This window comes from Ciconia boyciana, chromosome 11 (genome assembly GCF_034638445.1).
Source record: "Ciconia boyciana chromosome 11, ASM3463844v1, whole genome shotgun sequence".
Taxonomy (NCBI): Eukaryota; Metazoa; Chordata; class Aves; order Ciconiiformes; family Ciconiidae; genus Ciconia; species Ciconia boyciana.
In genome coordinates, this window is record NC_132944.1 from 1,010,143 (window position 1) to 1,135,071 (window position 124,929).

The 124,929-nt window shown below is 41.9% G+C and overlaps 1 protein-coding gene across 3 annotated transcripts; it reads right to left on the reverse strand.

Moving 5' to 3' along the window:
* Window positions 1–558: 558 nt before the first annotated feature.
* BICD2 (BICD cargo adaptor 2) lies at window positions 559–97,586 on the reverse strand. Of its 3 annotated transcripts, XM_072875583.1 has the most exons (9): window positions 97,323–97,586; window positions 46,418–46,630; window positions 24,624–24,776; window positions 21,679–22,131; window positions 19,639–20,658; window positions 18,389–18,540; window positions 5,723–5,933; window positions 4,046–4,121; window positions 559–2,523 (listed from the first exon to the last, which is right to left on the reverse strand). In XM_072875583.1, the coding sequence occupies exons 1-8, from the start codon at window positions 97,560–97,562 to the stop codon at window positions 4,074–4,076; spliced, it is 2,490 nt and encodes an 829-aa protein (XP_072731684.1). In that variant the 5' UTR covers window positions 97,563–97,586; the 3' UTR covers window positions 559–2,523; window positions 4,046–4,073. The 3 variants fall into 3 exon arrangements, with proteins under 3 accessions (XP_072731684.1, XP_072731685.1, XP_072731683.1); XM_072875584.1 differs by lacking the exon at window positions 4,046–4,121; XM_072875582.1 differs by lacking the exons at window positions 559–2,523; window positions 4,046–4,121 and having other exon boundaries at window positions 4,143–5,933.
* Window positions 97,587–124,929: the final 27,343 nt, after the last annotated feature.

The window sequence follows — 124,929 nt, forward strand, 5'->3', positions numbered from 1 at the left end:
TAACGCATTTTGGAGCATATATGAGAAATGAAGATGTAAGTTCAGGAAGACTTGTCGCCACACCACCAAAAGCATTAGTCCTACCCTCCCTTCTCCTGTACTGGTACAAGTGTTTGCATGGCTATTTGGTGAAACAGATTAAACTGGTCTGATCAAGGCTAAAACTAATCCAGGAAAATCTCATGAAACAGCACAGAGGATGGTGCTCCCCAAATATGAGCACAATTAATTAATTTTCTAGTTCTGCAGCAAACTCAGTTTTAAGTTTTCTGTTTCTCTCAGATAAAAATTAATATTTATTTAGCCCCACACTGAAAATAGCTTAGGAATTAAAATGGCGCTTTCTTAAAACACAAAAACGACAAGCAGAAAACACAATTCCTTTTCTCTTTTATTGATACTGCCAATGTGACTACCTTTACGCAGGCAGATTGCTTTCCTACATTAAACACTTTTTTGTTAATTTGGAAGTAATGTTTTGCCCTCTATGCCTCCTAGGGTTATCCAATTAACACACAGTTACACTTTTAAGAAGTTTCCACATTTTTCTCTTTAACATTCTTTTTTTTTTTTTTTCCTCCAGATCTGTGTAAAGGTTACTTGGCAAGAATACATGCATATGACGTTAAATGGAGACCAATCCACCACTAAAAGGTAATGCACATAAAACATAATACAGTACTTAGACATCATTTCAAATAAATACCCACATACAAATGTAGTAATTTTAAATGCAACAATATTTCTTGTGAATCAATACTGTAACAGAAGATGGAAATACAAGTCCCCACATCTAGGAATAATAATGCTTTTTTCCAGCAAACAGAAATCTTTTCCCCACTGTCAATATTATTTCAATTTGTACTTTTTTTGAGGAGTGGGAAGGCTCCCCCCCAACAAGTACCAATTTAATCATTCATGTGAGCCTCAACAAACAGCAGAGATAGGTACAGCTTGTTGATGCACTTCTCCATTTCTGTTTCCTGAAATTACAATGATTAGATACAACATGCAAGAGAAGATATCAATGTTTTGTTGTTCACATTTGCAAACAATACTATGGTTAACTGCATCCACCACCATACAAAGCTAACATAACATCAATATTCCTGATACGTCCTCTGTACTGTTACCACAAATGTGTTAATACATCTTGCTTATTTGTTCAACATGAGTCCATTTGGTTCCCAAAGTGTATTCGGGTTTGTTTAGGTTTGTTGGTGTTTTTTTTGTTGGTTTTTTTTTTTTCTCTATACCCCTGAATTTGCAAGGATTTGCATGATGAAATATCATTGACTAACAGAATTTTTTACAATTCTTGAATATATAATCTTTATAGTAAGACTACCCATTAAAAATGTGCGAAAGGGGAGTTCACTTTGCACTTATTGCTCCACATCTTTACTAAATTCCAAAACAGCCATTCCATTTCTCCTAAGTTACAGGACTTAGACTAAGCTATTCTAAGAGTCTCCCTTAAAATGATTAAAGGCACTACTGGCAATAATTAATGACAGAAAGGCGCTGATATATAACACCCTATCATTGACAACTTTAGAATTTTTCTTTCTAAATGTACCGTAATTTGGCACAGTAAAATGAAAAAGTAACAAAACAATTCCAATTTGGAATTTAACTGGTATAGTTGTATAAAATTCTGTTAATCAATAATACTTCGACTTCCTAAAACCCAGGAATTCTGGAATTCATAGGTAATACTACTTATTTAATATTTTTCAAGTGCCTATTACTGTTTTAACCAGAGCAAAGTCAAGTTTTCTTCTTGTTACATTGAACTATTCCTAAGAATAATAATACAATATGAAAAAAACCCCAGAATTTGAATACCCTGGATTTCTTAATGAACATGGCAGTTAAAAAAAAAAATCAGTAATTTAAACATATAAAGCTTAACATTTTATAATAAAAAAAGCTGCTGAAGCACAGCACACAGTTTAGCAGAGCTCCTGTTTTTTTGTTGAAACTCTCTTCTAATCACAATCTAGAGCCCCCCCAAAATCTCTGCCACATGCTGACGTAGAATTCAAAAATCACAAGCCCAAATTGGAGAGAGACTATGAGCGCAAACCACTGCATTTATATAAACTCTTCTACATAAGGAATTAAAGAAGCTAAAGAAAAATATCAAAATATCAAAAGTGCACAGGTTTAACAATCAGATAAAAAATGAGCATCTGCAATGAAATAAGAAATTCCCCCATCCGAACATTTCTAGTAGATCATAAACTTATATGGTGATCATTACATTTGAAGTAGGTTTCTTCAGCACTTGTAAGTTTTCTTACTGCAGCAGCACTTATAGGTAAAGCCTGTTTTTTTTATAGCTTCAGACATAAAAGGAAAGTTTCAGGTAGTATATAGGAAAAAGGTGTTTTCAAAAGTTAGGATCAGGTCAGTGGTTTCCATTCTTTGTGCAATGGGCTACCACTTTTAACCACAATGAAAGAGGCTAAGAATGCTGTTGCACTGTTGGAAAGGCCTTCTCCAGGGACTACTCTACAGCTGAAAAATGGAAAAATAAAATAGCATTAGAAAAAAAAAATAATCATGTGTTTATTTCTCAATTAAAGAACTGAAAACTTAAAACAATGTGCTGCAAAAGCAGGTTAGTTGGTTGAGGGTGTCTGTTAGCTTACTGGGGTAGAAGCAGCCATTTTAGCTCGCAGATGCTTTCCAAGCCGATGAAACAATGCTTTATGGGTTTAGCCTGGAAGCAATAGCTTTGCAGAAAGAAGGTTTCTTACAAGTACTGAATAAAGCTTTGCTGTTCAAGCACAAGTTAACAGCAATGAATGTGCAAGAAACATTTTCAGTGAAGCTTTAGGTTCTCCAGAAACATGCAGGTCAGTATATCATGCAGGCCAATGCAGAGAATATCATTCAGAAGAAGAGCCTGCTTGCAGAGGTAGGTGACGGCTTAAGATATTTTCCATGCTTTATCCCAACCCATTTAAAGTGATATGAAAGACTTACAGCAAATGTACGTTTCAAGAAATTGTTAATCAAGAATTACAAGACTCAGTCTGAAATACTATCTAAAAATACAAACAGCAGGATCAAGTCACCTTACCACCATTCCTCATTTCTTTTTATAACAGGTGCTAAAAGAAAACCATAACCTTGACAAGCTCAAATAGCAGTCAGGTTTCTTGGCTTTTTTGTTTTTTTCAAGATCCACAGAAGTGAATGAAGATGGAAATGACTACTAAGACTATTGGGCTAATAGGAAAATTATTCTTACTTGGAACTGAAAGTATGAGCCGAGACTGATAGTAATAGCCACTGTCTGGTAACATTGAAATCTTTATAGAAATTTCCAGTTAATTTGAAAAAACCTAACTGCATTCAATTAGTTTCTCCAATTTACCTTTTTGCCATTAGTATTTTGCAAAAATGCTGCCATTAGAGACATGGAAGCAGTGAAAACTGTATTAAAGCTCCCTACCATAGTGGAAGCAAAATTGTAACGGTTTTTATTAGAGCAAAGAAAGTTAGCACTCAAATGCCTGCTTTTACGAAGTATTTTTAAATTACACTTAATGCAGGAATGAGAACAATAAAGGCCTTTTGGAAGATTGTGCAGCAAAGAAGAGAAAAGCAGGATTGAAAATTGTTAAAAGATGTCTCGCTTCTAAAATATCAAACCTGCTATTTAGCAATATTAAAGCTCAAATTCAGGAGAATTCAGTGTTTTCTAAAAAAAGTAATAATAGACGCACAGGGCCTAGTTTCTAAAGCCAGAATTCCTGTTTGTTTAAACTTCTCAAGCGGTGATGTTTGAGCAACATATTAGACTTAAATCACTTGGGGTTTTTTTCTTCCTCTCAATATTGGTAAATGCAATTCTGGCACTGGGCTGTGGCATCCTGATGTTTCCCAGCTTTGTAGCAAGGTTTCTACAATTCCATTTGTTTAAAGTCTCATTGTATGAATTGAGAAGTCTCCCCCCCACCCCTAATATCTGGGAAGCCAAAATCCCATGTGATTTCCCCTCACTGGGAAAACAAGCTGTGCTCCTTATTACCTTATGTTAGTACTGTGATATCTCCTGACTACTTATAGGCAGAGCGGCAATGCACAGGAAGCAAGCTGCTGATCATCTATAAGAAATGGTAGTGAGATGAGGCAGTACCACACCAGGAATATTAGAATGGCTTTATAAAACATCATTATCAAGCAGACAACTGTGCAGTCTCGCATTGCTTTTAGTAGTACTATAGGCATACAAAATTATTTGAAAGAGTACAAAATGAACAGGGCTTTACATTAAAATAAAGTTTGATGCTAGGCACTTTAAAACTCTGGTTTAAAGAAAAGAGTGTGCCTTGTTGTGCTCCACAAATTTTCCACAATTTTAGAAGCAACATTTTCAATCTTTTTCTCTTATGTAGGCACCAATTATGAAGTACACTTTTATATTATCAAACATATTGTAATGTAGTGGCTAAAAAGGCCCCTTCAAAGTTCAATAGCAGACAAAGGTTTATTTGTTTTTAAAGATTAATATGTATACTAAGCTACTTCATAAATAATTATTAGCAGAATGATCTGGTTCAATTTCCTGTGCCTATAATGTAGAGCCCTGTGAAACATGTGCTTGCACAAGGAATGCAATATATTTTGTGTATTTAAAAAAAAATGATCAGAGCTCTGAAATACTATCCTATTTAGATTAATACTGAAAGCTGAGAAAAACTGTTTTGTGACTGACAATACTAGACCATAGTCATATTAATTCTACACATATATGTTGTGTGGCTACAGTAATATATGAAACAGATTCTTTCCAAAGTGTTATGCTTGCAAGGAGCAACATGAGACCACAAAGATCCTTTCAGGACACGACACTTTTCCACAGCATAACTTCTTGAAGTGGAACAGTCTACCAGGTAGGATCCCAATTCTTACAATTTTAAGTTTTATATCAGATGGGGTAAATATTGCATATTTTTAATATAAATGTGCAAGTTTATTCTGGTTAACCCTCTGAAGAGAGGGAAGCAGAGTGTAAATAACGTACCCTACAAATTTTTCTAGCTTTTATAGCCTATAAAAGCTTTAGGACTTTGGTCAGTGGTGATATGACAGCAAGTTCTTAATATCTGCCATAATAGGCAAATTAATTTTGGTTCCAGTTTCAAAATGCTCTGCATTTTCAAGACACACCTCTCATTTTAACATTTGCTTTTCACCACTTCTTAAGCCACAATAACAAGGAAGGTTTTCTGTTTGTTTCTGCCTGTGAAAGCATTTACTGAAGTATGCTGCAACCCTGGAGAAAGGATCACATTTGTGCTATACAAACTACAATTAGTAGCACCAGATATAGTATATCAGGTGTACTCTTTTAACACTTACCATAAACAGCAAAACCCATACATGTTAATCGTGGAAAACCTAATTCCTTTCCACTATTAACTTGTTAATAGCATCCCCATACTTACGAATTAGTTAACAGTTAAGACCACCATAATACAATTTGTATTACCTGGTTCAACAACATACTAGTACAAGTCAACTCACTGCGACATTAGATAGTGGGGATTTACGCTGACAGTTACAGCATAAAATAAGATGCATAATATGATTTTTCTACACACCTGTCCTAATCACAATAGATTTTATATTTCTCACTACAAAAGACCTGGTTGTTAAGGACAGATCCTTCTGACCTGTCTCCGCAGGACCGAATATGACTTACAGTGGGGTTACTGCTCTTGGCTTTGGAAGCAGATTTTGTGCGCACCCTTTTGGACTGCTCATGGTCTAGCTCCAAATGTTCCAGGCGCTGGGTCAGTGCCAGTTTCTGCTGGATAGCCATCCGAAGCAAGGAGTTCAGAGTCTTCTTCTCATCCTCAGCTGCTGCAAGCTGCCGCTGCATTTCATCCAGCTGTGTGACATACTCGTCACATCTGCAATGAAATATATCAATCTTTAGCAATCCTGTTTCCATCTATAAAACACGAGTCCCTTGTGTCCAGCTGATATTAGCAGAGTGATAGCTTTGCAGTTGCTTGCATACACACTCTTCTAAATAGGGACTTCAACCAAACCTGTAGAAAATAACAATTACTTTTCACTGGGGTTCTTACAATCCCACACTCAGCACTTATGTTCACACCTTTCCAGATGTGGTATAATTAACAGCATCCTTAGTTAATGAAAGTATGGAGTCTGATATAAAAGTACTCATGTCTAAAGATTAGTAAGATGTCCTTCCATAGTGAGCAGACACAATGCAGTCAGATTACTTTTGTCTCTACTTACACAGAGACCACAATGGTTCTAAGCTTTAGGCTGGAAAGGGAGTCTGAGGGGAACAGTGCTCTAAAATGACCATTACTAAAATGGCTATTAATACCATTTGATGAGCACCTGAACTTTGTAGTTTGTTACTTTACGCATGGAGTCCAAATAACAAGTTTCCAGTGGTGGCTGAACAGCATTGTTAAAAATAAGCATCTTTCATCTTTCTACTTTAACCTACTCCGATTCCTGAAGTAAAAATTCCATAACTAGTGTTTTATTACTGTTTTCTCTGTAGCAAGTGGCCTTTATATAATTGTTTTCACCATAAAAATTACTTTTAAAACAATTAAACAAAGGAACTGAGTGTTACTGGGAACCCTGAGGTGGAAGCTGTATGAATGCCTGCAAGCTGTTTAATCTACAGTCATTTTCACTGAGCTTGGAAGCTACTTAACATGCACACTGCATCTTCAAGAATTAAAAAAATTAACGTCTTTACATGTAGATGCATATTTACTGCACATAGAAGACCAATTATGCGTATGGGTAGAAAAAGAAATATTCATAGGTACCGGGTGGAATTTACAATGGCCACATCTGTAAAATACAGCTTCTTCATAAAAGCAAAAGTATCAGCAGATAAGTTCCTTTTAACATCAAAACGGAAAAGCCCCTGACTTTAAGGGACATTTATCATCATTAAGTAATATAAAGCAGACTGGAAAAAAAACCACCACAGAACAAAACTGCATTCACATGCGGATTCATCAGCTGTGCTTACACTATCAAGTCCCGAATTCTGCTCTCCCTGACTTCAAATAGCAGGATTAGGCCTGTATTCCTAATTATATTTGCTTGGGAAGAGAAAAAGGGAAAGGAAAAAATAGAATTTTTTTTAAATACATATGGAGATTAAACAATAACCCGGAAATATTAAACCTGCATGAAGTACAACTGCAATGCAGCTTAGCATACCAGAAGGTTTTGAGTTTAGGGCCACTATGTGAGTGGGAATCTATCCACTCAAATCCCTGTGCATCCTGCTCTGGAGTTCATCACAGTCTCTCATACTGTGGAGCACAGTGGAAACCCAGTGTGTGAGGGGTTTCTCTTTTCAATGAGCAAAACCAAGAACCTTAAATTTGTAGAAGCCTAGCACCCGCCTTTTTCTCTTCATAGCTAGATGGACCTTACAAGGGAAAACCAATCCATACGCCTCAGTGAGGAGAAGCAGACCAAGGGCCATATCTCATCCAATTTACCATTAGCGCTAGAGAGGAACACAGCATGAAATGTCCCTAGGAAGTCTGAAAGGACACAAATAAATCTAGTGGGCATAACAGTCCTCCCCTCTTATGGAAGGTGGCACCAGCTCCAAAATGAGGGCATGGCTACAGAAATGAATAGCTCACAGCATCACTGCCAACCCCGTGCCCTGTTGCTCTAGATTGTCAGAGATGTATTTTCTTCACTTGGGGCTGGGAGCAAGGCTAAGACTAAAGATTACTGGGAGACCTGAGGGCTATCGGGTTTCCCTCCAGTTTTCAAACACGCTCATGACATTTGAGATGAAAAGTGGTTGTATCTGGTTGTATCACAAGTTACCTTTCTGCTTTCTTTTCTACCCACGCCTCACACCTGAGTCCTTCAAAGCTCCACTACTGCAAACTAGGGAAATGTCCAGAAAGTGTTACCAATTCCTTGAGGAATGTAATGTGATTGCTCCAGCAAAATATGATCTGGCACTGGATTGACCTGTCCCCATTACCCTTGTTTCATTCTCAGTATTACCCTGCCAAGAGATTTGGGCAACGTGAAATTATGGGGAGGTTTTTTTCCCCTTTCCCAGCTCCTTTCTTGTGAAACAAAATGTATCCACTTTTTTTGTGCAGACAGGAAGTTAATTTAGCCCCAAAATTTTCAGCTCAGTGAAGCTGTGTCAAGATTGCTGCAGTCTACCTACTCACTTGACTTCCACCAGAGAAGTGCTATCAAAGCCGGCCAAGGCAAGAGTGGCAGGTTTCTCCCCCCCTGCCACTCCCCACCCTCATTTAGAAACAAAAGAGATGATGAAAAGAAAACAAAACCATTGCAGTAAAGCAGAGTAGGGACTTCCCACACGGTCTCGCTGATGTCCCTTAATCCTCTTCTCTAAACGTTTCTGGTATTACTCAAATGCCTCTCGATCAAACACAGTCAGTTGTGCCAAACCTGATAGATGACTGGTAACACAGACAAATGCTTGTCAGAATCTAGAAGGCAGTAAAGTCGTTTGCACGTGAGCCAAGCTATAATTAAAGCCACAATTCTGACTCCAAAAGGTTATTGTAGCACGTCATTATCTCATCAAGCTTTCTCTTAGCACAAAGGTTGAAAACATCAACTGACTGTCCATAGAAATTACAAGGCATTCACTATTTCAAGTATCGAAATTAGCTTTCTTCCCCATAAAACTCTATGCAGGGAGTTTTTTCCTTCCTTTCCCACAAAAAGGAAGTGTTATCAGTAGCATACATGCAGCTGCAGTTTTTACTGTACATGAATAACTGTTCTCTCATCTATAGGAGAGGACTGGGTAGAGGCAGGAGTGTTAACTACTATGACTACACACAGTCATGCATCCTGAACCTGTTTTCCTGATCTTTAAGTCAAATGAAAGATATGGCCCCAAAACCAAACCTTCTCCTGGTGCAAGCATGCCTGTCCAGGGTCAGAGGAACACTACACTATGCAAAATACAGCAATTGTTCACTTGAACAGAACAGGTGAGGGTTGAAAAGTTTCCCACAAGTGGGTATAGACGTGGGCACAGGCAGACTGGGATCTGCCCTGCTTACTTTCTTCCTTCCTGCTGTTCACTGACTCCCAATTTAATGTTCTCAAAAAAAAAAAAGTTAGCCTCCCTAAGCATTTAAGACGCCACAGTCTCTAGCACTAGTTTAGCTTAATGCAAAGCTGGTAGTAGTAGCTACGGCAGCATATTGTTGTGGTATGTGTATCTATATTTTCACATATATAACAATAAAAGATCCTTCCCTTTTACAATTTCATTTCCATATGCTGAGCTACTTCCCAGCTGTATATTCAATGCAAAAATCATTAGGTCAGAATAGAAAATGTCTTTGTTTTAAAAACACCTTTGAAAGAAAATAATTGAGCTTTCATGCTTTAAAAGAATATGAAATTAGCATAACCCTGTTGTACATTTACACGTTCACACTTTTAAGTGGATAGTGAACAGAAGGCTTTGATGTTGCCTATTTTCTTAGGACTGGTAATTAACAACAACAGAAAAAGGAACTTAAGGAAACATCAAATAGGTTTTTAAAAACGCCAGCTAAAACAAACATCTACACAGAGGAAATAAATATCCTGAATGTTAAATATAATGATGAAAAATAAAAACTAAATCCTCTAAAACACTATCTGAAGCCAAATTATTGAAAAATATAACAATGGGTTGTCTCATTTTCAAAAGCTGCATACCACTACTTCCCACAAATGCCAATTGTGCCTTATTTCTACATACCATTTTATTTAAGCTTTAGCATGTACTATATTTAATAATGTTTATAGCTAAATTCACTACTGAATCAAGATCTGTTCCAGATAAAAACCTGATGTAACCAAATGCACCTGGGTATAATTATACTTTTTCCCCCTCCTCTGTAATCAATATGAGGACTATGACAACTTCCAAGAAAGCAAGACAGATGTGACTGAAGGATGCCTTTGAGAGAAGCATCAACTACTTTAACTTCTACCTCAAGAGATTAAATTGTCAACCTACATAAGAAATTAAAACATGGAGGATTAAAATCACAATTTTTTGGCTTTATTAAAAACTGGGAAATGTATTAGCAGAGAAGCAGTTAAAATGACATCTAAATGAGCATTGACTGTGTTTGGCTAGAAGGGATATTAGCCACCTGCTATTTCAAACTGAATCTTAATATTAGAAATTAATATTAAAGACTGAATTTTAACACCTTCCCCCCCACCTCCCCTTTACCCCGACCCCTGGTGAAAACCAGCTCATCTGCAGAGAAAGCAACAACTTTGTATTACCAAAGGAGGAACATAGGGAAGAAGATGATGGCAGTAATAAAGCTACTGAATCTCCCTTCACAAGGTGGCCTTCCGCTCTGCGTTATGTGGCAAATGCAGATGAGCCCCACAACGTACTGCAGAGCTGTGCTCCTCAGCACCAAGGGTAAGATTTAGAGCCAGTCTATACATGATTTGGATTTTTAAGGGGAAGAACACAGAAGGTTGTGACTAGGGATTGACAGCAGAAAACAGGCATGCCTTCCGAAACTAGACCGTAACTATTACCTTAACCCAATCTGTCTGAGCTGGTCTCCTCTGAAGGAACTCACACTGGATAGAGCTTTGCATATCCATAAAACAAAATACATTTGTTTTTAAAAAAGTTGTTGAAGCAAAAGTATTAAAAAGCTTAACCCCACATAAGCATGCTCCAGGCAGGCAAGTTTGCCATGTGCACTAGGTCCAAGCACAGCTGCACCACAACTCACACAGACCTGACTGTAGGACCAAGGCCCTCTGCTAGGTCAGCATCTTTTAGACGTTTTTAGAAAGTATACTAAGCCCATCTCTTGCCTTGGTTTGCACAGTTGTAAACTGTGCAGATCCAAACTCCAGTAATGTGTTCTTCAAGAATCCCTGAAGAACAAAATAAAGCACAAATCCTAAAGAAGGCAAAGGAAAGAACGCCCCAGATTTAGGCAGTTTAGAATTATAGATAAGCAAGTTCAAGGGAGTATCTACGGAAACCTTAGCCAATTGCTAATTTGCAATTACTTCCTCAATACCTTGCAGTGAAGACTAATCCGAGTTGTACTTTTGAAAGGAATAAATGCTGTGGCCTTTCTTTGTATAAATCCTTGTAATTTTCACTAAGAACAGAGAACAGTTTATAACCAGCTATAGTTTTCCAGAATGTTTATAATCAGCCATGTGTAATCAATGTCCATTAGTAAGAGCTATTAAAGAAAGTAACCAGACCACAAATCTCTCCTGTAGTTTGAAACATATGGGAAGAATTATCTCCTGCACTGAGAGGGAACAATCAGACCCATGTTGCTGGACACTACAGCTCTTCCAAATTTCCACCAATAAAAACTCTCAAGGAGAGATCATAAACTTTTATGGCAAATTCCCTCCTCCTAGAATTCAAAAGAAAACTCCTTTCTTTCTTTATATTTAAAGGTTGAAATTAACAATCCTATGCCACTAGATTAGAAGTAATTTTAAAGCTATCACACAGGCAGGACATTTTTCCCAGCTCTTCACTGAAGGGGGTAGCAAGGGGTAGAGAATCTAATTCTAACTCTCCATCCCTCTCTACCCTATACCACTGCAGCTGTGCACATGCTTTGTTTTTTACAGACTAAGCACTGACACTTCCTATTAATTGCCAAATGAAACCAGGACTTGCCTATCTAAAAGACTATGGGTACAAATAACTGCTGCTGCAGTAGTCTCCCATACAAGGTATTTTGAAGTAACTCTCTTTCCATTTTGATTAAAAACAAAAGGGCAGACAAGCTACAGAACAAGAGCTGGCATTGTCTTTACCCTGAACATTTCTACGGCAGCACTATTATATCACAGGAACGCCTCCTGTGTTTTACTCTCCTTAACAGTAGGCATTCAAAGCACCAAGGCACACAGGAATTAGTGACATGGACACAGCTACTTCAACAAATACCTGGGAGAAGAGTGCAAGCTCATTGTTGCAACCGAGGTCCAGGGTCTAGCTACAAGGGGCACCTTCACCAAGGCTGAGTCTCAATATATCCAGCATTACTTGTAGTAGACATTTTAATTGCCAGGCACATTTAAAGTCTAGAGCAGGCACATCAGTGTTATAAACACGACTATGCACAAGACATCACTAGTGTCTTTTTGTAGCATGTCTGTAAGACAGTCAAATGCCTTTGTCCTGCCTGGACGTCTCCTTACTTTCACATGGGTGCTGGCAGCTCAGACATTTTTCTCTCCAGACATCATTCATCACCTCTAGATCTAGCACCCGGAATAGGAGGCAAATGCTGTTACTCCCGTCTGGGAATCCCATTCTGGAAGTTTTCAAAGTCACATTTTCTGTGTCTGGCTCCTCTGAGCATTTATCCTATGGGATATTTTTAGAGAAGTTGAATACTTCTACTGTGTGGAGTCCAGTATGAAGACCCTTTAGCTATAATTCTCAATCCGGTAAGGACTGCACTGTTCTCTGCATGAATTTAAACGCCCTTATATTCTGTAGGCCTTTGATGTCCACGAACACAAGAATATTTTCCCAAATGCTTTGGATACTTGGAAAACTGACAGAGCTTGTATTATTCTGAACTGATGTATGTATTCATTTGAAACACCTTTTCTCCATAAATGAACAACAGCTAGCTGCTAGTTTCTTGTGTGTAGTTATGGTTTTGCTGCTTTATCACAAGCACTATCTTGTAATTTTAATCTCATGTTACATGCCGTCAGCCTTTCCAGTATGTTCTAACACTTGCCACTTGTCCCCTTGCTGACATGTTGCAGAGTTTGTCTCTCTCTTTATTTACAGTTTATGAAACACTGGAACATGGGAATAACCATTATTTACATCTAGGCATATTTGTTCTCTGCTTTTCAAAGCCTTCTGCTTCTGCTAGATTTCTTAATTACTGTTCTATCTTTATTTTAGAGGGATGAGAAATATCTCTTCTCTTACTATCCTCGCTTGTTCTCAGGCTCTGGAAAAGAAACTGAAAATACATGAGCAGCAAAGTTGAGAAACCTGTGTCTTTAACCAGAGGAGTGAAGATGTATCCTAAGTCACTTTCCAGTTTAAGTCCGTCAGGGTTTATTGGGACAAATACAATTTCATATAATTGTTTGGTTTTGTTGCCTGACCATGAGCAAATAAGCCAGCAAGGAGCCAGCTTGGCTGTTTTTAGCCTGCTTTACTCCACTGCAAGAGTTTGGCTGTAACCTCTCACACCAGAGGTACTTCTAGAGAGAAGAGATTATGGTGTCCTCCCACGAGTGCATGTAGTACTTAACATGCAAGTCAGGGGCAAGAAACTTGCAGGCTATATCGAAAGACAGAAAACCAGCAGAAAAATAACACAGGGAAGAGAAAGGTGAAAAAACATGTTGTACTTTCATTGTGCATGGTTTCTGCCATTTTCTATATTTAGTAGAATTTTTGGAAGGATGCTTACTCAAATTCTAGCAAATCAAACTCAAGGAAACAATGTTATGTTCTAGCATAACAAAATAACCTTTGCTTTTTAAAATGCAAAATTGTGTTTAAACTCTCTTCTTGTCCAATCCATTACAAGCTTTTCTCAGTGCATTCTTTTCTTGGCCACAAAGTGATGGCCACACTGGCCTCCTGCTCTTCATCTAACCATCCTTTAAGGACTTTAACCTGAATTGCTAGTTGATGAATCTGTGTACCCTGTGCTTCATTATCACTTGCAGGGTACTCTGAAAATTGCAGATTTAGAGGTGTTCTCCAAACAACTAGCAGAAACCTACAGTCATCTTACTCCCTCCTTCCTTACTTGAAAGTTAAGCTAAACAAGCCTCAAGCTTAAATTCCAAGCTGGATTTTTCTCATCTGATTTGATACGGTATTTTTTCCCCCCCATAATCAATTTTAAGAAACCTGAGCTCTACTATGCTTGCAAGTTTGAATGACAAATTGCTTACAGGCAATATAGAAACATGTCTTGACCTATAAGACAAGGAAACCGTGCTTCATTCCCACCCCAAACTAATGTTTGGGGTTTTCTAATGTTTCCCATTAGAAAACAGGACATATTCACTTCAAGTTCCCTTCAAGCACTCAGGAGAACCTCTTTGTCTAGCAAAGAAAGGAATCAGTGTTTCTTCTGACATTACTTTAGAGGAAGATGAATTCATTTATCCCAAATTTGCTACTAACCCCCTCGTCCGCACACTTCAGTAGGGATTTCTATTGTTCTGTATTAAAAAAAAAACCCCAACCTTTCAATTTTCTTAACCTACTAAATCAGAGTTAAAAAAAAAAAATTAAGCCTACCATGAAATATTTTTGGAGGTTAAATATTTTTGCCAGGAAAAAACAGCAGCAGCTCCTGGCTCTGTGCTCCCTATGCACCACTTTGGAGTGACCTGAATACCACCAGCGGTATCTACCTCTAGTCTGGGAACTCCTCACTCACTGCTTTTTCCTTACTTGATGCTGTTAAAATAGTGCGTTGGTCACATTAAACTCAAAAAATACTCAACAAACACTTTGAAAGTAGCTCCTTGATTTGTATATACTTGAACAAAGATCTGAGTGAAAGGAGTTAACTGCAAATATGTGCTCTTTATACTTTTTTGTTATAGAGATGCAGTTAAAATTCAGAGACAGCTCAAACTCTGAGAGTAAACACTGCATTTTAAAGACTTATTCCACCTTTTGGAAACTTCCATTGAAGATTTTATTTGAGAACAAACTAGCTATTAGCTTATACTGTCTAAGATAAAAATTTTAACATGAGTGGTTTGTGTGAAGCCATATTTTCTTTTGCCAATTTGCAAGGATTTATTCTTTAAAATACAGAACAGACCCACCACAGATATTATTGCAGTTCAATGCTGCAAGTGTACTGTAAAAGTGACGGCTTTCTTTACATTGTTCAATCTCATCATGTGAATACAAGCTATTCTGTTTTAAATTCCTAAGTAAATACATTCACAACCCTGTCAAAACAGTAACCACAGTAGTGTATTTTGTATGATGAATTTTGAGAAAGATTATTTTGGCAAATATTCTTTCAAACAGCTGCTCCAGATAGCAGGTAAAGTACAGGAGCCAGATGGTATCCATAAAGAGAAAGTACCACCACTTCACATCTTGTAATAAAGCTGAAGGCTGCACCCTAATGAACATCATCATCAGGCCTTGTTTATTTACATTTGCAGCACCCAAGCTGCCTGTTAGCAAGTGCAAACCTACTTGACAAAGTAAAACAAAAAAAGATGTTCAGCTTCTCTTCGGATGTTAAATGGAGAAGCGATTGCATCTTTTCTTCTGGTGAAGAGAGACTTTACTAATGAAACATCAAAATGTTTGATTTTAATACAGTGATACATAAATAGCTATTACAGTCAAATTAAGCAGATAAATTACATTTTCAGCTCTACAGGGCAGATTTTAATCTGGCTTTCAGTGCTTTCGGTCTGTTTGTACATACAACAGGGATATGCGTGTTGATTAAGAAAAGTCTGGACTTTAACAGGACAGCTATTGCATGTACGGCTATAGTACATTACACATATCTTGATTTATTCCTTTGTAAGACTGCTTAATTTTAGGCATACAGTGCTGCAGCAGTCCCTCAGTGCTGGAAGCTGTTAATCTGTGTTTTGCAAGCCTTCCTTTGTCTCTAGGCTGAGGTCTTATTGTATTTTCATTACTTATTAAAAACAGCTAGTGGTATTGTCAAATTAGGGGGATTAACCTACTTTAAAAAGGAAATTAGGTCAGTTACTATATTCATGCCCAGCCTTCAACTCTCCTCCATCCTACAAAATGGGTGGTTTCATGTGGAAAACACAGATCTGTGTGCAGCAGTCTGCTTCATCCCACACTTGAACACAACACTGAAACAAATACGGTGGGTAAAGGCCCCATCACTTGTTATTAGTCTCTGCTGATACAAACCTCTTGGCCAGAGAAGAAACACGACTTACTGTAGACTGTTAAGAGGTGCTCCATTAGCAGGTTGTTTGCAACGGTGAAGACGAATTGGGCTGTTACATACTTCTGATATTTGAAACACACCTAAAAATCAGACTCCAAAACAGTTTTTGAGGTTATCTTCACCACAGCGCCTAGGAACACCCCTTCCAAACCTACCTTACCCGAAACGGAGACTTAGATGAAACAACCACTGACAGAGGAATGCACTCGCCAACCACCAAGCTACTAATCCTCTCTGACCACAGATCAGGGAGGGAAAGGGTGACAGTACCCTACCTTCAGTAAAAGGTCTTTATAGCTATTGTAGCGTCTGAAAGCACTGGGAGAAAGAAGCAATTCTTCATGCTCTGTGCAACTGCCACTGTTCTCAGGCTAGATGCAAAATACAAGGCCCAGCTGCTTATCTGCCATGCAACGATCAGGAATGCAAGCACTCACAAGACGAAAAGCTCAGCGGACCATGTCTCCACTCACTCCATCCTCAGCTTTTTGAGTCCTCCTTTGCTCTTGGCGCCTTATTTTTTTTGCTACAGTTACTAAGTAAAGCATAAATTAAGAAATTATAATTGTTCATTTAGGCAGGGGAGTCTGTTCTGCATCCCTGAACAAAGCTCACTCCTGCCTCTAATGGCCCACAACTCCCAATGAGAGCTCCACGATAAAGCTCTTAAGTCTGTTGCTTTCAGAAAAAATTTTATTCTGCCTCCAATTTCCCCATGCCAAGGAATCTTCATTACTGTCTTCCCAGTAAAAGGACAAGACTGACCTCTAGATAATACACCAAGAGAAAGGCAGAGAGAGAATTACCCCGCTGGCACTTCTCTGACAATTCTTCCTCCCCAAACAAGTTCACAGTCACTCTCTCACTTTCACACTAGGGCAGGAAAATTAACATGTAGGCAAAACATACTGCAGTTACATGTAATTTAGACAGCTACCTATCTGCATCTAGGAAATATAACTGAAAGTTAACAGTATGCTTTTTCTCTTTCCTCTCAGCTTCAAGCTGATCTAACAACTAACAAAGAGATTGCAATTTCTGCATATTAATTACACTCCAGAAAAGGAGATAGAGAGATGAAAGAAAGTAGGACAAATCCAGCCTGTACAGGGCATTCCTTTCTCTAGCATAATTAGCTGCCACAATTCAACCTTTAGCATTCCTTGGTATCCATTTCTCCTTTCCATGCTTACGCACATGCATAGATACTGCTGAGAAAGGCTGAATCACCAGGAAGCCTAAGATTACTCAAGGAACATGAGAGCTGCTGCAGAACCACCCCCACAAAAGGCCATACAGAAAAGCCTCAAGAATCCTCATAAGCACCCTCGTGATTCCTTACTATGGTACTTTTTAGCAGATAACAGAAAGAAAACCTTTTCTGGTTTTTGTTTGTTTGGTTTTTTAAAGTGTCCAGAGAAGGCAGAGAACAAAGCCACATACAGCACTTACAGACTCTCCCTTCCCCTTGGGTTAGCTTAAAAGCAAGTGTCTAGGTTACATTAAACAGCATCCTTTACAGTCTCTCTTCTCCATCTTCTTTAGGCAATGCATGGAATACGCAGGCAAATGAACATTGCCAGGGATGTCCCTGTGAATCCCACCAAGCGGGGACTGATAGCTTTTAGATAAAGCTTTTTCTTTTCCTGTTTTCCAGGATCATCTCTGCACAGGAGCCAACTGAACGTTCCTTAGCTGTAAACCAGATCTGGATTTTGTAACATGATGCTGTTGCCTCAACATTCCCCCCAAAAAAAGCATAGACTTAAAGAAGAAATCAATGACAGTAGCAGTAAGCAACATGCAGATCAAAATAGCATTTATCACTTCTATAGAACATGACATGTCAACAGGTATTTTTTGTCTGTTAACACCACAAAGCACAACTAAGAAGCAGAAGCAAGTTCCAAAGACGTATGCAACCCAAATCAGCTCACACAGCTAAATGAAATGACAGAGATGCCAACTGCAGGATGGACAACCTAAGAATAAGATGTTTGCAACATCTTTACTTTTTTCTGGATCATTACAGGCCAAACAGAGTCATGTTTTCATTGTGTAATAAACGCTCATTCTGCATTGTTAAATGTCACTCCTCAGAGTTAACGGCTTCAAGAACTAGGGATAATCTCGCACCCAAATTAAATTAAATACCGCCACAACAACTTCTTGTTTTGTAGCAACATACTATATCCCTGGCATTTTCCTCATGAACAGGAACATATCGCAGACAAACACTGTAAGCAACAAGCTTGGAAAAAGGCACCCCACCCCACCACTCTCTGCATGGTTAGGTGGGCAGGATGTTCAGCTCTTCCCCCAAACAAGCAAGGAATTACATTTTGCAGAGTTCATATGATCTTTACCTTGTAGCAAACATTGCTCTCAGGGAAGAGAAAGTAGCAGCATCTTCTTTCAAAGCCTTCAGCTCATTTCGCAGCTTCATCATTGTCTCTGTAACCATAGCCTTCTCATTTTCATACTTGCTTTTTAAGTTGGCAAGGGCTACCTCTGCAGTCTATTGTTTACCAAGAAGAACAGAAATGTACTAGTTAATGAAACTCTTCACAGAGTGGCTGGCTAAGAGATTTCTAATCGCTATTCACATACTGAAACATTTACTTTGCACTGGAATGTTAAAATTCTGGTCAATTTTTCTTGTACAGATTAAATAAAATTTCATTTTTGAATGCTGGAAACAGATCGGACATATGGGTCTCCTACTCCTATTAACCACGCAGCAGCATCTAGGAAGTTACAGAATATACATTTAGTGACACCCATCTCCAACTACTAAAAGAAATTAAACTTCACATACTTCAACACAAAGAACAAAAAAAGTCTATTTAGTATCTCTATATTTAAACGCATTCATCAATCACTTGCACAGTTCTCTAATCCTTAGAGCATTTTGCCTATCTTACATTTTGGGACACCTTTATTAAAATGTGCAAAAGAAAACTATACTTTTTTATTTTTGAAGAGAACTTCAATTTGCATTACTTTAACTTTAGAGGAGACAAGGAAGCATGTCACATGGTGTCTTAATGGCAGTTATTTTCATCTACTGCACTGCTAATCAATCACTAATCACTGCTAATCAAATGGCACAGCCCAATCCCCAAAGACTAACTTTACCTTTCACCCCTGTTATTTTGACCATGTTCTTCTATCACATCCTTATCTTCAAAGGCTTTCTTTTATTTTGAAATTTGAGAGAGAAAAGTACGTAAGTTTAAGAACTCTTTTAAGGGTAACTACTAGAATTCTTTCAAGTAGAAAACGAGATTTACCTCTTCATTTTAGGTGTCTTACATTAAATCTAATCTGATATAATTCAGACAGGCAGTAGATTGAAGCTACCTTAAGCTTAATAAAAAGTCTCATGAGTATGTGACAAGCAAAAGTCAGTTAAAGCCTCAGTGCTTAGCTTTACAGTACGACAGCTGTATGCCTCTAATGAAACAGCATGCTTCAGCCTTGTACCAAACAAGTATCAGCAACAAAAGCCCCACTGAGTTGAAGGTATGGCAGTATGACCTCAAAGATAAATTCTCTTGTGTTTGTGACCCAGTTCCCTGACACTACAACCTTCATGTCTGTAAAACCTGGTTACCTGTTTGTTGGCCTTCAGCACAGTTCTCAGAGTTGCTATCTGTTCTCTCTTGGTGCTCAGCAAGGACTTCAGCTTCAGGATTTCTTCCATGAGAGCTTCCTTGTCTTTGTCCACCACTGGCCCAAGTTCTTGAGTGGCAACACGCTGCCTGGACAACTCAGTTGTTCTGTCCACAGCAGCTTGCAGGTGTTTGATCTGATCCCGGATTATAGCAATCAAGTTATAAATGTTCATTGGTTCCTTCCGAGGATCTGACACAGGAGACGGCAGAGATGACACTGGAGATGGGCTGCTGTCACCGCTTCCATTCTCTGCCTTTCCTAGCTCTATAGTTAACAGCCCTTTAGAAAGAAGAATGGGAGACCTTCTTCCCTTGGTCTCTGGACTACTGCGTCCGCCTTTACCTTCCTTGTAGTAATCCAGCATCACTCTGTTTGGAGTTTCATTGTTGCACATGCAGACATGGTGGTATAAATTGGCCAGTTCTTCACTGAAGGTGACTAGTTCATCTTGGGCCACACTGAGGCTGCCCTGTGTTTCTCCAGCAACATCACTGACTTTCTTCAGCTCCTTCTCCAGTCTGGCCACCTGTTCTCTATCATGCCTACTGGATTTTTCTAGTGAGGTGATCTTTTCAGTGAGAGCTTGGCTCTCAGTCTCATATCTGCTCTTCTCTTCCTCATACTTAGACTCACATTCTTTGTATTTGGCCTTAAGATTTTTAAGCTCTTCTTTTAGGTCAGTAATCTCTGCCACAGCCACTTTGTACTTGCACTCCAGGATCTCCGGCCCATTGATGTCAACTTCATAATAGTCTCCATCTTCATGGCTGTCTCTGTCCTTCTCATTGTCAAGGGCAGACTGACGTTCCTTGCTGACCTGGAGCTTCTTCATTGCATTCAGGTTTTCTGTGAGTCTGCCAACTTTCTCATGCTGCTCTGAAAGGGCCCCCCGTGTATTCTCCAGCTGCTTCTGAGATTCCTGTAGCGTTGTTAACAAGTTCACCTTTTCTCTTTCCATCTGAAATGCACGAACACAGACATCTACGTAAAGGGAACTATATCACTTAAATGGTTTTATTATAAGAGACAGCAACTTAGCCAAGGTCCATATGGTTACAGAAATCCGATCACTTGCATGTTATGGAAAAGGCTATTTAATTTATTTTAAAACTAACTCAAGCACAGTGTTCCTTGACAATTCTTTTTCATTTCCACTTCAAAATGCCCATTTTTACACATTTCTTCCATAGCTGATGGTCTCACTGTAAAAACATCCTTTCAAGCTGAAGATAAACTAAAGTTTACTGTTATCTTACAAATTATCAAGTAAATATTATTAGAAAGCATGCAGCTAGTCTATGGTGGAAGCTTGGAGCTTCATGAAAGACTCAGAAATACTGAAACTTTTCAAGTTTCTCCTCTGAAAGTTCTCATTTTGAAAAAATCCAGCCATTTTTTCCACAAAGGCTTTTTCTTATAGAACACTTTAAAAATGCTTGACAAAATAACTTTAAAACATTTCTAGGCAACACAAATATGTACCTCGTTTCAAACTCTCTAACCTCCCAATAGCACAAATATAACACAGAAATGCTTGGTACTAATTAAAACTTCAAGTTCTTTGAACTAATAATAGAAAATATTTATGGTGTACAAAACTCCTTTTCATGAAGATGACTGGACTAACTATCAATTCTTGAACAAAATACTATCTTTCTCGCTAGTGACATAATGAAGTAGACAGAGCATGTACTGCACAGAAGATGCATTACAACTTTCCTCCAAACACAGGACATGACTGCTAGCTTCTCTGCATCCAAAAAAACAAATCAAACCAAACAAACAAAAAAGAAAAAGAAAAAAGATATGGTTTTCCGCTGACAAACATTTAACATTCTCAAATTCTAAATCAATCAGAGCCTTTACAAATACAGTTCATACTGCATGGTAGCCACATGAGATATTGAAAAGACTGAAATTACAACCCAAATAAATTCTAGCAGCTATTTGGAAGTACACAGTTAGAACACCCATTTACCTGTACAAGCTGCTGTTTCAGCTTCTGGATTTCAGAAATGTTTAATTCGCTCAGAAGATCTGAAACCAGACTCGGGGCTGGAGGGAAGCTTTCATTTTTCTTGGGTGTTGATGTACTATTCTTGCCATTGCTGAGTTTGCTGAGGCAGTTTTGTTCAAATCCATTCATGATTTCATCATTATTGGGCTCTGTGGCTTCATCGCTGAACTTCAGTCCATCCAAAGAGATGTTCAGGTGGCTGTTGTACATGGAGTCATTGATGTTCATGTAGTGAGAGAGCTCCTTACGAAGATTGTTCTTCTGCTCCCGCTCTGTCTTCAGCGTCTCTAAGGCCTCCTCAAGCTGACGTTCGGAGATCTCCTTCAGCCGTATGGCATCTTCTAGCTGGCTGTTGAGAAATTCTGTTTCCTCTTCGAGCCTTTTGATTTCATGTTTCAGACCTTCAAACTCCACCTGGAGATATATAAATGGGGGGGGGAGGAGGAGACGACACAACCCCTAATGAAAATGTCTGCCCGCAAAGCACCAAGTAATTTTACTTTTGAATGTTTAATTTCACTAAATACGGTGAGAACAGAATAATTTTTTCAGTTCTGGAGTCTAGTTTTGGGACTATGACTGTAAACACTGCTTACATAATTTACCTTCACAGAGACCATGAAATAAAATTTCTAAGCAAACCATTGAATGATCTGATCTATTCCAGCTTAATTAAGACAGGTGGGAGATACAGTGTGTGATACAGAGGCATCACAAAACAGGCTTTCCTAGCACATTATGCAAACTCTTTCTCTGTTTGATTAACAAATTCCCTGGCCAACCTTCCCACAAATTCAAGCTCAACATTTCCAAAACCCAGCATCACAAAGCTATGCTTCTGACACTCTGCTGCACTGCCGTTAGAATATGCCACTGGGCTTAAAACTGTTGGGATGCACCTAGCAATCAAACTCTTCTATACATTTAAAAGAAAATGTTTTATAATTTCTGTCATCATCATTTCAGCACATCTTAGAGAGCTACAATTCAGATTCTACACTTCAGACTCATAGTGCTGCCACATGAAATTTGATGGCATAAGTTTTTACCTGTAAAATTGCATTTTTTTAAACCTCTCTTGCACCGAAATTATAAACACCAACCATTAGTGTAAAATTTTGAATCCCGGGGGGTTTCAAAGAATCCCGGGACCTAAAGAATCCTTTTCCTTACCTTGAAAGAAAGGAAAACATACCACCACATGACCCTATTGATATTTGCTGAATCAACTGCTAAAGGAATTTTAGATGCCAACATACACCACTCTGGTAGAGCTGAACCACACCTGATTTAAAAACCAGGAACCAATCATGTTAATTCAGTTTTGCAAGTTGAGCCTGGGAAAACTTGACGGCTTCTTCTAGTTATGTCAGTGGGATAATTAAAGCTTAATGAAATTCATCAAGCAGAATAGGACAAGGTAGAAAATTAAATAATCCATTGCCATGAAAAGAATTAGCTCTTGGTTCTACATATGTCCACTGAGCTAAAATATTTAAGATTGCAGTCTATCTTCAAAGTTTCCAGAGTACAAACACAGTAGTCAATAATTACTAGCAACTGACAAGATAGCATCTGAGGTTAAACTTGGCTCAGCCCAGAACGACAGCATTCTTGAATATTGTTATTTTAGAATGTGAACATGGAGCTGGGAACTTTCAATTGCTCCTCTGAATGCAATGAATGAGACAAAAAAAGGTAAAACACAAAAGTAACCAACTATGTAGTTGGATTTTATGTGGTTGGATTGTGGTTGGATTTGTGGTTGGATTTTACCAGGTCACTATCTTTTCCAGCCTTCATCTAGAGCGTAATAGCCCCTTCATCCCTACTGCATGATGTCCAGGCACCCAAAACAGCATAATTAGACCAAATATATTCAGGTGAGAACAGGTCCAACCTGGAACCTCCTTTTAGGCACATCAGTGAGGCCAAAATTTTAAACATTGCCATGGAGTTTCACCTGGAGATAAGTGAAATACATTAAATATCCCAAGCATGCCCTACCTCGCTTGGTAGGGCAGCTTTCATTCAGAACACTGAAGGAGGTGTGAAGCAAATCCTAATAAGCTTTTGCTATGTGCTCACTACAACAGATGGTATTAACACTACTGTTTTCTTCAAGAGCTTTTATTTCAGGAATATTATACCATTTTCTCAAATGAACCTTGAGTTTTATTTATACAATAAGACTGACAGGTACCTGAAGAATAAAAATAGCAAGTCCCCAACTGACAGATGAAGATAAGTGAACCATGCCAAAGACCACATCTAATCTAATTACCTCTGCAAATGATAACTCAAGGAAATTCTTGAGTTGTTCCAAAAATGCAGTTTTTCTAACATTCTGAAAATAGCTGGAACTGTGCAACTAAACGCGACTTTTCAGATGAGCGGTCACACCAGTCTGACAGTATAGAGCAACTATAACTAGTCCATGTGTAATGGAAGTAGCTACAAAAGAGGAAGAGTACAGAACTGGAGAGATAATGTAAGCACTAAGTACCAATAAAAACACATGTTCAGAAATACACCCACTTACAGATACGTAGAAGAGGATGGATTAAGAGTATTGCAAAGAGACACTGAAAAACTAGTGCAGCAAAAAGACTAAACCAAGTAACAAAGCAGACCGGTAGAGACTTCACTTCCATCAAAGAGAGCGAAGGCAACGGAAGGACTTGGAAGTCAAAGCAGAAGCAATAAAGTCTTACGACTGTATAAACAGAGTCAGGACTTAAACATTTTGGGACAACTCTTAGTGCTAAAAGATAGAGCTTATAGTCTCAAAAGCAGTACAAACATAGAAAAGAAGTGGTTGGATGTTCAAACGAGACAGAACCATGCCGTAACACAGGAATTAACTGGTGCTACGAAAGCAATGCTCACTATTTTGAAAAACTTGCCTGATTTTGCTTCAGGACAGACACTTGTTTCTGGAGACAGATGTTTTCCTCTTCGAGCTCAGTGTAGTCTTGCAGCAAACGCGCTTCTCGGAATTTATATTCCTTAATATCATCTCGCAGACGGGCCCTTTGGATCTCCACGTTCTGATTGACCTGGAAAAACAAACAAACCCCAAAATGATGGTGACTTGATCAGCTACAATTAAATTTCAAAATTTTTTCTTTCCTTATGTGCACTAATCAATTAGATTCCATTCAAACACAAACTCTTCCCTGCCCCGAAATGAAATTACAGAAAACCAAGTCATTTACACAATAATTAGATTTTGTTTTCTTGCTTCTCTTACAAATTCTCACCCTTGACTCAAAGTTAATGAGCAAGCAGGGAAAGCAGCATTCACACCTATGTTGTCTCACTGGCTGTAAGCAACAGACAAGTTTTCCAGATCAGAAGTCAATGCCTGAATCTGTTAACACTTAAACAAGAAGGGCGTTTTCACAAGAGAAAGACAGATTCAGATGACTCCAGACGTTCGTATTTGGACATGTATTTGCTGCTGCTTTTCAACAGACCTTTTCTTTATGTCCAGTGCAATAATTTGGAAATATGTTCTAATGAATCCTTTTGGAGACAGACACTGAGTTAAAGCTCAAATGAAATCCAAGATCCCAGGTAGAAAGAAATAGCAACTGTGGTTGACGTATGAAATGTTCCCTCCCTTCAGCCCCAAGACTTGCATGCAAGACCTTAAAGAAAGACTTTAAAAAAAAAAAAATCACCATTATTGTTTCGGGATAGATAAGAAGTAAAAATCAGTGTATTGGTGTAGTATGATCTTTAGATCTTTCGTGAATATACACAGACACTTAAATAAATTGAGCTAGTACATATCCAGCTATGTGAATGGCTCACTGTAACTTAGTTCTATTTTTTTGCAACATTATTTTCCTTCAAGCCACATCTTTAAATACTTAATTACAACAAAGTGAAAAACATGTTCTAAAACATTAGCAGAAACGTCTTCAGAGACAGGCAAATAGGCAATATAGTTGCCTATAAAAATAGTATCCAGATATTTTAGCAGCCATACCTGAGAAGTGACAAGGTGGTTTTCCAAACAGTTCTAAATTGGCTCAAAACAAACGTGAGCTCATGAAAGAGGCAGCCTATCAATTCAGCTAGTTAGGTTATGGCATCTTATTTCTGTTTTCATCTATCCAGCAGCCTAGCCAAGAAAGCTTCATCCTCTGGTATACAAACTCAGATTCCCTTAGTGTCCTCCACTTCTGGTAGAAATAAGAATGTCAGCAACAAATAAAATATGGTCTCAGTCCTCTTGTGAGTGTGCAGCAGGAATACACAGAAGTAATACCACAGGTATCAACAGGCACGCACAAAAAGCTAAGGGATAAAGGAAATGTTTGCAGCAGGAGCATATGCCAAGACTTGAATCTGGCACGTTCTGAACACAAACACAGAACCACCTGCAACTGTTAAGACCAATAAATTTAAGTTATAGCTCCCTCGCATGTCAGGGAGAGATTAGACTATATAAACTTGTCTGCTTATTTTTAGCAATGAAGAGAAGAGCACTACTTCCCAGCGCACTGAGAGGCTAAAATAAACCTTAATTGCTGAAACCAGACACTACAGTACAACAATGCAAATGAAGCATTGCTACATCCTATATTCCATGCCTGAGCAAGTGTTAGCTCTACCTTGGCACAAACCCAGGGCCACAGGGAAAGATGCGCTGCTGGTAGCTGAAGGCTACAGGCTGACACGAATTCACATCGTAACTTCTTCTCCTTAACAACTGCAATGAAGGCCTCTTGCCCTCGGCAGAAAGAGCCTCCAGCCAGATAATCCAAACTGTTTAACAGTTAGGACTACAAAAGGCTCTTGCATCAAACCGGAGCTTCGTACGAATTAGGAGATTTTATCTGTAATTTTTCCCATTCCCAAGTAAGTGAAATGCAATGGAAGACCTCCCACAAAGCTACTGGCGAGCTTCTCTCCCTGTCATTCAGGTTGCTTTGCTCCTCTTCCTCCCTGGATGATCTAGTCTTTGTAGAGGTCAATGCCTGGAGAAATGATTTGAGCCGGTCTTTTTTGGAGAAAGAATGGTTTCTGTCCAACCCTGCCTGTTTAATTCAGAGCAACAGTAAGATCTCATTATTTAATGTGAAAGTATTGTTGTGCTCTGTCTAGCGCAAGAAAAATCATTCTATTTCAATGTGTACAGGAAGGCCAGATTTAAAAATAGCTCCCTTGTTTCCTGACCAAGGAAGGGACATATAACCTAGATTTATTGGCTGTTTAAGCAAGCTGTACATTCAGTTTGCTCTTAGCATTATTTTTTTTTCAAATAAATGTGCTTCCTTGCAAGCTGCAAGGTTAAATTGGGTGCCGTGCTATCTCATATAACCGACCAAACGGCAGGATTTTTTCTGCAGGAAAGAGAAGCTACTACATGCTTCCTTGATCAGATTTTTCTATTACCCATACAGAAAGTGGTATTCATGTATTTTAAGACAGACACACATACATTGCACATGTTCTCACAGGTAGTGTTTTACAATTCCTCAAGCCTATAGAAAAGGTGAGCTGACCTATGGATGAGTTTGATCTTTTTGTGACTCTTGTTGCTTCAGTGGCTTAGTAGCTTCTTCCTTCCTCCTCTGCACTGAGCAACCCCTGAGCACAGGGGAGAAGGGGGAGCTGGAACACAAGGGCATGCCTGGCTAGGCTCTCAGCTATACGAAAAGTCACACCTCCGCCCAAAGCGAATCATATAGCACTGTAAAATATCATTACCACTGTATGAAGAATTGATGGCCATAAAATCCCGTTGAGTGTTCATCTACCTAACAAAACCCCTCAACTTCTCAACCTAGAGAATATTCCCACTATGCAGAAGCCTCCCATCCATCCTGCCCAGGAAAAGACTGTGATCTGAAAGTGATTTTGCCTGATCTAAAGACCATAGACCACCCTGCTCCTGCTGCTGGAGAGCTTGTCTTCAGCATTTTCACCCTCTCAGCTTTGCTCAGAAGAGTTCTGCAAAGGGCCCCTCCAAGCAGCACCAGTGCTACAAATATCAGGGATTTCCTCAGGACCAGTTTGAATCCGCCCTTGCCTACATGTCAAAAACACAACTACTGTCCTTCATCACTGCCAAAAGCCTGCTCCTTAGCACTTACTTTTCTAGTACACCCCAGCATATAAAGTTACGTATAATTTGACCCCGAGAATTAAAGTAATTGAGCAAAAAAAAATCTCAGGTAGCTGATTCCCTCCTTTGTTTTGGGCACTGCACAGCCTGACCAGAGTTCAGCCTCCAAGTCACCAGCCAGAGGCTGATCATGCAAGCGAAGCTGTGTGACTAGCGCAGTTTCTCTTACCCTGAACTCCACCAGCTCATGAGGTCATGGGTCAGTTCAAGTTCCTTGCTGTAGTAAACATGCTCACACCCAATTTTACATGTCATTATTATCATCAAGAGTCAAAACGTAGTTTGCCCAAATTTATTACTAATTCTAGGATTAGATTTAATGCTTCATGCAATAAATATTCTAGATATGTTCATTCCCTTTTGTGTTCTTCATGGGAAGGATTCACAAAAAAGGATGCAGACTCTTTGTAGTCAGAAAGGATGGCAACTCTTATGTTCTGTTTCTGTGGGGAGAAGAAAATCATAGAATCATAGAATCATTTAGGTTGGAAAAAACCCTTAAGATCATCAAGTCCAACCGTTAACCTAACACTACCCAAGTCCACCAAAATAATCAATAAAACAACATCTCTTAGACAATTTATTAAATATCAGCATGCAAACTGGGAAGACTAATCCTTGGGCACTTACGTAACTTAGGGCCTTCTTCAGCACTTTTTTGAAGGAGGCGCTTCAGCCCATGTTTTTCTGAACACTGCCTTCATACTCACAGCTGTCACTCCAGAAAAGCCAGCCTCAAAGCTACATCACCTACCCCAGGTACCAATGGTGAAATTAAGAACTCAAAATATGGACCAGAAAGCTTTTCTATGTGCAAAAAGAACATTTCAAGTCAATCACTAGACATTAACACAGCTAACAAGTTACATTACTTAGGCTACAAAGACAAGCAGTTGCAAGTTGTATGTGAAATTCACAGCTGCCCATCTGATTTTAATTGCGTTTCCTTTGCCCATGTGAGGACTGGGGTCCTGTGGCAAAGTACCACATAACTGTGTAATTAAGGGCTGGGATATAAAATACTCCTAGAACAGAGCCAAATTAAGATTGCATAAGAAACCAAAAATAATCTTCCCCTAGGTTCTCAAGTTACGGGCTCTTAATTGTGGTTTTTTTTTTTTTTTTTTTTTTGTATTAGAGATATAAAACAAAACACTAATATTTGGGAGGGAGAAAAAAAGATTAAAAGTTCCATTAGATCTAACTGTTTACTATATACAAACAAAAGGTTTGGAAACCTGTACTTTCACTACTGCAATAACGATCACCGGGGTGACAAGGCTGTTTGCAGTCCCTGGCAATGGGCAAACACTTTCGGGATGGAGAGGCCAGCAGCCAGGCATGGCTGGCAGCACCTCCTGACGATGGCCTTCTCTCTCCATCTTCCTCAGATGCAGGAGCTACAAGAGCTTCTTGTTTTTACAATTTTGCCCACTCTGTTCTTACAGTAGAACTATAAAATAGTATTAAAACATTTAGTTATTTATTTACTTATGCAAAGAGAAAAGCCACGGTGGCCTGGCTCCTCATTCACAGGAGAAACTGCCTCCAGTCACACCTGCACCTACGTTATCATGTGTGCACATGTATTGGTGCAGCATAAGATGCTCCTTTATATGAGGAAAGCTTTGTAAATAAAACACCTGTAGGTACCATGGCTCAGGCAACCTCAAGGTGGGAAAAAAAGCAGTTTTATTTCCCATACAACCCCTGTATAAAATTCAGGCTATATCACAATACACACACATATCCCACGCACTGAATGCCAGGAAATGAAAACAAGTCTGGTGGAGGCTGAGAGCCAGGCACAGCTATACCTATAGCTGTTTTCTGTATATATAAAAATGTATAACAACTACTACCCCAAATTTGTGTTTATGGCATTTGTTCAGCATTCAACTATTCCCACTCACATACGACAGTCACCAAGTTAGTCAAATGTAACTATCATAGCTTTTATACTTCGATTCAGTTTATCGGCCACAGACATCCCTCTCCAGCCCTAAACAACAGAAATGGACCATCCTTTGGATAGAAATCTTTGTTTTTTCTAACTGTATCCAGCACCTGTGTCCTCTTCTCCAAACACTGCATGTTAAATTACTAAGAAAACAGTTCTTACAAGTGACAGAAAAATTAGTGTGCCCTCAAATGTGTTTTACAACACAAACACATTCAAAAGAAATATTGCAAAAGACAGACCACACAACCAGTAGAGAAAGTCACTGTCTGCATCAGTCAGACTGTATTTTCCAAAATTTATAGCAAGCGTTTTTGGTGTCTTGTTCACACAAGCCCACTGGAGAGAAATAAAGTAGATACTACGCTAAACTGTAGTTTGGACTCTTCTCCACTTTTGTTGCAAGTCATGCCATGACATGGTCTATCTGCGGAAAAGCTGCTCGACTTTCTAAGCCTTGGTGTGACTGTAGAAAGAGGTAGATAGAAATAGGGAAGGAAAGAGGAAGGCAGAGCACTGTGGTCACTTAGAGGCAGAAGAAACTGGTTTGTTTGTGTGTTTTCAAAAGCAAAGTCGGGCTTTAATCACATTTCATACAGAAAAAATTACTGAGCCAAAAAAAACCCGAGAGAGATGACTCATATCGCAGTCAGTCTCCCTTCCCAGGTGCCTCTCTGAAATACTATTTCGCTGTGGGAATGGGGTGGGGGCCGGACCAACAACCCTCCCCCCAAAAACCCTAGCAGTGGCAACTGCTGTCAAAAACAGGCGAGAAGCTCCAAGCCCACCAGAGCAGCACTTGTCCTCAGCGCTCTCACAGAAATCTGAACTAGGCTCAGATGCCACTGCAGGCAGCTCCTAGCACAGCTCAGCAGCGTGACACAAGCCTCCCAAATATGGCACCAGGAACACCTGTGTTAGCACCTTGGGTTATTCTGCAACTAATGCTGAAAGAACTTACTAAAAGAGTTCCTCACCTCACCCCTTTTGAGGTTTTCCTACACCTGGGCCAGGTGTATGCCCATTTTATGCATTTGGAGCCACTGAGCAACCCTGACCTGATTTTCCTAGCAGAAGTTGCAGTCTTACTTTTTTTTTTTTTTTTTTTTGGACTAGGAGACAAGATCTGAAGAGCTATAATTCACATGAGACATGCCCCGCATTCCCAAGCACTCCAAGGCTGAACTCCATGAAAAATACCCTGCAGGGAACAAAAATCAGAGATGGCAGGGAAGAAGAGGTGGAATATGTGCAACTTACAGCACATTTATTCTCTTGCAGAAACTGGGGAAAAGAGCATACTAGTTATTTATCTTATATATAGCTTATACGTAATGCTCCCAATAGCTCTGAAGCGTTAATGGAAAACATGCAGCTACACTGAAACTTTGGTAGCAAATGTGCACAATTGCCTGGTTTTGGGGGTTTTTTTCCTTTTTTTTTTTCCCCCCTATCCTCTCATTACCCAAACACCTACTCCATGACAAAGCATCTTACTATGGATACATATGTCTGACTAATGCTGGGGCACCACCCTACTAGTGTACTCAGCTCAATATTTATTGATTTTTTTTGCAAACCATTAAATAAAGTTTTGTGAAGCTGTGACATTAAGGATGGGTTTATTGCAACACTGGAGAACAAAGAAATGCACTGTCATGGATTTCTTTTCTGCACAATATTAGAGACCTGAGCTGAGACTCAGTTACTACAGCGTATCCTGGAGCCGTTTAAATCTCTTATAACTACTTAATCAGCATTAAGTCTTGCTACAATACGTATGTCCTATTACTTAATGTGTTGTTTGCTAACTATCTGTTCAAACATTTGATCCAATCCAAATCCAAAGCACATCCTCCAAATCCCTTCTTTGTCACAGGGAGCATTAACACCTACCTGCGCACGTATGGCTGGGACGAGCAATACGCCACTTACTCTTGTTTAAGTTCCTTGTGTAAGAATCCAGCCCTGCTCTAGTGATGCTCTCCAACTGCAAGCTTACAACCCAGCTGAGGATAAACACACCTCCCCCCGACCCACAGGCTTTAGCTGCCCACCCAAATGGGCGGTCTTTGCCCTATAGTCCACTGGGCACTAAACACACAGTGCCTGGCACTAGTGCAAGCCCACACAGGCAGCAGCAGTGGTGCGATGTCTTCACAGAAACAAACAGATCAACAGCACAGAAGAAGCTGGGAGGAACGGAATGAACCTTGTGATCAAAAGCTGGGTGCACTGATAAGTCTCTGAGAGCAGAGGACAACTTTTTGAATCCATCCGAAATAACCCATTTTAAAACTGGAATAAGTCAGTTACTGTTAATGGTCTCGTTTCCAAACAGTGCTATCATCACCTATAAAACTGAGCCATTTTTGAGCTCCAGGAGCACGAGGGGACCCTGCTCCCTCTGTGTGCTCCCAGCTGCACTTCTTCGGAGACCTGGGCTTGTGCTCCTGCCTTGCTGAGGCAGCGGGTGGGCCTGGGCTCTGCACCTCGACTCCAGCCAAGCGTGGGAGTCTGGATGGAAAACGCTGACCCAAACTTAACGACAGTGTTATGAATGGCACTGTGTAACGTTATTGTTACAGTCTCCCCCTTCCTGCACTGAATTGCTTGCTAAGAGCAGTTAAACTCCAGCTGCTTTTCAAATCTCAAATCTAAATGCTTGGCAGCTTTCCATGTCCTTCACTGCCACAAAGAAAACATTTAACCCTTCCAAGGTCTGCCAATAAACTTTTAGGTAGCTGTCATCTTTTACCTCCGAAGGGCTGGTGGAACCAAGCTCAGCTCTAAGAAGGGTTACTGCCACCCAAAGTGTCCCCAAGGAACCACCTGCAGAGATGGGTGATGCTCAACAGCAGCCTCGCTCACCACTGCACCCAGCGAAAACTGCCTGCCTGCAGCCTCAGCTAGCAGATTTGAAGGGTCTTCTGTGTGCTGTTTGTATTTTCAGATGCTAATGAAACAAGCTTGAGGTTGTTTCAACAAACCTCCCTCAAGCTGAAAGGAGAAGGAAGAAAAGAGCTCAGTAACTGAGACAACAGCCCTCTGCATTCAAGGGATTGGCTGTCATTCCCCCAGGTTTGGGAGGGTACAGGGATGTTGTTCCCTAGGGGACAGCTGAACTCAGATATACCTCGGGAATATCTGAACTCAAGATCCAACTGCAGTAATTCTCCCTATGGATGCAAACTAGCAAGGGACTGGAAAGATGAAGCATGCTTCCAGGAACACAAAATGAACAATACAGCAGCTAGACTTACATAAGAAGCATAAAGAACGTTTGCTGCCTCTTCTGCAGTTTTGTCTATAGCCCACACTTAGGGAAGTAAAGGAGTACCAAAAATGTATTTCAATTAGTAGCTCTAAGTCAAGTTTAAAAAAAAAGTATATTGTGACATCAAACATAGTTTTTTATATTTCAGATTAAGACTGCTTATTAAAAGCTAAAAACCAAAATCAGTCACCCCTATATCTGCACTCCTTAACAGAAAACAGCAATAAAACCTACAAGTGAGATTATCGCTCTGCCTGGAGAAGCTGTGGTGGCTCTAAGGAGTTACAGAACAAGAGATCACAAAGCAAACTTTGAAACAGTAATTTGCTGAAATTTATTTCAGATCCTTGAAAGCTCTCAGGGTTTCATTTCCCAACTGAAGCATATAATCTAGACTCCTCTAATGCACCAGGTGTCTTACAAGAGTCAAACACATGCAATCCACTGCGATAATTTGGTAACAAACTCAAAACAGACCAATTTCTCTATCTAGAAACTGGCCTACGTCTCTGGTTTCATGAAGACACTCCTCCTCTCAAGAGCAATCATGCTGCTCGAATATGGCTCACAATATATCCACAACAGCTCTCGTCCGAACAGGGACTTTTTTTGGTGAGGAGCCAATTCACTGTCTGCTGGACTTACGTGTTGTGGTTCTCCCAGTGAGCTGACCCAACTCTGGCCCCGAACAGGTGCCGAAGGGGCCGCGGGTGAGCCTGCTGCACCCGCACGCCCTGTCCCCCAACCCCTGCCAAGCTGGGAAAGCCTTGCAGAGCAGTTGCTGCCGATGCTCCCGGGTGCAGAACAGCCTCGGGACAGAAGCAGTGACGAGCCGGCGACCCTGGTGGGAAAGCGGCAGGGAATCCCTTCTAATGCCATCAGACCTTTCCTTGTCATCACCGCAGTCAATGTTCTGAATAGTCTCACTTATCCGTAACCAAGCTAAAACAAGTCTAATGTGTTAGTATTTCCATAAACCACTTTTTCTAGCCCACTGATAACTTCTAAATGCATTTCTCCCTGGTCAAGTTTTTTTTGTTGTTGTTATTTTTGGTTTTTGATTTTAACATCCTTCTGTTAATCAGTGATAATTATTGACCAAAAAACTCCCACTTCAATGACAGTGGAGAACTACTCTACGCTATGCTCTGTGTTTCATGCCTGCAGTCCAAAACTGCAGGTTTTTACTCTGCAGTTATGTCCCTTTGCAAATCCATGTTAAGTTTGCCTCATCAGTCCACAAACCGTGTATTTTCAATAATTGTAAGTACAAGTTTCTCTTGTTAATTAAAGCCTGCCCTCCTCTGTTACAAGGTCTGTTGGAGGCTCATTTATTTTCTTACTCATATTTCTTACTCTAATATTAAAGGCCTATTTTAAGGTTTCCATTAACTGTTTCCAGCGGTGACAGTCTTTCTCAGGCAGATTTAACACTAGCATACTGCGGCAGCAGGCCAGGAGCCAGTTTATGTGACTTCAGCACTAGATACCACAAATCTGTCGGACTTAAAAGAATTTACAGTTAAAATAATATTGACCAAATGTCGAAGTTAGCACAGCTATCAAAGATTAGAGGTCTCCTACTGACTTAATTTGGCCATAACTAATTTATATGTAAAGCATGAGATGAAAGCTTTGACTAAATTTATACTCCCAGCATTAGTGGCCTATTTTCACAAGGTGCCACACCTCCTGGATGTGGAAAGTGCTTAGTTTACACTACCCAATCCTACCGAGATACAATCACCTCAAAACCACTGGCTTAGAGCTCCATCACTACTTCAAACAATTTTAATGAACTAAATCCCAAAGGAGTTATCTATCTAAATTAATGACACCTATGACACCACTTTATAAGGAGCAAAGGCATATGAAAGACTGCTTACATTTCAATTACGGAAGCAGTGGTACTTCATGTAAAATGCCATGGAATAAAGGAAAATGCTGTAATATTAAACAATATAATATGGAAGACTTACGGAGGCTGGATTTAAAAAAAAAAAAGAGAGAGAGAGAGAGATTTTCCCTTTACAGGCATAGTACTCCTTCTGGAGTACAGCAGAGGTGAAGAAGACGCCTGGCAGCTCGGGAAGATGAGAGGCACATGGTACAAGCCATGAAGTGAAGCCCATCCCTGGCCCAACTCACAGGAATGCTCGCCAGGTCCACTCATGCGTTTGGTAGCGGCAGCCTTCCCTCTGCCACCTGGGGCAGCCAGAAACACTCGAGCACTCATCAGCTGTAGGAAGCCACACAACTGATGGATGCAGTAAGCTCTATACTATGATTCTGGACAAAAACCATCTTAACTGTTCTTCTTCCTGAGCAGGGTCTGCTAATGGCATACTCCTACCAGTCTTCAGGCACACAAACAGCCAACTTCAGCTGTCTTCAGAGTCTTCATCTGTTTGGCTGCAGGAACAGCTCCTAACATGAGCGTAGTCAGGCTGTAGCACGGTTCATGCTGCCAAACCAGGATCACTCAGCATTCCCAATTCAAAGTTGTTGTTTTCTAATCTAGCAGCAACATTTTCTAGTAACGCTTCACACACACCACACCAACTTGCACAGGGACTGCAAGTGTCTCTAGTACAATTTTTTTTTTTAATGAAGTTGCTGTGTATAACTTGCCTTAAACTAGAGGCAGAATCTCTGGTGAGAGAAAAGGATCAAGCAAAGACGGATGGAAAACAAGGATGGAGTAAAGGGAGATCAGTATGGGCGTAACCCCAGCTGCTGCCATATTACAGCCTGCATTTCTGTTTTCCATCAGACAAACAGTAGGTTACAACAGAGCAGGGCCCAAGCAGCTCAGATTTTCTCTCGGCAGCTTTGTTTACCACTTAGCAGGACAGACTTAACTTTCTGATGACTTAATACAATTACTTCATATATATTATGACTAAATGATGAAATCACCTTCCCTTTTCACAGTTGTACTTCAGACAGTGTGTTACATCTAGCTTGTATTCTACAGAAATAAACAGATGTGGGGACACAGCAATTGGATCTTCGTCAAACAATGACTAAATGCTGTTTCCAGAGATTTCCTTTGTCTCTCAACTCTTATCTTACAGCTACAAGAGGCTTTGAAAAGCCAAAAACACCACAGGGTCAGTGGTTCTGAATGTATTTACGCCACAGCAACCTCTTCCTTGCAGGACACGCTTTGGAGGGTGCAGCCAAGTTCTGTGTGCAGAATACGGTACACTGCAGTTGTGTACCAGTAATTAGCAAGATACTGTTTTGTCCACTCACACTCAAAGTGCACGCTCTGCGACTGTGCCACTGACCATAAAGCGGGGGTGGGGGGGTGGTTTATCAATCTTTGGCCATATAAGAGTGACACACTGCCCTCTTTCTATTAAAAAAGGATTATTTTCCTAAGAACTGTTTTGATAAATCACACTAAAATTATACTGTATGAAAATCTACATGGAGCAAAACTGGCCACAGCAAAACAGAAGAGTCCCTTTGTAATGAAAAAAGCTATGTTCATTGACCCCATGCTAGTTTGCTAGTTTTTCCTCCCACAAGAGCTTTTGTCTATGTTCCTCCCAACTCAAAAGGCTGAGACATTGTGAAGATCAACCAGCTCTGTTAGAATAACCACCAGAACATACACTGCCATCATTAAGACAAAAAGGGCAAGTGGCCATTCTAGATTCTGCATTCTAGGGCAAAATACCATGACAGTAAAAGTGGTGGCATCCAATTCTTGGAAGCAGTTGTCAGTGCCTATGCTGACATGACCATCTATATTGCTACTTAGCCATAAGCTGTCCCAACAAATACTGCTCCTAGAGCTCCTGACTATTTTCATATCGGCCACACAACTGTAACACCATGAACTTCCCTAGGTATTCTCGAAAACCAGATCCAAACCAGTTATTTATCGGGTTGAAATTGGTTGTCTTTTCAATCTCTGCAGCAACAGAGGGTCAGGATAACCCAGGTAAGAAAAACAAGGATACCGCTCCAGCTTCCAGACCTAAGCTACCCCATGCAGAAGCAGCTTGGATTTCATTGCACGCGATTACTCAATAGCTGGTTATTCCATTTAGTATTTCCCCTTCAGTCCTGGCTACATCAGGAACAGCTCAGGCCAGTGCCAGTCTGACACAGAAGACGGGTAGCTTTGGTTCAGGGAAATGCCAGCTACCCTGGGTTTCTCTAATCTGCTCAACTTTCAGAGCAGTAGACACCTCCCTCTGGACACTCAAATGCTAAAAAGTAGCAGGGTTAATGAGTTAGCTACACTCACTAATGAAATAAAGGGAGAGAATACTAAGCAATGTCAATTAAAAAAATCTGGACCCCCTCCTTCATCTGCAGATGATCCAGTGGGCATTTATGAGGAGCTGAGAACAGAGACTTGATACATTACCACCCCAAGCTTATTTCACCTAAAAAAAAAGGATAAAGAGGAATATCAGTAAAGTACATAAAAGCTAAACTTGAAAACCAAAACATAGGGAAAAAAAAAAAAAAAAAAAGAATGGATTTTGATACAGTCACAAGGGCAGCAACAGCACAGCAACGTTGTTTCTGATACTACAGACACATCTCCTAGCTGGCTCTTTGTGCTTCTGCCTGAGCGATGTTTTGTCACAAGCCACTTTCTTAAAACCTACCGTATGTGACTTGAAAATAAATCTCAGGGTGCCGTTCTGAGTCAGTGTGTCAGCGCAGAACTACTAGGTGAAACAAAGGAATTTTTTTCCCCAAGCATATTACAGTACTGCTTTAAGGCATACTGTAGTACATGCTTTTCCCTATTTTCAAAAAATGCCAATCTGACCCAAACAAATCTTGCTTGGATAGATTGCCAAGGGTCACCTGCTTTAATGGAAGCAGTGCCAAGCACAGGCAAAACAAAGCAATCTCCCTGCTTCTGCATCCTAAAACCACACTACCAGCAAAGCAGAAGTTCTCACTCAGCAGGGAAAAAGAAAGAAAAAGGAAAAAAGAAAAAAAACCCCAAACCTCTTTAATTAACAGTTTGCAAAGTAACTTCAAGCCATTGTTTCACTGATCAGAGCATTTCCAGCTACTCTTTCAATTGTGCATATTGATTTTACATCAGTTAAGAGATTACAGCTGCGTACAAGATACTTTCTCCCTCCACCGCTCACGCTAGTCAGAAACCCTGGGCAGGCTAAAGGTCGTAATGAAGGTCGCGAGGAGCCCTGACTAAAGAGAAAGACTCATCCTGCTATTACTGCAGCACCGATAGGCACCCACGCCATTTCATTATAACAGAACAATGAAGAGATCCCCCAGCAAGCATGCTACCAGGTTAATTCCCAAACAATAGAGTATTGTGGAATCTTAACTGCTAATTGAAACTTCCAATCATATTTAGTGTTTTATAATGTCAGAAGAACAAGAATTTATTTTAATATTTAATATTTTTAAAATTTGAAAATACACAGTGTTCAAATGGTGACTTTGAACACCCCCATTTTCAGTGTTCATTCATTTTTTGACACTGAGTTTCTAGGCAGCAGCCATTACACAAAGAGAAACACGGCTGTTAACATCTTTCCTCTGAATATATCAGTGCACAACAACAATAGAGAAATCATGAGCAGATGCCTCCTTGAATACGTGCAAAGCACATCAACTGAATTTCTACGACAATTCATCTTCTTTGGAATGGATTTTTATTATGTTTCAAATGGATACAAATGACATACAGTACTTCCTTTTGTAAAAATACTCAGATCTCATAATTCTTTTTTTTAAAAAAAAAAAATAATAAAGGAAGCTCTTGGTATAAAAATCAACTTCAGTGACAATAAAAAGGTGGGAAGAAAACAGCTGCCACCTGCAGCTATCTGCAATGTGCTGAGCCAGCACGCAGCAGCACGCCGCTATCACACTGTTATCACTGCCTTCGAATTTCCTGCACTGGACAAAAGACAGGTTTTTTTTAAAAAATAAAACAAAACTATTCACACTGGGACCCTTCTAATTCTTTCAACACATTAGAGGACAAGAAATCCAGTCCCACACGCTAAACGTGACGGGCTCAGTGCCTTCACGAAATAGGCTAGTCACTGCTTTGCTTTTAGAAACAGAGCTTTACCAATCCGCAAACAGCCACTTTTACATTTGGAGCACGTTTAGCAGCTGATTTCCAGCCACACTGCTCACTTCAAACATAACTCTTTCAGTGTATTTTAGCATTACTTATATATGTTTATGTATCCCCAGTTCAAAAAACAGCAATGAATCAAGGAATATCTTCTATACGCTGCTGTGAGGTATTATTTAAGCATTACACCTGGGCTCAGAAGGGACCTAAAAATCCATAGGTAATCAGCTCTGCAAGAGCCTTTGTGCTCAGAGGCTTTTCCATTAGAAGTTAAGGGTTGTCACCGGTCCTTGAACAAGGAGAAATGGGGGAGAACCATCTTTATCCCCAGAGCATTACACTGAAAGCTGTGTCACACTGCTCCCTTACTCCCAAATTCAGTGCTGATAAACACATTGATTTCTACAAGCTTTCAGGGCAAAAAAGACAATGTGCAAATGCACCCACCTCCTGCAGCCTTTCCCCTACAACGTATGGGAAAGGCACTAAGTGATGTGCGATATCAACCTTGCAGCCACTCCTGGGGACTGGACAATCACAACACGACCGAGCAGAGCAACCCTCAGAAGGTCACATTTTGCAACTCACCAGGCAGAGCTGAGGAAACAGTGAGCTTTTTACTTTTTTTTTTTTTAAACAAAATATCCTTTTCTCCATGACTCACCAGCCTGCAATCTGGTTTCATAGAAGTTTATGCAAAGTGCTCAGCTCTCTTACACAGTTCTGCTTGCTTGTATTTTTTCTTTTTTTTTTTTCCCCCAGCAACCTGACTGTATAAGTGGTCCACCTGCCTCTGCATCCACCCCTCCCACTCTGGCTACCTCTGGTTTGCACTGGTAGTTATACCAACACTCAAGCAGCTTTGTTTGGTATACAAGGCTGAAGCATAAAGCCACCCACAAAGCCCTGCTACAGAGGCTTTCTAAGCAAAGCTCACCATATTCTGCAGAGATGACTTTTTTGGTTTTAGCTCCTTAAACAAAGGAGCTTGCTCCTCACTTTGTCAACATCCCACCCCAACCCTCCATTTTCTTCTCGCCTCTTTCTCTAGATCAACAGCCCTGCTCCTGTTTCTTTGGTGACCATGAAGAGTTTCTCTCTCAACTCATTCTGCCTCCATAGGGTCTCCAACTCTCTGTACCTCCTATAGGCAAGGTTTCTAGAAAAGCCTTTATTTACACCCTCCTTCAGTGCAACCAAAACTCTTACACTACCAAAACTCCAAGCTCTGTTGCTCCACAGCAACCAATTCTACCATCAACTTTGAGAGCTTTTCAGCCTCCTTCACTCCAATTAATCCAAATATGACCACTAAAGTCATCTTCCTTCCCCTTGCTCCAAGTCATACTCTCCATGAAAAACGTGCCTTTTCCCCACTTTCTGCATTTGATGCCATTTTAATGCCAGTCACATCTCTGACCTCTTTTTCCGTTCTTCACACTTCTGCTTCCAAAAGCTGCAAATCCTCCTCTGCTACCGTCCTTTCCACTTGGAAAGAACTCCTCTAGACATCAAGTAACTTTTTCTTCCTTTCTTCTCCAAGATTCTTATCATGAAAGACAATAAATCTTTCAGCACTTTCCCTTCTCTAAGCTGTTCACCTATACATGCAGCATTACAGATTAGACACTATTCAGAATGGGGAAGGTTGTTTACTCTACACCACGCAAGTGTGTACAGAAGATAAGTGTTCTACAAGCATATTTTTGCTATATGATTAACATTACCTCAAGTTTCTTTAACCTTTGCAATATATCCAGAAATATTACAGCAATAACGTTGAGAATTTCATATGATTTTGTTGCATCAAAAATGTGTCCCCCCTTCCTCCATTTATTTAAAAAGGGAAGAAAGAGCCCTCTTGATTTGATACAAAAATAGAGGTCAGACTACATGAACCACAGGACTTCAAATCTAGAATACATTGTAATAAACTACCTGAACACACTTTTGGCCACTTCCCAGTAGCGCAGAGTCTGTAATGTAGAGCACAGTAAAATGTTGTTTCCACTTACTCTCTGCTATAATAAAACCCATGCCTTCTTTAAGCATGGCTCCTGACAGAGCTTTTAGGGAATGCAGAACATGGAGGCTTTCCTTCCTTGGCTGCAGGGGAGATCTGTTGCACATTTTCCCTTATGTGTTATCAGTGTGTTCAAGAGGGAGAAACAGAAAGCAACACAAAGGACTATTCAGCATCTTAGCTATAAATCCTAGTGGGAAAGAGAAGTGTAATCATAACTTTAGGAATACTATTCCTTCAGTGATTATGTTAAGGAAACCTAGAGAACTTCAGCAATCAGATTACTGTGTATTTATGGAAGAATTGTCAGCCATCACAGACAGGGTCACGTCTAACAAACAACTTAATGGCCTACCATGGTGAAAACACTGGCTCCAAAAAATAAACACTTGCTAGCAATTAAACCAGTCAAATATTGTGAACAGGCTGTGTCCTGGGCTTCCCAGCAATATCTCCTCCACCTTTGTTCACATATTTTAACTGCAAGGCCCAGAAAGCTGATACAAACAGCTGTAATATTGCTATGTCCAAGGATATGGAGAGATGACTGCAAGCAATTGCATTATTGCAGGTGTAAGGCAGTCATGGTCAAAGTGGCCTGATCTAATACAGTGCATCTTACATTTCCAGTGACTGAAGATCACCTTCCATTTGGAGCTGTTCTAATCAGAGTGCTGGCAATTATCTGTGTGTCCTTCAGCGAAGCATTTGGCTACCCACAACCGGAGATCAAGTTCTAGGTCTTCACTGAAGAATAAAGGTGTCAGGGCTGGTTGGTTAGTTTTTTAGGTTTACTCTGAGAGTATAAGTGAGCTTTATAAGCTGTAAACTTAATTAAGGAAATTATTTACAGGATTTGACTAGAGCATGAGGGTTGTTAGAGTCACTTGAGACTCTGGAAAAACAAACTCATGACCAATTTCTGCAATGTGAGGCAAGAGAATAGGATGGAGGGATAAAACTGACAGATCTTTATAGAGGTCTACCTGCTGGGTATCCCTTTTCTCTAGGGTTAAAAACAAACAAAAAAACCCCAGGATAAACAATTGTGTTCAACAGACCTGAAAATCCCAGCATTATCAACAGGAAAAAAAAGAGGGAGACAGTCCCCTGGGCATAGCAGGGTCAGGTAACTGCATGGTGTTCATTATTCTTCAGGTTGGCACACACCTTCTTGATAACGCCTATTAGACAATAATGCAGAACAAGAAAGTTTCTTCAGAACAAACCTCAGAAAAACAGCTTCCATTTTATAGCCTTGGAGGAAAAATATTACCCATATGTTGCTGACAACTTGTGGGGTTTTTAAAACATGCTATTTAGTACATATTATATTGTACTATGTCATGTCAGCTATTTTTCTTAACGTATAAAAGCACGCACATTAAAATATATTTCCTTCTTTAGTTTACATAATCAGAACACCTTTTACTTTCCTGGGAAAGAATCACTTATTTATTTTTCAGCTTCTCTATACTGGGCATGGCTACCTCATGACTTCACAGCCAAATCACCCTATGAAATCTGTTTGGTGCCACTAAAACACAAGAGAGATGAAAGAGGATTAAAAAGGAATGGCAATTAGCAATTCCTCAGGAGCAATTACTCCTTCCAGTGACTCTTCCAGGACACAGGAACTGCTGAGCTAGCTAATGACAGCAGTAAAACTCATAATCGGTAACCGCCCTGTCCGCCTGTCTCAACAGGCCAAAGTTAGGTAATCCAACAGAAAGCATCAAAACCACTTGTGTCTGCTACAGCAATTCCAGGTGTACCGAGTGTCGCTCTTCTCCTGCCAAAGACAACTCATTGCTTCTGTGCAAGTGTCCTGAGAAGACATGAAAGGAATGATGGCATCTTAAATGCGCAGTCTTGAATGCGCTTCCAACCAATGCGGGTCAACATCTGGTTTCAACCCACCACCACTGCTACTGCCAGCAGCATCTCAAGAGCAGCTGCTGCCTGATGCACTCGACCACCCTCCTTGTGCCACTACTAAGGACTGAACAGATTTTTTCAAAAAAGCCCCAGCAACAGTAAAATCTGTATCCTATCAGATAGCTACAAAACAGCAGATAAAAACTTTTGCAGCCAGTCCTGACAAGCAAATCTCCCTTAAAAATAAAGCAGAGATTCAGCCTCATTTGATTTCCTGGCTTTTTTTTTTTTTTTTTACTTTGACAGGAGGAGTCCTCTGCCTGGCCAGAGGACGCACAACCAAGCATTTTCCACATCCTTCCTCTTATGTGGATCAAATCCAGAACGGTTGCAATGGAAGTAATGTTTCCTGTTCCCCCAGACATCTTGCAAGTCAGTTCTCTCGATAGGCAGTAATACAGGACTTCCAAAATACACACTATAAAGACTAGATCTGCCTACAAACATTCTCTACAAGATGGAGAAGAGCCACAGTAGTTTTTCTTTCATCAGCAGTCAGAAAAAAGGAAGGAAGGAATTTCCACTATGTTTCTGCGGCATAAAACAGTAGATCATATTCCACCTTCATCCTCAACACTTTCAGACTACAGCAGTATTATTCACAGAACAGAGTCTCCTTGGACTAATATCAACATAAAACTTTTACCATGAGGCAGTCTAAAGCTAAGTAAGCATGGCAACAGGGACCGGGGAAAACCACACTGCTTATCTTGCTCACTAGCTTACAACAGCCACAACATGTTCTCCTTGATTTCTCTCATGCAACGCTTCCAAATTAAATTTGCTATTAGATCTATAAATCATCACAGGAGACCTGTGCATATCCTCCTGTTTCCACTTACCTGGATGACGATGGTGAAATAGCAACTGTTTGAACTTCTGCCACTTTCTGATGCATCGTACGAGAGAAAAGCCAAGTCCCTCAGGAGTCATGTTGACTTGGCTCTTTTGTGGGCCAGGAGAAGGCCGATATCTCTGTTCACACACCCTGCCTCACTGTTCCCTACCAGTTGCCATAAGGCAATTCAAAGCAAAATGCAATACACAAATAGGCATCTTCAGAGGAGAAGAATCCCAAACCACACATGGTCAATTGGCCCAGATGTTTTCATTTTAACACTAAAGCTTTCATGCAATTTCTTTTTCTCCTCCTCACCTCTTCACCCCACCACAATTTACCAGCAGCAGAAGAAACAACTAGGCTAAAAAAAGGAAAGGAAAGGAAAAATGCATGCACTGAGACGACGCAAAATGACACGCAGAGAAACCCCTAATGGCAAGGTTCCAGTTATTTATCACATTAAGTTCTGATTTTTATTTTTCTTTAACTAAGTTCAGTTTCCATTCAAAGTTTAAAATCAGTCATATCCATTTAATTATCATCAGCCTTTATGTCTAGTCAAGTAACTAAATGCATCGTCCCCCGTTCAGCAGGAGAGAGCTTAAAACAGTCTTTAAAAAAAAAAAAAAAAGAAAAAAAAGAAAAAAAATCTTCACAAGAAACCTGACATCACCCACTTTCCCTCTTCCTGCACTGTTCAGTTCTCACCAGGGCCCATCTCACACAAGCATGCTTACACACAAAGGCGTGTGGGTGAGGTGGAAGGACAAAGCACAAGAAAAAACCCACCCTAAAACCTTGCAAACTGACAGCTCATCTGAGGGTCATGTAAAGCAAAATGCAGCTCCAAGCAAAGGTTGCTGAAACACGGTAGTATCTAGAAGGAAAAGATCACCTTCAGCTGCAATGATGCAGGGAGCTGGGCTGCAATGTGCTGATCAGCACGCTTTTGAGCAGCGTTTGGAATCCGTTACAGACACGATGCTGCCTCTCAGGTACAGAGCTTTTCCTCTGAGCTGTTCTTAAAGGTTAGGAAACAAAGACAAGAGTTCTGCGTGTGCTTGCAGGGACTGGTTCCTTGCCCAAGCTGAGCACATGGCCTGATTCCAGCTCTGTTATCCCACAGCCAGGACTCATGAAATTAAAGGAGAGCTTGACTGGCCTGTTTGATCACCTCTGACAGTTTGCCCTACGAGTCTCCTTCTCTGTCATACCCCAAAGAGAGGTACTATTGAACCCCCACCCCACATCTCCACAGAAGTAACCCACATTTCCTCATTAATTTTACCACTAAATATTATCCACATATTTGTTACTATGTCCTAAAGAAGTTAAATCAGACACTTCTGATTTTCAGCTGTGGTCACGTAGAGTACATTGAAATCGACGTGGGCTCTTAGAGAGCCTCTCTCCTGGCAGGGGAGGCCAGTCAATTATCTCAGAGCCAGACAAGACTAGTATCCAACGCTTCAAAGGAAGGTGCAAGAAAGCTCATGAGCAATAATTGCGGACTGTTTACCACATCCATCTGTGGTTTACAGTCTCTGTAACTTTTACCCTGTCTAAATTTAAGCAAAGCTCTCAAAACAATCTTTTCTGCATCAGTGCCACAGAGACTCCTGCTGAGCTACAGATCTCGTAAGTAATTAAACTTTTGAAGTCAATTTTTCAGTGATTATTTCCCCTCAGAAAGAGGCAGTTTCAATACTAAAGCAACAAAAGGTCGCATGTACTTTGAGGTAGTAAGTTAAGCAACCTATGAAAAAGTAAAAGCCATCACTTTCTTGAGAGAAAACACAAGACTATAAACTTTACTATTACTCCTTCTGTGCAAATTCAGTGTTTTGTTATGCTCCCACATCCTTAGAAGTTAGGGTGGAAAAATTGATAAAAGGGGAAATGATACCCCAAATATTTTGCAGCAAGAAAATCTGTATTGGGAACGAGGCAGAAAAAGTACATCCACAGCATCTCTGTGCTTGGACTAAACAGATTCCTCTGCTTTTTAAAGCAGCAGGTCTCAGACTGAAGGTACTTATGTGCAGTACCCACAGCACCAGCATGGCCTGGACATGCAGTCACATGTCTGTCAAATGAGCTGGGACACAATACAGTGGTTACTGCAGAACTAGTAGGTATCTGAACAAGGCAGAGTGAATTTTACTGGGTCAGAACCATTGTGGCCACAACAGGCTGGTTCAGTGGATGGAACCAGAAAGCTGGATTTACCGTACTGTTGAATTACAGCTTTGGTTGGATGTAATACCTCGCTGAAGTCTCAAAGAGACAACCCATCTTAGCAGCTGCCAGTATTAAGCAGATATCAATCAGCTCAAGAATATTCCTTATTTTGGTTACACAGCACAAAAAAACATAACCACAATACAAACTGTGGTGCGCACTGTGAACCTTCACTCACCTCTTTCAGTTCCTGTGCAACAGAATTAAGGCGTTCGTTTTCAGACTGGGTATTGGCAAGGATGTTTCTGAGCTGCTTCAGTTCTGTCTGCAACTCCATAACCTTCTTCATGTAGTACTCTTCCTTGGTAGCTGATTCCTGAATCAAGGTCTCCTCTCTGCTCTCTCCATCTGCTGCTACCTTCTTGTGGTTGGTATGGGCCTGCCCAAAAGCCTAGGACAGTCAGAAAACAAATCTTTTATTAGCAAACCCAGAATTTTGCATAAGTAACTTCCATTTTAAATAGTTGAAACTATTTACCCTCATATTTCTTTGACACAAAACAGTGCAACCTTTTCCTACACCCTCCTCTTCTGGGATCAGACCTTTAAATGCTATCAAGTGGCCAACACAGGGCTCTTGAAAGTAACACGCAGCCCCCAAAAAGTGTTTTGTGATGCATAGGATACTTACGTAGAACCTCATAAATCCTTGTGGGAGGGAACAACAATGTAGTTATTTGAGTCTGCTGTTAAAGCAAGACTTTGGTTTTCAACAAGATGACTGCAAGATGACCAGACACTTCTGCATGTGCATATTCTCTATAGTTGGGTCAGACTCACTTCTGCAAAAACTGCATCACTGAAAACAGATTTAGTATTAGCAGCCTGTTCCATTTCTTAGGTTGGGAGCACACTTACCCTTCCTGAGCCAGCTATATTGAAAGAAACATATCACCACCCTCAGCTGCTCATTGCTGGAGATTACTGCCCCCTCAAACCTGCTAACCCACTGCAGCCATAAGCGAGCAAGGTTAGCAGGGCTAGTCCATAAGCAGGTTAAGCTAACGTGGGTCATTCTGGCTGAAGCAGGTCAGTGGGCGCTCACCCAACCAGCTCTGCTGCCTACTCTCAGAGACGTCATCTCTAGCAGCACACCAGTGAAGGGACTAAGAGGCAGGTCACAGTGATCTAACCTCTTCAGCACAGCACGCCTCTGTTGAGACCTGTCATTCTCATTTTTTACCTCCTCCTTCTTCTTCTGGGGGGTTTTCATTTTGCTTGAAACTCTACCAGGTGGTGCCCCTAGCAGCAGTGTTCTTCATCACATGAGCAAGCAGCCCATACAGATGGCCCAGCTGCTGGACTGCAGCGTTTAAGAAACCCATCAGTGGCTTTCACTAATAGATGTTATAAAGCAAAGAGTTTCAAATTTTAAGTAGGTATATATTTGTAACACACAGCCTGGCAGATGGACCAAAGTCAATAAGACTAATGAATGCTATCTTTTACCTGCTGCATGTGTGTGCACCACAGTCCAACCCAAGATGTATTTAGAGCTTTCAGGAGCCACATCATCTTTTGGGATGCCAGTATCCATACAGCAGGTTTTCATAGCCAACATTAATACCAGGCATTAAGCCAAGTCAAGGACAGATCAGCATCTCATAAAACTCCTTGTCTAGTCATGCATCACATTTTCAATTAATCATTTTTTGCTAGCTCTTCAGAAATACACTGTCAGCGCAGGAAAAAAAAATCTGCTTTGAAGAGAAGCAGATTTCAGTATTTTATTACTTCTGTATATTAGGCCAGACACATTAATAGTACAGTAATTATTGAATATACCAGGGCTGAAATAGATGATTGAATGTGCTAGCTCTGCCTACAGTTAAAGACACCCACATATTGCTCCTATCAGACTAAATTTTATTTCAGATAAGCAAGTCAGAGATGCAGGAGACAAATATCCATTGAAGAAATTCCAGCCAGATTCACTGAGATGACCCAAGGGAAATTAAAAAGCTTCATATTTCAGACAGAAAGTAAAGCACCATCTGTGCAGGTCCTTGTCAAATGAGTTGCAACAAAGCAGCTTAAAAGCCTAATACCTAAGATCTCCATAAATGTTAAAGGGATAGAAAAAAACATGTAAGCTTCTCAAAGACACTATCTTTTTCCCACAAAGAATTAAGATCCACCTTTTATAGACCCGCATTTATTACAAGTCTCTGACACAGAGAAAGGGACTCTGGGCATCCATTTGCCCAGTGAAGTGGCACCATTTTCTTGGTAGCAGGATGCCAACGCAGAGCACATTGAAGCTCAGGATACTCAAAGCCACATCTGATCAGCCAGACAGCAGAGTCCAAGCATGATTCAATCGAGGAACTCAGTAACACTGCTAAGGGAGAAATTCTTGAGAATAATGACTAATTTGCTCTTAAAACTTTCAATGCAGATGCTAGGCCTTGGGTTTCTTTAGAAGTGAAAAGATAATGTCATAATTTTGCAGAAGCCACTATTGACAGCGAATATTTGAACACAGAAACTGGTATAGAGGATGAGACTGGGCTTTTTTTTTTTTTTTTTTTTAAATCCAATATCCTGTCTTCTACAGAGGCTGATGCCAGACGTTTCAGAGAAAGGTGCAAGAAACCCCATAATCTCCGAGTTGGGGATTGCCTTAAGCCTTGAAGCAGAATGCTTAATGTAAATTTGGAAGAGCTATTAACGTTAGTTACCCATGTAAAATATCCCCTTATTTTTCATGGTTTTATGCATTTTTTTGCCTCAATAAAATCCTACAGCAATAAATTCTGTATTTTAAATCACACTCTTACATGGCAGTTTTTTGTCAGTTTACAAGTTTCCCACGTCTTCATAAAAGAGGACGTATTTTTGGTCAGAGACTTGAAGGTGTGTTGTTACTCCATCATCCCCTCTCAATCATTCATTGTTTTCAGAGACTTCCATCATACCCCTCTATTCCCTGGTGAAGGTGAGGTGAAGTTCAGTAAGCTATCACCACTTTTGCGTTTAAGAGGTTTTTTCCATGCCCTAATACAGTTGGAGTCCCTTTTTAGAAACTACATTTTATTACAGCTTGTCCCGAATGGCAAGACTAACCCAACCAAACGGACTGCAGATGTCAGCTCACATAGACCAACTGGAGAAATGAGCTCATGGATCACCCCTACCAAAGGATGCTGCTATTCTTTGTGGGCTCCAGTTATTTCTGCACAGCAAGGCTGTTATTTGCCTTCAACCAGCAAGCTTGTGAAGTTTCAGCAGAAACTCTACCATTAGCTTGCCAGCATTACTGTCTAGGGTCAGGAAGCTGGGTACAGAACCGTGAGTAAATGGACTCTGACGCTACATAGAACACAAGAAACCTTAACAGCCATGGTCATCAGGACAGGCAGCTGGAACAATTCCATCTGGGTGGATTTATAAGGGAACACTTAAAAAGCACCTCCATTCTAACCAAGCTTCATTATCTTTCTTGTACGTACTTAGAAACGACTTCATGCATTCATGTTACAAGCCATTTTCATAATTGCAACAGCCTGTGTGGAACAGGAAATTTAACTTTAACAAAATTGTGCAAAATTACAGGGCAATGCAATTACCGTCCATGGCTACAGCCCAGGCCTGCTTTAAATCAAGCTATTAAAAGGAAAACTGACATTTACTGATGTGCATAAAATCCATAAACCTTCATGTACCCAGAAGTCCAGCATCTACCCATCCACTTTTGCTTTAACATTATATAAAACACAGAAATAGAAGTCAAAGTTACTCTGCTCTTCCTCTTCTTCCAAAACCTCTATTTCTCTCTACTAAGGTACCAAAATAGGGAAGAAAACTGTCCACAGTTATATCAGAATGATACTCTTGGGAGTGTAATCTCTTCACAAAATAAATGAGTTTGACAACTCATTTGCACACACCTTGCTGGACGCGAGGGCTGCAAAGCCAGGTTTCCCAAGGTCAGGTCAAAAGCAAAATCAAAGAGTTTATGAACCAAAATGCTATCTTGCTATTTGCTCAGCTAGATGCGCTCATCAGTACATTGGAAAACACTTCATGCTGCTGGACAAAGGTATGATTAGCTTCCACCTATCTCTTCAGAAAGCTGCATGAGACACAGACGGAACCCCCTCCTTTGGTTTTAACACTATCTAACCAAAACCAACCCCCACCTCAAACACACACAACCTCAAATACTGTATAGCCATTTATCTCTGGACCAAGTGAACATGAAACACTTCCCAGCCATGGTGCTTGCAGTTACGTGGTGCAAGGGAAGCACACCCCGCAAGGCAGCAAGGAGCAGACGCCGAGTCCCGAGAAATGCACCAAATTACTTGGATACTAATTATCAGTTATTGCTAATAACCTGCTGCCGAAGCTGCGGCGAAGCTGCAGATCAACTGAAACCCTGACAAGTTTTCTCTTGTCAAGCTGCCATCCCCTACCAGCCATACCAGTACATGTGATCCTTCAGCCCTCCTCCCCCAAATATGCTAGGGAATGCTGCCCAAAGGCTAATTATGGCACCCCTGAAGCCAATGGGAATTTTACCATAATGAGCTGATGAAGGTTTACCAAAATATCACCAACCAAAATGCTATTAAATCAACTTTCATTTTTGCAGCATTACTTACATCAGCAGACTCAAAGCAATTAGAAAACACATGCTAACATATTTTTAAATAGCCCAGAAAATCTAATTGCTAAAAATCAAGGAGATTCTACAAATTTAATCTTCATCCAATGATGTCTTAAATTTCAAGAATTCAAAACTCTCCATGGTAATTATGAATGGGAAAAGGAATTTGGACAGCAAATGGATGAGGCAGACTCATCCAATAACTGAGATGTTATATAAAATGGTCAAAACCAGCTCACTTCAAATGAAGCCCTGGATCAAACTGCATTTAAACTGGGTTTAAAGTACCAATTTCCAAAAGATAGACTCAGTAAAAGGTGAAATTTCCTCTAGATTGGATGATTACACAGATTCATCTGTCTATTTTGCAGGAGAAATCTGATCTCAATCATCTTATAGATGAGCAGATAGTTTTTGCATGAAATCCATCACACTGAAAAATACTTTCATATAAAACTCCAAGCTTTGAGAAGAAAGTATTCCTGATTCCTTGAAGATTAGCTTACTTGTTAAGGTATCAAGTACTTCTTAACAAGGTTGTCAAGATTTTAAACCTAACCTTTTTCAAAAAGTTCCTTCATGTGCAGATGTTCACTGATCACATGAAACGTGAAGAATATCTGAAACATTTGGAGAGTTTCAAAAGCTGTGCTTCTCTCAGAATAGCCACTGTGATATGGGAGATGCAAAAATTGATCTGTCATGCTCAAAAGCAAGACTCTAGGCCTTGCGGAAATTCAGAATAGTGCTGCTTTGTTTGCCTCTTTCTTTGATCTGTCACTCCAGACCTCTACTGAGCCAGAAGCAGGTCCTAAAAAATCATGAAATTCACCCAAAGTATGCTGGTTATGCTTCCATATTTTCTGAGACTTCCTGAACTAGACTGCTGAAAACGAGAGGTTCATGGAGGCTGGTCAGTTTAGCATAGCACAAAATACTAAGATGCCACTATCATTTAAAAAAAAAAGTGATGCTGGGGAGAACTCTTTCTGAGCTAGAGCAAAACCAGTACGACCTCACATCCTCTACCGACTTCTGCAAAGAGCTGGTGTCCCTAAAGGCCTGCGGAGATCTGACACTAGTCCACGTGCTGCACAGGGACTGTCACAGGCTCTGGAGGCTCTGCCCTCAGCTGCCTCCCTGGGCACTACGCTTCAGTCTGTACCTCTCTTTTTACCTAGTGTGCAAGTCGAGGCGTACACTGAACCAGAGCAAGAATGGAAAGGCAAAGAAAAAGCCTCAGAGCTGCTTAAAGCAGATGCACTGACAAGGAAAGAGTCACACCATCACCACCACCGCCGCCCCCTGAGATGTTACAGAGGAACAAACAGCAGAAATAAGATCTCCCTCTTACTCAGTCAAAATGATGGGGAGGTTCCTGTGCCATAAAAGAACACACCCAGGAAAACAGAAAACAACAAAAATATTTCAGTGACGGAGTTTCATAAGATAAGTTGCTTACAAATTCATTTTTCATCTAAAACTGAACTAAAATGTTCTCTATGTAAAGAACCAGGGGGCAGGGAAAGGCAACTGCTTATATATCATTTGAAGGATTAAGAAAGAGGGAGGAAAATCTTGAAGAAGCTCAGGGCTCCACAATACGAATCAACTTCTGGACAGTATGTGTCATCCTAGTAACATGCAAAATTTGAGTCCTTCAGATTAAAAAAAAAAATACTTCAGCTTGTAACAAACATGAAAAACTTCAATATACATATATAATTATTTTTTTTTGCACAAAAATGTTTTGCTGGTGTAATTCTTCATCCTGAACACAAGCCAAAATGATCTTTTTAAGGAAAAATCTACCTTTTTTTTTTCCTTTGGTCAGCTTATCTCACATTCTTCGGTTGCTAAGATGGAAACAGTTGAGAATTAACAGAAGAAAACCCCAACATATTCTAAAACATGCATCAGAAACCAAGGTCAGATTTGCAAAGAGATGCAAGTACTTGCTTAACCAGTTTATACATAGCTTAGAGCCAAGTACTGGGCATTGGTTATCATTCAGAGACAACCCCACTGAGCTTGCTAATGCCTCTTCATACACAGGACAATAAAGGATCATTTAGTCCTTTTGAAACAAGCTGTCTGCTGTTTCATCACAACGCTGAAGTAAGTACACAGCTTATTCTTTGGAAAAAATAAAACTCTCACATACTGATTGCTCACCGCAGTCGGTCAGTCGGTCACGAGTTACTAAATAGCCATCTCAGCAGCAGCAGGGGGAAAAAAGCATTAAAATTATTAGTGATTTTAACGTCTACTCTGTAATTGCTTAAAATTTGCATTTACATATGAATTTACTCATGAAGTGAAAGCATTGCAAATTTGAATACATCCTTCTTAGTCTACAAAAGTCCTAACAAGGGCGCCTAAGAAACCCCACATATAACAGTAAATTGCTTTTAACACTTTTAAATGAATGCTAGCCCAGGATATTGTCAGCCTCTAAGTGCCTTTAACACTGTGCTCAAGTTGCATCATCTGACTGAAAAGCAGCTCCTAGGAGGGAGCCGGGGACTCCCCATGCATCACTCCATCATCTCCCGGGCAGGTTAAGGCTGGAGCTTGCAAGACGAAGCTCTCCATTTTAATACCCCCTCCTTCTGTGCAACATTCAGGGATGTTATGACACCTCTCTTCCTCAGCATGTCAAGAATGTCAAACCTTTCTTCAATAAACACAAAGTTTTGAGTGTTTCTAAAATCTTCCTCTCCATCTACAGGTAGAGAGATGGACAGATGCCTTGGTGAACAGGGAGAGTTGCACATCTTCCAGTGAATGACACTCATGCTGCCAAATTTTCATAGCACACACCAGTTCTATTTCCTTAAATAAAAACAGTTAAAGGGCAAAGAAAAAGGGGGATAATGTAAAATTCATGTAAATCATCAAATTTTTCCCTGTGCATAGCTCCTGCTTGCTTGCAGTCCTTGGAGCATATAGATTTCTGAGTTGGTGAAAACAGTAACTGAGCAGAGTCTAAATGATGGGGTTGGATTTTTTGGTCGGGGGGAGGGGGTGTGTGTGTGTGTTGCATTATAGTACTTAACAAAACCCTTAGATGCTCCACAATCACATACATGTGATACTATACAGAGCACGTGCTCACTGTTGAGAAGCAGGACAGTCCTGGCAACCAACCTGTATAAATCCACCAAGGGACAGCAAGGGAAAAAAAATAAAAGACTAAAATGCAGTGTGGTTTTGTTTCTGATGCTTCACAGATCTAAAAATTAAGCTGCTGTTTCTAATCAAGGATAAAGAAAGCTTGCAAAATACCAACACAGAAAATATCAATTAACATTTGAATCAAGAAGAACATCATAAAGAGCAAAATGGCAATATTCAAGCTTAATATTGTTAGCAGGGGGGCAGAGACAGAATTCAACTGAGCTGAGAGGTCCAAGTCCTGGGCTCTGGGGCAGACACATCTACAGGCTCCAACCTCAAAACTCCCCAAGATAGAGGGCTAATGTGCAAGCAAGCAACCCTGCATCCCAGTGACAGAGGTGAATCATATGGTAATGTCACTAAAAATCAGAAATCCATGCAAAGCCTTGCACTTCAAAAACCTTCATTGGTTTACAAACACACCTTTCCGTGGGATTTAGCTACAAAAAGCCTTCCAACAAAAGGTGATATTGCATGCCACCGCATCACAATGGAGAGAGCAAGTAAGAAGCAGTACCAGAAGTTAATGATGGCTATCCAGCTAGTTTTTGACCTGTGCATCAAAGAGTCATAGACCTGGTTAGGACTGAGGGTGCACAGCCCACCTTCCACATGGGATAAAGGAAAGAGGCACCTATGTGCCACTTTGTGTCCTCATAACAATTTGCTGTTTGCAATTTCCAAAGCAATAAGCCTGTGGCATTGCCAGTCCGCAACTACAGTTGCCTGGGCCAAAGGGTTCGCTAATACTGACTACAAGTACAGAATGTAAAAGCTGTCACTGGTTGCAGCTGCTTATGTATCTGTAGACATATTTAAGAAATGGGAAAATAAGATTCTGAGCATAATGCTGGGAGCAGAGGACAGACACCAGCTTTACAGCTGCAATGCTCCAAGCTGGACAGAAACAACAGAGAAGCAGTTAATAGAAAAACAAGACTGTGTCAAAGACCACTAGCATTGTCCCCAAGTTATCTCAGATAGGAAAACAAAACATCTAACCCAAAGCCTTCACACACTGATGAGGATCATGGCCTCGGAAGGAGCCACACAAATGAAATCACCTGAAACTGCTGGGGACATAACAAACAACACTGTCCCTTTAGGATTCATACAATTTTTCCAAAATGTTGGGTAACTGGATGCTTTTGCTACTAATAAAAGTTCATATTTACATGTAATATCTAATTTCCCGTCTTTTATAACCGCATGATAGTAATGATGCCTTGCCCTGGCATCCCCTGCTGACGGGTAGGGTGCTACCTCCTGCAGTCCTGTTTTTTTAAAAACACCTTCATGGACATGCATTACAAACAGCACAACCATCCAGCACCTACAAGCTCCAGCTTGCTTTAGACATGACAAAACTCTACTATTGCAGTTTTCAAGATTCTATACTTTAGAGGCCAAGACTTAATTTTCCCCACTATAGAGAGCCGAAACCCAGAGTGCCCAACCTTTCTTTGTTCCCCAAACTGCTCTGTTTGAGCCGCCTTCTTTGTACCTGTAGGTTATTTTGCTATCTTGAGGGGTCAGATTGCTTTATTCACATAAATATGGAGCTAGGAAAGCAGATATTATTATATGCTCTCTGCTTATCACAGATTCCCAGCCAGCATTAATGTTTGGTATACAAGCTCTGGATAAGATCAACAGCATATAAAAATCTTGCTTAAGTCTCTTGCAGACATTTCTTGCTATTGATATTGAATTTTGAGGACGTTTCTCTGCTTATTCCACAAACCTGGTATGGTAACAAAAAGCAAAGAGATACTTAAAAAAAAAAAAAAAAGGCAAAGATCAGTTCTTCAATCCTGCCAGTTATCTGTAACTGAAAACAAATCAGGGAAAATAGAACTATCACTGCAATGGAAAAGAAAAAGAAATGCTAGCTTCAAGTGAATGTTTAACCACAAATCCTTCAATTGAAGGAGAGTCAAGATGTTAGTCATGTATTTGCAAATGCAGTAAAGCAATTAACATTTTGTATTCAGCTTGGCATGAGAGTTATGTGCATTTCTGGAGTGACTACAAATTTGCTTTTTACCAAACGCCTAACAGATAAAAAAAAAAAGGAAAAGACAAGTATTTCAATAAAAAATAAAGAATAAAGCATAGCACATTGCTACAGGACATAGAAACAGACCACTGGGATGAAAATACCAGCAAGACATTGGCCATTTTTGCACATAAAACACAGTAACAACACGTGAGCATAGAAGCGATGGTCAAGACATTTTGGAAAAGTTGTTAAAAGTTCAGGCACTGGGGCTTAAGATGGTCTCTAGTCGTTCGGGATTGCTACCTTGTGCTGGTGGCATTATTCTGCATCTTCCAAATGCCTTTTTCAGATGCTGGTCATTGGTGGAAACATGCTAAAGAGATGACAGATCTGATTCAATATGGGGATGTATTCGTATTCCCTTACCCCCTCCCACACTCAGCAGCAACATTTGGCCTTTTTTTGTCAGTGACCAGCTGCTCTTAACACCTCGTACCCAAGTGCCATGCAAAAACAAAACAAAACAAACCAACCCAAGAATAGGCGCAAGAAAGGACACGAGGAGAAATGCTTTAATCAATCCACCCCTCCTGCCCATGGTGACAACGGCCGCAGAGGGGCAACGTCTGCATGAGAAGTCTCCCGCTCTGTCCCCCCCCTCTCCCCAGCCCCTCTGCCCCTTCCCCCCATTTTGTGATCTGGGGGAGTTTAATCTCTATAGGGCAGTTTTGCCTTCAGAAGTGCAGACTACAGCTTTTCTGAAGAGCTGTGTGTAAATCCACTTGCAATTTCAGTTTAAATATGCCTCTCCATTTTATTCTGAAAAGCATTCCTCATCAGGAGAGCTGGCCAGGTAACAGACAAGCTACAATTACCTTTGCAAGCAGTTTTCAAATGGTACCATGCGATGCTGGTATTCTCCCCCGATGTGAAAATCCCACATTTTTGTACTTTGCTCCTAGCAACTTCACTTCATTTTAATTATCAATATGTCTCATCAACATTAAACTAATCAGGATATGTTAATATGCATCAGAAGATTAATTAGCACTAAAAGCCACTCGAATTCTTGTTCATGTTTTGGCATTGTCAGTCTGAATTTAATTACAAAATTTTAGCACCACTTCAGCTCCTAATTCTTTCTGCTTATCAGATTCAAAATAAAAGATGTTTTCTGTGGCTTCACCCAGCATTGCACATTTTTCATAATAACAAATTCATTATGACCATAATGATCTAAAATAGCAATAGCAAAGTGCAAAAACACTGCTCTGAAGAGATTCATGCCTGTTTACAGGAGCAAGGAATTTAATAAAAGGAGGTATTATATCCTTCTTGTGCATTGCATTCATATATTTTCATTTTAAATTTTCTTGTAAAGTGGCCATTCGTGCATTCTTCAGTTAACAGACCAATGCTTTGACTAACAGCTTCTCAGCAAAGTCCTTCAATGAACGCACTAGACTTGTATCAGAAGCCTAAAGCTGCAGTGACACAAGCGTTTTCATGTGCTCCCATAAACATCATAATCCTTTGAGCATGACCTAATCCTGCACTCCCACTGACTCAGTCCCTCTCGGCTCCCAGCTCCTTCAGCTGGGTGACCAGGGCTGACAGCAGCATCGACATGACAGAGGGGATGGATGCATGGAGGGAGGTGCATGAACCGGGGCCAGAAGACACTCACCCCTCCTTTCAGCAACAGCCAGCTGAGCTGCTCTGCTCAGACGGAACCCCTTAACACCAGCGAGGCTACTGAGCTCCTTCACATTTCTTTGAAATCCTTCCAGCACCTTTTAACTGGAGCCTTAATTCATCTCACAGACCTCACTACTGTTAAACCCTCAGCAGCACTGGGGAAGCTGCAGCCCAAACAGAACAGGCATTTTGTGCCATTACATCACTAGAAGAAAGTGCCCTACAGGAGCTGATGCTTTTAAGAGACTGAAATTTGAGAGGAAAAAAGAAAATAAAACCTCCCAAAACCAAACATGAGGTTTTGATACCACAATAATAAGTTCAGATGACTTCTGGGTCTTGCGTTGTGTGAATTATTCCCATGCAGGCTCATATTTGGTCTCCTCAGAGATAAGAGGGCAGAATGACAGAGGAGAAGTCACCTGTAGTTTCCCTGCCCCAAACCACCAGCCATTGCAGACCAGAAGGGATGCTCTGGCAATGCCAGAGAAGAACAAGCCAGGAGGGCCAGGCTGGCAGCAACGTGGTTGAGCTCCAGCACTCCTTTGCTTCCATTCGAGCTGAGCCAGTTCGATCATCAGACTTACACGAGATTTAACAAGGTTTCCGGTTCAGCAGGAAGAAATGCAAATGCCTTGTAAGATCACAATGTTCTCCCTCACAGATTGGAGGGACATTCCACAGATGATTTAAAGGGATTTTTTTTTTTAATGGTAAAAAACACACTGGAGCCTATATTTAGAATATATTGCTTCAGTGCACTGCCACTGGGATGAAAAGATTTGATGATAAAAGTCTAATTTAGTCTGTCAGCTTGGTTAGCTAGACACTTAAACTGTACTAACTTACATTAACTATTAACTGTATTAGTCCAGAGGGCTAAATGCAATTGTGCTTAAATCAATAGCTAAGCAGCAAGTCTACAAATTGTTACAAGAGCTAGTGGCCAGATGTTGGCCATACTGAACACAGCTGGGAAGGGGCTGTAGTCTCCTCTCCTCCCTCAATAGGTACTCCTTCGATATGACCCACCAGAAAAAAAGAAAAATCTGAGCGATAAAACACAGGCTAAATGAAGGCAGTGGAAATGTCTCAGAGCAATGCAGGAGACACTCCACTTAGTCACCAGCACTTAACTTATTTTGTGAACTCACAGGCATGAGTGCTCCATTTCCATTGCTTTTGTGATTTGGTATGTAGGATCCTCTCACAGGCGTGACCCAAGGGGTCTAGAAGCTCCAAAGGGATTACTGAAGCTGAGAGTTTGGCTTCAGGTGTGGAAATCGCTGAAGCAGCTAAGAATCAGTTTGCTTCCAAAGTGAATTCATGTGAAAAGGTGTGAACATGACAGCTCTTGAGTCAGGAGATTTAGAAATACGCACAAGATCCAGCATGAGGAGCATCAACAACATCAGTTTCTCCCAACACCCTCCCTTGCAGATCACAGCTCAGGTGTGATGGAGAGCTGCTCCTCTGCCCACTGCCTCACCAGCGAGTCAATCTGGAAATTATTCTTAGCCATTTCAATTCTCGCCCTTCTGCTCCCTCATTCAGCAATAAAGCATTATTAAACTCATTAGCAAGCAAAGTGTTAGAATCGGGAGCACCTTAATAAGCATACGCAAATCAGACAGCATGAGCTAAGCGAGTGCAGGCAGCAGCAGTGAAGGCAGTGTCTTTTCGTGAAACAGTCATCCCCAGGTACAGAAGTTCAAGCTGACAGCTGCTTGGAGGGGGGAAGAAAAACAAACAAACAAACCCCACAACAAACCCCAAGCCCACAATGCAAAAAATTACAGCAAAAAAATTGTATGAAGATTGCACTGCAAAACAACCCAGTCAGGCTTTTTCTGTGTTTTTTATGCAAAAAAGGTAATAGCTAGATACTTCTGGACTAGAAAAGTGTGATTTTGAGGTTTTTTCCTAAAGAAAGAAACTAGAAATTTCTTTGGACGCCTGTAGCTGTGCTCCTTTGGCACCGATTCCCCACTAGTCTCAGACATTCAAAATGCTTTCTTAATTTCAAAGTTTTAATGATATGGACACCTGCCCATGCCAAAACCATCCCTTCCTTTCAGAAAGGCCACACACCAGGTATGAAGTAGCAATTACTTCTGGACGCTCTTGACCCAAGGTGAAATTTCTTGGGCTGTCCATTACCTCATTGTCGAGTTAAAATTTGAGGCAGCTCCTACCCTTTTCACAAACGGCAGGCTGGTAAGGCAAGCCACCGCTGGCAGCAGCCATCAGCCCCGACGGCCAAGGCAATCCCGCAGACTGCATGTGACCTGCCCTGCATCGCAAACAGATTGGCCTGCAAATGGGTCAGGCTACCATGCATAATTCATAGGAGCTTCCCCATGATTTGTTACGATTAAGACAGGCACTGCTAGCCAGTAGCTCTCTGCTATTATGAAGAATAAGATCAAAAAATTGGTCACCGATTCATCACACCATACCATTCCACCTGCGACACATATACATATACACATACACAGACTGCAAGGGACTGTATCAGGTATAATGCTACACTAAATAGAGTGGTAAGTAATGAAACACATTTTAAGAAAAGGTTTTTGGATTTCATGCAAGGTAAGAGACTTCAGGAGCATTAAGCATGTCTGAGATGGCACAGGAAAGAAAAAAATGACAGCTCAAGTTAACAAATTCATGCTGCAGACTTTAGTACCTCAGGTCTATTTTTCTGAGAGAAGACCTGCATGATCAACACTTGCATTAAACTACAGAAGGGTCTCCATTTACTATAATATACACACATAACACTAGGTAAGGATATACACATACATCTTGGATTTCTACTGCTCTCAGAAGATACTGGAACAAGTGAAGTGACAAACAATTTACTGAGGCTCTGTATGTTACGTTACCTGTAACATTTTAATGATCTTTCTCATCCTGGAAATTCAACTCTCACAGAAAGGAAGAAGTGTTACAGCCCATTTTTCATAAGGGACACAAAGAGGGTAAAGGCCTTACCAAGGTTAAACATCAGTCAACACGAGAGAAGGAATAAACCCAGAGTCTCCCGACCAGGCAACCTTCAACTTCATTACTCTGCCTCCCTACAAGCAAATACCTACATCGAGAATTTATTCCTGCACACATTTATTCCGGCACACTTTATCACACGGTGTATCTAGCTATCCTGCCCATGCCTGGTCACCACAGCACTGAACAAACTGTGTAACATGCGGAAAAGGTGATATGTCAAAGTATCTGTGAGGAAGTATCAAACAGGTTTCTTCAAAATTAAATCAAAACACTTCCAAAAAAAAAAAATCCCAGAAGACAGACAGGGGGGAAGGTGTTTTACTGATCTGACAGTAAAACAGGTAACAAACGTATGTGGCAATCCAAATTTGGATACAAACCAAAAAGCCCATTGCAAAATAGCTTGATAGGAAGTTCCAGGGGAAAAAAAAAATTTCTTCCTACACACACTCCCTCTGTGTGACCTAGTTCAACCCTATCTCATTATTTGCTTTTGGTGTCTTTTTTTGTATTCCTTGTTCATCAAATCTTATGCTGAAGAACAGAGAATGAATTAGAGAATGATGCCAGGAGGATGATTTCACTTCAGAGGTCAAAACGCTGGTCAATAATGTGACAACACGAACTTGCATAAAACAAGATCACCAATGCAAATCAACCCAAAATTAGCACAGGGACAAAGTTCTACACTAGAAAAGGAAAGAGTGGGCCAAAAGGAATGGATAGAAGAATCCTCCTATGCTGGTCATGCTGTATTTAAGTACTGCCTTTTCCCAACCTGGCCAGTCGCAGGCACAGAGGAAACCCATGACCTTCATCTGTCCTGCCTAAAAAGATCAGAATTTTCCTGCCCTCATCCCAATTTCATCCCTCCCAAAGATTAAAGGAAACATGCCTCAGGGGAAAAAAAAAAAAAGGGGGGGGGGGGGAACAACAAAAAAACCCAAACCACCCTTGCTCATAAAACTGCTTGCTAATAATAAATGTGGAATCCAATTTTTGCAATTGCTTCCCTTCAGTCTTTGTTAAGTAAGAAAGTTAAAGTATTTGCAGCTATAAATCTCCAGGATACTGTTTTTTTTCCCAGCTCTTCAGTAAATTTCTCATATGACTGTTTGGACAGCCATTTCATCACTTTCTGCTTCAGTTTCCTGACCTACGGTAGGGAAACAACAGTCCCAATGCCCTGTGAAATACAGGATAGTAGTAAATCGACAAAAAAGGAGGGCAGGAACACAAACAAATTTTGGTTTTATACTTCACCTATTGCACTCTTCCATTATATGAAGCAGCAGGTGAAACCAACCCAAGCACTAGTCCAAAAATGTACTTATCTCAAGAAGAGATTTAATACAACCAACACAGGAGGAAGGATAAACTTCATCAGTGGTAACACCCCAGCATTTTTACGCTTTGCAGCAGTTTTCAAAGGCAATCCTTGCATTGGTAAGCGTTCGGAATAAATTTAACTTCGTTATAAACTCAATTTACCAGGAAGACCACTTACTTGTGGACTTCATAATGAACGCGAGAAGCTTGTGCTCACTCCTGACTTGCACCCTGAGTTAGGACTTGTATTTCCCACATATTTCCATATGATCACACCACTGGCCAAGGGACATATCTTCAGAAGCATAATCTACAGAAGGAGCATATTTACATTATTCCATCCTGAATCAGACAACAGAATGGAAAGCAATTATACAAGAGTATTTTTTTCATTCCAGTTTGATCTTCTGTCCTGCAAACAGCACCACGATGCTCATGAAAACCAATGCATTTCTGCTATTCACCAGCCTCCCTAATTCCTCAGACAATTACTTCAATAACCAATTTTCTGAGATTAAAAGGTAATCTTCAAAAGTATAAAAGGGGTTTGAAAAACATCATGAAAACAGGATCAATCCAACACCATAAAGTATGCTGGCAGCAACCTACACAACTCCTGCCCAACCACAAATGCCCTGGAGTCAGGTGGCCTCATCACAGCAGGCTCTAATTAAGCACTGTCAGTTGGAAGTGAGAGACAGAGCATCACTGACTGCCTACAGCCTACACACCCAAGTGTGCATATTTTTCTCCTTTAACCTTTTCATAAAGGAATCGTGCGTGAAAATAGGACACGAATGTCCCTCGTGCTCATTTCTGCTCAAGTAAACCTACATTGTCTGTGCATGTCCTCCAGCGGCGTTAACCCAGCCAAGAACCCATTTCTCCCTATTTTCCAGGCTGCACATCCAGCCACACGTGATGCTGAAATGTCAAGCAGCGAGGGGCAGTCTTTAATAAATGCCACGCTGCCCTTTTCTCTGCAGTGAAACACTGCTATATGAAGCTAATTGTACTCAACGGATGAGCCAACATGAGGCATTAACCCTTGCTTTCACTCACCCAGAGATGTTTAAGGGCTGAAGCTTGTTATCACAGTCACATTACAATGTGTGGTGCACCACCACAAGCAGACTGCAACACGCACAATGTGCTCCTCCAAGAGGAATTAGTTTCAAACTCATTGAATAGAAAAGCAGGCATAGATACGGGAGAAAGGTGATATAACAGGGCTCATCTGAAAATAATCCCTTGCCTTTCTCAATAAAGTTTGAAAAGCACAGTGACGTCCATGTGTGTGCATGCACCAGGAGAGCAGTATCATGTACATACCATCACTAGAGTAAACACACAACATAGATTCTTGTTTGCAGTTTGGGAGCACTCTAGTAGATGTATTTCAGCTTCTTCTCTGATGAAAATCAAGCAGGATTTGCAGAAACTGCCCCTTTTAGGAGGCGATCATTAGCTGCTCTTCCAGTGAAAAAGGGGTTTATCCATCAAAAATTAAATAGAACCCAAACCCCCAATAAAAAAAAGTGCTGTTAATCAAGATGTCCTTTTTTAAAAAAAAAAAAAAAAGTCACAAGACCAAAAATCAAACAAGGCATTTTCCTTCAGTTGTTCTGTACAACAACTCAAAGAGATACAAGGCTTTTTTCCCTTCAGAAGGCTTTGTATCAAGAGAACACCACACATCCTACCCTCCTTCAACTACAGGCACAGAAATGTGCTCAGGGTACACGCACTCTCCTTTTGGTGTCAGTGAGCAAAACCAGCCCTGTCAGTACTCATTACTGTCTTCCAGTAATTCTTCACTCATTCCGTGACTTCCAAGGAGAGGGACTGGAGAGCTTGTAGTTAAAAGCCAAGGACATTAGTCACAAGGCATTTCATTCATTACTGTTCCCTCCAGTCCTGAGGGAGGGCAGGCCTCGCCCTCACCGCAACACCCTGCCCCTGAAGATGCGAATGCAAGCTAGTTTTGTTACACAGCTCGTGCTATAGAACAGCCTTCGTATCTTCCCAAAATGTATTCTCTGTCACTCACAAGCACATGGACTACTGACATCAAAACCACATTTACCGACAGTGTGGAGCATTCCCTCAGCCCCCAGTGTCCTGCCCTGGGGACCATTAGCAGGATGGTGCCCCCATGACCACATCAGAACCTGCTGCTGCCTCCACCATTAGTCATCCTCCTGGGAAAGCCACCGGGTGAGCGGCCTGCTTCAAAGCCCGCCTGCAAGTAAGCGGCTAACCAGCAGCTGTTCGAGTTGTTTTCAGCGACTGGAATGGGCATTCATCCAAGGGGGGGTGGGGGTGGGGGTGGGGGTGGGGTTTTTTGTTTGTTTTTGTGGGGGGTTTTTTGTTGTTGTTGTGGGGTTTTTTTACTGTAACCATTTTTTACTGTTACCATTTTACTATAGCCATAGCAGGGAAGGAAAATTAGAAGGCCCCAAATGCATTTTGCTGAGCTTAAATTAGAGAGGAATGGGGGATTTGGTGCGTGTACATTTATGCTTTCTCATAGATAAAGAAAAGGAGAGCATGGGGGGTGGAGGGGTGCAGGAAGGTGAAAGGGAGCAATGCAGAAGTCAACACAAAAAAGTCCTCCTTTCAGGGTAATTTCAAGCCTGACGGGTGAAGGAAAAAAATAAAAAAGCTATCCTGAGGCATCTTTCTCTCCTCTGCATCATAACAGATCAATGAGCTAATGGTCTTGTCTATTTAGCACTTTGAGAGCTGAAGAGACTATAGACTTCTACTCACAAGTGCAAAGGGTGCCCTTCACTGCCCACTGGGGTGGCAAAGCACAGCTAAGCTCCCTCTTTCCAAAATCACACTGCAGAAATTTTGATCATCAATTGCTGCCTTTTAAACCCTTCTGCTAAATTTGATGCAATACTGCATCAAATTTGTACAGGCCAGTTCACAATGTCAGTTTGATCCTGTTAAGCAGGCCGTCGGGTCTTCATCTTGCCCTGCATATAAAATCAAGAAGTGACTGCAAATAGATTAGGAACAATACTGTCCTGTTAGATTGTTGCTCTTCTGCAGGCACTCGAGCTGAGCAACTGTCAGGACTAGCATAAAAAATGATAGTGCCTAAATTTGATGTAGCTATTACCTACAATGAAATAATTTTTAAAAACTGAAAACCAAGATCAGTGATCTATAAATATTACACTAGATCTCTGGCAGCTGACCACAAAGCGTAAGTAACTTAAGTCCATTAATAGTACTGAGAAGATACATGACGAACCTTCAAAGGGTGTAATGGACACTAGAAATATTAGAAAAAGCCCATTCCTTCTTAAAATGTTAGCTCTTTACTTAAAACTCAACAAGATCATATTGAAATTACACACTTCATAAAGGACAATGTAGGGTTATCTTAAGTACATGCCTCACACAGCCTTTGTTATAAAAATTCACGGAAGAGAAAACTTCCATCAAGTGCTAAACACCAAGACACCCATTGCTGTTCAGCAAGCGCCTGATCAATAATCACTGGAAACGCATCATGGAGATACCTCTGCTGACCACATTGCATTCCTTCTCGTCTTTACCTTCAACCTAAGAACATAACTTGACAGTGAGACGAGTATTAACTAATATTCAATACCATTAGCACCAGCATCCCCCCCATGCCTGTGCCTGTTTGCTCTTTCACATTTAGCCTCATGTATCGTACCACGATGCTATTCCCACGGAGTCAGTTGAACTTTTGTTACAACCAAAAACTTCTGCAAGGAGATGAAAGAAAAATCAAATGAGATCTTGGTCCTCTAAACACATGTGTGACTGTATTTAAAGTTAGAAGGAGTTATGCTTAGCTGACAAAGCAAGTACATGCATTATGTCCTTCACATTAGACCAAAATGGAAATAGTATAACTGCCCACACATCTGCCTGCCCCGCCCCCCCCCCCCCCCAAAAAAAAAAAAACCCACCAACCACCTTTTTTTGTTTATATTTGAACATCTGCAAACAGTTTGACTGCAGTCTGGGCCATGTGCAGTGAGAATGTGTGTGGCCTTGCTAGAAGCAGGTGTGGCCAAGTCCCCCCATGGCAGTCTCCGATCTCCAACCTAGCACCAACACCAGTTTCCTCCAGAGCCCCAGCCCATGCTCAGACTGTGTCCAGCCACCGCGTGGGTGTCAGTACAACCACACCGACCTCAGCTCCTCATTTGTTCCTCACCATTGCAAAAGCTCTTGCATTTCCACAAGTTTGGGAGCGAGCTCTTTCTCCCACACTCAAACACCCCCAGGGGCCAAATGCAAACCTTAGCTAAGCAGCAGGAGTAGATTCACAAACACCAGCTCACCGTTTATCTGGTACCTACAGGGAAGCCATGAGGCTTTTCAAAACAATACATCACTTCCTGTCATGCCAGCCCACCCCACACACGGTCACCAAACTTCACACACTCATCTTCCAAGAGCTGATGCAATGGTGAAGATTTATGCATACTCCAGGAAAGAGTCCAGCCCTTGATCTGTCTTTGATTTTGTTAAAATAATGGTTTATACTTTCTTTGGTGAAAGCCCAATTAATACACAAAATAATTCTAGATTGCCTTTCTATAAAATATTGTGGTTTGAGTTGGTAGAGTCAAGAACATGGAGCAGGATTAGTCCTTCCAGAGCATCACAGCAGCACAACCCTGCAGCAGAGCTCACTTATCATTAGGTGTCTGTTAAGTAATAGACTGTAATTGTGAGGAAATGAAGTGACATTGCAGAAATTCAGGGTATCAGGCTCCTCATCTACTCCCATAAAAGCCTGCTGAATGTCCTTCAACGTGATGGGTTAACTTAACAATTGAGAGATGTTGCTGCAATATTATGAACTACTTTTCTATAAAGTTAGCATAAAAATAAAATACAACACCTCATTCTCACACGAGAAAGATTACTTATTAAATATGAACACAACCTGCTTATGCAACCGACGTTTAATTGCAGAGTTCTACAAGGTCGACCAAGTCGGCACTGAGGGAACTGCTCCCTGGCTCAGCACCCAGTCCCAAGAAATTAAGACTTAACCTCCCTCTCACCTCCTCTGCCTCAACCCAGCATTTGCAATTAGAGAACTGAGAAGACTATTATTTTAACTGGGAGCAAGTCTGTGCATTTAGGGATGAGAAGATGCAGCTTCCTCTCACTCTTTAATTATTGGTAAACAAGGGACCACCCACATGCACAGACTGCAGCATTAGAAGCCTGGTTCCATTCTCTCCAGTACTGAGACAGTGCACTGTGGAAGGTTTTACTCCCCAACAAATGATCTTTTATCTATATGGCTAACAGCAAGTATGAAATTCTGCAGTTACTCATGTAACTTTTTTCTTCCTTTTTTTTTTTTTAAATATAATAGTTAATGGACATCAGAATCTCATTGCATGAGGAATCCTCCTGACTAAGAACAATGCTTGCCTGCTGAGTGGGCACACCCACTCAAGAAACAACAAGAGGAAGTAAGTCGCATCCTGCAAAACATATTTAATGTAAAGCTCATTACCCTTGTTGAACAGAATAGTGGCTTCCTCTGGTGTGGCAATAATAGAGGCTTTCGTGAACAAACCCTGGTCCACAAGGAGTCAGAAATACAGTTGCGTAAACACAGTCCAGCACATATGAATACCTGTGAGTTGTTAGTACCAGAATGAACCAAGATATGAGGCACTTTGGGGGAAAATAAAAGGGAAAAAAAATCTCAGACTAATTATTTAAAATACTTAAGCACTCTTTAGTCACTGAAATAGTAAGAGAGACTGAATGATAACTGTGGAATAACATATGCAGTAAGTGAAAGTTACCTGTGCTCATGTGAGCTCAGCCGTTCATTTACTTTGTACACAGAGAGCTTTATAAAAACCAAACCTACTAGTCAGGCTTCTTGGTCTTAGTGGTCTTCAATCATTCTGACACATGGACACAAGACTGCACAAGGCACATTGTCAAATGTACCATTAGTAGCGATTTCTGCAGTACAAAAGCAGACTTTTTTCTTGTTATCTTAATAGCCTTTTCATTTAAAACTCCTTACAGCTGAATAGCAAATTTATTTTCCACTTAGAACCTGAGCAAAGGCCCTGAGAATTTAATCCAACTACAGCTGCATGATCTTTTGTGTCCAGCTAGTACAGTATTTACAACAAACTCCAGATGAGTCTCTTGATTCCATTTCACGTTTCTTGCTTGCAGCCTACATCCAGGCTTCACACTAACTACAGCATATCCACTTACCATTGCCCATTATGGTGTATATTGTTTTAAAAAAGTAAACATTAGACACAGGCACATTTGGGCCTTTATTTTAAGGCTTGAGTTAAAAAGCAAGAAGGCAGGGTGAAAAAACCCAGCCTTCTCCTTGTAACACAATTTCTACAGTCAGACAGTAAACAGCAACTGCCAACTGCAATAGTGTACACAGCCAAGTCACTGGTGTGCACCATTTAATCTGAAACACGCAGCTGAATCAATGCTCGATACAGCTAGAGGGAGTGCTGTCGGGGTACTTCCCACCGTGCTCGGATGTCTGGCTGCTAGTGATATCACCGTCAGAAACAATTCAAGGGCAGGCTCTTTCCATGATTAAAAAGAGGGAGGACAAATGCATTTCAATCTACACGACTCCATGAGACGCTTTCTGGAGGAGAGGGAAGGATTAGGGAAGAGAGAACTACAAAATACAGGAGAAAATGAAGCACTGGTGCATTACTTAAACACTGGCAAACAGGAAGTGAAGGCTTCCTTTCTAGCCACATCCCTCCCCACGGGTCCCACCAGCAAACCATGCAGGCGAGGAGGAAGCAGCCCCATCACATGACATCCCATATGCGCTGCTAGCTGTTTTCACATAGTCCCGTCAGGGTTGCAGCCGTTGCTGCTTATTTCAGAGCAGAATGCCATCAAAATAAAGAAATAACCTACACTGTTCTCACTGGCAGATGGAAGGAGCAAGAGGTTTTACTAAAATGGACAGCACAAAAGACAGAGCTGCACACAATCACATAAGTGCTGAAGCGATTATGGATCCCACCCCTTCGTTCAAGCACACTCTAAGCAGCATCCACGGCGCCCAAAGACATTGCACCCAGGCCCAGTTATCCTGGGAAGAGTTACTGCTCTGTAGCCATCTGAGGGGTCCTAAATCACCAAATTCTCATTACACTGTATCAGCAGCAAAACAAGTGCCACCTCTTTCTCTTCAAACATTTAAATATTTCCTCATACTTCTCATGATTTAAGTTCATATTTGTTTTCCACCTTATGAGCAAACCCACAGTCTCCAAAGCCCAGACTTGACAGTACCATGGGCTGCTTTGGCACCTCTTATGTAGATTCTTTCAAGTGCCATATTGTTTTAATAATTAAAGAACGTCTGCAATTACTATCATCAGAAAGATTCCTGCTTGCTTTTTATGCCCCTGGGCCATGCCTTGGAATAGCTAGAAAGTAAATACTTATTCTATACTATAAATTAAAAAAAAAAAAAAATCATTATATCAGTTTCACATTCCTTTTCCTCAGTTTTGTAGATACACGATCACTGTATTTCCAGATACCCATTTTCCAACTGAGGAATGATAATCAGGTACAACCTACCTCATGTACAGACCTCAGACTTTATCACAGACTTCACTTGAATAATAAAGATGTCCGCATTTGGCACGAAATAACAAGAGGTGGCTTAATTCCTGTTATCACACAGGCAACCACAAACAATCCAACCTTCCAGCACTGAGCTTTGCTCATTAACATTGGGTTCTTCGATTATGACAAACAACTACAGTTCTGTAGAATTTTAAAGAATTCTTTAGGAACATCAAGACATTTTAATACATTGGTGAAATCAACATTAACACAAGCCCATTCTTTTATTTTCTTGACATCAAGGCTTCAGCACGTTGACACGTAACAGCATCAAAAGGAGCCACAAAATTCCACATGAAGCCAGAACAAAAGGCATCCATAACATTAACCACCTTGACATTCCCAAACAAAACCTGAGATCTGTTTTTAGAAGCATGGGATAGTCTGCCTTCATTCTTTGTGAATTCCTAATGGATGTCAGAGCCACACATTAACTAGTTGTGCCGTGGCAGGAGAGAAAGAAATTTTTCTTCTACCTACTGAGTAACTCCAAAGCATCACAGGAGCAATCTAAAGACCTTTGTAGTTAACTACTGACAAATACCATTCTTGCCATTTCCAGCCATAATTGCTGGCTCAAAAATGCAACTTTAGAACAAAAGTCTTTCCTGTTCCCACTACCTGCCCTAAATTTTACACCAAGGGCTTAAGTTCTGCTTTCATTTACAGGAATGTAAGTTGAAGATGGTAAAGATTTAGACTGATAAAAACAAGTATAGAAAATAGACCATATCAGAAGAGATACCTAGTCTTCATACATGCTACACAGTTAAGATTCTGTTTGTATCACAGAAAAAAGCAGTCAGTACATTTGAAATCCTCCCCAGATTTGCAAATATGCCATTCTGGTAGTGGTTTCTTGCCACTTTTTTGTACCATTGCTGGTTTTAGTAAGACGACTTAAACACACCCAGGAAGTCTCACTTGAGACAGATGCTAATTTTTTTCCATGGTCAGTGCTAAAAAAAATTAATCAAAACAAAGCCTTCATTCTTCAGATCTTAATGATTTTAATAAGCATCGTGTTGTTTAGAATTACAAAAATTTACCACTCACAGGCTGTGAATGCAGAGGTCCTATTGCTATGAATTACAGATCCCCATTAAAAGCATTGATCCTTTAGTGCTTGCCAGCCTTCCAGCTACGCAAGGCCCTTGTGTTTAAAATGTTGAGCATTCCTTAATTTAGGACTCTCCAAATGACCAAAACCATGCCGCTTTATAGAATCTTGCAGCCTCTTTGGCCAATTCATTTTTCTTCAATTAGATCTAAATTTAACACAGAGTCTTACAAATTTTCAATTTACCTATTACCCCTAAAGTGTAGAGCTCTCCTCACAAGGCTTTAGTCTAACATGCACACACACACAAAAATTGCCATTGTTAACACAAGGGAATCTTCACTAGCACAGAGCTGCTGCAAAAGCAAAGCCGAAGCAATGTGAAGTCACCCGCTACAGACAATGTCCAGCTTGTGCTCTGCACACAGGATGCCTGCGACAGGAGTCCATGCCAACCACAGTGAGATCAGCAGCCAAATATAGCCCAAAGGCAGTCTCCCTACTGTTCTACGTCCTCCTCCCTGACAATACAGCAGAATGGCATTGATCCAAATGGATTGCATTAAGAGATTAAAGCTTATGTTATTTTATGTATCCTGCCCGAACTGCTAGGGAATAAGGTGGTTGGAAACACAAACAGGTTAGAGTTAAAATAATACAGGTGAACAGCCAAGGAAGCTACAAGCTAGAACGCAAAACACACAAAACACATGCAGACAGGTGCAGGGTGCACAAAATCGTAAAGCCTTTATTAGTAGGTATTGGATTTCTATTTATGAAATATAGCTACACCAGGAATAATCTTGTGCAACAGCAATCAGCTGGCAATCATCAAAAGCACAAAGCCTTTCAACATGAGTCCTGCAGTCTTAAAGCCCCTGTTAAGTGAGCAGAAAAAAGGTGACAGACAACTTAGCATGGATACAAGGAGAAGGTAAAATTAAAATCAACAGTTATAGGAATTCCATGACAGTGGCCACACAGTTCTTGATTTCAGGAGGAATTAAACAGTGCATGCCAGCACAAAGATCACCAGAGATATGATTATTCCTGGCAGCCACTTTTCAGAGCTGCTTTTCCCCGTATTTACAAAGGAGGGCATGTCTCCCTGAAGTTCAGTCCCATAGATACAAACAGCAAATAACAGAAGTGACTTCTGGCACTTCAGCTGGAAGTGCCAAATGGTCTTTGCTCAAATTGCACTAAACACCATAATTAAAACTGATGAGAAAAAACGGATCCCATTCCTCTAAACTGGCCAATTTCTCAGCCAAGTACGAGTCAGAATAGAGTTGCGTGGCAGAGTTAGTTCATTAAGATAACTTCCCCCTTCCACCAAAAGATGTCAGTGGAAAAAAAAGGTCCATCTTCTCAATGGCTTTCCAAATTCCTTTTATTTATTTATTTTTAAAAATAAAAGACAGACCAGTCAGCATGGTCCATGCATTGGAAGTTCGAGTTCCAGCGTTTACTCAGCACAGTTTGTTTATATGGATGTGTCTCCACTGATCACACCAGCCACATTGCAGATTTGCCCTCACACAAGTAAATTCCAGATCGTACATGTAAGACAGCGCACACCTTCCATCTGATGGGCTCCTACAGCAAACAACATGCCATTGGGATTGGTAATGAGGCCATCACAGTTTCCACTCCTGGCAAAACAGTGCCACTTTCATTGCCATTGCCAAGTAGCTAACTAGGAGAATGTGATTTAAGGACAGACACAGACAAGATTTACATGTTCACATCCACATTTCTGGATGCCCAGAATTACAGTCAGGTTCAAGTAGATTCTGGAAGAACAGGAAGAGGACTGAATGGTAAACTACTTTCATAACAAGTGAGGCATGGTCTAAGCTTCTACCTGAGAGCAACTACAGCCCTAAGGAAATTGAAAGCCTGTTACGTATTTCAAGATTTTCAAAAAGAGCAGTTTAAGACACAGACTTTTTTTCATACAGAAGCTTCTCAGTTCCACCAGGACAGATTTAAGCTTTGCCCAGGGGAGGGCAGGAAGTGAATTCGTCTCAGCATTTTCAAGACAGAGCTGCTAAGTGCATCGGGAGACTGTCTAGCTACCTTATCACACCAAGGTCCAGTGTCTGAAATCAGGATAAACTCGGAATTCTCCAAACTGGATGTAATCTGAGAAACCCAAAGATGGCCTGTGAACATGGTCTATTCCTGACTTCAAAAAAATTTCAGAGGAATTGTCATTAAAAAAACCACCAAAAAACAAACAAACAAAAAAACCAAAACAAAAACACACACCAAAAGCCAAAATGCATCTTCAGAAACAAACCAACCCCCAACAGTCAGTAGCCTGTCCTTGCCAGCAACGCAGCAGCAAGCAAGCAACAGGAAAGAGTCAAGAAAAAGCTGTCTTCAGACTGCAAATTAGATTGTGTACAATCACAGGCTACTGAAAAGAGACCAGAATTATTTAAAATAAATGTCTGAATGATAACAGGATAAGAGCCTGATTATTTTTGGTAATGCCAAAGGGGTTTTTTTGTTAATTAAAAGACTATGAAAAGAAGAAAACTCAGGTAGATTTTAAAATTATTGGCTGAACTATGAAGCGCCTCAATAGAAAAATAAACCATTAAAAAAAATCAAAAGATCTTCAAAGTTAAAAGATGCCTCAAAACTTGCAGGATTCAACACAAAAAAGATGGAATTACCAAACTCTTCGGAGATGAGAGAGAGATCTCTTCAAATGCTCAGAGATCTCTTAAAATGCTCAGCAGAAATTTAATACATGCAGCAAGCAGTTTAACTACAGTTACAAATCAACAAAAACATAGATCATTACAACAAGTTCCAGCAGAGTGTCTTGAAAACCTTTGTCTTGGGAGTCCAAAGCCAAGGTCTGAAACCTGAAATGACACTAGTGCTACAGAGGATCCAATGAAGAGCAATAAAGATTTTCAAACAGTGTGATGGATTTGCACACAGTGAGAAACTGCAAAAAACATTACAAAGGAAAGGAGTGGATCAAGCTTTAGCAATCTGTTCAAGATTATCAAAGACAAGAAACCTGAATATTCTATGTTGCTACTTTATTCCAAAGCTCCAGACATTCAAAAATAAAAGGCAGTAAATTAAGTCCAGGAATTTTGGAGTCTTTGAAAGCAGATCACAGTTAGAGCTCCTAAAATAGCTGGTGGAATACATCTGTTTATAGCATATCTTGTACTTCATTAAATAATTAATTTCCAACTAAGACGACTGAGACTTCATACGTACATCTAGTGAACTGATTTTCTCCCCCCTCCAGACAAATTTAAAAATAATTACATGTGCTTCATCATTTCAGGAGATAAGAATCTCATTTTTGCTGCCTTGCTCCATGGGTAATTGTTTCCAACTGTAAACTTAGGTACGAAGTGCTACTTATGCAGATCCTGTATGATTGTACATCTACTGTGTAAAGGTGTGCAGAACTCTGTGGTTTGCATGGCAGACAGTAAATACAGCCATGATGATAAATGTAAAATCCTGACCACAAATAGCAGATCCCAAATTGCTTGTTAAACAACACAAGACAGACAGAACTGCATACACAGAAACCCAATAAAAAGAGGTAAGGGCTAAGTTCAGATGATCTCATTTTAAGCAGTACTAATGAAGTGATGGCAAAGTATTGTTTAAAAATACAAAGGAAGTATTTTTCTTCCTCTGAATGGATCTAATTTTATTTTCTTGTGCTCACAAGTTCATCACTCCCCTGATGTCGGCAGGGCAGGAGACTGCAGCAAAGCAGAGCAGCAGGAAGCACGGAGGAATGTTTACATTCCCCAGCAGTGCTCTCACTGACTTCCATACCCCCTAAAAAGAAACAAATGTAATTATCAACTTTAAAAAAAAAATGCATACAGGAAACTTCATTTAGGATTTTGGACATGTGAGGGAACTTAATTTTTTAACTGCTGCAAGGACTAATTCAAAGGCCACTTTTCATCAGCACAGCTGTTCGGCCAGCTCTTCAGTTTTGCTTATGTTTTTGTTTTCCAAGACAGGGGATGTCTGTTAAAGATTTTTTACCAGATCTCCAGCCCTTCAACGTGGGTGCAGCCCGCTTTCTGAATGCTTGCTACAGATGGTAGCTGCTAATTGAAAACCCATCTTTAAACAAGTAAATGAATCTTGACTCAAGTTCTGAACTCACAATTTAGTAGGAACATAATGCAGGTTTCACTGCTGTTAATTATAATCCAAACGTCTCTATGAAGGTTCACCTGCCTGAGAAGGTTATGCATTTAAACCCATCTGCAAGCATCCTAGCAAGAACCACCAACTCTTACACTTTGGTGAGACCAGACTATTTCAGGAGTCTAGTCTTGGGGCCTGTATGCACAGTAAGAAAGCCAAAACCAGATCTTTGTAGGAATGCTACAGATGTTTATACATCTGGTTGTAAGTGAACAAGAAGGAAAAAAAATCTTATATAACAACAGAGGATTTTATATAATAATACTTTATAATACTACAAGATTTCAGATCCTATTGCTGGAATCATCCCACTGAAATTCCCCAGATGATTTTTTTCCCCAAGGAACTTGTGCTAAAACATGGAATAAGAGCAAGCTTCTGGATACATTTTACAGTAGCACATTCACTGATGAGTTAGGCACCAATTTGTGCCCCCATTCTTGCCCTCTCCCTCCTTACTACTCAACTGCATTTCCTTATTTAAGAACCTTTTTAAAAACAAATCCACATATTTATAAGCAAATAAACTTTTGATTTCAGCTTGCCCTACAGACACAGTTCACTTAAAGAGAGGCATAAAAGCCTAGCATTAACAAGTGATCAAAAGGCAGTCCCCTCCTTTCCCTGAGGGTGAAACTTGTTACATATCATGTTTATTAATCCAGATCAGCAATCCCAAAAGAGAGGTCAAAAGTTAACCCCCCTCCTCACTGATTTATGTTGTGGCAGTAGCCTTGTGTCGAACAACGGTAATTTAAGCTACAGTTTTATGCACACAGTTGCCTTGATTAAAACAAACCAACCCATGCTGCCAGGACTGTTTTCTTTGACATAATGCTTACACCGTGCATGGCCAGTGGCTGATGAGCTGATGGCTGCCAGCATGGACCCAGCACACACGGTCATAAGGGAAAGTCACCTCCCCACCGCCACGACAGCCAGGATAAGGACTTCAGCGAGCAAAAACTTCTCTCAAGTTTCAAACCAAATGCAATACAAGAAAGTGGTAAATAACTCATCTACTTCTCCTTAGGGGAATTTTGAGTAGGATCTACACAGACAGACAGACCAAAAAGTTTGAGTCCTTTCAACAGACAAATTATCCAGACCATTGTTGTATGGGTTGGTTGGACAGTGGCCCAAACAATAAGCTGTTTTTAGAAAACCAGGGATTCATCCTCTTATGTGGCATGAGGGAGGGATTTAGCCTTAATTTAGCACCATTTAGAAAAGATTACCCTTTAATTGCAATAGGAGTTGGCAGACACGGGCAGCAATGAAAAGCTTTTATCCTGCAAAGCTTCCAACCGGCCAGCGACAGCTCCATGGCCAGATGCGGAGAGCCACCCCAGGCTGTCCCTGGTTGGCCATGAGGCTGGGCTGGTCAGCCACCCCGGGCCGCCGGGACCCAGCAGGGGCGAGGGAGGGGAGGCGAGGGGCACCCAGCAGTGCTGCAGCTGCTGGCGCCTCTGCAGTGTCAATGGCGTCCAAAGGAAGACACAAACCCCTCATTCATCGGCATGCAAATCAGGAAGAGCCTGCAGTGCTGAGGGGCAGAGAAGCTGCCACAATGCACAGGGAGGAGTGGTGGCCTTTTGAAGGGCTCAGATGTAAATAAAATATAGGGCCAAGACTGGCACCAGCTCAGCTCAGGGCCCTGACTGGTTCAGGCTGAGATCATGTATCGGGGGAGATGCCAGTTTCTTCCATCCTGGTATCAGTCTGGCCACGTCAGCACCTCCCCGCAGACTTTGGCTTGCTGTGCCACTCTGCCATTCCCTGGTGACAGGGCAAGTGAGGTATCGGGCTGTATTTTCGGGTAGTGAGAGCTCTGCCGGAGCAGATGCACAGCATGCCTCAGGTGTAGGGTTGCCAGAGCCCTGCCAAGATCCAGTAGCTTGTAGCCACTCAGGAGCCTGTTACAAATGCCATCTAATTTGGAGCAATCCTAATGCTCTTCCAGAACAGGGTCCAGGAAAATTTAATTCTCGTTCAAACAGATTTTGCTGCAGCAGTAATGCCTGTCTTACATCTGTGCTCAAACAATGAACTGGAATAACCCCAGTTTAGGCTGGCATAGGACATCCCGGAGCCTACTGCACACTTTAACTCAACTCAGCTTTATTTTTTAAAGTTCAGTGAAAAGTAGTAATTTCTATGCATAGACAAGGCCTTAAGCCAAGGTTAAACCTCCTCCCCCTCCACTTCTTACCCGTGCTTGGCAGTGCCTGGCATTTCTGAGGGCCTCAGGCCTGAAAGATGATGCTACTGCCCAGCTGGCTGAGCCACGTGAACATACTGGGAACCAGGGAGGGGAGAAAGAGGCTCTTCAGCAAGGAGGCTGGGAGCTGGCAAAGAAAATTGTCCGAAAAAAAACGATTAGATGAGGAGCCATGAGAACTACTAGAGTCAAGGGAAAAAGCAAATCTTGTAAGGAGGAGGCAAAGAGCATGTGTCTATGGGAAAAGATAAGACAGTCAAGACAGTGGCACTGGATAACAGCAGCAGCAGGGAGATCAAGGGAACCTGCACGGCAGAGACTGCAATGGAGTTAAGGAGGAAACCAAGGAAGAGGAACAAAACCAAGGACAGGAGGACGTAGGAGTCGGAAGAAGAAACACGAGCCTGTAGCTGCTCAACCACATTGCCCTTCAGATATGAATGGGTAGCCAACTGTCCTCATCCCCTTTATGCGGTAACTGCTTCCAGCTTCTCAGCCTAAGGCTAAAGTTTGTCTCCCATGCTGGTCTGCAAGGTAAAGATCAAAAAGCATGGCCTCCAACAAAGCCGTGTAAGAGTCCTTAAAAATATGACACATTAACCAAATCTAGCTAACCAGCAACCATCAGAGATACAAGTCTCTTCAAGTCATTATTTCAGTCTACATCTTTACATAGGACAGGGAAATCATCCTAGCCGGGACAAGGAACAGTGTCATTTTAAACTTACCAGTATGTGAGAACTACACTTTTTGTCTAGTTTTCACACATGCAAGCAGATAATTTCTGACCTTCTTTCAGCTGCATCAGAAGCTACAGAAGAGAAAGTGCATGACAAAACTTAAGTTTCAGCAAGTAAGCACATACTAGTTTGAAATACTGTGGGTTATTTGAGAACAATACCTGACTTGAATAATTGTGTCATTTGCCCAGGGCATTCTTCCCTAAACATTTAAGTTCCCTTCAACACCAAGTAGCCTGGCATTGCACTCAAAAATGCCTTGGAAGACACTTTAGAGGAGCAAACAATAGTGGGATTTTGACTTGCTTCGTTTTGTTTTTTAATGTTTTTTAATGCATTTTTGCAATTATATATTCAGAGTGCTTGTGTAATATTACCTGACCAAATAAACCACTGCAAAGTACCATGTTCTTGGCACACTGATAAAAGAAGTTCATTGCTCTGCCACTCTCCCCAGGACTGAATGTGAAGCAATTCCGCATGCTCTGGTGTAATTGCATGGATGCTGAAGTTACTGCCAACAGATGATTGAAAGCATCTAACTACATTTAAGATATAATATGCTAAGAGACACGCATTACATGTAGATAGAGAGTGGGCCTGGGAGGAAACCAGACCCCAAGTATGCAGTATGTATTTAATGCAGCCACACAGCAGGGACACAGCAGATATACAGAGATGTTTACAGTGCCATGGAGTGCATTAAGCTACACCTCTGTGTTCAGCCTCATGAGTTGCTGTAGGACATCTCCGTTCATGTTTGCCCTGCTCCGGTCACAAAGAGTAACTTATCAAAAGTACGTTTTCCCAGATTTAGAAAAGTAAGCAAGAGACTGTAGTAAAGAGCAAAGTCAGGACTGAAGTAAGTTTTAAAGCTATGTTCTTCAGCCTTTCAGAATCAAACACATGGCTCTTCTTAAGGGCACACTTAATAGCATGCTACCCACCATTCCTTGAATATTATTACACTTCTTTGCATTCACTGCCACTGCTGCCCCTGCTGTTCATTCTCAAACGAACATCAGGTATGTCTATACAGGACTAATGTCTAAACCACGATTAATTCAAAACCAAACTACAACCCGAACACAGAACTGAGAGAAGCAGAGTCTTGTGCTCAGTGACATACTAAAGCAGATTAGTTTTATTTTTTAAGACTGCAAGGAAGAATTCTGTCTCTCCAAGAGCTCATTTCACATTTAGAGTGGGACTTTGAGCAAGCTGATTTGTTGCATTATGAATAGACACTGTTTTGAAATACAGGAAGGCCTCAAAGTTAAAGAAAAACTAAAGAAAGGGAATAAGAGGAATTCACAGATGTTATTCAAATTCCTCAAATGTAGCTTTTCCATTATTACAGAATTTTTCTGCACTCCAAGAAGGAAGAGAAATAGAATTTCCAATACACTAGATCAGTAAGTCCAATGGGAAAACACTATAATTACAGTCTGCTGCAACACCAGTTCCAAACGCAGCATTAAGACTGATCTTAAAACACAAGAAGAGTTAATGCAAGCCTGTGCACTGGAGAGCATTCACATGCACACAGACACCAAGCACTGGACTCTTCTTGATAGCTCTGGCAATCTTTTACAAGTAAAATCTAGTTTTAGAGCCTCATTGAACCAAGAGGCGATGGAACAAAACTCAGATCTGCATAAACTCCACATCTTGTGGAGGCTCTATTCCCTTGTACAGCAGTGCCAACTGAAGATTAAGGCCACATTCTTCATACAAAGCCTAATATTATGTGCAGTAACACAAAGCTAACACATGACAGTACTATGCAGCGAATAGAGGAGCCCAGGGCAAGAGAAATACTTTCATCAAATTAATCACTTTCTATGGAGATGACCTTGCCACAGAGGAGAACAATGATAATAAGATGAGAAAATACATTCCTTGTGAAGCACACATAGAAACACAGTCTCAACCTTAATGCTATTTCAGGCCTATTATGAGTAAGCACAGGACAGACCTGTTGTGAAAATAAGGGCATACACAACCACGCTGATGAAGAAGAGGCACGGTAGACCACAGGGTCGATAAACGCTCTTTGAGGCCGCTTCTCACAACTCCCAGAGCCAAGAACCTTAAAACCGAACAGACACCTCGCAGGGGCTTTACCAGCCCCGAAAGCCTCCCCGAATGAGCCAAATTCCAAGAGACATTCCCCAGCTGCAGTCCCACATGCTGAGGAGCATGAAAGGAATGAATGCCTTACTATGCTCCCCGCAAACCCTAACAATGGGGAGGTCAGAGGGAAAATCAGACCAATTTTGATGTTAACAAGCTTTGTGTCATGTTAAAAAGGTCCATTTGCTTCAGTCCCAATAACTCATTTATATTTTAGGGTGCTTGGCCACACAGGCTATATTAGAACAACCAGCTACAAACCAGTATAGTAGCTAATGTAAATCCACACAGCTTTCATTCTATGCAGATATTAGCAGCTGTCACCACTACATTTCTTACTGTACTCCTGTTGTTTGGTTTCTACCTGTTTCCCAAGTCAAATGAGTAGGCAACAAGGAATCTTTAGAGACATTTCTCTTCCTTGTGTCCTTCCACAGAGAGGATAAGATCAAGCTGATTTATTAGTAAGTCCTTAGGTGGGGGGTGTCTCAAACATGAAACTGCTGGGAAAACTACGCTCTCCCTACCCTAGCATGTATGCATGGGAGACTGAAATACAGAACATTTTGATGGGAAAGTTTTCCTCCAAACTTCCAGGCCAGTCCAACATTCAAGTCTACTGTCCCAGCAGCCCGGACACAAAGCCTACATCCCAGCCCTCAGAGGCTCTCTCATCTTCCCAAAAAATCTCACAAAATTCATAAAGGAGGAGTCACAAGCTAAGATCCATACTTTCAGCCTGATTCTACTGGCCATGGACAGTCCTAGGTACAGTCTCCCTCCAATTTACCACTGTGCTCACCTCCACTGGGGACCCAGGAGGACAGGAAAGTATAATCAACCATGGCCTCATCCGAGTCAAAATTAATCCTGGAATGCAAGGATTTTTCCCATCCCAGAATCCCACAGAAGTTAAAGGTGACCCATAATTCTTGCACACCATTCTAGGAGTTAAATAGCAGTTTGCAAGGATAGAGGGTAGAATGATGCAGAATACATGCAAGGGTGACCAGGGGGCTTCAAAAACTCCTGAATATGAGAGAGCACTCTCATGAGGATCATTGCAAAACCCTAAATGCAGGAATAAAACTATAAAGCCTGTGAAAGGCCAGACACTGACAGAAGATGACCCATCTCTGCATTCCTTTCCTAAGAGGTAATCCTGCAAGTGTCACAGCAGTCAGCATTCCTTCAGCCCTTCCGAAATCCAGTCAAACACCTAACATATCTCACATGCTCCACTTGCTAAAATCTAGATTCAGCTACTCAATCCTTCAGCAAGTATTCACTGCCTAAAAATAGCTGGAGGATGGTAATCATAAAAATGAGTTCAAACTTTAGAACTGTATCCCAAACTATTGGGCATATTGTAAAGCACAGTATGGGAAAAAATAGTATATATATAAGCAGCAGGATAACAGAATCTTAGAATAGCTGAGACTGGAAGGGACCTCTGGAGATCACCTAGTCCAACTTCCCTGCTTAAAGCATGGCCACCTACAGCAGGTTGCTCAGGACATTATCCAGTTGGGTTTTGAATGCCTCCAAAGATGAAGGCTCCATAACCTATGGGCAAAGAATAGAAAATAAGTTAAACAAGGCACATTGTGTTTGTGGTTACTGTGGAATAATTGCTGGAGGTGACTTAGAAATTAAACTTATATTCACACTTTTAGGTAAGGCACAGCATTGAAGAAGCTTCCTGGGTGGAGTGCGGCTGACATGCAAGGAATCCATTCCACAGAAGCTCCCTAGGCCTGCAACCTTAGATATCAGCAACGCCAGGGGAACTTGGTGTGTTGGCTCTAAGAGGAAGTGCCCGGAGGGTGGAGCAGTGTGGAGACACTGTGGCCAGGCTCTGTGATAATATGGGAACTTGAAGGTACCATGGAACCAATAAGCTGCATATTTGCTACCCTGGGCCAACAGCCTGCCATGTTTTTGACGAAATGCTGTCCTTTTGGTGAACTTTGCTCATTATAACATCATTATAATACCAAAACACACCTCCATCCCAAAAACTACCTGCCTCCAACGTGCGACCACCCCTCACTGAGCTTGCACTTTTAAAGGTATAAACTAGAAAAATTCAAAGTGAAGTGAGAAAATTTTATACCAATCATAACAAAGGTAAGTATGACTAGAGTCACTCAAGCTCCACCTGAAAGGTAAAAAATAGTATCAAATAGCTTAAGAGAGAGAAAATGTTAGGGAAGACACCGTCGCGTACCACTGACCTCTGGGATCAGTCGACGGGCTGAGCCTCTCTTCCCCCCTATTGGGACGCCTTTGGGTAAGATTTGAACACTTGGTTATACCAAGTGCCTCCCTGGGAAACTTAGAAATCTCTATAGAGTCGCTTTATATCTTTTAACGTGATTGTAGCCAGCGGTGTTACTCATATTCTTGGTATTTGCACGTGCTTTGCAGTCAGTGAATTTATCACCGGTAATCCAAAAGAACCCATGTATCTGTTGCTTTAATAAACTGCACTCTTCATTAATCTAGCTGTGATAGTTCTCATTGAATGTGACCAGACTCTTTAAGAGTGGCCGTGGTAGTTCACCCAACGTGACTAGACTGAAGGTGTATCGTGTTATTTGTGAATCCGTAATTGTTTGCGAAGCCGTTTCAGTGAAAGCCCTGAGAGGGCTCTGACAGGCAAATGTTGACTCTCATGAGTGGCTACATATACCGTCCTTAGAAAATAACCGTTGACCAAGTCTGAGACTAGGACTGGACTTAGCCACACCTAGACTCCTCTCTGAGAAGGAGTTTAGAAAGCAAGGGGGTCCTGTCTTAACCTCGTGACTCAACGGAAGGGTTCCCCCCCTCCAGCCACTCCTCAGACTCCTACACGACAGTAACTTTTAATGCAACAGTTACTTATGTATATGCTATGGTTCAGTCTTCATTTTTTAATGGACTGTTCTGTAGCACAGATACACTAGAGGCTGAAACTAAACAACTCCACAGCTGGATTTGTTCCAAGTGACTCAAATGGGCTCTTAAAATATTTCTGTGATTACTGAAGGGTCTTAGAACAAGACTTCATTGTAACCAGTGGGGGAGGAGAAAAATGTTTTAAAACACCCCTACTCCCCAAACACTGCTCTAATTTAGCCAGTTAAGTGCAAGCAGTCTCATTTCCCAGGAATTAGTTTGGATATTTTGGATTCAGCCCACCTTTAAATAGCTTCCTGAATTGGACTCACAGTAGAGAACATAGGCTGCACTCATGCAAAAAAAAGTACTAATTACCCCTAAAAGAAGAAACTTACAAAAATAGCTGCCTTATATTTCACTTACGGAGTCTGAGTCAAATGTGGCTGAAATGAAGCCACTGACAAAGCTGCAGGTGGGAGCTAGATGTTATATTCAAACCCTCAAATTGCACCCGAGAGCCAGAAGAGTCTAGTGCACGCACACGCACGTTCCTACCAGCGGATGCTCCTAATCAGCATGTCCTGAGCCCTTTCCATCCATCCCAGCCTGAAAACATCATGAGGTGAATCTCACTTATTCTCACAGAGGAAGTACAGCCTCTCATCGCAGTTTGTAAGTCAGCTACATGCCGTTGTGTAGCAGCTTCCCAGTGGAATATCCCCTCTTTCACTGCTGTCGCTCACCATCATGTTGGCCCTAGATAAACCACCACTTGATCAAGAAAAGACAGACAAGCACCAAGCTATTAACATGCAAATCTGCTGTAAGATTACCATTAGCTCTCCACCACTCACAAACTTACCTGTCGTGCAAAGATAAACTTTCATTTGAAGTTGGCTAGTATTTAGAGATAGTCACATGAGAGTGAGACAGCTCTATGGTCTGGACATTACTTATCCCAGGCAGAACAACATTCCTTCCTGCTAACTATGCTTCAGACAAAGTAGCCTGGGCCAAGGCTTATCATTTTCTTTTTAAGCCAATTGTGCATATACTTGTACACCTGGCATTGCTATAATATTAATATAGCGAATACAGAAATTACCATGTAATTACTGTTTATTATATAAACAAACAAATGCAGGACAAAACATAGCATACATGCACTACTGAAAGCAAGTTACACATGGTAATTGCTAACATTCTAAGAAAAATGACAGGCTTGTAACAGATTAGTAATGTTAAATTTCAAATAAAACTCCTAATATTTTTTTATTTTACTCTAAGCCGTCAGGTTTGAAGGCCTTTTGGGTAAAAATCCTTCATGAAAAGAAAAAGGAGAAACTTTATAAAGATTATGTAAAGTACTCTGCTCTCCAACTGCAGCGATTTCACAATTGGCAATAGTAACACAACAAAACCAAAGCCCTGGGGGTTTTACAGAGGAGCATATGACCCCAGATGGGAAGGAGGGTTGGAGTTGGCTGATGTCTTTCGAATCAAGCAACTGCAGTTTCTCCTGGTTCCTGTGGGGAGTGGGGGGCTCAGACAGACCTGCCTGCCACCCACCCAGTTGTCCAGCCTGCCTGGCTTACATTACCCCCAGCCTCAGAGGTTCCCTTTCAAGCCAATGAAGACTATGGCTTTTGAGTGCACAATACATATAGAGACAGACAGGAGGGCAAGAGAAACAGCATTCTTTGAGGAAAAAAACTACAAAAAAGATTTGTTGTCTTTTCCATGTATTCCCTTTTATCTTCTGAACACAAAGAAATGTTAAGACCAAACTGAATTACCAAAAGGATGCATATTAAGTTAGGAGATTGAATTCAGCAACTGTAATCAGAGGGGATCTAAACAAAAGGGCCAAACCTTCATGCAGTGGCAAGCATGGAATGACTAGGAGCCAGAAAATGAGAGAGGCAGCTCTGTAACTATGCAACTCACTTTTGGAAAAGATGCCTTCAAAAATCCTTTCACAGATCCAATGAAACTCTCCAGAAGAGTTTATCCTCCACCACCACAGCTTCAGGAAGGAGGTTTCTGTTGAACACAGTGCTTGGGCAGTCACGGGGAATGTTTTGATAATACTCAGCGTAAACAAAGATTTAAAGTTACAAGCTCAGTTGCCAGCTCATCTCATTTTTGGTCTCCGTACCCTTTCCCCCCACTCAACTGGTAGCTGCCAAGACCTACGTAAGAGAATGATTTACACATCCTTTCACTATATATATAAAAAAGTGAATTATCATAAACATCTTTCAAAATACATTCTTAAAAAGAGCAGCAGATTGAAGGTATTTTCTTCTTGTGTTTAACTATTGTATGCAAAAAAGAAAGACTTGAGCTTTTTCAGTCTTCTCATAATGCTAGAATTTGCCAGGCATGTGCATATGTATACACAGAAAGGAACAAAAATACAAGTAGCTGCCTCCTGTTGCAAGATATTCAATACACATCTATGCTTTAACAACTTCCAATGTAATACAGAAATCTGCATTGTGTTAGTTGTGTGTCCCGAGGAAATTTGTGTTTGCAATTAGGTTTGACATGTTCAAAGAGATTTCTCAATGCAGTTCACCAAGGTCACATTAAATTAGCCAAGTCCATCCATTCAGTATTTAATTGCCTGTACTGTAGCGCAAGTGTGAGAGAAAGCGCTAATCTCATTGATTGTATTTAAGGGAGTTTTATCAAGAATTGCTTAAGTACATTAAGCTTTACTTGAAAACAGATTTTGGAAATACATCCTGAAATTCCATTTCTCAACAAGGGTAACAAGAGTTAGAAATTCTAACTCTAAACAGAATTAAAGAAGGAATGAATGTTAATTTAAGATTAACCTCCAGTAGTAAAGCATAAAATCTAAAATCCCTTTCCTTCAATTTACTTTCTCACAAATTTAATGAGGGAAACATCCTTAACAGCCTCATTGACACATTAAGGAAACTTGTGATGCTGTAGTAAGCTAAAGATGCAAGCGGACAGTTTAAAAACTAAGTTTGCTGTTTCAAAAAGCAAATGAGCTATTGCAATTCCATGAGAGTTTTGGCCATTTCCGAAAGGAGAGTTCAACACCCTTCCACTGGTTTAAGTTTATTTAAAACAGCTGTGCTCACAAAACAGCCATTCCCATTTCCTGTCCATAAAACATTCCCAACCCATTTAAAATAAAGGAGGGAGAAAAACAAGACAAAAATCTGGTGCTGCAACTGCAGAACAAAATCCAAGTATTTACGAGGGCGTCTCACGGAACTTCCACACTGCAGCATGCCTGCTCTCCCACCAAACACCGAGGCACAGCTCCAAGGAAATGCTAGCACATAATTTTCCTGTTGTCGGGGAAGAAAGGTCATTGCAGTCCTGGTCATTAGGTTTCAGGGTCTCTCTGCATTCCCATTAAATCTCCCATTTTGTAAGTAATTAGAGCACAACATAGACTACACTTTTCTGCTGTTTTTAGAAAAGCTGCAACAAAGGCTCTTTGAAAGCACAAGCTTTAACTCACATTACACTCAAAGCAGCTACAGAGTTAAGGGCATGATTTTGCGCATGCATTTGTTTATATTAGAGGCTTAGGAGTACAAACATCTGTACAAGGTTAGATGCTCAGTTAACACTTCAGACGTGCAAATATAAAACCGTCTCATGAGTATTAGAGGTCTTAAATTATTTGGCATTTAAAACTCAACTACTGGAGTCAAGGAATTCATCCTCGTCGGGAGAGAAGGGGAAAATGCAGGGGCAGTTCAGGTACTTTCTAGCCTCTGTGGGTGCACAAAAACAAGTCAACCTAACTCTCAATTCCTCCTTCCTCTATCCTCACTTCAAAAAAAGTGTAGGCATGATTTTTTTTTAAAGGCACAATTCCTGATATCTTGGCATTTAAGACTGGCAACACTGCCAATAAATAGGTAGTGCTCAAAGCCAAGATTTTGTCTATGAAAAACTGTATTTGAGGCTAGAGGGGCAGCTTTTTCATGTTTGTCTCCCCTGAACAGGTTTGCTGCACAAGTATGGGCACAGATCTTGGCACATCCCGTGCAAGCGCAGCACATGGCAGAAAAGAGGTCTTAATGTTTTCTTAAGTCCCTCTTGCTTCAATTAGTTTTTTCTGGCAAGACTGTTATAACTCACCTATGAAACGAGTCATATTGGACTGGTCTCTGTTCCCACTGAAGTCCCAGAGGATCTCGTCACAACTGAATAATCAGATGTTAGAGGGATCTTACTAATTAGGAAAAATAAATTACAATTCTGCCCTCATTGGCTCTATGTAACCTTTGCAGTTGACATGAGGGGACAGAAGTGCCCTCCTGCCCACCTGAAATGGTTTTGATCACAAAATTCCCAGGAGGAAAAGACCATTATATCCTAACACAAGCAGACTGAAAAATTCAGAAATGTTTGCCAAAACCAGTGACACAAAAATCAGAGAAGTTTGGATTTAAAGTAAAATTCTTAAAGACACACAAGGAAAGAAATTATGAATCAAGACTAAAAATAAGCCCAGTGTAATACTTGAAAGCGTCATCTACTGTACCTATCTTCTCCTTCCCACCAGGAAAGAAAGGCCTCCACATAAACACACAGGCAATGTCAAATAAACCTGCCACAGGAAGGGGATTTTCCAACTTAACAAAATGTTCTGGTTTTCATGCACTTGAAGTTAACTCATTTACACTATTTAAATGCAGATTTCATGTAGCTATACAGTATGCTAAAGATCCCACTTTCACATTAGGCTTACTTGTTATGTACACGTAAGGCAGATTTTTACATGACAGGATCTCATTAATCTCGAAAACCAACCAGCCATTCAAATTTAAAAACAACCATCCATATTGTTATGAAAGACCAGAAAGCTGGCAACAAAAGCTAGAGCAGTCGGATTTATTTAAGATCACAAAACTTATCATTGCATTATAATTGGGAGAAAAGAAAATCAGCGTATTTTTCTAGAGGACAAAGCCAGGACAAAGCCTTCTTAAGGGTACTAATGCTTCAGAGCGTGCACAAAGGTTTGCATTTTCTTATACGTTTCGTCACACTAAATACGTTGCTGTATTAGAAATGCAAATTCTTCTTTAAAACCCTCTGCCTACCACTGCAGCTATAAGATGTGGGAGAATATCCCAGTACTGCTGAGTGACAGAATGAAAACCATTACCAAATGTGTAAAATAGACTTCTGCAATGAGAAATGTCAGAGATTGAAGCCACAAAAGTTTGAGGATAAAAAGAACCACATGGACGAATAGGTATGAAGGGAAAGGGAAAAATGAAGGGAAAAATGACACATATTATAGGTCAAGCCACACTGTTATTGACATTACAGCTGTTAAATTATGTACATTTATATAAATTTGAAGGAGACAGAAGAAAATTTGAGCTGGAAATGAACAGATCAATCCCTGTTCCTCACTTCAAGACAAATTATTTATGTGAAAACTTATTACCTGATTTTAACATCCGAGAATATTTGATTTTAACCACTTCTTGGTTAAAAACAAATACTTTATGAAAGTATCACCAAAAGGGAGCCAAATGGAATTGCTTGCACAGCTGTTGAACACAGTGAAATAAGATGCGAGTCAGACTGGAGCCTTTATTCACATAGATACAAGTCTCAGAAAGCTACTGGATTAAACTGTGCCAGAGAAAAGTTAAATCAGGACCACTGCTGAATTATTTCAGCTACATTGGAGACCAGAATTTATTTAGGGAAGTATGTTTTGGCAAAATAATCTTTCCTCTTTTGATAGTACGTACAAAAGCTGAGGGCCCATGCTACATGACACCGCTTTTTTCTACTCATTGCCTCTTGGGGACAGTCACATTCATCCTACAATAGCCAATTCCCATTTCAAAGGCCAGAATGCCCCCTCCAAATGACATCATTGCAAACCACAAAATAATTATATACTGACTGCTTGAAAATGCATTCTCTCTGTTTCCTTCCTAACATCATACTGTCACAAAGTTTCATTCACAGCTACTGGCAGAGCACCCACTGCCGAGCTCTACCAAGAGCTAGAGAGCAGGGTTGGACTACAGACATGTCATGATATTCAGCCACACTGGGCATCACAACCAAGTCTCCCCCTCAAAACACACACAGCTTTGTGTGCAGGAAGTGCAAGAAAATCCCTTCTACTTTAGAGTCATCAGTTCATGCAACAGAGCAAACTCCAAACAAACATCATCTGCCGATCATTTGAAAACAAAAAGGATTTTGACCTTGAAAAGAGACTAAAATCAGATGTAACAAACTCTATGCATAGCAAGCAATGAAACTTGTTTGGTTTTGACAGGTTAGATGGCAGTTCAAATGCCCTTTTAGTTTGTAGCAATACTGAAGAAATAAGCTTATTCATCCATTAGGTCAATACACTTCTCTGCCTTGGAGCTGGAGCTAAACTACAGGACCAGTTCTGTTCAGCACTGACAGACAGCACATACAGAGAGACTTCCTAATGAATTTACCGTAATACTACCTCATTGCCTACAGCATAGTGCTCAGCACCACTCCACAAGCTTGCTAAGAGCCAGACTGCACATTGGCAGCAATTAAGGGGTAAAACCAAAAGATTTAAGGAGACAAAGGACTGTGGCATACCGCAGAGGCTGGGCCACACAGCATGAGTTCAGCACACCACCAGACATGCCATTCGTTTCAGCGAGAGCTATATAGGTCCTAATATGGCACAGCCTTCCCTGACCTAAGTGCTGAACACAGCCACAGGACCGAAGAGAAACTGTATCCATTCTCACACCACGGTTCAACTATGTCCAGGCCAAACATTCCCAATTAAGCCCATGTCCAGGCACACAGACCCCAGAGCCAAGCAGTTTTCTATGTAAAGGACCCTCTAGACACTACGTGGGTCCCTGCTTCCTCAGAGCCCCAGTGGAAAACCCACCTGTTTTATGGGCAAGACAGACAACAACTTTTAGCAGACACTTCAGGTAGGTCCCATCTACCCACTCCAAAGCAACGGGGTGAGCCTGACACACATTGGGATGTGGAGGCAGACTCTGCTGCCTGGTGTGTATTTCAGCTAGAGTAGGGAAAACAGCTGGGGAGAGAGGAGGGGAAGGAAAGCAGGAGGTGGAAAGAAGAAGGCAAGAGCTGGAGGAAGGGGAAAAATAATTAAAAAGTGACAGTTCTGCAGCTATTACACTTAAAACTTCAGCTATTCTCTGAAATGGAGGCTCCTGCATTCATTTGGATGGCAAAGTTTATTTCTCTCACTTCCCTTTGCTAAGGTTTTGTGGATCATATTTCAAACCCACGTTATACTCCTCTGTTGCTGGGTTACCAGCTCTGAACAAACAATTCTCCGCAGTCTGCCAAAAGCAGAGAAAGCAAGCAAATGAATGCCTGGAGGATGCCTCACCCTCTGGAAGTCATCTTATGGCCCCACGCTGCTACAGATTAGTCACAACTTCACATACAGTAGAGCAAAAGAGGAAATGGTGAATGCATTAACTCCAGGGCAGCGCAGAGCCCTGAGAACTGCTATTCCCACCCACTCACCCCCCTCCTAGGGAAACCAGGCAATTTTCCAAATCATTAGAATTTTCTTTCAGATTGGAAGAAAAATGGTCCTAAATTCAAAGAGATAAATTGGGTATTAACACCCCTGAAACTAGCGAGTTTGTTCCAGCAGATGTTGAAATGGCAAGGGAGAACTGTGATTTGAAATGAGTAAACCGTGGGTACCACCATAGCAGAGCTGCACGAAACCCTCTGTGTGATAAAACATCGATGACACTAGGTTTGAGACTTTCAGTTTCCAGGCAGGATGTCTGCCGTGTCAGGGGCTGCACAAACTTCCGCTTCAGGGATGTAGGAACACACAGCCGTCACCCCCGTAGCGGTGCCCATCAGAAGCCCTCCAGGTTCACTCAAGCCCTCAGCAATATGCTTTGAAGAAATCTTCCCCTGCAGTACCTGTGGAGAGAGGCTGCCAGCATGCAGTAGTTGATCTGGTGTTTCTCCTGCCCAGACTGCCTGTCCCCTGCCGCTGACCCCCATTGCCGTGCTCTCTGAACACCCAGGCAGCCCTCCATCCCACATGCAGAGCCTCAGCTCTAAAGTGCCCTCATCTGGGACTGTGCACTGAAGGATGCCAAATGTGAGTCTCTAATAGCTACAGTTTATTTGGGTAAAGACAGAAAGTGTAGCAAGAGAGACTACATTCCAGTACAGACCCCTACCATAACTGCCAGCCTGAGAGTAATGCTGTCACCACTGCAGCATCCCCAAGACTGCTAATTCCCAGCAGTCAGGCAAGAAGGACCCACGCACACTGTGCAGGCTGTGGTTTGTGCTGTTCAGACAGCAGTTTCACTGCCGAGCTCAGCAGCAAGACTAGCTTAAGGTGCTCCTCTCATCACCTGTTTGCTGCTGCTGTAACACCCTCCCGGTGAGGTGGTACCTGCACAACCGCGTACAGCGCCCCTATGACACAAATCAGGGAACTGATCTAATTCAAAAACAAAAAGAAATTTGCTAATTAAAAAAAAAAAAAGAATAAAGAGGAAAATTTGGCTTAGTTCCACGGTGCAGTTCACTGTATCCCCTCCACCAGGACAGCAAACACCCAGCGCTGCCACACTTCCAGGGGAAAAATATGTAGTAATTGGGACTACTGCTGCCAAACTTTTGTTTCATGAAACCTTGGGTTTAATCTAATGTAGAAAATTAGAAACAAATTATCTGACGTTTGCTGGAGGGTCAGGGACAGCCCTCATTCTGGGCCAAGGCACAGACAGGCATCACAAAACAAAAATAAAACATCACGTTTCACCAAGACCCAGCTCTCAGCTGAGACTACAGCAGCTTAGAGAAAACCACTGCTCCAGAAACATGGGGGTTTTTTAATAATTTAATTCCACCTGAAGGTCCTTACTATTGACCCAAATATTTATGGATGTTCTATTACATATGGTGTAGGAAATTTTATCAGAAAAAGCCCAAGAAGAAAATTCAGCAATTTCACAAGAAAATAATCTGAAATCATCGCTTTAAGAATATTATTGTTTCTGATTTTTAAGAAAGGCAGTTCAAGCAACACCAGCAAAGAAAATGAAGCTAGCAACATGAAGCCTTACAGGTTACTGTTTCTACTATAGCAGGAAAAACTGGAATGTTTAACTTTTCAGGTTTTGTTTTCTCCAAAATAAGGATATGTAAGAAAAGTAGCTTTTCCAAAACACTGTACTAAGTGTCTATACCGCTGCAGACATCAGATTAAAATTATAGGTAGCTCTATTCTTGACATAAACCAACTATGATTTATCAAAATACAAGAAGCTTAGTTTGCACAGGAATATTTTGCTTACCCCAACCACAATTTTCAGTCTGATTTTACACTAGAGACAGCAATTCTGTTCTCTGCTTTCATTTCAAGTGTGGGAGGTGTTAAGAGTGCAAGTAACAATCACCATTAAATCCACAAGACAGGTTCACAGAAGTATAACTATTTTCCATTAGTATGTGCAAAACTGGTATCAGTTCCCCAACATCAATATGTAGTTGTACTTTTCTTATTCTGGATTTACATATGTATAACCGGAATTAAATTTCACCTAAGCTGGTCTATTTAAAAAAACATTTCCTTTATTTTATGCATTAAACCCTTTCGTTTTAACAGAGCTGGAGGGTTAGAGGTAATCTCAAATGTCATTAAGGTCCTTCCCTTTCAGCAGGATTCAAGATTACACCTGCATATTTGTTAGGAGGAGGCTGCAAAGGTGTACCTGAGGCCTTACAGGCATTACTACTGAACATCATTACTTACCATGATTAAATGGAAAGACCTGGCCAATCCAGCACTGAACTACGAGCACAGAGGATTTAATCCCAGTCTGCCACTGGCTTGTTAGGTGATTTTAGCCCAGCCATTTCTTCCCTCTTCGCCCTTATGTTCCTACACACAAAATGAGCACAGCAGTACAGCAGCACAATTGGTAAAATGCTTTGAAAGTAGATAAATCCAGTGAGGAAAATCACTGCTACTTCAATAACTAGCTTACGTATCTGTCCATAAGGTATACAGTACTATATAAGGTATACAGGAAAGGGAACAATTTCTCCTTCACTTTTGAAGGTGCACAGTTAAAACATTAAACCAGTCTGGATGAAGTATCATGTATCCAATTAACCGTTACATATGTCAGTGAATTAAGCAAAGCAAAACTATTACAGCCCAGGCACATATCACCTCAGTTGTGTAGTACACCCCACTTTAGCTAATGGGAAATGAAACAGCTCAAGATGTTATTTGAATGTTTCTTTCAAAGACAGCTTCCGAGTGTACCCAGGAATCCTCTACAGAGAATTCATGTCATGGCATAAAGTCAATACATGATCTTAAAGGCAAAAAACAGAAGCAAGAGCCACTGCCACCCTACAGAGAAATGAAGAGTCCTGTACAGATCATTGCCACTCTTCCTTGTAAGCTTTTTTTTTTCCCCTCTCCCTTAAAAACCCTATATAACCACATACATTACATTAACTGTGATGTATTGACACATGCTTTTAAACTTTAAGGACAGCCACAGTCTACTTGCATACTTTTACGTTATTACAGAAATAAATAATTCATAATATAATGCCCATGTTTTCTGAGGGATTTAAACACAAGTCTCCCACCACCAATACAACATAAGCACCTAATCAGAAAGGAGCTTTGGACAGCAGCCAGTTTCATAACTGAGCTAATAGTTATAAATCTAACTGACATCTCAAAAGCAACTCGAAAGTACTGAGCGCAGCAGATAACCCGTTTTCCAAGCTAACCTTCCATGCCACATTCCCCTACAAATCATCAGGAACGCCAATAACTGAATCACCAATCACTTTTGTGAGCTGGAGTGCACAAAGAGCTGATCCTACATATCTTCCCCGTAAATACAGAAATCCCAGCTCAGGCAGGTAGGCAGCCCTATAGTTTATACAATTAGTGCCATTGCAGACAAAGGCTCACAGGATGACTTACTAGTTGAACACAGCCTACAGAAACAACTCTTTATTACTTCATCTCCTAGAGGGGGAAAAAACAACAATAAAAATTATATGTATGCAATATGATGTAGTATTTCACTACATGAAAGTCAGTATCTTATTTCCCTGAACTAGGGAAAACTGTGTTATTTAACTGTAATGTTTAATAGAAGTTTGAAATCAATTCCCTTTTACAAAAGCAAAGGTGGGACTCAAGATAACCAGTAAGTTCACCTGGGGAGACAGTTTGTATTTATATTTAGTTCTCTCAAATGAAAATGATAGAAGAAATGCAGCACAAATTAACATAAAAGATATGAGATCAAGTCAGCACGCAAGCAGGTAAAAGGACAAACTCAGGGAAAAGTCAACAATTTATCAAGGACCTGACTAAAGAGAGGTTGGTGTGAAGCCCCAGTGCTAGGTCAGGACAGCTCCCCAGCTTCACAGGAGGACTTGAATTGCAAATACGGGGTATACACAGACACCCTTACAAAATGCTCTGAGGATGCCATCTGCCCTTACCAAAGGGATAAATCTGTGGAGGTTAAGGCTATGAAATTCTGCCACAATTGGGGATGAGGGGCAGGTAGGAGAACCTGGCCAGAAAGCTATGGAAGATCTGATGACTGTAGCAGAAAAGCCTGCATTTTCAACAAACTATATCACAAAGTTCTCACGCTCAGAGCCCATTTACCTATGTACAAACAGGGCCATGATACGAGGTGCTTCATAACATTAAACAAATTAAAGTATATCCAAATCTACAGCACCCAGCAGGACAGGAAACTTTGCTGTGTGCCTGCACAGCTCTCAGCATAAGATGGCCTTGTGCTATTAAGGTCTCCAGATGTAGACAAGAACAAAACAAGATTTATAGAGACTAGAATTGCTGTATTTTAAAAGGCTGCATGAAGTCACAGTTAAGAAGCAAGAGACGGAAAGCACTCCTGTTCTAGTCAGACATGCCACCATCAGTCCCCTGCCTTCCCCAAGAACAACCTCAGGTAACCCAAGGTAGAGTCCCTTTAGGTTGGAGGGTGGCAAGTCTTGTATGCAAGGCTCCTCTAGCTGTGCCTGGGAAAAGCAGGAAGTTGCATAAACAGCAAAGATAAACTCCTCTCCTCTGAGAGCATGTTTCATGCATCTGCTAAAGGTTTACAAGATCTAATGCAGACCAGATTCTTCCACAGCATCACAAGAAAGCTAGAGGACCAATGCTTTTTCCCTGTGTAGGCTAACTAGCAGAGTCCCCAAGCTGTTCCCAGAATTGTTTGCCTCCCAGGTTTTGACTTAATTACAATGGGACATGCACACACAAAGCAAGTCCTTCAGAACGTTAAAAGCAAAAAGGAGTGAATCATTGCTGATCCTGCCATTTCCATTTTTTTTTAATCTCTTTTACAAGCTTCTGAAGTGTTGCAGCCCTAAAAGAATGAAAAGAAGTTGTCTTCAAGCCTTTTTCCATCTGAAAGCAAAAAACATGTAATGCCCAAGTGTACACAGCACAACCCAGCAAGTAAAGCACTGCCTGTGACTGTGGCAACCTGGCTTCCATTTGTGGGTCAGGCACTGGCTTGCTGTATGAGGTTGGGCCAGTCCCTTCACCTCTCGATGCCATGTTCCCCACCCCACCTAGCAAATGGGTTTACTGACTTTTCTTTCCCTTTAGCACAACTCTATCGCTCTCACCTTCTTTTCAAGACTGCCTCTACTCTTGACTTTCACATAGCATCTCTGCCAGTCTATGCTGCTCAAGTGGCTTTAGTTATAGTGGTACATCAGTTCAGCTTGCACTATGTGCAAGTTCAGCTTGCACAAGTTTATAGCCATGAAAATCAAAGTAATTAACCTCTTTTGCTTACACTTGTTTAACATCATAAAAGCGGAATAAAGCTTTATTTACAAGACCAAAAGACACACAGGATGCAGGAAGTGAGGGCGTTCACAGGTTCAGCTGAATTTGTACCAGTCCATTTACAAGTGTTTACTTTCCCTTTGAAATAGCGTATGTTGATGTTACTTCAAATCCATTTCCAACTGAATGAGCTAAACCAAAGACCCAACGGATACAGTTTGCACTGGTCAAATAAAACCACATATATTCACCTCTTAGGCTGTATCAGACCTTTTGCAATCAAGGCAAGGCCTAAATCAGTTGAAAAGCAGCACAGGTTTGCCTGCATGGAAACAAGTCACCGAAATAACCAAGGGTACAAGCAGGCAAACAAGTTCCCATGGGACATACTACGTAGGGGACTGGCAGGGGATCAGCTATGCTCTCATGAGGAGAGCTAACCATGTGTCTACATATTCTGGCCAAGCCAGTGCCACTCTGTACACGGACTCTTCCTGAGGCAGCACTTTTCCCGTGTTCTAGACCTGGAGAAGATCTTGCACGAGAAAAACTTACGTGTCAGTTGACCTAAGAAAACGGCATTTCTTCTGACAAACCTTACCCCACTGTACAGGTTAGATGCGATCTGAAGTTTCCTTTAAAAAATTTTAAAAAGGCCAACAGCAGGGAACTGCACCAAAACAAAGCTGTGTGAACTAAAGCCCGCTATGTTATTTTCGTGGTGGTCTGCATTAAGGACGTCATTAACACCAACGCAAGGCTTCTCCGTCCACACAAAAGCTGGCAGGTGACAGCCGCCAAAGAGGCATCCTGGCCCCCATCAATCAGGCATCCCTGATCCCCAGCCTCTGCCCTTGCCATGCACGCCTGCTCGGGTCCCTCTCCGAGGAGGAGCGCGGTGACAGCAGCGAGCAGCCCCAGGCCGGGAGGCAGAGCTGCACTGGTTCACTGGGGGCAGCCAAGAGGCTCCTCTCCTTGCTGCAGCCCTGAGGCCGACCTGCTACCAGAGCCTGAGGCAAAACGAGACGGGAAGAGGAAAAAAAAGCATTTACCCGCTTCCCTCCCCCATCCCTCTGGCGCAGGAGAGGGATTAGGGCAGAAAAGCCTTTTTTTTTTTATTTCCTTTTCTTCTTTCCTGGTCTGAAAGGTAAAGGCAAACGTCCCTGAGAGCTGTCATTTTGGAGAAGGAAGGGTTTAACCGCACGGCCTGGAGCAAGACTGAGGCCTGGTCGCCCCGCTCCAAACTCTGTCGAGGGCTTGACCCTCCGACCGCCCCACAGCAGCCCCGGGGCGCCTCAGCCCACCACCCCCGGGCTCCAAAGACGGCCACCTGTCCCGCCCCCGCCTTCCCCAAACCGCCTTCGCCCCCCACACCCGCAGCGGCCGCGCTCGGGCCCGGGCCGCCCCGCAGGGCAGGCACCTGCCGCCGGGACCCCCGCCGCCGCCTCACCTCCTTCAGCTGCTCCATCTCGGTGCGGATGGTCTCGTACTCCAGCTCCAGCTCCTCGTACTGCTGCTTCAGCTGCTGCTTCTCCTCCAGCACGGCCAGCCCGTACTCCGCCGCCTGGATCTTCTCCCGGGTGGTCTCGCCCAGCTCCTGGAAGAGCCGCTTGATCTCGCTCCGCAGCCACTCGGGCTCCGACTCCATCACCAGCCTGGCGTACTCCTCCTCCTCCATAGCCAGCGACATGTCGGCGGCGGCGGGGGCGGCCGCCGGCTCCCAGCCGGCGAGGCGGGCGGACGAAAAGGCGAACTCGCAGCCCGTCTGCCGCTCCTAACAGCGCCGCGACCCGCGGGCGGCCATGGCAGAGCCCGCTCGGGCTGCCATCAACGGGCGAGGCGCCCGCTGCGCTGCGCCGCGGATCCCCTCACGCCGCGCCGCCGCCGCTGCGAAACTCGCCCCGAGCGCCGACCGCAGTGAAATCATTCAAAAGGAACGGCCGGCCCGGCGCCCCGCGGCACGCTGGGGCCGGTAGTCCGCGCCCGCCGCCGCCCCGCGGGGCGCGCCGCCCGCCGGACTACAACTCCCAGCATGCACCGCGAGGGGCGGTGGCGGCGGCGAGGGAGGAGAGCGGCCCCTGCCGGGCGGCGGCGGCCGTGCCCGCGGAGCGGCGCTGGGGCAGCGCTGCGGAGGGGCGGCGGCGGCGGCGGCAGCGGCAGGAGCACGTCCGTTGCGAAGGGCTGGATATAATCTTTAACGGCCTCATCTGTCAGCCACGGTGTCAAAAATTTGCCCTAATGCAGCCCAAGCGAGAGTGCAGCAGAAAATGCAGCGCCACGCACGCATCTCTGGCGGCTAGCTCCTTGCTAACAAGCACTTTCAGGACGGTTGGAAGTGAGGAGGCGTCGGAAGCGGTTGAGTATAAAAAGGTGATTACTGTGCAAGGGGGATCTAACAGCAGCCGCGCGTGGGGACAAAATTACGGGTATGGTTGGATGGTTCCCATTTGCAGGAATGGAGGGTATCATAGGCCACACCAGCATGGAAAGAACAAAAGGGTAACGTGAGAAGTACTGGTGGCAGCCCCCAAGTCCGCACACAAGAGCTGCGAGTACCTCATTTGTTCCCGGTGTTTCACATCGCCAGTGCAGTTCCTGCTTCAAGTTCTCCATCCACCGACAGGGAACAAAGCCCGTGTTCCCTAGCGTCACCCTGAGGATAAGCGCCTCCGCGGGACCAGGCGCTCCCGTACCGCCGGACTGCCCGATGGAAGGACGGAAATGTCGCAACAAGTTCAGCTGACATAAATAGTTCTGAGACAGTAATACTTGGGCAACTTTACCACGCTGCTTGAAAAAGGAGTTGCCAGTCTGGTAGGAAAATGTGATCAGCTGTTGCTACAGGTTACACCATTGGGCAAGTATGGTGGCAGAGGCACAGAAATTGGGATACTCATTTCTCCACCGCGGGTAGAATGAATTTCTAAAACGTAATGAAGGCTGAACAGAGCCAAACGCCTCTCTTAGTTGGACCATTGTAATTCCTAAGCAGCTGCATAAAGGTGGTGTGAATGTGCCCCTGCTTTACCCCCGGGCGGGGGAGATGACTGCTTCACCCCCCATCAGCAGGACAGCTCGCCTGGCTCCTTTAGTGCAGCAAATGCAGCTCAGAGTGTCAAAATTTCCAGTTCCAGTGTCAAAAAAAACTGGTAATGAACTGGTAAGCAAATGCCAAACATAATAAAAACAATGACTTGCTTGAGCACTCCACAGGGTCTAGAACATAAAGCAATGTATTTGCTTGCAGCTGCAGGGGTTTTTCAAGCTACTTTCAACTTCTGCCTGTGTTCGTCACGCTCTGTCCTGGTACGTATAAACCCTTATCCCTTTAATAAACTGTATAATGGCTGAATAGTGCCTTTTAGTCATGAAACTGCCTTGGCCAATTTTTCTTCAGGGCCCTGACACCGCCTGGAGCTCCCCGTGCTTCACGTGCAGGGATGTATTTGTTTTGTGAGCACCAATGCGACACTCAAGTCACCTGGATCTAAGAAGCAGCAAGCCAATGTACTCAGCCTACAGTGTGTATGTGAAATTCCTTTAGCTTTTTATTTTCAGAATTCCTCAGGGAAGTTTTTTGTTAGTAGCAAATAAATATCTGGTTGGCCTAAGCCAGAAAATACTCGCATGCCCTCTATTTAATCAGTATGTCAGCATCGGTACAGTGTCAGGTTTTTACGTTCCTCTGAAGCCATGTTGGCTGCATGTGCCAAAGCTCATTTAAAATCCGCATCTGTTACTTTTAGGCACTACCTGGGGCTGCCTGTGATCTTACATCATTTTCAGCTGGTGCAAAATGCACCATTGCCCTCAGTAGATTTGGACCATACAGCTGCAGGACTGTAAAAGCTCCAGGCAACCCCATTTCATGTGAAACTATTGAAATATGCTTCTCCTCTGTTACGTCCTAAGGGAACTGGTAGGCTGGCAGCAGCTAAGGACACAGAGGAGAGCATCTCTGCTTTACACTGGCCCGGCCATGGACTGATGGAGAAGAGGGACGGCTGGCAGGCACAAGTGCCGCATTGGCTTTCCCTTCTTGTTTCTAACTTCTACCTGAAACCTGAGACTTCAGCTGTTTTGTTTTTTTTCCAGGAATGTGGTGCATTGGCAAATTCTAGTATTACACCACAAAGGGATCCATTAAAATCCAGGTAGTTACTTCATCACGAATTGTGCAGATTTGGATTTGGAGAGGTGCTTCTGACAGGTGTCCTCAATGGGAGAAGGTGCATCTGATGAAGAACAGAGTAAAGAGATAGGCAGAGTGTCACTGAGGGTCACCTAAAGTCAGTAATACTTCCTCAGAGTTACTTTTAATCCCTCAACTCAGGTGTCCCTGGGAGTCAACGTGCCATAGCCAACGCTCTAAGAAGGCAGAAAAATATATCATAAATGAGATGTAAATTAACAAAATCCTCTTATTCCAACTCAAACCATACTACAGCTCTGTGGTGGGAATCTTGCACCCGCTCAGAATAGCTTGAAACCCACCAGTGGGGTGAGTGACGCGGAGGCAGCCCCAGGCCTGGCAGGGGACCTTCGTTGGACCTCACCCTGCCTCAGGCACACTCAGTTGAGGTGGCAGAGCCGTCTCCTGCTGCTGGTCTGCTCAGGCTCTGGTGGCCTTCAAAACAGCAGCTCCCCCATGGATTTATTGAGAAATGTCCACATTAAAATGGCAGTTGCTGCAACTCACCATTTCCAGCTGAAATTAATGTGAAAACAAAAGTTTAATGCTATTTCCATAAAGCTGAATTCTCATGTAAAGGCGTCTTCACTCTCTTGCACTGGACTTATGCTGCTGTACCACCACGACCATCACTGTGCGACCTAGAACATTTTTAGGGAACTTAAACATCCTGTTTCTTTTTTAAACCCAAGTGAGGAAAATAAAAACATTGCCTCTCAGATTCTCCTCCACACTATGTTTTTAAGGAGTGGGATTTCTTCTCCAATCTGTTGCCTTTTATGTTTTTCTTTTGTCTGCCCCTGCTAGGTAGCATTGCTAATCCCACCCATTCACAACTGATTCATCAGTAAGATATTTTTAATAATAAATACTGGCTTGTTTTCTTTCGCCTCATATTTTCTAAGCCTTCATTGTGCTTAGGTTTTTCTCTGCAACTCTGGACTTGAACAAATTAGCTACCCTTCAGTGCTCCTCCCTTTCTGAAACTGAAATCTGCACGTAATTACTTGCTCTCAGGACACGGAGCTTCAGTTCACATCCTGAATATTGCTGGGCTTACAAGTAAATTGTGAGACCTGACCAGTTTTGGGGATTAATAGAGATGAGCTGATCAACTCGTCATAGCACAAGTGACTTCACTGGGTAATTATTTGTTTTCTAGGTCATTCTTAAAACTAAGATCTGTTGCTAGGTTTCACACTTTGTTATTTTGATAAACTGCCCAAGATGCAAAGGCAAATATCCAGCAGCAATTATAAATAGCAATAGCTATTTCAGAAGCATTTCTGCACAGTTTTAGAAAACTGGAGTGGCCTGTCAAAGCTAAGGTTCCCATCATCATTCAAAGTAATGCAGCATAATAAAAGCTTGTAATGAGTGCATGAGTGCAGTCTGGCCCATGCCCATTGCCTCCTCCTGGGCACAGCCAGAGGCCACTGCCCATTTTGGGCACTGTTCACTGCCCCCAAACTCCATTAATGCAAAGGCTTAGCTGTTACCCCACTGATTCAAGGTGTCACCGCCAAGTGCATTTACAGTGCTATAAGCCTTACACAATAGGTAGAGAAGGCAGACTGTCGGTCTTTTTTTCCTGCGGAGGTTTTAAAGCTAACCACTGAGCACAAGGTAGTAGAATCACACAGGAACCATCTTGAATACTAAAATAAAGTTGGATAGTGTTTCTTCTTGTGGGAGTTAACCCACAGAAAAATTTTTCCCCAGTGGAAAAATCACAGCAAAGACAAAGCCCTGCAATGCTAGTTTTATTTAACCTGAGTCCAAACCCCAAAGCACGTAGGCACTCTAACCCAATGCTGCAAAATGTTCAGGTATCTGCAGGCATGATCAGCTTCGAGCAAGCTGAATTTTCTGATAGTCCCTGCTGAATGAATGTGGAAAGCCAACCTAACCTGTGCCTAAAATTGGGATGTCTGCCGACATGAGAATCCTTAAAAACACCTTTCTTTCTATATCTTACTTTGGATTAGTTCAAGTGTACCAAAATAAGGTGGTACAGCACATCATTATTTCACTCTCCTTTTATCCACTGCATTTGTGTACAGCACAGCTATAGCAAACATCAGAACAAACAAATCTTTAAACTGGCCCTGAAATAGCTGTAAGAAATACTGACAAGCAGCCCCCAATTCCTTCTCTTGTTCTCTATATAAGAAAAAAAAATACTACGTTAGGGGTAAGAACACTTTGGGACTGGCTAGATGTTTGGGTGAGGTATGGTAATGACTGTTCTTAAATGAAACATGCTTCAAAATAAGAACCTGAAAGGCTCAGGTCGCTTGAAAACATTTATTTTCAAGAGTTTGGTGAGTTCCTGGCAGAAAGCTGCTGGAGGTTACATCTGCATGCAAGAATTGAGCAGAAGAATTAAGAGATGTTTGTCATGCAATCGAATTCTTAAGATGTCTAAGCATCAGGAGAAAGAGGCAACTTAACTTTGGACGTTTGATGGAATGCCTGGGCTGGATTTGGGACTGTACAACAACAGTGGGGATTGCTCCTTGACCTGAGCAGTTGGATATCCAGCCTGATAAGCGCTTGACCCACTGCCAGGAGCTGCAAAGGAGGAATGGCTGGAGGGTCCAAATAACGGCATGTCTGGCACACCATCTGCTAGGCGTAGCAGGGAGCAGATGCTCAGGATACGTCCTTACTCTGCCAGGAGGGAACAAGCCAGAGAGTAAGGGAGGATTTTTTCCCCCCTCAAGCATCTCCATGTTTTCTCCTCCTTCCCCTTGCACTGCAAGCCTGACACCTCCCTCAGAGCCACCTACAGCTTCTCTAGACCATGCTGTGCCCTCTTGCTTTTCAGCATTTTTCTTCCGTGGTCTCATTCTCCTGAGGAAGCCTCTCCTGTAGGTCTGCAGAAGGGGCCAGGTCATCCCAAGTGCCTGACCCCTTCTCAACTGAACTGCAGTAAAGGGCCATGTTTATGCTTCATGGTGCTGAAAAATGTTCCCTTTTAAATCATCTTTGCAAATCTGATTGATGAGCAGTAAATGAGCTGCCATTACTCAAGCTTTTTTGATGAGGTAAGCACACCCTTATTTGGATTTAAACCAAGCCTGCTTCATTTTAGATAAATCATTTAGGCACATGTTTAAACTGAAGCAAAACAGGAGCCCGCACAGCAGGGTGTACCAGTATAACCAAGCGGATCATTGCAATGCTATTTCTCTCTCTCTTTTTTTTCCCCACCATCTTAATTTTCCTATTATAACTCAAAAGGGTCCCAGGTGCTAAGGTCACCTACAGGGGAGTAATATAGTCATGCAGACACACAGAAATGCAGCGTGTACTTTGGCAGGGACATATTTTGCTTTTCTCTGTACCAGTAAGAAACATTTCTACTTACTTCCACCAGTGTGAGAAGAGAAGTTTCTATATTTTCCCTCTTCTCATAAGCTCTGAAGTGAGACAGGCACAGCCAGGGTCTGCTTTTGGCAGCACTGTTACACGCAGCAGGAATTTCACTGAAGTCAGTTGAATTACTCCACATTGATGTGACATGGGTAAAATCAGTGGGTCAGAGTTTTGGCCCCAGAGAGGATGCTCTTATAACACCAATGGGACACAGCAGCTTTGGTGCCTTTGAAGAGCGTCTCTGCAACCCCCTGCAATGTGCCAGAGTCCCAGGATGCTGCTGGCACCTCCTCCTCCATCATTTTCACTGAAGAGCTGATCTGGGAGAAACAGTGAGGCAGCATTTCTGCAGTTGGATGATTTCCTCACTGCTAGAACATCTTCCTGGCAATGCCAGTTTTCCTAATATAAAGCAAGCCTCTGGGAAGTGCATCAGATCTGCTTTCGATTCAAGACAAGGCTCATGTAAAAGTAACTTTCAAAAGTTTCTCTCTACTTCCAAGCAAGCACAATTCTGTGGCACTTCATGTCTGGACCAGAATATATCTATTTTGAATGACTTAATGTCGCTCAATAGATGATGCATAAGTTTAAAACAGCATTTTCCCCACATCAGGGAAGCCAAACAGTAAATTACATTTCTTGCTCATGCATTCACATGTCCATTGTGCTGCTAAGTAGCTCAACAAGGAGAGAAATGGCTCTTAGTCCTTCTCTATTCATTTTGCCCTGTTCTAAGCATAGTATTCCTCAGTGCCGATTTTCTAGATTAGATTAAGGAAAAACTTAAAAAAAACCCTCCAAAACCCAACTATGGCATTAATTTCATTAATTTAAAAGCTAATCAACTAAATAATTCACAGTAGGTCTGAGCTCATTGTTATTTTCCTCTGTAACATAAATATAAGGGCCCTTAACAACAAGAGCATCGGGTTTAAATAAAGAAAAATCAGAAGACTGGTGAAGCTGTGGAGGCTGGTAGCAAAGTTACTGCATTTTGGAAAGAGGTAGAAGCACACAGAGAGGTTACAGTGTGCAGGGACAAAGCTGCGAGCCAGCCAGCTCACTGACAGCAATATTGTAAAGGAAACAGGGTATGATCCAGAACCCAGCTGAATTAGCCTGTGCTCTTAGCACTAAACTAATGAGTTATGGAACAGAAAGGTATTGGTTTTTGGAGAGTGTTATTTCCACTTACGCGTTTTGGGAATTCACAGATTTCACTGACATCTGCTATAATTCCTGTATTAATTACTAATAAATTGAGTTCCTATTAAATTCCTATTATTCCTAATTAAAATGTTTTATGAAAGCTAAATGTATCATTGTGGTCAACGTCAGCAGCTGGTAACTGAGGCAGAGCTCAACTTTAGCACTCGGAAATATTACTGTGTGGATTTAAGATTGTAACAGTAGGTTCCTATTTTACACATCTGGTTAGAAAGAATAGACTTATACCTTAGTCTTTGTCCTTTGATGTCTATCCCTCTGGTCTGGCCTTCAGATAATGCTGCCTTTCGAGAACTGATTAAAAACACCCATATCAAAAAATATCAAACACCATATAAAAAAAAAAAAAACACTAAAACCCCAAATCCAAAAGTAGGCAACCCCAGGCAACTAAAAATACATCAAACCTATAAAAAGGGGTAACTCTAATGTGTCGATATGGGCAGCATTTTCAATGGATGTTATAAAATCCACAACTGAAATATAATAAAACACCTCACTGCTCAGTTCAGAGTCCCCATGGGAAGCTTCAGGAAAACAGGGGAACAGAGTGCCAAGTTAATTGCACCTTGTTAAATGTAACCATTTAAACAACTAGACCTTAATGGGATACTTTCTGTAGCTACTGCAGTTTTATATGTCTGAATTATTTTCCAAAGTGGCTTTTGTGTATCTGCAAAGCAGACGCAGGGGTGTATTGGTGCAGGGTGTACACTCACAGGCTGTGTAGCAGGCATCTATTCACACTAGTTATAGCCAAATATAGCTCTACTGTCTTCACTGGAGATACTACTACTGGTGCACAGCAAGAGTCAGCTCCCTTCTACAGAGAGGCTTGCTTAAAAAGCAAGAATGAGCCTTACACTGGTAAAAAAACAGAGGTGCAGTACTTCAGAAGCACATGCTTGTACCCAGCAGTCAAATTCTTTGCTGCTTATACACATAATTAATTCCATAGAAAGATAAAAGCAGACATGCTACAGCTTTTCCTAAGCAATGTCTGTGGGACTAGGTGCCTCTAGCCATAGTGTCAGCCCACCAGACTGGCCACTAGGACTGTGCAAGGGAAGAGGTGCGCTTCCTTGTTAGTACATGCCCCATTTCCTTTGGTAGCTGACTAGGGCTCCCCATTTGATGGTGGGCTGTCAATAACACATAAAAAGAGAAAACTGTTGGCAAAAACATGAACAAAAATAGAACTAGACTTTTGCTTTCTTCTGTCAAGAAGGACTATAGGCTAGCCAAAGCGTAAGCTACATCTTTCATCGCCACATCTGGAAAAAGACTTGTAGTTGGAGGGGAAGAGCTGGAAGCCAGACATAGCCTGATGTGAAACCACATCCAAAGAACCGCAATCCTCTATCACCCTCTCATGAAGAAATTCACACTACTATACAGGTAACATCATTCAACATGTAGCACAAATAAAAGAAATGTTAATGGTCCTATTCTTGACTGGAATACCTGCAATTCTTATAGGTGGTAATGATTGCAAATTATATGATAATTATAGCCCATCATTACAATGAGAGGGTCCACTGACAAAGTGCTACCATAAATGAAAACCCACATCACATATGATGCCAAGAACATAACCAGCATTCTCCTGTTTCCATCTAAGCATACCTTCCATGCAGATATCCCATATATATCCCAGGTATACGAAGATATATTGCAGATGACACCAAGCTGAGTGGTGCAGATGACACGCCAGAAGGACGGGATGTCATCCAGAGGGATCTGGACAAGCTGGAGAAGTGGGCCTGTGTGAACCTCAATGAGGTTCAACAAGGCCAAGTGCAGGGTCGTACACCTGGGTTGGGGCAATCCTCGGTTTCAATACAGGCTGGGGGATGATGTGATCGAGAGCAGCCCTGCGGAAAAGGACTTGGGGGTACTGGTGGACGAAAAGCTGGACATGAGCCAGCAATGTGCGCTTGCAGCCCAGAAGGCCAACTGTATCCTGGGCTGCATCCAAAGCAGCGTGGCCAGCAGTTCGAGGGAGGTGATCCTGCCCCTCTGCTCTGCTCTGCTCTGGTGAGACCTCACCTGGAGTACTGCCTCCAGCTCCGGAGCCCTCAGCACAAGAAGGACATACAGCTGTTGGAGCGGGTCCAGAGGAGGGCCATGAAAATGATCCGAGGGCTGGAGCACCTCTCCTACAAGGACAGGCTGAGAGAGTTGGGGTTGTTCAGCCTGGAGAAAGCTGTGGGGAGACCTTCTTGCAGCCTTTCGATACTTGAAGGGGGCTTACAAGAAAGATGGGGACAGAGATTTTAGTAGGGCCTGTTGTGACAGGACAAGGAGCAAAGGTTTTTAACTAAGGGAGAGCAGATTTAGACCGGATTTTAGAAAGAAATTTTTTACAATGAGGGTGGTGAGGCACTGGCCCAGGTTGCCCAGAGAGGAAGTGGAGGCCCCATCCCTGGAAACATTCAAGGTCAGGTTGGACGTGGGTCTGAGCAACATGATCTAGTTGAAGATGTCCCTGCTCTTGTTAAGGGGGTTGGACTAGATGACCTGTAAAGGTCCCTTCCAATCCAAAACATTCTATGATTCTATGATTCAGATCTGCCATACCTGAAAAAGATGCTCCAAATACTTGTCACTTCACTGAAACTATTTTTTACATCATTGTGGCTATTAGTTTTTAAGAGTACAGAATCTATCAGTATTTCACCCGTATGTTTTGCTCTTGCAGCCTCTGTTTCTTTCCTATCTTCCTGAGCTCTTCTTGTTTTCTTGTCTTCCCCTGCTCAGCTCAGTGCAAGGGACCAGGCTTTGGTCACCTGGAAAGCTCCTCTTTGTCCCAAATGTGCATGGTCCCTGGCACAGTGCAGTGCCACTCACAACAGTTCTAAATCCATCAGCCTTGTCTCTACCTGCCAGCACTGAATATTAAACTCCTACTGCTGTAGACCTGCAGATGGGCAAGTAATGTCACATTGCTTCCTGAAGACATTCTTATGGAGAGAAGTGTAAACCAAATGTTTTACTTGGCCAGCTGATTATGTACTGCTATGTAACATCTTTAAAATGGCAATTTATTCTAAGTCTAGAATCATAGAATAATTTAGGTTGGAGAAGACCCTTAAGATCATTGAGTCCAACTGTATACCTAACACTGCCAAATCCACCACTGAACCATGTCCCTAAGCACCACATCTACACGTCTTTTAAATACCTCCAGGGATGGTGACTCAACCACTTCCCTGGGCAGCCTGTTCCAGTGCTTGACAGTATAGTTCAGTGCAAAGAAATAAACATTAAGAAAAAATAAATAAGTTAACTGGAATCATCAAGTTGGGCTTTGAACATGTATTTAGGAATAAGGAGATGTCAGAAATTAGGCCCAGGCTAAGACCAAAGAAAGCAGAGTTTTGACCAGAAGTATCTGTCTCAAACTGCAACACTGATTAGGCAAACCATAGGCCAATTTCTGCAAACAGTTCTGTATTTGAATAACTTCAAAGACCTCATTGACATGAGTAAAATTCCTTACCTAAGTGTCTGCATGATCACGCAGGAGCCAGCATGGCTGAAGAAGTGTTTTATTTTGCTCCTTAACTATTGCTAGTCCAGTGAGGAAGGGCATACTGTCTCCCAGTTCGATATAACCAGCTAAAAGCACATGAACTTAACATATGTCATGGCATTTAACTTAAAACTAAACCAGCCTAAAGGAAATTGTATAACTCAGTGTTGTGGTTTAGCCCCAGCTGGGAACTAAGCACCACGCAGCCGCTCGCTCACTCCCCCCCAGTGGGATGGGGGAGAGAATCAGAAGAGCAAAAGTAAGAAAACTCGACGGTTGAGATAAAGACAGTTTAATAGGGAAAGCAAAAGCTGCGCACGCAAGCAAAGCAAAGCAAGGAATTCATTCACCACTTCCCGTGGGCAGGCAGGGGTTCAGCCATCTCCAGGACAGCAGGGCTCCATCACGCGTAACGGTGACTTGGGAAGACAAACGCCATCACTCCGAACGTCCCCCCTTCCTTCTTCTTCCCCAGCTTTATATACTGAGCGTCACGTCATGTGGTATGGAATAGCCCTTTGGGCAGTTTGGATCAACTGTCCTGGCTGCGTCCCCTCCCAGCTTCTTCTGCACCTGGCAGAGCACGGGAAACTGAAAAGTCCTTGGCTAGTGCAGCAACAACTAAAACATCCCTGTGTTATCAACACTGTCCTCAGCACAAATCCCAAACATAGCCCCATACCAGCCACTGTAAAGAAAATTAACTCTATCTCAGCTGAAACCAGGACACTCAGTGTACCTTCTTTTATTACATTGCACACCCAAATGAAATGTCACTGCAGGACTGACTTTTTATTGTTTGGATGCTAACTGTTGCACTCTTCACAGCGTGTCCTGTACATTCTGTTTTCATAAAAGGTACCTGTACAGGGAAGGGGTTGTTCTTTAAGGGCATGAAAGAGTCCCTCTTTACCACATAGGAAATTTGGTTTTGAGAGTGCCTGGTAAGTACATTTTGCCTTTTGTGGAAAAGGTGAGTCAGACCCATGAAGTACAAACTGAAGGTAAAAAAGCCCTGAAAGCAAATGATCTGCTGAAAGGTATGCTTTGCATTTGTGTGACAGTCTTCAGATGAGGTTCACAAAACTACATAATGATTATTTGAATGTTTGATATAGATAACTACTATTTATACAGCCTGATATCTACATGGATAGCCATGTAACAACTATGAAGTATGACACCTTTCACATAGAAGTATATATTCATTTCTGGTAATGGCTCTGGATTCTGGGTGCTTCATATTTTGAATTTCCACTCCAGCTCTGGATGTTCAATAGTGCTAAAGCCCGTGGGAGCTGCAGATGTACAGTAAATCCAGCAAACGTAGGGACATGCACCCATAAGCTGGGTACGGAGAACACGCTTTGAAACTGCTTTTTGGCAGGTAGTCACAACGCACTCAACTAGGAGGAGGTCCAAGAAAATCACAATTTCCTATTCTAATCTCTAGAATACTCTTCTCAACAATAAATGTATTATAAAAAAAAGAGTGTTACTTGTTTCAGGGACAAGACTAAAATTTAATTTAATTGAACCCTTCCAATAATATATCTGCTATCCTCTCTAGTAGTTGGATGACTGCCTGCTTTCTGGAGAGGGAAAAATACCTCCTTTCCCTTCTCTACAGCACAACACATTCCCCACACAAAAAGATTTTTTATCTACCATGTTTTTGGTCTGGTGTAAACAGTCAAGCAGTAACTTAAGGTGATGCTCACCAACAACTCACCCACTTGGGCACTGCAGACCAGTTATCTGAGCGGAAAGCTGGCCAAAGCCAAGACTGTGCTGTTATTTGTATTGGGTGACCCAGACACCCCTGGAGCCTGTACAGTAAGAGAGAAAGATTTCAAATGTAGACAGAGAAATCAGACCTCGTGCAGTACCTTTGAAAATCTCTCCCCAAAGGCATAACTCAAAAAGCCATTAATGGGGTAGAGAGCTTTCATTATTCGAAGCATGTTTATTGCATCACTTTCCCCTGAGGAAAATAGCACCCAGCTGTGAAATGGAAGGCAGTTAATGGATTGCAGCAGCAGGAGCGGGAACTACATATATTTTCTTCTCTTCTGTAAGTACAAAAGAAAGAAGAAAAGGGCTAGCACAGGCACTACCCACGGAGGCTAACTGCTGCTCCAGTTCCTCAAACACCACATCAAGTTTTACAGCTTCTCACAGAGCTTTGCACGTAACCAGTGCAGATGCTCTGCCCTGGGAGAAGGATTATTCCTCCCTGAGTAACATCATTGGCTGAAAAACTCACACCGAACGGCTGTGCACGAAGATATCTGAACAAGCTGGAGGAGGCTTCCTGGTCCAGGGATAGAGGACTTTGACAGACAGAGAGCCTCTGGGGTCCAGGCTGCCCCCCTAGCCTCTCCTGCAGGCACAAGACCTGCGCCCAGCCTCGGGTCACAGAAGGGCAGGTTGGAAAGATGGGGGGGGACATTCCAACATCCCACTGGAAGATCAGGTCTCCCATAGCTTGGTTCAGCAATTCCTAGCCTCTCCGGGTAACATCTCCCACTTTGCTGCCTCCCCTCCGCCCCCCCCGCATGCCCCCTGACCCCCCCCTCCCCCGTTTAGGCAGGATTGCTAGCATACAATGGCCTCTCTACCAATTGCCCAACTGTGATTACAGATCATCTACATCCCTGTTAAAGGCACCCTCAGGCAGCACATTTCATTTCTTCCACTTGCGCTGCGTAGAAACCTGCTGGCCAACCACCCCAAACTGGCCCCTACCATAAGCAAATCTGCCCCCGGGCACAACAGCAGAGCTCTGGCCATTAGCCAAGAGGCACGCCAGGCTGGAGGCTCACAACTGACCTTGCTTCAACAGCTCTTGCCAGTCAACTCTACTGCCTGTTGACCTAACAGGAAAGAGCAAACAGAGGAAAGAGAGCATTATCCTGAGCCTGCCACATATAATTTCTATATCTTGTTCTCCACAGCTTCTTTCCAGCAGAATAAAGCCTGGATATCCCCTAACTGAATTACTCACGTGGCTGTGGCTGTTATCCTGATGCTGCAGCACAAGCAAACAGAAAGGCAATAGTGAAGTGGCAGTGTAGGAAGGAGAAAGGAGAATGGATTCCCCACCCAAGTCTTGGAAAGTGAGGCAAAGCCAGGGCGATTCCTACTTTTAGAAAATTCATACACATTTTTAACAATGTAACAATGTCCTGTACAGTAGCCTGTACAGGAACTACAATTAGGTATCCTGAGCTCTTCTGCTGACTTAGAGGATACCGACCAGAAGTTTGCAATTTGCATAGAGATGCTTGCATTTATTCCCTTTAGAAAAGAGCTGAGATTGAATCATGAACATCTTCAGCCTGGGAACCAATGTCGCTCTGAAGGAAATACTGAAGGATGAGGTAGAAGGAGACAAACTGATTGAAAAAATATAAACCCCATGGCTTTTATATGCAAGGTTAGAATAAAATATAAAGATGGGAACATAAGCTGTGTTTATTACATGGTCCAAATACTTACCATGTGCCAAAATTCTCCATGTAAATAAAACATTTGTGGGGTGAAATGAAGAGTCTGTTTGTTTTTACTGCTTCTGTAAACAAGCAAATACATTGTCAACTCCAAGCTCCCTAGAGTATACGTGCTGGCTATAGACAGCTATGTCTGCACATCACTGTTACAGATTTTTTCTGTGCCAGTGATTCAGCTTGGACAGAACTGAAACTTCCACAATTCCCCAAATACTGATAAAATAAACAGCAAAAGAAAGGGATGATTTTCCCCAGCTTTTCTGCCTAGGTCTGCAGCAGGCTCTGGTTACAGTGTAATTTCCCAATGAGAAGAACTGAGGTGAGAGGGAAAACTAAGTAAGTCAATTAGAAAACTGAGACTTGTGAAGTACCCTTGGAGACATCTCAATGGACTTTATACCTCCTTGTTCCCCTACTTCAAGAGTCTGTACTCTACTAAACTATTTACAGTATATGTAAACTAAGAATGAGTGGAACCAGAGTGTTTTGAGAAGCAGAGGCTGACGTTGCCCTTTCCTTCTCCACTCCTGGCAGATAGATGATGTTTCCAGTGAGACTGATCCCATGCAGCTATACTTGCGGGTTGAATTTGTCTTCTATTCAGGTTTTTTTTCTGCCATTCCCTCATGCTGCTTGCCTGTCCAGTAAACTTTTAAAAGGCCCAACCCCACCTTTAGATTAAACACTTGCAGCTGACCACAACCTCCTTTGTCATCAAAGCCCTTAGTTCAACTCCTGCCATAATTCTTTCTCCTGCATGGTTACATTCCTCATATTCCCACTTCAAACGCTTCACTGCATGACCCCTGCTTTTTTACCATACCTAGGCTATATAAATATCTCAGGGCACGCTTATTTTTTGCAGTTTTTTTGTCTCCCTGTCACTGGATCAGCAGGAACGCCTGGGCAAGCAGGGCTCACTCGCCCCAGCTTGCTTTCCTGTGGGATTACCGCAGCTGCGCAGCACTGTGAGATTTTGAAATACATCCTCAGCACTTTGCTTGGGCAGCACAGGGGGAATTGCTGCCTTGTGCTATATGCAGTCAGACCTTTCAGACTTGTGCATGTGGACAAAGTCATGTTTTCAAAGCTTCTGCGCTCCTGGGAGCTGGATTGTCTCTCGATGTGACATGGCAGCCATTTCCCACTCTGCTCTCTGTTCCCTCTTTTCATTGTGCTGACATTACAGTAGGAAAAAAGAGAAAAAAGGGAGAGAAGACAACAATTTTTGTGCAAATTGAGTGGCCCAAGAATTTGGGCAGTAATTAAGAAATCTACAAAATGCAGCAGCTGACGGGGGGATCTCATCTATTTCTCTTTGCAACTGGGTACCTTGCAGATGCTCCTAAAACCCTTTTGCTGTTGTTAACATTCTTGTTGCCAGTGCTAGAGCTTCTTTATTTCACTGTTATTCCAGCTAAACCCCACTCATCCACTATCTTATGTTTGTTACGATATCTATTTGGAGATACGTGTAAGTGCGACGGCAGTTCCTGCCTCCCTGAGACCAGCCAGCCCCAGCTGCCAGAACAGGTCTCCCTGAAGCTGCCAGGTAATCCAAAGCACTGGAAGGTGGGAAAGCAAACGTCAGCAAGGACAAACCCTGGTGTTGCACGCTCAGAGATGGAAGCTGCAGCTGCCTGGGAAGACCTGTCATCACAGAGGGAAAGCAGGTGAAAAAATGGAGCTCAGCAGAGCAGCGTGGAAGTGGGAGAACCTGACCAGTGAGCAACAGCTGCGTTGGAACAGAGATACCTCCACACCTACTTTGTTGAAAGCCAGTAGGTCTTGCATCACTATAAATGGGTTTAATCATATGTTCAAGTGCCAAATGATTCCTCCAAATATTTAGTTATTAAAAAAAAAAAATCCAGGGAAAAAAGTTTGTGGGTGGTAGGTACTTCAGAGCAAAGTCACTGAAGTTAATCCTCACCAACTGTGATGAGGACAAGCCTTTTTTACCAGTACATTGTGAGCCTTCAAAGTGTTTTGCTAACATTTTTGACCTATTGCTTAATGGTCCTCTCTCAGACAGTTGCATCTGCCCTGCCAATAACTAAGGAAATAGTCACTATAACAAGAAGGCTGCCTTAGATCGGTGATCCTATCATTAGATCTTGATCCTATCATTTCTTCCAATCATGACACTTATATTTTATTGTTTCAAGCACAGTTTTAGCAGCACATGGTGTTCTTCTGTAGTAAAGAATCCAGTGCAGCAGCTTGCCACAACCAGAGATTTTTTTTTTTCTGGAATAAAGACAGTATAAGATTATAAGGGATTTATCCAGGTTTTGGACAAAAAAAGCTTTATGTGAGACTGATTTTGTGAAGGCAAAAATGTCATATAGTAATTCTTCCCTCTCCCTATAGCATCATTGATTCAATACACATTTGCCTGGCTTCTTAAGAACATTATTAACTGTAATTTCTTCAGAGTAATGAGATTTAATAATCCCTTTCATAATTACACATACTCCCTAGCCTCAGGACATTTCCAATTGAAGGTAAGCATGATCGGACCTGAGACAAGTGCGGAGGAAAAAGAGGGTGTGGAGATTATTAACAAGGAGCCAAAGGTAAGAGCAATTGCTCAAAAGGCTGAGCTTTTCTGGAAGGATTATCAAAAGGAAAAATAAGTTAAGTATGGGAACGCAGAACATGCCAGGAGAGTGCAGGGCAGTTATGACAGAAGGAGCAACTGTGCAGTTCCCAGAGGTGGCTGTAATAATGAAGACAATGTTTATACAGTACTTGACCTTTTGAAAGACAAGAAAAAAAGAAGGCAGGAACAAAGAAATAATTGGGGAGAGGATGGCAGAAACAGACAAAAGGGGAAAAAACTGTCTCATGGATTTCAGGTGATGATTGTAGCAGGAAAAGCTGAAAAAAAAATTGTCTTCTGTTTGGTTTTCACTGACTGTTGTCATTCACTGCCTTCACCATTCACGCAGCACTACCTGAGTCTCTGTGCAGCTCTTGTAACATAATACCAGGACAGAAAGTCCCGCAGTGTGCCAACCATGGGCAAACGAGTGCCTTAGGTGCTGTGCGGGTCCCCCTCGCTGTGCTCTGCTTCAACTGGTGGCAGGGGAAGGCCTCCGGAGAGTAAGGGACTTCGAGATGGATTTTTGTGGCCTCTCAAGCCCGTGTGACGTTTCTGTCCTTGCAAGGGGCGATCCTGTACACCCCCCACGCAGGGACCGGATGACACTTCCATCTAGTGGACAGTCTGGCAGATCTATGCTATTTTGTACCAAGGTCTGGGCCACAGGTGGTCTTTCACTTCTCACCATTTTATAAAGAATTCCTTAAAATAGTGGTATCCAATTCTTCTGCATCAGTATGGCAGGGATCAGCTCATCTGGGAGAAAAGCTCTCAGGTTTCTACCTGGGTATCCAAATTCAAAAAGTTTGATTTGATAGCGTAGGTCGCCATGGATGTGATGCCTTGGAACACAGATATTTCATCCAGGAATGCTAGGGTGGAGTTTAGGTAGGGCTGATAGGCTTGAATAGGTTTTAAACTTAAGCCAGATTGTTTCCAAACCTAATTCCAGTTCCGTCGAAGCTAATTCAAAGTTTAGATGAACAAGTAGGTGTTGTGGTTTAGCCCAGGGAAAATTCATGACCTACAGCCTAGGTAAAAATGAACTTAAAATCTTCTATGCTATTCAGTATACATAGCCTATGTCAGAGAAAAAAAAAACACTATTTTTCAAAGTGTTAAAACTATTCTGGAGAAAAAAGGAACTGCCTGATCACCTTGGAAATACCCAAAGGGGGTTTTAGGAGAAGGTAAGTTTCTCTCATCTCTTCTACAGAACAACCACAGTAAATCCCAGAGAAACAGTCTGTCAGCATCAACACACTTAATGCAGATTGCAAGAACGAGTTGGATGCTCTTTCCCTGTTTATCACAGCTGTGAGGATTAAAATTTAACATGCTATTGCTAGGTACAGTACGTATTTCTGAAGTCCACTTCTGTTTCAAGCCTTTATACACAGATTGTCAAAAGAAATTTTAAAAAAACAAACAAACAAAAAACAAATACCCAAGTTCCAGTCCATGAAGGAAACCAAATACCCAAATGCCAGTCGCTGAAGGGAGCTAAAGTCTCCGTCCTCTGCTTTCCAAACAGCCTTTTACCAGAGTGAATCTGACGGTTGACTTAAGGTGACCGCTATCATCTGCAAGGAAAATTGCCAAGCAAAGAACTGAATCAGCTGATGAATTAGCACAAATGCTCAGAGTACTCTGGCTTGGGGGGGAGAAGGGAAAGGGAGGGAGGGGAGAGATATATATCTTCAGATTTCATCTTTACTCCATTATTCAAATCCATCTGTGTAGCCCTCAAAATTACAGTTGCTACAGCTGCTACCCCCTTTCATTTTGACCACTGCCATTTTAAATGCTGCTCTTTCCTTTACAGACAACCATTGCTCTTTCCAGCAGTATCTGAAAGCCAGCAAGTGCTATGGCAAAGGAAAAGCAACTTCCAGGTGGCAAGCTGCTACCCTCAGTGAAAAGAGACCTCGGTCCCAGACTCCCACAGCATAGCTGCCACCCCGCCACTGCTCTGCCTGTACAGTGCCATCCCACGTGGTCCCCACAACGCTGCCTTTAGGTCTCGGGGAGCAAACCTTTGAAATAGCATGCACGCCCCACTTGCAGAAGCACAGATGCATAAGAACTGCAGTGCTAGTAAGGGCAGTGGTGAGTAGGGAGCAAAGGTAAAGCTGAAATAAGCTATAAATAGGGAAACATCCTGAGCAAGCTCTATGGACCATGTTTATGGGTCTGAGCCGGCGGCAGGCCATGTGGTGCGTGGGGCTGAGTGATTCCAGCTGCCAAATTGCTACAAGCTAAACTAAACATACCAGTGTTTCAGGCTGGTGTGCTGGTACCATCCAGGGATTAAAACAAAAAAGGGCTAAACTGAGGTGAACAGCGATGGCAAGGGATTAATAGGTTCCACATGGATTCCTGACCCTTCTTTCCTACTGGATACTGGTATGTATCAAGATTGTAACAAAGTTTAGGAGCTTGTTATTCTACCTTCAAAATATGCCTGGAAAGCCCAAGAGGACAACTGGGGATCATGCTGGCTGGACTAACTTGCTGGGTGTTTTGAGCATGTTTACTCTGATTTCTATACTGGTGGAAGAAATAGGAACAGTGTATATTTAGTATATATCTTTAAGAGCGAAATTATCTCTCGTCAAATTTTGAGTTGACTATTAAAATTTGAAGGCTGTTTACAAAAGCAAAAAGCTGGAACAAGTCATTTTAAAGCATGATTGAAACAGCTCCTGCATCCTTTCCCAGCACTTCAGCTCCCACACTGCGCTGCAGACAACCCATGCAAGCAAGGAGCATCAGCTCAGCAGCTCTTTCAGAGAGATTTCAAGAAGATCAGAAAATAATGAAATAGAGAAGACAATAAAGAGACGTGTAATTTGGCCAGCATGGATGAGCTTCCAAAATCCAGGCCAGAATTAACCAAGGTCAGATGATTTATAGGAATCAAACGACACAAAGATAGCTCTCCCTCCTTCTCTAAATATGTTTGCTCCAAACAGTAAGTAGCTTGGAGAGACACAATTTATGCTTCTCTGTCATAAACTGTGGAGGCAAACAGCACTCCCCACTCTCATGAATGCAGTAAGTCATGGGAGGGAAGCTGATAACTCGTTTTTGCAGACCAGGAATAAGGCAGGCATTGCTGAAGAGACGCTGGAGAAATTGCCTAAGACAGAAAAGTTTAACAAGAGGGTCTGGAGGAGCTGGCATCAGGTGAAAAGCTTAACACCTTGCTGGCAGAGGTGCACGGTGTGTGTCCCCTCCCTGTGAGGAGCAGTGGGAGGGTCACCTACATCCTACCATGTGTTCTGAAAAACCTGGACAGAGATTATTTGACATGGGCATCCAGAATGAGGGACGATGAAAATCTCCCTCTTTGCTTTAGCTCCTTCTCTCTAAAATGGGGGTCAAAATATCCCCTGCCTCTACAGGCCTGAAAATAAGATGTTGTGAAGCACCAGTGCTTTAACTGTGTGCCATAGGCAGAAGGGTTTGGTAATTCTCAACAGTCATCATGTAGGAGGATGTAGGAGGTAAGACTTGTCACCCACTGCTAGCGAAGAGAAAATAAATTATTAACTACTTGGGTCACAGTTGCTCATTGCTGCTCTGATTGGTTCAGTGACAGCCACCATTCTCAGGACGCCTGGAAAGTCACACTATGTGCGACTGTTCCACAGCTGAAGGAAGTCCTGGGAAAGTGTATTTTGCAAGAAAAGTTAGTAAAGCTGACAGCCCTCCTTACAGCTTCCAAGGGAACATTGTATACAGGGATCTGGAATGCATATACAGTGCTGGAATCAGCAGGTTTTTAATAGCTAATGCATTTCCTGCAGCAGTACAAAGTGGCATCTGACGTATCTATACTCCATAGGGATCTTTTTTCCCAGTAATTGGAGTGTAATTGATAGGCTACGGTCTGCTGTGCCTCTTGGAAAGCATATGCCTTGATTGAGAAGTATCAGGGTCTTCTGTACATTTAAGGGGGAACAGAAAAACCTGTAGCTATGGCAGAGGTGTTGCCATTATGGGGTTAAAAACTGAGGCACAGCATGCATTTTCTGGGGATTAATGACCATCTGGGAGAAACCGATGGCCTAGGAAACCCTGATTATTAGTGTTTAGGGCTTGTCCTTTCTCAAGGTCATTAGTACGGCTGCAGGGTATGGCTGGATCGGAGTCCAAATGCCTGTTCAGATGCCCCCTCTGAACGCCTAGGAGTTTGTGCCTGGCTCTGCAGCTTGTGGATTGCAGCCAGCTGCTGATAAACTGATACTAGTGAGAAGGTTTTGAGAGCATTCAGAGACCATTGTTTGAATGATGGGTAAAGGGTTCATGGATCAAGTACGTTTTAATATTTTCAGTTTATAATATCCATCCATTAATTTGTTTTACGATAAAGTTTTTTCCTTGAACTCGTAAGAAGCTATTTTGCTGCTGTCAGTCCCCAAACGTGCCAGTACCATGGTGTCTCAAAGTTCTGTCTGCTGTACCCACCAGCAAGAGATGTTTCACAAAAAAAGTGGGAACTGCAGGATAACCCACCCAAACGGGGAGGTTTTCTTGCTTTGGTACGAAACTGGAAGGTTTACATTTTCAATATTTTTATATACACGCTTTATATATATACACATACGTATATGCATACAGAAAGAGAGAGAGGAAGAGAGAAATGATGTGATGACGATGAGGTCCACAGAGGTCTGATCATTCTGTACCTTACAACGTAGTTAGATTTTATGGTGTCACTATGGCTTCCCAAGACAGGTGATGCAGCATGGCTCTGTGTTTTCAAATAGTCCTGACAATTACAAACATCTTCTGGTTCCTTGCCTTATCTTGAAACCTGAATCAAGGAAAAAATTCCACCACTTCCTTTCTGAAGTTAGTATTACTTTTTACTCTCTTTCATGCATGTATTTCTAAACTTAACTATAAATCATTTTGCCTCTCCATCTCTGGAGGCCTTCATTTGGCAGTAGGAAGCAAAAGGTTTCATGGGGCTATGTAAGCTGAGGCCCAGGTATTTTCCCATGTGCCTGTGGGCATAGAAACTCCTAACATGTGCATGTCAGTATTGTCCTTCCAACCTACACTAAGAACTATTCACCAGATGGAAGTCATCTGCCACCAAGTGTGTGGTTAACATAGCTCTGTATCTCTTCCATTCTTAAGTAATCTCAGTTTTATGTCATTCTGTGTCTCCATCCTCAGCTCTTGACTGGCTTGTGTGAGAGGACCTCTGCTCCGGCATACAGATGCATGGTACAAAGCTGCTGACACTTTCCCTCTGGTCCTGAGCTACTCTGCTTCATTAGGGTGCCCCAAAAAAGTTCTGGAGGTGCTTATGGGAGCAGATGAGTTCCCTCAGCTGCCCTTCCTGTCCTGCTGGAGATTAGGCCTCTTTTTCCCCTTTCTGTAATAGAATGAGCTGAAATGAATATGCTCTGGCTTTTCAGCCGCCTCAGTTCATCGCCTGCTGCATTAATTGAGACACCAGATTAGTTCATCCCAGCAGGACTCTCCAGAGATTACCTGAACTTGCTTTTTACTTGACTACTTTATGTCCCTCAATTGTTTCCAGTCAGGCAATTTTCCAAGATTTTTTGAAAATCAGAATAAGTATTTTTTTTATTTCAGAAGTGTTTCACCTTGCCTTCCCCACAGGCAGGGCCATTACTGGGCCCTGCCCATCCACACCGCACAGTGGAGTCCTGAACCAGTAAGGAGTCCTGAACTGGGGGTAAGAAACTTGACAGTTGCCAAGAGAGTTGTCAGCAGTTAAACCCCATTAACTCCTATCTGCTAGTGCCCACCAAAAATTGCATGTGTACATTAAACAAACACACTTTCCATACCAGTGAACGAAGCGTGGCTGAGCAAAGTGAATAATAAGGGTCTCCAAAATTTTTAACTTACTTTTGCCCAAGGTTTAAGCAGCTGGGTAGTGTGACATAGCCAGAGCCTATTTCTGCTTGATCAGAAGCAGTGGTGGTTTGAGAGATAATAATGGATCACATTAAAAGCAAATCCCCTAAACCTAGGGTTTTTTTCTCAGCAGAAATGATCAATCGAGTTTTAAATAGCTCCAGACTTTAGCAAAGTGTGTATTTGTCCATTATTTGGCTTCAACCTCTAGGTACAGACAAGTCTGGCCTTAAGCCCAAGCGATGCATTCAGCTAGCATCCTGCTCCATCATTATTCACTCCGGCTCTTCCCTTGCTCACCAGCATTTGCCCAGACATTGAAAAATTCTTTTATGATTACTTAGCAAAAATACATTACTTCAAGTGTTTGAAACCCAGGACCTTTCAGTATATCCCGGCTACTGACGATACTGTTGAACACAACTGTCTTCTGCATAGTAATTCCCAGTGTCTGATAAGCTTATGCCTGGGCAGGCCGTGCTCAGGCAGTGGGGACCAGTATCTTTCGCTAGTAACAAATTTTTGTTATCAGGTAATCTGAGTGTTTGGCATATGTCCATAGGGCCATTTAAGTATTGTCTCCTTTAATGTATAGTGTATGTCCTAAAACCCTTAAAGGCTTAACCAAAACCCTTCATGCTTATGCTCCATTTCTCTATGAGGCTGCTGAACACAAATAGCATTGTTGTTATCAATTATAAATCTGTTAAACCAAATAAAACATTATTTTCAGTATTATATTATTTAAAGCTTTTCTCATTTTCATTTTGATTGTTTGCTAAAGGTCTTTAGAAGTAAAAACAGAAAGGAGCAGAAGGGGCAAACAGCAATACAAATAACCAAAACATCTCCCCATCCCTCTTCCCCAGGGAGGCATCCTGGCCCCAGTGAAACACACATCAAAAATGCCCATTGTTTCAAGCAGACACTTTTCTAGCCTTAGTCTTTATGGGCTGAATCAAATTGTAACTATTCAACTAAGCATAGAAAATTACAGCAAGTTCTCACTCTTTTTGAATGCCAGATATTAAATTTCATTCTGTCTCTTTTTTAAAAAATTAAGAAATAGTTTTGTTTTAAGAACATAAGCTAACATAGCTAACACATATTTCTTAGATCCTGGCAGAAAAAAGATTTTATACCTTGTCTCTTTATATCGTGTTTACTATGTCAAGGTCTTGGTCATCCCTGCCAGCCTACATGCTTTCCAGAGGGCCCTGTCTGCCCATAACATCCTAAATTGTACTGATAGTCTGTTTAGAGCAATCAAATGACTTTGTGACAAATGCAATTGCTTCAAGTGAAAAAAACTTAACGTTCTGGAGCTTATTTCTTTACATCGAGCCCATTCAAACAGTAGTAAAAGTCGTTGTGTTATTGTAACATAAATAAGAATAGTAAACAACCTTTTTTTTTTCTTTCCATTCAATCCTTGCTCTCTATTTGTGGTCAAAGCATCTACATGTAGGCACAGCCATCGAAACATACAGCAACTTGGATTTGCTCATATGGTTGGCTGGAGTAAATAGGAGAAGGACTGGACTAATCCTAAAGAGTGCAGCACTAGTTACAGGGCAGATGTGCTGCTATGTAAGGGCACAGAATGAAGCAGTTCAAGCCCTGACTGTAGCTTTGTTCAATTAGTTATTCTGGAGTTGAACAGACAAAATTGAGGTCTTTCTAAGCAGGAATATTCAAGATGGTAATTGCAGATGATCCATCATTATTAACTCGATGGCCCCTTAACCATTGCTTGAATTAACATGATTAGCCAGAAGAGCTTGAATATAAATAATATAAAACACTCCTTTTTTTAGGATATGTAAAGCTGATCTTTAAGCACCGCTGTTCCTTTGCAAAATTATTTGCAAGTTTTATAGGGACTGTGACTCACAAAGGGGCACAGCGCTTTATAATGCCCATGTGCCCTTTGACAAGCTTATTCTGTGGCTATTGTGTTGTTCTAATTAAATTTTGTTGAGGTTAATAATCCAGGAACTGTGGTCAAAGGGAAGCATCAGTGATTTAACTACATAATGCAGAAGATCTCTCTTTTTAATTATCATGTGGCATGCAGCTTGCTTTATAGCTGGACGTAGGTTCTGTTCAAAGGCATGCGTGCATAAACACAGATAGCAAAATAATCACCCCTTTTATGGATCATAAAAATGCCTATCCATTAAACTTGCTGGGTTTATATTAAGGATTTAATATTTCAAGAGAGAGAGCATCTTATCAAGGACAAGTAAGCAAGGAACTGAAACATCTAGCAGATATGCCTAGTATCATCTATCTGACAAAAACACAGTTTTGGCAAAAATTGGCTAGTTCCTACCCAATAGCACGCTTTAACTATGGCTCTTCATTCAGTTCTCATGTAACGCACACGCGTTACTCTTTCCCCTTGTGTGTCTTGGACCTTTCTCCTGAAGCATAAGGAGGTGACGAACGAGCTACTTCTCTGCTGCGGATCTCCACTGCAGGGTCTGTGCTGCATGTGCTTGCCTGTACGCGTTTAAATAACAGAAGAGGTGAACTCTTGCATATGCTGATTTAGGTTTCTGTCTTTCGTATGAAATTATTGCAGAGGGAGGAGGTCAGAACCCAACTCTAGCCCTATGAGTGTGTCACTTATGCCCTCTTAAAGCTCGTGTTTCTCCCAACTCAGTTGAAATTGGATCACTTTGACATTTTCCAGCCCTAAGATGCAGTGGTGCACAAAAACATAACTAGAAATCACAGACACTTAGAAAAACAGAGAAAGGGACAGATTATTTGGGCTCCTATTTCAGTCACACTGATTTGCATTATAGTAGTTGAAAAAAATGGAAGTCTGTTTTGAAGCAAAAATAGCTTTCTACAGTCTCTATTATCACCCCATTTTTAATAAATTATCTCAGATATTTGCATAAGGATTCACAGCTGTGTGCAGTGCTTTGAAACACCAGCAGTCTCATGCTCTTTTCTCAGGTCTCCACTAGCACCACTGACATCAGTGGTTTGCCTGAGGCTAGGTTACAGCTTCGCTATCGTGCTGTGTGAGGAGACAGGCAGAAACACATAGAATCATAGAATAATAGCATAGTTTGGGTTGGAAGGGACCTTTAAAGGCCATCTAGTCCAGCCCCCCTGCAATAAGCAGGGCCATCTTCAACTAGATCATGTTGCTCAGACCAAGGCCAGTCCAACCTGGCCTTGAATGTTTCCAGGGATGGGGCCTCCACTACCTCTCTGGGCAACCTGGGCCAGTGCCTCACCACCCTCAGCGTAAAGAATATCTGTTCTGATAGAATAGAATATCTATTCTGATATATCTATTCTGATAGAAATATGATGAATATCTGATGAATATCTGAGGAATATATGATGAATATCTGATGAATATCTATTCTGATAGAAAGAATATCTATTCTATCTATCCTTATATCTATTCTGAATCTACCCTTGTTTAGTTTAAATCCATTGCCCCTTGTCCTATCGCAACAGGCCCTACTAAAATCTCTGTCCCCATCTTTCTTGTAGGCCCCCTTTAAGGATCGAAAGGCTGCAAGAAGGTCTCCCTGGAGCCTTCTCTTCTCCAGGCTGAACAACCCCAACTCTCTCAGCCTTTCTTCATAGGAGAGGTGCTCCATCCCTCTGATCATTTTTGTGGCTCTCCTCTGGACCCGCTCCCACAGGTCCATGTCTTTCCTGTGCTGAGGACTCCAGTGCTGGCCGCAGTACTCCAGGTGGGGTCTCACCAGAGCAGAGCAGAGCAGAGCAGAGGGGCAGGATCACCTCCCTCGACCTGCTGGCCACGCTGCTTTGGATGCAGCCCAGGGTACGGTTGGCTTTCTGGGCTGCAAGTGCACATTGTTGGCTCATGTCCAGCTTTTCAGCCACTAGTACCCTCAAGTCCTTTTGCACAGGGCTGCTCTCAATCCCTTCATCCCCCAGCCTGTATTGATACCAGGGGTTGCCCCAACCCAGGTGTACGACCCTGCACTTGGCCTTGTTGAACCTCATGAGGTTCACATGGGCCCACTTCTTGAGCTTGTCCAGGTTCCTCTGGATGGCATCCCATCCCTCAGGTGCGTCAACCGCACCACTCAGCTTGGTGCCATCTGCAAATTTGCTGAGGGTGCACTCGATCCCACTGTCTATGTCATTGATGAAGATATTAAACAGTACTGGTCCCAATACGGACCCCTGAGGGACCCCACTCATCACTGATCTCCATCCAGATATTGAGCTGTTGACCACTACCCTCTGGATGCGACCATCCAGCCAACTCCTTATCCACCAAACAGTCCACCCATCACTGTATCTCTCCAATTTAGAAAGAAGGATTTTGTGGGGGACCGTGTCAAAGGCCTTACATAAGTCCAGATAGATGACATCTGTAGCTCTTCCCTTGTCCAATGATGTACTCGCTCCGTCATAGAAGGCCACTAGGTTGGTCAGGCAAGACTTGCCCTTGGTGAAGCCATGCTGGCTGTCTTGAATCACCTCCCTGTCCTCCATGTGCCTTAGCATAGCTTCTAGGAGGATCTGTTCCATGATATTCCCAGGCAGAGGTGAGGCTGACAGGTCGGTAGTTCCTAGGGTCCTCCTTTCTACCCTTTTAAAAAATTAATTAGTGACCTCCACATCTAAAAAATGTGATTGATTAATTACAATTCCAACTGCAGAGGCTCTGTATCTTAAGGATCTATT

Bases quoted from the DNA above. Each gene is read 5' to 3' on its own strand.
- BICD2 (XM_072875582.1), bottom strand. From the start codon at position 97,562: ATGTCGCTGGCTATGGAGGAGGAGGAGTACGCCAGGCTGGTGATGGAG. The intron at 22,132-24,623 runs GCAAGTTTTTCA...ATATATCTCCAG, and splicing joins CTGTCCTGAAGCAAAATCAG to GTGGAGTTTGAAGGTCTGAA. The intron at 20,659-21,678 runs GTAAATGGGTGT...CGTGCATTTCAG, and splicing joins TGAAACAGCAGCTTGTACAG to ATGGAAAGAGAAAAGGTGAA.